Source organism: Podarcis pityusensis (genome assembly GCF_964106645.2).
Source record: "Podarcis pityusensis genome assembly, chromosome: 1".
Lineage (NCBI taxonomy): Eukaryota > Metazoa > Chordata > Lepidosauria > Squamata > Lacertidae > Podarcis > Podarcis pityusensis.
The window spans coordinates 77,526,234-77,648,129 of NC_138028.1; the positions used below are offsets into that span (position 1 = coordinate 77,526,234).

Sequence of the window (121,896 nt, forward strand, 5' to 3'; positions counted from 1 at the left end):
TTTGTCTGTATATTTCAAAAATTTTAAAAGGGGTGTGTGTGGAAGCCTTCTGGCTATCAGTAGGGCTTGTTCACCCCACCCCACTTTCTGTGCCCCATTGACCCTAGTTCTTTTTCTTCCCTCTATAGCTTCCATATAAACTCATTCCAAAAGATTGCAGAATAATTATGCAAATGACTGATCATTTTGCATATATCCATTCTATGCTCAGAATGTCAGCTTCCTCATCGCAGGTCACACACAATTAGGAATTAAAACCTATTTGCAAACAAGGAATCGCTAACATCCAAATGCTGAACAGTTCCGCTTTCCTGCCTGCTTCATGCATATCTAGCGCTGAATGGACAATAAAACCAAGCACATTAAGGAAGAAAGATACAGAATCAGTGAGGATAGACCTTTTATGGGGCCAACTAGTAATTTAAAAATATGTGAGTTTGTAAATTAACTTTTTGTGTTTTAAAAAAAGGGGGGGTCTAAAGAACTTAGGACAATGTAATAGGTACTGTATTTTTCGCCCTATAGGACGCACTTTTTCCCCTCCAAAAATGAAGGGGAATTGTGTGTGCGTCCTATGGGGCGAATGCAGGCTTTCGCTGAAGCCGCACTGACCCCTCTCGCTCTCCAGGCTTCAGGAAGCTATCCGCAAGCCGTGGGAGGGCTGCGCGAAGTTGCGCAGCCCTCCCACGGCTTGTGGAGAGCTACCTGTTCTGGGGGCTGGGGTCGGGGGAAGCTCGGGCTTCCCCCGCCCCAGCCCCACGCCTGGGGGGGGGATTTTTTTTTCTTTATTCCCCCCCAAAAAAACTAGGTGCGTCCTATGGGCCGGTGCGCCCTATGGGCCGAAAAATACGGTATTTATTTTCAAGTTTGATCTCTTTCATGGCTCTCTTGCTCTAGCAGATCCCTTTTAAAATAATTTCATTTACCCAGAGAGAAAAGAAGCCAGATCTGAAATCAAGGAAATTGCTGCTTTTGGGACCAGAACATCCACTCTCCAAGGAAGCAGCCCTTTTGGAAAAGACAGCCACACACCAAAAATATCCGAGTTTTTAAATAAAAAAAAGTAGGGCAAGCTCAGGAAAAGATGTCACTCTAGTCCCTCCATTAAGGGCATTTCTTCTATCTACTTTCGCTAACATAGAACTAATAAATACAATAACTAACTCTTATCAGAAAGCATTCAGTGCACAATTTCATTCATAGCACAAAAGGACACAGAAACATGGGAAATCTTTTTCCCCCATATCCTAAATTAAGCATGGTTCATTTTTTGTTTTGCTTTTAAATCACAACCAACTAAGGTTTTCAGAACTGCTTATAAATGCAAATTAACTACTTTTTGTAGACGTGGGTGAGTGCATTGAAAAACCGGCACGATAGGCTGGCATACCCGCCAACACTCCTCAGATGAAAATAGGAACATTTCTCACTCCCTGCAACAGACCCTCCTTAACACCCCATTTTTTGTCCCCCTCCCCCCTACCTAACATTTTCTATCAAAAGAAGAGCAACTGCCGCTACCACTACGCCAATGGGACACAGCACACATACCCTCCACCATCCTGAGAAAATCCCTAAATTCTGGTTTGATTCTTTGGTAGTTTTATAAAAAGAGAAATACACACTAATAAACAATTTTTAGAAAAGGGCAAGATTAGACATGGATGCACTTTCTGTTTAATCAATACTCCTTGCTCCCCCACTGTGCTCCACTCCCCCTTTCTTCCTGCCCAGGACAGCCCTGCCCCTGCTTGCCCCTCACAGAGCTGGCACGTCACAAGGGCCTGGGCCTTGGCAGCCACAGCCTCTTGCCCACGTTCCATCAGCCACTATGGGCTGCCCAGGGGAGGTGGCCAGCAGCAGCGGCCATGGAGAGTCCATGGAGAGGCAATGGGGTGTTCCCTGGCAGCCACCACCACCACCGTTGTTCAGGGAAAGTGCTGGCTTATCCTCCTCCCTGAGAATGGCAGTAGAGGCACTGGCCAGGAAACTAGAGACATTCCAGGATCAAATCAGAAGCTGGGATGGCTTTCATAATTCCAGGACTGTCCCTAGAAAATCGTGACTCTTCGAGGGTATGGGCAGGCAGAAGAATAAGAGGATGGGAGTTGTCTTTTATAGCATTACAGCAGCAACAACAACAACCAGTACTACTACTCACAAACTATTTCATGAGAAAAGGCCAGTGCAGGTGGACTGTTCCTAATCTCTTTAATGAGGGGTTGCTAGTGCCTCCAAATGCTGGGAGAATTACAACATATTCTAAGCTGGTTCCCTTGCTTTTGCGTTTTAGGTAGGCTGCAAAAACCTTTTCATTATTTTGTCAAGTTTTTCATTTGCCTTGTGTTTTTTATCCTCACGCTGCTGGTTGTTGCATTTGTACCTGACCTGGTTTTATATCCCCTGCTGTTTTAACTGAGGTTATTTAATGTTCTTTGTAAAGAAGACATCATTGTATCTATTTGCTGGAAGCCAGCTGGGAGGGTGCTCTTTGGGGGCCAAAAGGCAGGGTTGAAATGCTTTAAAGTAGTATTGTTCTCAGCTTTAGTAGATTTGCTTCTTTTCGCTTTTCCATACTGTGGAATCCCTCTTTCCAACACTATGGACTCCTTTGGGAGGAAGGGCAGGATATAAATTCAGCAAATAAATAATAACATTGCAGAGTTGGAAGGGAACACGAGGATCATCTAGTCCAACCCCCTGCAATACAGGAATCTTTTGCCAAACATGGGGCTTGAACCCACAGCCCTGAGATTAAGAGGCTCAAACTCTACCAACTAGGCTATCCCAGCACTACTACAATGTACTTCCCGAGAACAAGAACTATTTTTAAATGGGAGATAATCTTGCCAATTTCACATTCCAGCTTGGCAAAACGGGCTGAAGTCTGCAACAGGATGTTTTACACATGCGTATCTAATTTAGATGTGGTTGTGACGTAACAGGAAAGGTTGCACAAAGCCACAACAAAAAAAGGGTGGCTGAATGCACTTTATATTACTCCTGTAATAATGTAGATTGGAATATGACACTATGAGATAGAAGGAGCACCAGCAGAAATGCAAGTTTATTAAAACGTACTAAGCAAATTGAAGTTTTGTATGCTGCTGGGATTCTTTCATTTATCTCGCCTGCAGCTAAAAAACACAACCAATAACATTTCCTTTAGAAAGGAAAACTTGAATCTATCTTAGGCACAGATTTTATTTTCTTCTGCTATAAACAAGACAAACAGTTGATCATTTAAAACAATTCGTTATAGAGAACTACAGAACAGCAACGAGTGGTCGTCTTCCCAATATGCCTTCCTAAATATGTGTTAATGGCATGTATGTTAAAAGCACTACCTGAAGCAGATTTCAATCTGTCATTTAAAGTGCTATTGGGGCTCTTTCCTACCATTGGTATACGTATGTGGAAGACAGATGTGTGCCTTTAAATGCACTTTACTTTTATTTATTTAAAGGCATTTATTTACTACTTAAGCACTGAAGTTTCTGAGTTTCAGAAATATGCTTGTTGGCCACAAGGAAAATCAAGTGTCGACCTTCCTGAACTTTTTTGCAAAACCTATCAACAGGCGTGTTCTACCAAAACCTCTTTTTTTGGCCTTCACCAACCATATTTGCCATAGAGGAGTCGTGCACATTTGGGAAGGGCTTTTTAAAGCGTGTCAACTTCTCCTGTGCGGTCACGGGGCAGGGGGAAACTTAGCAATTTCACGGATGCGAATTTTCTACACCATTCTCTGTTCCATTCCCCTCTCTCTGGGGCAAGCCTTGTCACAGTTTCACCATTTCTGGGGAAATGTTACCTTTCTTCCCTGCCACTATCATTGTTATTATTATTAATATTTACTTAATTTATGATTCCCTTTCCATGAGGCATTCAGAGCTGCTGCTGCTCTACAAAGCGAAGAAAGAGTTTGGGGTGGACTTTTAAAGAGGCAAATACGCACAGTAGTATTTGATCTCATTTTTATTTTTAAAAAACTGGATGCGCAGCAGGATGGTAAAGTAAAGGAAATGGCAGTGGGACCAAGTGATGCTGTTGGCCTTCCTTCAACTTGCAGAGCAGCATGGGTCAACATATGGGGTAAGCAAATAGGAGAGGAGAGTCTATTCCCACACTAGCTGTAGGGGTGTGGTAACTGGTGGGGAAAGCATAGCCCTTGAATGGTGGGAGATCTTATTTGATGAAGGGGGGGGGGAGCCCTGAGCACTTCAAAATGTGGATTTCATACCCTTGGTATGTTGTTGGATTCTGTATGGCTGTATGGCATCTGCTTTTTTTGACGTTATACTGATCATGCAGCAGTTGCAGGGCTTCTGGGTGCACTTAAAAAGTGTTGCCAATTGCCTTTAAAGCCCCAAATGACTTACCATATTTTTCCGTGTATAACACCCGCCCCCCCCCCATGTATAAGACGACCTCTATTTTGGGGGACTCCAAATTAAGAAAATGGGGGGAGATTGCCCAGAGTTGTTGAGCTTTTCAGGGGGCGGATTGCTCACCATTCAGACCAACACTGACAATTGCACGTGTCGCCGAAGCCACCAATCGTATGCCTGCTCGCCGCCAATCAGCCGCCCAATCGCCAATGACAATCTCCCAACCAATCCCCTGCCCCCCTCTCTTCACTATCTGTGTATAAGATGACCCCCAATTTTTAACATTGTTTTATCATAAACAAACCTCGTCTTATACACGGAAAAGTACGGTAGGTTCAAAATCCTTCAAGCAGGGATAGACAACATGGTGCTCTTCGGATGTTGTTGGAATACAAACACCCAGCAACATGGCTAACAGTGAGGGATAGTGCAGGTTTTTAATTCATTGGGCATACAATGTTTTAATGATTTTTAAACTGCTAACCCTGCCTCTTTCGTTAATTGTTTTGCGCCGTTTTAATTAATTTTACATTATTATACATTGCAAATGGCCTTGAGTGGTGTATTTTCACACGAATGGCAGGCTATAAATATTTATGTATAAAAGTATTTATGCAGCACCCTCTCGCAAAACGCTGGGGCAGTGTACAACATAAAGCCCTTTAAAAAGCAGCACGGGACAATCATTAAAATGACAGGCTACTCTAGAAAATTGTAAGCTATTGCATAGGCCTGTTGCCATAAAAAAGGGCTTTAGGAGATGTCTGAAAGTCAAAAGCCAGGATGTTCTAAATGTTCTAACAAATGAATATAAAACATGAACACCTTTCAATTTCCCCCCTAGAAAATTGAAGCTCTTCTCTATTAATACTATGGCAGCTCAACAGGAATAGGAGAATTGGCAGTGGCAAAGCAGCTGTCAAGTCAGCAAGCCAGTTGTCTGTTGTTTTTAATTCCTTGTAAAGTTGGTAAATCAGTAATTTTCTTAAAACTAAACTGGGGGTTGGGGGAGAGAATAGATTTAGGGAAAGGATCTGGCAGGATCCAAGTATCTCTGAGGCAAGGATAACAGATGTGAAACATTTCCCCCCCCTTCCCCCACTGCATTAGAATTGCTGGGTAAAGACACCAAGCAGCCACATGCAGAATTTGGGAACTCACTAGAACAGATGCAGGTCAGAAGGATTTCTGTCCCTGGTAAAAAATAAAAGAAAGAAATCCTCCCTCCCTTAGAAAATACTTCTTTTTGCATCATCAAAAATAAATAATAAATAAATAAGCGTTTGAACATTTGCTTTTCTTTCGGGCCAACTTTTAAACTTTAGCAAACAGATTTTTCCTTTGAAACTCCCCCCCCCCCCGAAATGAAGTTCAAGAATGCCATTCTCATCTCTTAAGATTCTCCACTGCTCAGTTCATTTCCCTTACGCCAAGAAGCACTGCGCATAGGCCCAGAGGCATTAATCGAAACAATTGATTATTTCGTTAACTACAGTTTTAAATGGAGCTTTTAAATCAGATTTTAATTGCCGCTGCCCCATAAAAGGTGTTCGGTGCTGCCAGCATGCTCCTTGGCCTCTTGTTCCAAGCAACCCTTGTAAAAGGCAAGGCTTAATCATTGTCTACATCAGATAGCCAGAAAACATGTATGGAGATTCTAATAATATTTTGATGGCTTAACTATTCAGTTAAGAACTCATTAAATTTAAAGGTCTAGAGTGAGTTCACAAGCCCTTCTTACAAGCCCACAGGGGCCGCTTGCTTCCAACACTTTAACCTTGGATGGTAAGTTCAGTAGGAAATCATCTCTGCCTTCAGGCAGGTAGTACTCAACTGCACTGGCTCTGTGGACAGCACTAGTGAGACACAGGATAGCATCTCAGGACTGCAAGTCCCTGCACTGACTTGCTACTCCCCGTCTATAGTAGGAATCCCACAAATGCAAAAGTTAAAAAGTAAAGGACCCTTGGATGGTTAAGTCCAGTCAAAGGCAACTATGGGGTTGCGGCATTGATCTTGCTTTTAGGCCAAGGGAGCTGGCGTTTGTTCAGTTTTCCGGTTGATGTAGCCAGCATGACTAAACCGCTACTGGTGCACGGAGGACTGTGACGAGTGCCAGAGCACACGGAAATGCCGTTTACCTTCCTGCCACAGGAGTACTTATTTATCTACTTGCACTGGCGTGCTTTCGAACTGCTAGGTTGGCAGGAGCTGGGACAGAGCAATGGGAGCTCATCCCATTCGAATCGGGGATTCGAATCGCCGACCTTCTGATCAGCAAGCCCAAGAGGCTCAGTGGTTTAGACCACAGCGCCACCTGCATCCCTCCCACAAATACAACACACAACTTATTCATAATGCAGTAACTGTGAAGGTCAGACATTTTCTCCCATAACTCTATTCTACATAAAAAGCAACTTTTAAACAGGATTTGATAAACGGACAGGGAATTCAAGTTCTGAGAACTTTACGCTTCAATTAAATTCAGATTTCCTTTTAAACAGGATTTGTAGAAAGAGATAATCAAGTCTGCTATTAAAACAGAATATTGATAGATCCAGATTTTAAAACCACCTGATTGTCCACCTCACGCTCTTCCGTTAATGTAATCATCAAAGGCTAAAGCCAGGCCTTGTTTCAAATCTCCTAAAATGCAAAGTAATATCAGAAAATGGGCAACATGGGGCTATAAAGACAAAGGAAAAGTATATAACATGCAATGCTCAGCAACAGCCCCTTCCACAGAACAATCCTAACCTCCAGATATGCTGGCTGGAAGGGGTTAAGATTGTGCAAAGGAGAAGAGCACCACCAGTGGGGCAGGCACCCTCCACCCTCGAGGTCCCCACGGAAATATCCACCTGCCTAAAGCTACCACTGGTAGTTCTTTCACCACCAGGAGTCAGTGTCAGGCCCCAAAATGGCACTTCTGGGATGGGGCAGGGGTGGGATGGTGACGGTCTGGGATCTGAAGGACCCAAGGCCCCTTTTAAGTCAGAGAGGCCCTAGGATGGGGCACTGCCTTTATGCTAACTTGGAGATGGTTTAATTAACCCCCACCCGATCCAACACATTTTTTTAAAGGGGTGGAAAGGGATATTTGCCCCATGTACATCTACGCGCTCCTGCTCTGGCCTGCAGAAAGCAGCAGGGCTTTGGAAGGGGCAGTAGATTTTATGCTTTGCACACAGCTACATCCACTTAGGATAGCACTCTTACACCTGCAATTCTAAACACATTTGCTGTCCGGCTTAACTCAGTGGGACTTACTTCTGAGGAAATGCTTCTGCCCTCACTGTAATTGCTTGAGATTTTCCAACCAACATTCTAGCTTCCTTCAGTGAACTTAACAAAACTTCAAACATTGATCATACTGCTGTGGCAGATCCATTGCTAGGAAGCTTTTAGAGAACTACCTCCAATTGATTTTTTGCACTTTGCCCTACCTCAATCCCCATGCCTTGGGCCGCACATGGCATCGATTCCTAGGCTCAAACATCAGCATTAATGCAGAAGATGCACAGCAGATCTCCAGAACAGTGGTACCTCGGGTTACAGATGCTTCAGGCTACAGACGCTTCAGGCTACAGACTCCGCTAACCCAGAAATAGTACCTCGGGTTAAGAACTTTACTTCAGGATGAGAACAGAAATCGTGCAGCGGCGGCGGCATGGGAGGCCCTATTAGCTAAAGTGGTACCCTAGTTTAAGAACAGTTTCAGGTTAAGAATGGACCTCCAGAAGGAATTAAGTTCTCAACTGGAGGTTCCACTGTATATTATATAAAAAGGACACATGTGCAACCACACTTCATACAATGTATTCCGTGCCATTGCTATTGAGGAAGCATCACGTTTTCCTAAGGTAGAAAAATAATACATAAATTAAATGCTCAGAAAATGGAGCATCCCTGTCAGCAACTACCTTAAGTGTTGACATACAAGATGCACACAACAAACAGGAAAACAATGTACATTTGTTTTGCAAAAGCCTACGGCTGCAGCAAGGCAATCAGAATGCCAGGGGTTCCTAAACACAGCAGTGCAAGTATCAGGCAACACATCTGTTCCACAACTTGGCCTGACATTTCTTCTCCCAATATTCCCTCCAGCGATTACCAAACTCAGCCAGATGCGTCGTCGTCATTATTATTATATTTATATGCTGCCCATCTGACTAGTTTGCCCAGCCACTCTGGGCGGCTTCCAGCAAAATATAAAAACACAATAAAACATCTACCATCTATTTCTCCTGGGTGAAAACTCCAACTGCAGTATGGTGGTGTCAAGAGTCCCAAATTCCAGGCTTAACCCTACTGAGAACTTGACACAGGGCTTATCCACACTTCCTCTCGTCCCACTGCTTTCCCCCAAGGGAAAACCGCTCTTCAGTGCTCAATCACAGTAAATGCCAATTCTAGGCATGGGAGAAGCAGAAGTGTGGACAAGGCCGCAGTTACCATCAACTACGCCATTCCCCAATGTCCATACATGTAGGACACAGCACAGGGCTGCTAATACTGTAAATAGAATGCCCATGGACCTCAGAAAACAGTAGATCATGAAGAAACGTTTTTGTAATGCTACTACAGTAGAGAGCACCCATATCTATGTATGTTCCTTGGTGAATCATAGAGCTGAAAGGGAACCCAAGGGTCATCTAGTCCAAGCCCCTGAAATGCAGGAATCTCAGCTAATGCATCCATGACAGATGGCCCTCCAATCTCTGCTTAAAGACCTCCAAGGAAGAGGAGCCACAACCTCCCACTGTTCCACTGTTGAGCAGCTCTTACTGTCAGAAAGCTCTTTCTGATGTTTAGTAGGAATCTCCTTTCTTGTAACTTAAAACCATTGGTTTGAGTCCTACCCTCCAGAGCAGGAGAAAGCAAGCTAACTCCGTCTTCCAAGTGATAGCTCTTTAGATATTTGAAGATGGCTAACATATCTCTTCTCCTGTTTTCCAGGCTAAACATACCCAGCACCTTCAAGAGCTCCTCATAAGGCTTCGTTTTTTGACCACTGATCATCCTGGTTGCCCTCCTCTGCACACATTCCAGCTTGTCAATATCCTTCTTAAATTGTGGTGCCCAGAACTGGACTCAGTACTCCAGATGTAGCATGTCCAAGACAGAATGGAATGGGACTATGGACTTCCCTTGACCTGGACACAATACTTCTGTCAATGCAGCCCAGAATAGCATTAGTTGGGGGTTTTTTTTGGGTTTTTTTTTTGCTGCTGCATCACACTTTTGACTCTTGTTAAGCTTGTGGTCTACTAAGACCCCTAAATCCTTTTCACATGTACTATTAGTAAGCCTGGTGTCCCCCATCTTATATTTGTGCACCTGGTTCTTCCTGCCTAAGTACAGAATCTTACATTTGTCCCTAATGAAATTCATTCAGTAAGAGGGGACTTTTTAGTTTAGAGAAAAGGCACATAACAAGGGGCATAACAGAAGTTTATAAAGGCTTCCATGGCATGGAGAAAGTGGCTAGAAAAATGTTTCTTTCCTTCTCTCATTACACTAGAGCTAACAAACATCCAATGAAGCTGAAGATTCAGGACAGATAAAGTACTTTTTCGTGGAGTGCATAATTAAACCATGGAACTCACTCCCACAGGAGTGGCCACCAGCTAGGATGGCTTTAAAAGAGGATTAGACAAATTCATGGAGGACAAGGATGCAACGATGGCCATGTTCTACCTCTACTGCCAGAGGCTTCATGTCTCCAAATAGCAGTATCTGGAAACCGCAGGAGGGGAGAGTGCTCTTTGTGCTGGAATCCTGCTTGTGGGTTTCCCACAGACATCTGGTCAGCTGCTGTGAGAATAGGATGCTGGACTAGATGGGCCACTGGCCTGATCCAGCAGCTTCTTCTTGTGTTCACTTTAACTCAAACCCTGCAAAGCTATTTTCTACACCTTGGCTCTTTACATTCTCCATCTATTGCAGCACTGCAGTAACAACTATTAATCTCTCCCCCACCACTCCACATTTACATTACGCAATTAAAGCTTTTTAATTGTATAATGTGCAAAGCCCTTTTAAAAAAAAATAACTTCATTTAATCTGATAATTACAAGACATTCAGAAGGGAAGGGGAAGTGTTTTGCTAGAAAGGAGTTTCCTTTCATCATGGAAATTAAATTCACTACTTAACACACAGGATTTAAGAAAATACTTATTAACTGCCTTTTGCGGACAAAACAGGCTCTCCATCAGCAATCAGGAGTTCAACCCATAGTTGAAAACAGTCCACAACTGTGGGTGCTGTGTATGACCAGAGAACCTCAGCAGGGACAGGATAGTCAATTGCTTAAAGGGATGGATTGTTAATCCACTTGGGGAATTGTAGCTCTGTGACTCTCATCACCCAAACAGACTACAGTTCCCAGGATCCTTTGGGGAAGCCAAAACTGGTTCAAGTGGGGTGCTACTGCTTTACATGTATAGTGCAGGTGGGGCCTGTGTCAGCTACAGTGACAAACTGACCGCTCTCACCAGTGGGGGAAAACGAAGAGGTAAGCTGATAAGAGTGAATTATGAGGCTGGAAAAGATGAGCATCATCATCACAAGGTATTGTGACCTGCCATTTAATCAAAACCATCTGCAGAGTGATTGCAGAGGAAGGAAAGGACACTGCTGGATCCTTAGTCATTTTTCTTACTCTCCTTGAACCTCCCCGTCTCCCCTTCCACAGGTCTCACTCAGAACACAGTCTGCAGACTCTCTCACTACCTGGATTGGACTCCAGTGACAGACTTATCATGGGATGACTGATGCTACCAATTTCACAAGTTCAGGTTATTAAGTGATAACGGCAATCAGCATGCAAATAACCCAGAGGCGTGAACACATTTGTAAGACATTGAAGAATTTCAAGAAACGATTAAAAAAAAATTGACAAATGCTACTTTCATGCTGATGCAAAGCTGGAAGAGGTTCTCCATTTCCCAAAAATGACTTGAAGGACAGGCAGCTGTGAGGCACATTTTTGGACAGGCAATAAACAAGGTGAAGCTAATCTCCAGAACTGAAACTCTGATCAAACTTATGTTTATTCAGAAACACACACACACACACAGAGAGAGAGAGAGGAGTTCATTGCTGTAAAAATATCACAAATGCAAAACAATCATTTTCTGTGCACTGCTCTTAGTAGCCATCAATCTATTGTCAGGGAAGGGTTTCTCAATCACTAGAAAGCTTTATCAGGTGACCTCCTGATCAAAACATTATTTTATTATTCCCACTCTCCAAAAGAAAGCGTAGCAACTGCAGATCAGATCAGAGAGAGGAGCTGCTGCCACCCTTCAGAAGAAACTCCTAAATAACTTGTTCCCTGATGTGCTGGGCTACGTGATTTAATCATGCACCCCAGGAGCACCAGAGTTCTAACATGCAGCTCATACCACTCTATTACTGTGCTCAGAGAAATGGCATGCCTTGTCAACAGACAAGAAATTAAATGTTAAAACTCTCTTAGCAGGACTAGGCAAAGTGAAGGGCTTTAAAGTAGGCTGTTCCTCATGGATTCAAGAGCTGCTCTTCTGTGGATGGAAAGGGTTTGCATTCTACTTGCGGAAGGATTGAGATCCAGCAGAGGTTCCCTGGAGGATGGAGGCCATTTGCACAAATTCCATCTTTCCCATGCTGTTCTGCGTGGCCTCCCAACCCTCTGGAGAAACTTCTGGGGGAGAAGAAAGACTTCCAAGTAAGCACAGCATTGCAGCCTGTCTGTTCTAGTTCACCAAAGACCCACATTCACCATCTAAATATGCTCCCGTACACAACCTCCTCCTGGGTCCACACTTTTCCTCCCCAGGAGCATTAGGCACAAGCTGCAAGCAGACAGCCTTGGCAAAGGTAGGACAAATTAGCATGCTTTTAGTAAAACTTGTCCTGTTTGCTAGCCATCTACAACTTTAAAAGATTTGCCATTTCCCTTTCATTTCATTTCTTCCCTCTTTCGCCCCCCCCCTTTTTTTGCAGGGAGGCATGAAGGGTTTCGTGCACAGAGAACATATTGTGACTGTGTTATAGTCCAGTGTTTATCCACAATGGGTGGTATTTAGCTAAGTTTTACTCAGAAATTAATGGACTTAACTTAGTCATGTTCAATCATTTATTATACGTCCACAAATCTGTTAAAGTCATGCTTACTAATTTCAGTGGGCCTAGCCTTGTAAACCCCTTAATTTAAAAGGGAGAGCCTGGATTGCTTGTCTGAAGTTCTCTGTGCTGCCAAAAAAAGCTTTACAAAACCTTTGCCAATGTGTCAGTCCCTGATAAAAGTGCCAGTCCCGAACACTTCCCATTCCGCCCCCCACCAGTAATGCATCTCACAAATCGGCTTCATCCCTTCTTCGCTAATAGTTTTGAAGTGCGTGAAACACATCCAGCACTGCCGCCCGCCTTCCCCACCTGCACCCATCCTCTCATTCAGTGTGCTGCAGATAAATTACAGCAGCAGCACTTTAATGAAACACATACGCCTGAGACACAAAAGAAGCAAAATCCATATTTATAAAGGCAACGGACAGGCTTAAGGGCTTTCCTCCTATTTACCCATTAGACTATAATAGTTTCTAAACACTGTAATAAAAATACCTTTTGCAAAAGTCATTAACTGTGCAGGCACAGCGGTTGCTTTAAGACCCAAAAGAGTCCATTTTGAGAAGAACACAACGGAAAAGCAATTTGCTGTTCTACAGAGTGCCCCACTGCAAAGAGAGAGAGAAAGTGATTTTAAGAGCAGTGCTTTAAGCACAGGACCCCTATGGTTCCTGGATTCGCAGAGCAATAGCTTCACTATCTCTTGCAAGACCGAGCATGTCTCCTTAATGCATGCTTAAGGTGAGAGACCCACCACGCTGAGCAGCGTCTATCACCCTACGGGCACTCAATGTGACATGCTTAATTTGTCAAGAGAAGCCAATGCCATGCCCATTAATACTGCACAAAGAAGCATCTGAGCTTGTGTTTTTGTTTAATTCTTCTTTGGGGTTTGTTTTTTAAAAAAAGCCACTAGACGGAACAAATCTAACATTGGAGTGGTTATACAAGCATTAGTTTCATAAATGGATCAAGGCTGGGTTCAAATCAGCCTCCTTTGGTTCACCTGTTTGTCCCCTCCTTCATGTCTGTACCTTGCTGAAACGTGAACTCACTCCAGATTTCAGGCTCTATTTGCAAAGGCTGTCATTTCAGAGCCTGGTTGTCACTCACAAGCCTGTCACATAGCTGGGCTTTTTTGCCATACACAAAGTTTTATACAGCGTCAGCTCTCCTGCAGGGGCTGCCTGGACTCAGACTGAACCTCACGTGCAAATGAGAGAGAAGAAGACAGGTCAGGGTTACAACAGATACTATTCCACCACTGCCCACCTGACCCTCATGTATGGGTGATGCTGTTTTGGCTGCATAAGCGGGATCACTGACAACATGGACGTAGGAAAGAAGAGGGAATGGGAAAAGCCGTTCAAAATAGTTCCTTGCAGTGAGAAAAAAGGAACAAAGGGTTCAGTCTGCCAGTTAATATATTAGTGTCAATCAAGAGGATTAGTACTGGGATGTTAAAGCAGGGAAGCAGGAGATTTAACTCACAGACCAGTATTTGCCAACTTGTTTACATCAGGAAGAAAAAACAGATGATATACTTCCATCTCGCTGCCTCAAAGTTGCTGGAGCAACTGCTCGCCAAAATGGCAAGCTCATTTTGGCACTTTCCCAAGGATTTAAGTACACAACACTCAGACCAGAGTGGGGGGGGGGACAAAAGCTGCAACCACAGCTGTCTGAGAGGCAGAACAGCCCAGTGTTTGAAATCCACTGCTCCTCTTGATGGTTTCTGCCTGGATTCATTGCCTACGTAAATCATGGTTGCAGAACCACTGGCTAAAAAGCAGCCCACAGTGTTTCCCCTATCCAGCCCAGGGCAGCAATTCAGCTTTTAAAAAGCTGAAAAAGCTGGTGTCAGTGGAAACTGTTTTTAAGTGGAGTGATTTTCAGAGCCTTTATATCAAAACCTAAATGAAATAGCATATCACTATCCTGCAAGTCCCAGGATGAGCTACCTAAAAGAGAAACATTTCACCCCCACAATCTTAATAAAATGTTTTCTCAGTTTCTCCTATGCAGATCTATGGACAAAGTTATATAACTGTTATATACCTGCTTAACTGTCATTTTCCCCCCCTGTGTGAAACATAGTTTTGGGAAGGGGCGGCAAAAAATCTTTTGGCGATCTCTTGCCTCTCTGCACTTTTCTCAGGGGTTTCAAGTGGAGAAGGCTGGGGAGGAGAGAGAATGAATGACTATTAGTCCAGTCACTTTAATTTAGGCAAGGCTTTCTCCATCTCTCAGTATTTCAGCAGCACAGCCAGGCGTGCAAATTCCCCAGGGCTTTTTTTCTGGGGGAAACTTGTCGGAACTCAGTTCCAGCACCTCTCAGGTGGGTGCCATTGCCTTTCTAAGACAAAGAGGGAGGTGTTCATGGTGAGTTCTTGCACCTCTTTTTCTAGAGAAATAGGACTGATGTGCCCTATTTTCCATTTGGAGCTAATAAAAAGCTTTCCAATCAACTACAGACAGGAAACCAAATCAAGCTCTGAAAGGAGACTGAAATATACTCAGAGTCGCAAAGTGATTTCATGCTCTTTATTCAGCTCATAGTGGTGAGGAGGAATGAATAAATGTCCCCTCACAGTATCTGCTTTATATACATTATTTACACAATGGGCTGCACATGATTGGCTAATTCTGGAATTCTACTGTAAGCCAATCAGGTTGTGGATTCACTTCTATCTGGAGCAGGATTGGGTGGTTCCTGCCAACCAATCATACTGCTGCATTGTTCTAGGACCAATCAGACTGCTGCATTCTGAATCCTATTGTTCTAGGACCAATCAGACTGCTGCCTTTTGGATCCTATTGTTCTAGGACCAATCAGACTGCTACAGTTTGGATCCTATTCAACTCAGTACATAACAGAGACCATCCCTGCATATTCACTATGCACCACTCACTTGACAAGTAAGACTAGAGATTTCCAAAAGCACCTTTCTATCCTTTGCAAGGAGCAATACAACAGAGTTTTAGCTATTTTCTGTTCATTAACCCAAGGCAGGCCTACCTGAAGGAAGGGATTGCAATATAAAGCAAAGAAGGAGGAAAGCCAGCCTTCTTTATGTCCCTCCAAGGGGGGAGGGTCTTTTAGTCATCTTCCAAGAATCTGTGCGCAGACAGTGGTCACAATTAGTCAGCAATATACTGGCATAATAACAGCTTTGCTGTTAGAAAGGGCATGTCAGACAGCACAGGATAATTCAGCCAAAGACAAGTCAAAATGGCAGCTTTGCTTTAAAACAAAGCCCAAAAATATCACTAAAAGCTGTCATTAAGCAGCTTCAGAGCTCTTGTGAAGATTATATCTTCTCCCCCTGCATCAGAAAGAATCAAGCTGTACAAATACATCTGCCAACATACCTTTGAAATGTGCATTTTGAAATACAGCCTTAAGCTTCTGAACTGCCAATCAGTTTGTGATCTCAAATTATCACAAGATAAAAATCACAGGCTGGGTTCCATTTTTCCAATACGTCCTTCCATTTCTGTGTCAGTATAAATAAGGTGACAGTGCTGCCACCTCCCCACATACTCAGGTCGTAACTGAGCCGGGGCTCAGCTCCAGAAGACAGGAGTTCACCCATGAAACTTCTTTTCAGTGCCAGCTCTGGCATATTTGGACTAACCAAGTTGTCTCTGAGCATAGACAGAACAGCTCTTGTCAAAACAACCACCTGTTGCTGTTGTTGCTTTTCAAGCACCAAGCAGGAAAATAAAAAGAGAAAACTGGAAAGATTTTTAAGTGCCTCACTATCTAAAAGACTGGGAGAATGAAATGGGTTTTGCTTGTACCTCAAAAGAAGACAATGTTGGTGCTAGCCAAGACTCTTTGCGGGGGGGGGGGGGGGGGAGTGTTTCCTAGATGGGAGACCACAGCCAAAAAGGCATTTTCTCTGTTTGGCACCTGCTTTAGCTCTGAATGGGGCAGCGGGGGGGGGGGGGGCAGGGGAGAAAGAGAGAATTTGTTCCTATAGATAACTGTTTAGGGCTTAAAATCAAGCTTAAGCAACTTGACTGTTCATTACTAGACCACACTACTTATTATTTTTAGTGTTAATGCTCATCATCATCAGTATTATTAGGTGGTTATTCGTATTATCTGTATATGTGCACTGAGTTGTTTTATGTTTTAGAGCCCTTGACTCTTTGTTCTTTTCCCCCTTATTGTAAACCACAGATACACGATGCTTCACTATTGCTCTTCCAGGAGGAATCTAGCTGTGCCAACATCACTGAGCTCAGATGCAGAGAGTTTGTGACACTAGTAGTGATCAGTGATGCAACTCAAGCCCACCCTTTGCTGCCAGTGCTTATTTGGGGTCTGAATGTTTCCTGCTGTTCTGCATCAACCACAGGAGCCCCCAGCAGCCCTTTTAAAAATAAAAACATCACCCCACCCTGTAGCAGTGCCCCGCCCTTTTAGTGATCCTTTCCCTCTTTCAAATGGTTGCTTTTGATTCCTTAAAGCTGTACACCCGCCCCCAAAAAATCTTTAACTGCAAAGTACAATCCTGGCCCCGCCTTTTAAAAACTATCACTCATCACCAGAAGGTTGCCCTCCCCATCCCCAATCCATTATCTGAACTAGATATTGTGCTATTGTCTTAAATTGAGAACTCCTAGATTTGAGCCTCTGGGCAATTGTCCCAGTTGGAAGCATTCACTGATTCACTCGGATGTGCTTTCAAAAATAAATATTACCGGGGGGCGGGGGGGAAATAATCAGCACAATTCCCCAGGTGTGCATCCTCTGCAGCTATACTCCATTTATAATTTATGCTGTGCCACCATGAGTATCAGCAGGGGAATAGGCTCAAATTTACTTTAAAATAAAATATATATTGCTTCAACATTTTAACTCCATATATATATATATATATATATCCTTTCCACAGTAAAATGGGTATTTTAAAACTAGTATTCCTGGGACTGGTATTATTATTATTATTATTAGGCCAGCCATGACATACACAGCAGCATTGCTCTGCTGCTTTGCATTGGTGTGTAGAGTAGCTTCTTATATATCCCTGCCTTGATCCTAAAAAAGATTCCCGAAGATTCAGATTGCAGACTAATTAATTTCAGGCCTTTTTCTCAACTAGCAGGATAGAGAACACTCTGGGGAAAGGAGGCTTTGCAGCACACCTGTGTTGAACCCGAGGTCACAATCTCACCATACATTTAAAGCACATTTACACCACTTTAACAATCACGGAACTGCAGCTTTATCCCTCACAGAGCTACAGTTCCCAGGACCCTTAGCAGACCACAGCTCCCAGGATTCTTTGAGGGAAGCTGTGTGCTTTAAATGCACAATATGGATGTGAGCAGAGACATTAAGCTTCTCAGCATTTGTTTGGCCTTCCAGGGGGGAAAAAACCCTGTGCCAATTACAGTAGATCTGCACTAGATAATTTCTGGTTTGCATTGGAAAACTTTCTGATGCCACTGTGATCCAATTCAGCATGTTTATTTCCCCTGCATTTAGCAAACAAAGTTTAAAAGAAGAAGAAGAAGAAATGAAACTGCCAAGCTTGCCCAATATTTTATTTGCAATCGGCATCCATTCATTGTTACTAAATGGAGTTGTGAAATTGTCAAAATGGATTATCTTCCGTGGAAAAGTAAAGCACTAGGGAGAGTTGCGAAATTTCTTCTGCCCCACATCACTGGTTCTGTTACCAGCTTTTGGCAACATCAGCCAAACAGGTAGAGTGGCCAGATGCTAAGGAGATGGCAGGGGGCCGTGCCCCTTTAATAGTCATCTGAACAATAGAATTTGGACAGATGGGACTCACAAAAAGCAAAGAGAAATGTTGCATTCAGAGGAAAGGTGCAAAGCACCACTCTCTTTTGCATCTGGTCACCCAATTACAAGGATGCAGATTAGTAGCGCAGGCTGCTTTAGTATTTATTTATTCTTGGCTTACCATAGTGCACTGGAGATTTTGGGAAGCATTCTACAAAATACAGATGTAACACATGGAACAGATGTGTGCCGCACTTAGCTGTGTATACCAGGGACATGCCTAGATGGCTTAAAGCAGCTCAGTCTGGGATTGTAGCTCCGGAAACAAGCAATAAAGACAAGAAACGGTGTGTCTTTTGCCCACACAAAACAAAACCATAAAGCCAACTTCAGGGTGGAAATTAGCAACATGCCAGCTCAATGCCTGAATGCCACTGAACAGAGATTTGTGGAAATTTTGCTTGCCAGTTTCAGAATTGCAGTTAGTTTCCAAGAAACATCTTTGCTTATATCATGCTAGCTGTTGTATGCCTCCCATCCCCCAACTTAAGGATATCTAATGGTGCCAAAAACTTACCATGCTCAGTAGAAAGGTGCAAAAAGTTTCTCCTGGGCCTCACTAACAAAACTGGCGAACATAAAAGAGGATTCTTCTCCTTTTATCAAGCCCTACCACTGAAATATAAATCAGCAGTCAGCAATTAACAAGGTGTAAAATAAACAGCCTGCCACCTGCCTTAACAGTCCCCTTTCCTCCTTTCAAACGAGTCAAGGTCTTGGCGCCGCTTTCCAAATTGGCAATGGATATTATGTATGCATTTATTCCACAGCTGTTCTTCATTGCACCCAACATAACAAGCTTACCTAATATGGTGGGACTTTTTTTTTCCAGAGCAAACTGTAAAGCACTGAACTTAATGAAATCAGGGATATGAAGTTAGCAAATATGAACTGTGACATCTCCAGCCACATTGCCAGGCTTAAAGGGTCCTTCCCTCTTCGTTTGTTCTGCTTCAGGCGGTTCTAAATTTGTTTCACTGAACTTGGGAGACGGAATAGCTTGGATCCTGAGCAATTCGGCATGCGGGAGCAGGGAGGAATTATTATTATTATTATTATTATTATTATTATTCCTGTAACCCCTAACCCCAAGACTGTTCTGGAAAGTTTTTCAATTCTCTGGAGCAGATTAGCAGGTGCACAGAGTGTTGCAGGGGGTGGCAGTGAAAACAGCTTCTCCCACTTCCTCCAGAGGGAGCATCCTGTTGGATTCACTGATGAGAGCTCAAGATCTAGGCCATTAGTTTTAGCAGACCTGATATAGTAGAACCCAACTGCCCATCATCATCATCATCATCATCCCACTGTCATCTCCAGCCAGGCAGTTCTTAAAGCAGAATGAAAACCAGCAAAGAATTTTGATAGCAGTGCACACCACAGGTAACAGTGCCTCTATTAAAGTCTCCTTTAGAAACCAAACATTATTGACCACCTCAAGCCTGAAGCTAGATTCTAGATTCTTGAACAAGTAGTAGAAAAGGCATGCCTGTGTTGTTAGACTGCATCACAAGGGTTTGGACTGGATGACCCTCAGAGTCCCTTCCAACTCTACAATTCTATGCATCTTTTTTAATGCACTTACTAGTGTGCTAATACAGATTATACCCACTTCTTCTTCTTTCCACTCTTTTGTTCTGGTTTTCTTCCATTCAGAAGATATTACAGTGGTACCTCAGGTTAAGAACTTAATTCATTCCGGAGGTCTGTTCTTAACCTGAAACTGTTCTTAACCTGAAGCACCACTTTAGCTAATGGGGCCTCCCGCTGCCACCGCGCCACTGGAGCATGATTTCTGTTCTTATCCTGAAGCAAAGTTCTTAACCCGAGGTACTATTTCTGGGTTAGCGGAGTCTGTAACCTGAAGCGTATGTAACCCAAGGTACCACTGTAATAGGCAATGAAAAGCAAAGCTCCCAGTACATTCCTTGACTAAGTGGGAAGCCAGAGGCACAGCAGTCTGGGCCAACCTTCCCCAACATGGTGTGCCCCTTCGATATTTTGTACTGCAACCAGCTGGGGCTGATGGAAGTTGTGGTCCAAAAGAGCAGAAGGGCCCCAGGTTAGGAAAGGCTGGTCTGAACTGCTATGCCTCTGACTAGCAGGGACCGGGAGAAGACTGGAAGGTAAAAAAAAATCACCATTCACTGTCAGAGAGACATCTATATTTTGGCCCTTTCCTTCCTGAAACAGCCAAGCATGCACTGCCTGCCTCAAAAGGTTTGCAATGCTCGACTGAAGTTCCAGAAAGCAAACAACAAAGAAGAAGGCACCAACTCTAACAATTATTTTCTTTTTCAATATCATCTTTGCTGCTTTATTTCACATGCTTAATAGTTCCTGTAGAATTGTGCATTTCTGCTTCTCTTCTTCCTCTCTCTCTCCTTATATCATTCAAGGGTCAGCAGTCCCTGCTGACTTTCAGCCATAGTCGACAGGCAAGATTAAGAAAAAGTAAGAAATTCTCAGTTGCACAAAAACACAAACCTATGCCTAGTTCTATACTCTAAAGACAAAATACATTCCACTCTTCCTAACTAGCAGGAGCGAGAGCATGCACACCAAGGCAGTTCTGCTGTGGGACAGCTTTGGGCATGATGGGAGGGGAGATTGGCCACAGCTTCCCACACCATGCGCACATGATAGGAAAGGGATGCATTTGCAGCCACAAAGCCCCTATACACTCAACTGCATTGGCCATTTCCCCTGCATCTTTCCTGCATCTTCTGCCCATGAAGAAGGGGTGCAAGCCGTGCCACATCAACTGATGTACCAGCTTCTTTGCACATTAAAGGAATCACAAATATCACACTTATAGAAAAGGTACAAGCAATTTATGCTACTAGCGTGATTTATAAAGTCCTGTATGGCATCTCTTCCTGGTCACTGTTTTGCCCACTTCCTTCACAGTTGACGCTCACCCCAGCAAACTTGATGGCAAAAAGCTGTACACTCTGGCTACTTCATAATCCCAGAATTCAGTTACTTTTGGATCCTAGCAAAAGGCTCTAGGTAGGTAGAGCTTAAGCCAACACCATGCAGTTCCACCGAATGGCTGTAAATATTAAGGCAGACAAGTGGGGGTTGGCTGAGGTGTACACCATTTGCCTAAATGGATCAGCCTCCACTGGTGTCAGGTCTGATCTAGAATGCATTCTCAGTTCTCTCAAGGTGGAAATAAGGTACAATAGGCAAGGACAGTGCTCTGTGTGAACAGAGTTATGTGCCCATATATCCCAGGATACTTGGGCATGTTTGAGGGCTCCTTGTTCACATACAAGTGGCTTACAAAATACGTTTTGTTTTAAGTATGGCTTGGTAATATGTCTGAACCCAGCAGGATTGCACAACCATGTTTTGTTTGGACACCCCACCCTAGAAACTCAAGAAGGCAAGAACAGCTGAGAAAATAAACCAAGGTTTAGAAGAAGGAAAGACCCCCACCATGGCTTGTTAGCTTGCCTGTGATATAACTCATGGTTTGTTGAACATGGTTACAAAAAAATTTTTGCTTAGTGTGAGGTGTGAACACAGAAACTCCATTTTTCATGATGGTGGGAAAATTAGAAGATTGAGGAAGAAAGATGCATCACACTTTGCCCCACTTCAACTGATAATTTATAAAATCATTTGAGAGGTTATTTGGCCACTTGAATCACTTAACTGGGTTAAGCTCAAGAGCAAAGATGTCATCATTGTCTTGAACATTGATGAGCGCTAAATTAGAGACTACAACTTCATGAAAATACATATTTGAGTTGCTCAACATATGAGAAAATCTTTGTTAAACAAGAGTTGTATCAATCTCATTAGACAAAAGAACTCCAGGTTCCTACCTATTGAACTTCCTACATGCTGAACTTTGGCTAAGAAGCAGCCCAACCAAGTAGTGTATCCTTCTGCATAATGTAACAAGAGCTATATGCAAAAGCAAGCATTTCAAGACAATTCCAACTCCAAATAACTGATCACAAGTCAATCGATTTCAAGCAAACGTAGCTATTAGTTTTGCCACACAATACACACCAAACAGTCTGTTCCAGCTCAACAATCTAATCCATAGGAGTATCATCCATTCATAGCAGAAAAATATATTCTGACAATCATTGGAGAATGTCAAGTACAGGAAAACATTTTGCAGTCCCCAAGAACAGTCCAAGGTCACAAAGATCAAGGAACTATCACTTCATCAAAGTGCTAAGAAGTCGAGGAAGTGTGAACCCTCTACAGCTCATTATCAATGGTACTATAGAACTAGCAGAAGGCAAGCTAAAAGTGAATGAAGGTAAGTTGTGGGCTGGCATTGGCAGGGGGACAATCAGCAGATATGGGAATGGTTAGTGCCCTATGCTAGTGTTACAAGGGAAACAACATGCATGTGTCAAAGACCCTCCAGTTAAAACAACTTATCAAGGATTTTATGTAACACAGGCTCACTCAACCCTGCTGTTTCCCTGAACATACACCAATCACATCTAAGGCAAGAGATCGTTGAGCAGCAAGTCATCGTTGAACACCCTTGAGAACTACAGGTTTGCAACAATCCCAGATCTAGGGGGTAAACGGTGGCATATCCCCCAGGAAGCAAGTTGGGGGTGGCAAACAACATCATGCCCTGAGCCTGGATGGCATAACATGGGAGAGAGCAAAGAGGAGAAAGAGGTGAGAGAGTGAGAAAGAGGAGATGCTGCCCAGGACAGCTGTTGCTGCTGCCAGGCCAGGAGACACCTCAACCCTGAGGAGAAGGCACAGCTTCTCAAGGCATATCCTGCTGCCACAACGGCTGCTCTCTCCGGCTCTCACAGCTTTGCAGGTCCCAACCATTCACCACCACCACCCATCCTCCAGCAACTTCAAGAACACCGATGCACAGCCAAGGAAAGATGAGGAAGAGACAGAGACAAGCCCACCAAGTGTGCCTGGCTAGGAATGAGGTTCAAACTGTCTCCCTCTGTCTGGTGCTCCAGAAGGGCAAGGTCAGCTTCTCCCTTTCCCTGGCCAGCTCTGGGTCTGTCTGTGAGCAAGCACCTGGGCCTGTCTTCCTCCTGCCACCTAAAAGGCAGGGAAACATGCACACCTGCCTCTTGCTCAGCTGGGTGGCATGTGGGAAGTGTGCCTCCAAGTACATACAAAGCACGCATGCTGCCAGCAATCCGAGCTGGAAAAAAGCTCATCAGACTCTCATGGCCTTGGCCCCTTTCCTGACATGAGAATAGTCATTTGTAGAGAGGTTGCTTTCCTTCTTCTTCCTGTGAAAATAACTTACTTGTGAGAATAACTGCTGAATCCAGTAGTTCTTCCAAAGTAACATCAGGCTATAACAGTACAAGCAATTAATAAAATAACAACCTACATTGCTGCATTACAAAGCTATGAGTATACTGTTAGGAGTTTGTTTGATAAAATTCATAGGTGATCAAAAACTTAAATGTACCAAATGCCCCTTTAGGACTCTAGAGTTGGAATGTAATACCCACCAGAGTTTGAGAGAAAAATAGATAGGCAGGACTGGTGTTTGCATCATGCAGCAGCATCTAGCCCATGTTGCACCACAGCACAACGTCATCTTCCAAACCAACAACTCCAAGTTTCCATTCAGTTCAGCTTCAGAGAAGGATGCTAGAAAGAGTTTTTGCAGTATGAATTTGAGCAGAGACAGAGCAAGAAAGGGCTGTGGGTTAGGAGAAGGTAAAGCACCTTGGGATGCTGCAGCCTTCTATGAATATCTAATGCAGGGTCAGAGGTTATGCTGTCTGCTGCAGGACTTTATTTGCATCACCAAGCTCTGGTTATACAAAAGGAAAGTAGACCCTATCACACTGTTCTAAGTCTTCTCACAGCTCAGAAAGTGGGGAGCACAAAGCCTTACAGCAAAATGCTCCTTGGGTTTACTTGGAAGTGATCTCACTATGCTCAGTGGGACTTATCTCTCAACAAAAACATTTAGGTCTTCAGCTTTAAACAACATTTCCCTTTTTACACCCACTTCAATAAAAAAAATCTTTCAAAACAACATAATTTCTTCAAGACGACTGCACTCCTGACAAAGGATTACAGAATGACATTTAAGTTTGTGAAAACTTCAACAGCTAAGGAAGGAAAAATAACCCATTGGTTTCCAAAGACCGTACACAGCAGTTCCATCTGTGCTCAGTGCCAATTCAATTCCCTCTGTTCACAGCTGTAGAGAATTACTGTCCTTGGGTAAGCAAAGGGGAGTAAATTGTATCTTCATTAGCACTCCAAGTCATAAAAATCATGTTTCAACAGCCGCAAAAACTCACTGCTTGGATTTCGCCACAGTTCAAGTTGAGGCTGGAGTTTCTGCACATCAGGTCAATAATCCATGTGTTCAAAACCCAGTCACGGAAAATGCATTAATATAAGCTGTGCATTAAGGCACAATTATTTATACACAGAGCAGTAATGGCTTCTATCAACTCTCACGTCAGGGGAAGTGGAAATTCCATTTTTAGACAAACTAGCGCTTTAATAAAAGTAATACAATACTAACAAACTTAACCCATAAGGATGGCAAAGCAGCACATTCATTTTCTGATGCCGATGGAAATCGCATAATATGAAGAATGGCCTAATTCAATAAAATTAGCTAACAACACTATGGGGAAATATGGTCCCAGAGAGTTCCATTTTCAAAGCATGCCTTATTAGTTCTCTGTTGCACATGCAACTTTACACCAGGACCATAAACTACTGCACTGAACTATTAGAAAATCAAAAGGGTATAGGGGCAAGATGGAGATGGCTAAGGAATTTCAACAGGTGCATCTAACCATGCACAGATACAGTATAAGAAAAGGAAAAGAGAAAAGAGAAAAGGAAAAATGAGCAACATCTGCTGAATTCCCTCTTAACACCACCAGTCAAAAGTGCATGACAGGAGTCCTTTGCTCTGATTAGCCCAGTGATGGTTTATTCTTCTTGTTTTCTGGACTGAAGGAAACACTCCAATCCTAAAAGCCAGTGTGGTGTTAGCTGTTAGAGCAAGATCTTCAATGTGGAATGTGGTGCACTTCAGATGTTTTGTTGGACTATAGTTCCCACCAGCCCCCAGCCAACACAGCAAATCGTAAAGGGTGATGGGAGCTGTATTCTGGGAATTAAAATATCAATTCTGCACCTGTGCTTTATTTCTTTATTTATTGCCCTTTTTATTTGAGTTGCATCTTGCCCCTCCTCCCCACCCCAAGTAGTCCATATGTATCTATATCTACATCTATATCTATCTACCTATCTATCTATCTAGGTAAAGGTAAAGGACCCCTGACAGTTAAGTCCACTCGTGAACAACTCTGGGGTTGAGGCACTCATCTCACTTTACTGGCTGAGGGAGCCGACGTTCCGCGACCTTCCGATCGGCAAGTCCTAGGCTCAGTGGTTTAGACCACAGCGCCACCCGCGTCCCTCTATCTATATTTGAGTTTTGTGTTTTTGCTCATTCAGCTATATTCATCCAATTAATATCTATGCAAGTATGCTCTCTACTTTCCTCAGCCAAATGCTGACACCCCACCACAGGATGACCTAGATGACAAGCTATATTGCATCCACATTCTGCAAGGCCTTTGGGCAAGATACTCTCTGTGAGTCTACCTCCTCACTGCCATGGGGCTCTTATCAGTGGGTCCCTTGCCAGGGTGAAGGCTCTCAGCAGATATCTGACCATGCTGACCTTGGTGCTGGCACTAACAAGGACTCTCCACATCTCTCCTACCAGGTCTTTCCAGCCTATAACACATGGCTTGGCAGAACTCTTTGAGATTCAGAAGACTTATTCCCAGGGCCACAGGAGCCTGCAGAACAAGGCACCAGCCCTTAAGATGCAAACAGTTCAGTGGAGATGGAGGGGCCAACAGCAAGACTGGTTGAGCCAATCTTCAGAAGGCCTCTGAAACAACAGCTCCACTCTACTCTAGGCAAGGCTCTGACCTGGGCTTGCCTGAATGTGGTTCTACCACATCAGTTGGTAAACGAAGAGGTACTACAACTGTTGACTGCTCTCCTATATCCTGGAGACCAGCTGGGGCAGAACATGGCCATGTTACTGTTTTGTTACACTAACACTAATGTGGAAACAAGTTCCATTAAAATCAATGGAAGCAGCCACCTAGGACTGGAGATGATGCTCTGCATGCTTACATCCAGCCACATCAGTGTATTGGGGCTTTGAAGTCGATGTGGGCCCTCTCTCTGCATCTCACAGGAAGTAGGATAGAAAGTTGAGTAGTTTGTGCCTAAGTGTTTTGCGGGAGCATGACAAATCTTTTGCTATGGTGCACAGCAAGGGGTTTTCTTGGCTTGCTTGTTCCAACTTCTAAAGTAAAAAAGAAAGAAAGATGAGAAATCTTTATTTCCAGACATTTGCCCTAGGTACTGCAAGACCTTTTTATCAATACAATAGCACAACATTAACTAGAGCGACTAGACACAAGGAAATGAATCAAGACCTGGTGGTGCACGCAAGTCTTGAATGTTAATGGGTATGTGTATTACTTACCAACAACATGAATAATGGTTAAGATCTGACCTCAAGGAGGCACTCAGGTTTAATGTGCAGCTAATTTCAGTGCCCATTTTAAAATGTGTTAATTTCACTTGCAAAGCGTGTTTCTTTAGAACAGGCCAGGGCCAGTCAACTTCTGCACTCTTGGGGGCTGCTCGCTCCCAGCAGCGCTCCAGATAATAGAAGCAAATTTTGCAGCACAACCCACCACCTCCTTTCCTATTCAGATGCCAGCTTGTTTTCTTCTGTTTCTTACTGGTCCTTTTCTCTGCTTCTAACAGCAGTCCAATATGCATAAATTTACCCTGTGAAACTTCTCTGACACAAAGAGAAACAGCTGGCAAAAGCTTCCCTGCCTTCATTTCTGCTGTTAGAAGTTGAGAAGTCAGGATCTATAACACAGTCAACACAATCTAGCAGTAAGAGTTCCACAGTTATGGGGCATTACACTTAAAATCCAAGGGGGAAGTGTGGAATCTCTCTCACACTCAACCCCTGAAAACAATCTTCTTTATGAGCAAAACTACTGGCAAGTGTTTTACAGTACTACATCTGCACCAAAACACAATAGGACATTTTGTCAAGGGAAATAAAATTAAGTCGCGGACCAGATGTAGCCCATGGGACTTACTGGCCAACCTTGCTTTAAAAACACTTCATGCGGTGTTTTAAACCGTCACTTGCTTGTCACATTGCTTCAACGTTGAAAAGCTTTCATCAAATTGAGAATGACAGACCACTTACAATCCATATGGAGATCTTTGGATGTCCACCTAGAAGTAAATCCATGCAAATATAATCCACTGATAGTTCATCAAGGCTGCAATCCTATTCACACTTACATAAGTGTATAGGATTGCACTCTTAATGCAATACCACACATAATCAAAATGAATCTGATTCTAATGAATCTGCAATTAAGTAATGCAACAGACCAACATAGGAGGAGCTACAGTTAGGTTTTTTATGCCTTTCTTTACTCTCTTGTCCCTATCCCACTGGTAATTTTAGTGAACTACTGAACATCAGTAGTACCCACACATATTTCTCATTTAACTTCTCTTATTTTCCCCCTGGTTTGTTCCTAATGCACACTTCATGCTGAGATAAGCATTGCAGCTATCCCATGAATAAGGGATTACTGGAGAATCTGCATTTTGAAAGAGACGCATTGTGCCTAACTCCTTCTGCTCAGGATGACAAAAACAGCTATTGGACCCTGGAACTTTACGTGCTATCACTTTAATGCTGGCTCTCCTTCGATTTCTTGAAAGATTATTGGCTTTGCCAATAATAAATGAATCTGATCCAACAGCAAGCCACTGTCCAAGCACAAAGCGATGGTGCATGATAGCCACAAACATGGGACAACAACACCCTGATCAATGACCACATAGCATTACTGATTCTTAGGGGGAATGCAGCAATCTGCGTATGATCCAATTTGAGAATCACTCCATCTTTATTTCTAATGTGCAACACCAGCTTCAGGAAGTCATATATCACCAAAAGAGAGGAAATGCATTCCCAAAAGAGACAAGATGGCACAATTTGCTTAAAATGTGCAGACTAATGACTATGCATAGATGCAAATTTAGAGGGGGGAAACTACATAGAGAAACAACACATCTCACCAGGTGACCTGTGCTGTCCAGGTGCTAACCACTGCTGGGCAATTTCAATGGCCCCCTTGCTCTCCTTTCTTAAGGTTCTTAATCTTTAAATGGAACTTGGACCAAACAGCCCTTCAAACACAAGAACTGTCTCAGTAATGTAGGACAAACAATCACCCTAGTTTCAATCCAACTTCAGTAAGTTTTAAAAGGTCCATGATGCACAGTCAGTGTCCAACTTCATCAATGTCCAACTTAAAATAACAGACTTAGAGATGTAAAGACCCAGAAAGAAAGAGGGGAAAGGGGGGGAGGTGAGACACATTTTTCCTGGTTATTTGCAGGCCTTTCATTTATTTAAAGCATTTCTACCCTGCCCCTTCAGACTTGCGCCCAGAGCTGCTTACAATCTAAATCTAAAATATATCACTCAGAAAGGGAAAGGGATAGAAAGGGAGGTATCAAGCAAGCTCATATACCAATTCTTAAAGTTACAGTTCTTATGAGGACCAGCTGGGGAAAAAACAGTTCAGGTAGCCTGAAGGAATGGCTACTACTGCTGCTGCTGCTAAGTGACCGTTGAAGGAAGGCCAAAGGCAGCTGGTCTCTCAGCAAAATATTGGCTTCTCTCCCTCTGATCTACAGCCTCCGCAAACTACATAGATTATGTTTACTTGATTGCCTCCCACTACACACACACAGAGAGAAAAGAAATAAATCAAAGGCGGAAGAAATGAATGAAAGAACTTGGAATGAGTCAGGGCCTTTCCCTATCTATATCACCACTGGATTAAAAGCGACAAGATGAGCAGTTAAGGTAGGAGGCTGGTTATTCACAGGAACTCCAGAATTACCCAATCGAGTAAATCGCAGTAACAGCAACGAATGATCATGTAGCAAAAAAATAAAATAAAAAATGGCACCATTCACACCCAAAGTTGCAGAAATACAAAAAATCCTAAAAATGTGTGTGGTGGGAGGAGGACATAAGCAGACATGCACCAATGGGAAATGAGCATGTTCAGGGGCCAGAGAACACAGAGTGGGGGGGGGTTTGGGGGGGGGAGAAAACTGGGTGGGCTGGAATAGAGTATTCTGGGGAGAATGACTGTCTGAATACTCCATTCCAACCCACCACATTTTCTTTCCCCCAAAAGACACTCCGTGTTCTCTGGCCACTAAGCATGCTCAGTCCACACTAGGGCATGTCCTCTCCCTCTCCTCACACTTTTAGGGTTTTTTTAATTGTACTTCTGCAACTCTTAGAGTTCCCCAAAACCTGCCAATGTCTTTTGGTGCGGATTATGCCATTTTTGGCTACATAGTTATTAGAAGTGAAAGGAGGAGTTTGTATATAAAGGATTGTCACAGTCTTACTTGTTTGTTTTCCTCTGTACCAGGGATGGGGCATGTGCGGCCCTCCAGATGTTGCTGGATTATAACTCCTATCATTCCTGGCTGGGGCTGATGGGAGATGGAATCCCACAACATCTGGATAGCCACAAGTGCCCCATGCCTGACCTATACCCAAATCTGCCAACTGAGGATAACTTGTTATGCATCAAACTTGTCCACCAAAGCTTATGTCACCCATAATAAATTTATTGAGTCTTTTAAGGTGCCACAAGACTTTTTTTTTTTGCTGTGACAGACAAGAAAATAAGAACAACACTGGTGAAACAGAGCAAAGTCCTGTCCAGCATCCTGTTTTCCACAGAGGCCAAATGGAGGTCCCAGGAAATTATGTCCGCAGTAATGCGAAATGGCACATAGTCAGCACATACTTTGATTCCCCAAGCATCACCAGTATATATTCATGTCCACTGGAAAGCAGGCTGGGCTCGGCTGGGCAAAACAATGGGATACAAAGTCTTATGTGAAAAATCACCCACTCCTCAAGGTCCAGCCCTTCACACAAACAATCTCATCCTTGTGAGGTGGTGATGTTGGAAGACTCTTTCCTCCTGCTGCTGAATGAATAGCCTCCAGTGCACTTTGGGTGGGGTGTGGGGGAATATACAGATCTTGCCCCCCCCCCATTAGCTGTAAAAGTTATAGCTTAAGCAAGCTAGCCTAAGGTGAAAGACCTTGACTCTTGCCCCTCACCCCATCCAATACAATTCCCATAAGCCTCCATAGTGTCTTCCTGGTGGTAGTGCAGGAGTAGCTAACACGTGGCCTTCCAGATGTTGCTGAACTACAGCTCCCATCATCCCCAAATAGAGGCCATGCTAGCTAGGGTTGAGAGGAGTTGGAGTCCAGCAATGTCTGGAGAGCAACAGGTTAGCTACTGTTGCTATAAGGGATAGTTCCCTCAGGGCCGGCCCAACCTAGAGGCAAGGTGAGACAACTGCCTCAGGTGGCAGAATCCTCTTGGACAGCAGATCCCGGTGTTGAACTTCCTTTCCCCACCTTGCTCCTGATGTAGATCTTTCCTCACCCAGTCTTCCCTGGCAGGGAGGAAGGCGTCAATTTAGGGTCTGCCTCAGATGCCAGAATGTATTGCTTTCCCTTGGTCTACTTCTCCCAGTAAGACTTAATCTTCCAAGGACACAATTCAATTTTCCCACCAAAAACCTCAACCACCACCTTCCCTTTCGTCTCAGGAAATGGCACATCTCTCAAAGAAAGTCTGTAGTAAGAAAGCGATAGAACCCAATCTTCCAAGTGTTTGCTCAAAAGTAAGTTGCAGGGAGTTCAAGGAAACTTACTCTGAAGTAAACATCTACATGACCCACAGCGTTGGATAAATATTTGCAGAATGAGGACCATAATAATAACAATCCCACTCGATTCAAATGCCAAGCATACTCAGAGACACAACTGGGAGAGATCAAGAAATCTGATAGCATCTCTCTTGGTCTTTTGCCTGAAGACATAGCAATAGCTTGTGGAAGGACACAGAGCCTTACAGCTTGCAAACTCTGGTATCCTATTCATTTGCTCTTCTGCCTCAAACTCCCCACCCCCATGATTTATAACTCTTTCCCCAAATAAAATGTTGCCATTGGATACAATCCTGCAAACACCACATGCTAATCCCCCTGAAGCGGGAACAGTTTGTTCTTAAATACAGTTGTGAATAAATCTCACCCTTTTAAAGGAGACTCTAAAATTTAATTCGGCACCAGTGGCAGGAGAGAAGCCAAAGTTACTCTAGAAAAGTCAAACAGACCACACCCATTCACCTCAGCCAGAGGACTGCATAAAAAGTTGTACTAGGCCCACACTTCTCAAACCATAGTGTAGAGAAGCCCCATTATTAACTCCAACTGCATTCACATTTATTTCTCCCTCAGAGGAAGAAATCCCACTGTAAAATATGCATGAAATGTTGCCGCCCGCCCACCCCTCAAAAAATCTGCGCTATGGCAAATAGTCCTCCTTTCAGGAGGTTTTCCAAGGAGACCCCAGCTCACCTCTCCACTCACCCATCAAGGGGCGACCTTGAGTCAGTCAACATTTCTCAGCCCCAAATCTCCCTCGCGGGACTGTTTTGAAAATAAGAGCTGCATACGCCACCCCACCCTGAGCTCCTTGGAGAAGGGTGGCACACAAAATACAAATAAAAATAGTAAATAGTAACCTGTAATTGTTTACTCCGGAGGATGAGGTCCCGCTCAATTCCATGGGTTCACCCGCCAATAAGTGTGCATGGGACTGTCGGCGTACCAGGATGTGGCTCTACCGACCACCATATACCACTACCTAGAAATGCCGGAGGGGGAGCGAAGGGGGGGGATTATGGCATGCAACCTAAACGTTGATATGGTTTGCTCAGGCTGCAAAGCCTACGCACTTTCAAAGGGAAGTAAACCTATCACTGTCACCCGTGATCTGGAATTTACTTCAGAGTAAACGTGCACTGGATCGGGCTACCGATGTGCGAAGAACTGGGGCGCGAGACGCACAGAGAGGTTTGTTTTCCAGCGGGGAAAAAAAACAGGACTGTTGTAGGTCCCGCCTCCCAAAGGTTTGGAGAGCGGCTACTCCCCGCATATTATTTTTTTAATAATATATATATATTGGGCAAGTTTTCGCGTGACACTAGCGACCCACGGATCCATCAAGTTAATAACCGAGAGGAAGGAGAAAGATGCTCTCCTTGCTGGGGACGGGGGGGGGGGGGGGGCTTTTTCATTTCCGAAAGAGAGCGAGCGCCGGGGCATCAGCATTAGGGAAAGTCTGGCTGGATTGAATGTCCAAGAGCGGTTGTTGCTATTTCTCCTAGGCTCTCCAAAATGAAGATTTTTAAATATATAAACGAAAACTCCTTTCTGACAGCGTGTTTCCATTTAAAGTTCTCTCTCGTGCTTTCAGTAGAAACATCACCGAGATTGCGATCACCATTTGGAAATAGCCATCTAGGCATTTTCTCCCAAGCACAATACTGCAAATCCCCACTAACTTGAGTGGGTTTTGGCAGCGCAAAAGAAATCGCCACAAGTAGCATAACACCAGAGCAGCTGTGTTCCTCTGCAAGGCATCAGCAGACTGATTTAGATTTGGAGCCGAGGGAAACACCGTTTTCCTCTCCCCACCTTATCTTTTCCCGTTTTATAGCTCCCATCAGCAAGGAAAAACTTGACGGGGCTGAACTACTGCAACACCACCAGTTGCACTTTTCCAGCCAACAGCACAACTCAATGTACGGAAGACAGAAAAATCAGCCTTCTTTTTCTAAAACTCTCGCTTGGAGAAAGAAATAAAAAAAACTCTAGCAACAAGTGCCTGCAGAACAGCGCGAAAAGAAACACGAATGCAAAGGAGTACCTGACGCTCCGCCGCCACTTGCTCCAGTGAAGCTGCGAGCTCAAGCTGCTCCCGCTGCCCAGACTCAGCGCTCTGCAATCCGAACGCCCCAGCTGCCACTCAGCGCGCACGAGAAACGCGAAAGCCCTTGCCGAACGCAACTTTCTTGAGCCAACCGCGACGCCGTACCGCTCGGACCGTACCATTCCGCACCCTCGGAGAGGGGCCAGGTTAATAATAGAGCGAAAAAGAAGAGGGCGCTGTCTCCAGCCCTCCACGGGGCGTGCTGATCTGCGCGGAAATCTCCCGCGATTGTCTCTTAACGTGCTCACTGTAGCGTACTGCTGCGGAAGTGTGAAAACAGTTCTCCCCCCCATTGCGTGGATTAGTAGCGTCCGGCGAGGAGGGGGCGTGGCGATTTGCAAAGCTGGAAACGGCGGCAACGGTGCGCGCGGGACGCGGCGAGTGTCCGTTAGGTAGGTCCGTTGGTCCGCCGAGCCTCCTGCTTTAGTTCGGGTTTCCCTTTGTCGCCTTTCCCCCGTCCTCCCCCCTCTTCAGAAACGCTCGTAGTAAGAGAAGGAAAGGTATCTCGTAGCAGTCGTGACTTTCCTGCTCTTTCACCGCCGCCGCTTCTACTGTTAACATAACGGTAATGCTAATTCTGAAGGAGAAAAGAGTGAGAAGCGGGATTAAATCGCTTCCGAAGGCTCAGACCGGTTTCTGTGAACGCGGGCGGTTTCTCCTCTGCCCCTTCCTCCAGTTTCTGTAGCGCCATATTTACATCTTGCTCGGGGCCACCGCTCCCGGCCAGGCACTCCGATGTGGGCAAGGACGGAAGCCACGCGCCCCTCTTTATATAGCTTTAAAGTATTGCCGAAATCTGGGGCGGGCGAGGGCTTGGCCATGTTTACTTGGAGAGTCAAGGAGAACAAGAGGATGACGAGTTGATTTCAAGCAAGAGCCTCGTGGTGCCTTGAACACTTAACACATTTATTGTGACATATTGAGTTCGCCGTTTGGAGCCACCATTCATTCTTACCAAGTGCGTACTAGTTCACTAAAGTTTATGCCACAAGTTATATGGTTGTCTTTCTGGTGCCACAAGAGTCCTACTTGCGTTTGTTGTGACATTCCAAACAAAGTTCTTCCTCTGAATCTCATCGCTTGCTGTGAGACTCGCACCCAAGTGTCCGTGCATAGGATTGCAGCTTGAGTTGCAGTATTTCATCTTCACGATAATCCCATGAGGCAAGTTGGCACTTGGCTGAGAGGCTGATTTGGCTGGTGGCCACCCAGCAAGCTCCTTGGTTCCTCCAGCATCCAAACTCAGCACTCTAGCATAGGTGGGGCCCATGGACATAGCCAGGATGTTTGTTAAGGGGGGGAGGTCTTTTGTTGGGGGGACAGAACCTCAGTTTGCTATGTATTTTTATTGAATTTTATTGATTTGGGAAGGGCAGCTGCCCCTCCCTGCCCCCCCCCGGCTATGCCCATGGAGGGACCCAGTCATGCATGCTACCTGACTCAAACCAAGGGGTGGATAAGGAGCGCCTCTAATATTTATTTTGCATTGTAAAAAGCAGTTAACTGCAGTAGAAATATATATATATATATATATATATATATATATATAAAATAAAAAGTCCAGTAGTACCTTAGATACCAACTAAATTTGTTCTTGGGGACGCGGGTGGCGCTGTGGTCTAAACCACTGAGTCTTGGGCTTGCCAGTCGGAAGGTTGGCTGTTTGAATCCCCGTGACGGGGTGAGCTCCCGTTGCTCGGTCCCAGCTCCTGCTAACCTAGCAGTTTGAAAGCACGCCAAAAAGTGCAAGTAGATAAATAGGTACTGCTCCGGCAGGAAGGTAAACGGCATTTCTGTGCGCTGCTCTGGTTTCGCCAGAAGTGGCTTAGTCATGCTGGCCACATGACCTGGAAAAACTGTCTGTGGACAAACACCGGCTCCCTCGGCCAGTAAAGTGAGATGAGCGCCACAATCCCAGAGTCGTTTGTGACTGGACTTAACTATCAGGGGTCCTTTACCTTTAAATTTGTTCTTGATATAAGCTTTCATGTGCATGCACACTTCTTCAGTTAACTGCAGTTTAATCTTTATTCACCTTTTTGCTTGGAGGTAAATGGGTCTTAAATTATTGGAATAATGCTCTTCAGTTTAAAGGCAAAAGAGAACTGGTTGAGCTATCAAATTATTAGTTTATTGAAAAATAATTACTATTAATGGCAATCAGTAACTTTCAGTTATCAGTAATGGTTACTGTGCTTCAATAAAACTTAAAAATATTAATTCATAGCCAGCCCAGATTAAGCTAGACTCAGTGAAATTCCTATCAAAATTGCTGTCTTATACAAAGGTGAAATGAAAACATATACTTAGGTCAAAGCGCTGACAACATTTTGAAGAAAGGATGTCGGTTTTGCCAACCAGCATCTATAGCCAGTGTTGGTTTTCTTCAAAACCATTAAGGTTCTTGGAATTAAATACATTCAAGTCATACATTAAATAACTTTATTTGTTATGAGACTTCAGATAAGTGTGCATAGGACTGCAGCCTTAGCACATGTAAGAGCACATATTTAGAATTATACTAAGATTTGTGTTGAATACACACTTTGTCCCGATTGCATAGGGCTCTCAGGAGTCCGCTTCAGATGTCCAGACTAAGCATGCAAGTACAAAAAGTGTATAAGGAGCCTGGGGCATGCATGCTGGTGCTGCCCCACAACATCCCCAGCTCGTTGGTTCAAACCCCAGCCTTCCCACACTGAGCAGGAAGAAAAATCTTTTAAAGCCCCTTCAGGAAGCTCAACACAAGAAGGTTAAGAAGTAGAGCCAGCTTGTGTGGGGACAATGTGGGTGGGGCCAGTGTGCATGCCTCTGCTCTGTACACGCTTTTTGCCCTGACCAGTTCAGGCTGAACACCAGAAAGAGGGCTCCAGTGCTCCTACTTTCAGACACTGACCAGGTCCACACCCACTTACCTTTGCCTTTGGAACTAATGCAGTTTAAATGCCTTGGTTAGACTGCTTGGTATTAGTTTTAGATACATCAAATCATGCGCTTACTGTTTAAATTTCCTGTTTTTAATGTTTCCCTAGGTGTAAAATGATCATACCAGTGAGATGCTTCACTTGCGGCAAAATCGTTGGAAACAAATGGGAGGCATATCTTGGTCTTCTGCAAGCTGAGTATACAGAAGGGTAAGGACTCTGCTTCACACTCTTGTGTTTTCACAACTGTTTTGAGAAAAGTATCTATTAACATTTTGTAGTAGTCTAGGGATCATTCACAAAAAGGTATGTATAACACTCTTTATCCTGTGCTCATGTTTTATGAAGTGTAGGTCCAATTTTTATAAATAATAATTTCATCAGTATAGAACCATATTAATAATGAAAGCATAAACTCAGGGATATTTTAAAGTGCAATCCTAGTCCTGTCTACTCAAAACTTAGTCCAATGAATTCAGTGGAGCTAACTCCAAGGGTAGTGGACTTAGAATTGCAGCCTAAGCAAGTTACCTACAAATAATTGAGATTGCCTGATTTTCTTGAGGGGGCTTTTGAGAGTTCTATGGGGGAAATGTAGCTACAGTACTGAGGAGCTAACATTGGAGACATTTTAAACCCCCCTTTGCTTTGCTTTTTCTCAGATATGGCTCAGTGTAGAAGGTTGTACAGTGGTGCCTCGCAAGACGAAATTAATTCGTTCCGCGAGTTTTGTCGTCTTGCGATTTTTTTCGTCTTGCGAAGCACGGTGTCGGGAAAGTTTTGGAAAAGCTTCAAAAATCACCAAAGTCTTTAAAAACCTCAAAAAAGGCTACCACACCGCGTTCTATGAGTTGCTTCTCGAAGTCAAGTCGCAACTGTATTAACGGTGTTAAGAAAAAGGAAACAAACTTGCAAGACGTTTCCGTCTTGCGAAGCAAGCCCATAGGGAAAATCGTCTTGCGAAGCAGCTCAAAAAACAAAAAAACCTTTCGTCTAGCGAGTTTTTTGTCTTGCGAGGCATTCGTCTTGCGAGGTACCACTGTACTCTGATTAAACGAATCCCTTGCTGCACTTGAAATGAATTATGAAAATTGGAAAAACTTCCATAAACATGCTTGATTTGCATATTTAAGTTGGATTGTATAAACTTGAATTTCCTTTGCCTAACTACACTGCTTCCCCGAAAGTAAGACATCCCCCGAAAATAAGACCTACTTCCAGTTTTGCCTCTTGCTGTAATATAAGGCCTCCCCCGAATATAAGGCCTCCCCAATAATAAGGCCACCCCGGAATATAAGGCCCCCAAAGCTACTGTAAGGCTTTGTACCATATGCAGGTAATAAATTTCCTTTTTTTTTTTTTCAACAATAAATGTGTACTGTATTCTTCTTCATGGAAAAATAAGACATTCCCTGAAAATAAGACCTAGCGCATCTTTGGGAGCAAAAATTAATATAAGACACTGTCTTATTTTCGGGGAAACAGAAATTCAAGTGAAAGTTCTTAGGCTGATTTAGAAAAAATCATTTGGTTGACCTCAGTCTTACATTGCTGAACTTTAAGTGAAAGCACTTTCCCACATATAAAACTTACTGACAAAGTGAGAAGTGAATGTTGAACACAATTGGAGCATTTCAAATATAAAACTTACTGACAAAGTGAGAAGTGAATGTCGAACACAATTGGAGCATTTCAATCTCTCCCACACAGGTAGAGCTGCAAGAACTGACACTATTTCAGCATTTATATTCAAGCATCCTCTAGTGCTCTGATTAAGCATTACCATCTGACATGGCAAACAAATCAATGAACAGAAGATAGTGTTGCCCATCTTTTGTACAGTGGTGCCTCGGGCTAAGAACTTAATTCGTTCTGGAGGTCCGTTCTTAACCTGAGGTACCACTTTAGCTAATGGGGCCTCCCGCTACTGCTGTGCCGCCGTGCTGCGATTTCTGTTCTCATCCTGAAGCAAAGTTCTTAACCCAAGGTACTATTTCTGGGTTAGCAGAGTCTGTAACCTGAAGCGTCTGTAACCTGAGGTACCACTGTATTTCAGTGTAATGTTTCGCACAAACATAACTTTCTTGCATTTCTGTTAACAGTATGGTCCTAGCCTTGCTTCCGTAGTTCCATAGGCCTATTCCCAGGTACATATAGGATTGTAGCCATGGTTCCATTTTTCAGAAAACAATTCTGTTTCTCTTGAGTAGTATGAAATGACAGGTCCCATTGTCTTGCTGAGTCCTCAGAACTCTTGAGAACTTAGAACATCTAAGATCCTATAATTAATTAAAGGCTAATCTTAGAAAGTACCTAAACTTTCTGCTGTCACGCTTCTTTCCCCCCTGTGGTTACAGGAGTTAGACACTTTTAAAAGGAACTGAAATTCTATTTTAGGGCATTTTAAATAGTATCTGATTTTTTAGAATACCAATTAGCTCTTAAAAGGTGCACAGGTTTCTGTGAGCTGCATGATATGAACACTTGGTTTAAATTTGATGATATGAAAAGATGTTTTGTATACTAGAACGAAGAAGCTTCTTTATTTCTACTGTGTCGCTGATGCTGCTAAAAATAGAGTATAACACATGTAATATGTTATCTGAACAGTGGTTCCAGCTCATTCAGAGCCTTTCTTTCAACATGGTAGTTTCAAATGCATGAATTATATAGAAAAGCATAAGGAACACTTGCTTGATTTTTAAAAATCAAAAAGTATCAAGTGCTGTGGCAGATTTCTACCTATTAACCTTGTTTTAAGAGCTCATGTGTTTTAAGAAAAATGCTAGTACATGCTTCACTTATGGGTGCTACATAATTCAGCTTCTGAGACCTGTGTAACACTATTTTCCAAATATGAATTAAACATCTAGATAATATAAAATCAAAAACATATAGAAGGAAAAGATGAAGAAAGGCTTTCTTTCTTGACTAGCTAGTGTCTAGAGAAGTCTCATATATAATTCTTCGTTGTTGCTGTATCCATCATTTTTCTTACCTTTGCAGCATTGTTTCTGGTTGTAGTTAATCATAGCCATTCTGCTAGCAATTGATTTTCCCTTGCAAATACAGAATTGGAATTTATGGATCTAGAATTTGAGATTAAGTAGTACTTTAGTACAATATTTGCATGATAAATGCGCCTGAATTATGCCTTGGGCATAAATCAGATTCTCTTGCAATTTATTGTATGATTTTACATTGACCAAGTGGGTAGACAATACATATTTGAGTTTCTCTCTTGCAGCAAAGCTGTCTGTTAGCTCAGTGCCTGCTCACAATTTTGAGGGCAGATCTATATGTCAGATATTATTAAAATCATTTCTTGTAGCAAAAAATGGGTCAGCTAAAGGGAATAATTTACTTGTCTGAGGATGCAGAGATTTTGCAGAATTTGGAAATGCTGTTTTTCTCTTACATTGAGTTTCTTCAGACAGTTATTTAGAATATTGGAGGTGGTAAAAATATTCAAAAATCTATTCAGTTCTGCTGATTAGTTTAGCTAAAAATATTCCACATTCAGAGTTTTAAAAACTACACCATGGGTTGATAACAATCAAGGTGTGGGGGCTTATTTTAAGTATTTTGTAGTGCCAAACGTTTCTGCAATTTTGGGAAGGTTAACAGCACAATCTTATGTGTGTCTACTTGGAAGTAAACCCCACTGTTTAGGATTGCAGCCTAAGTGCTAAAAATAAAATAAATATGAAACTAATTGAGCCTCTATTAAAATATTTGACAGGGTGATTTATGTTGTTACCATTATTTGAATAACTTCTGAGGTCATACACTGTACTGAAGATTTTATCCTATGTGGAAATCTAGTGTGTGTGCTGGAGGCCTCTTAAGTTCAAGAGGCACTGTCTTATTATGCTCATCAGCTTTCTGCTTCTATTTTATGACTTCTACCTACTTGATCGGTGAGCACCTCACATCTCAAACTGAATGTTAATTACTCTAGTAGGCCCATAATGGGAATGAGAACTTGGTTTGCCCATACCACCACCCTAGCATAAATCATGAGCAAAATTCTTAAATGGGAAATTTATTACTTTATTACATGTCAAAATGTACATTAATAACACTTGGAAAAACTCAACTTCTTTTTGAATGTGTTGCTACATCAGAGGGTCAACTGCCCAGCCATTGCTAATCTTAGCTCATCAGTCTCCATTGAAAGCCCCAATGGAACAGAAACAAATGCTGACGTAAAAGGTCAGGTTAGACACCAGAGAAGCTGTATCTTTTAAGGTAGAGGATAGATAGCAAAGCCTGAACTTGGAGTTAACTGGCCACTAATAAGAAAGAACCTGTCTAAAACAGTCACCAAACCTACTGTCCCCTCACTGATCATTTATCACATTCATTAGAGCAGCATAGGGAAACCTCTGGCCCACCGGCATACTAATCCTGCCAGACCTCCCCATTTGGCTGGTAAGGTGATGCAGGGGGCACACATTCACCTGTCCATCATGATTGGTGAAGGTACAGAGCCAAATTCCAGAGGTAGAACTGGGAGTGAACTGTAAGTTTCTAGCCAATTCTTCCTTTCCAGCCTCTGCTTCAATTTGGTACTTCTTGAATTTGGCACCTTTGTTGCCCTGCCTAGCTGCAGAAAAAGGAACCACCACCCCCGGTGTGTGTGTGTGTGTGTGTGTGTGTGTGTGTGTGTGTGTGTGTATTTAAAGTGCTTGAGATTAAAAATTGGGAGTGATCCCAATTCTTTCTTTGTAGCTGCAAATAATTGTGAATGTCATATGATGCCAGGTTAAAGATGGCTCCCAGTACTAGGCTAGGAGGACCAATAGCCTGACTTAGACTAGCCATGCCTACTTCATGGCCTTTTACCAAACTGCTTTTGTTCCTCCAGTCCTGCTGCTACTGCAGCGTTCGAAATACATGTGTGTAGGAAGACTTTATATTGGACCTACAGAATATGTCAAAATGGACATCTGTTGTTTGAGAGTGCTTCCAAAGCCTTCCGGTGTTTGCTAACTTCTTTGCTGAAGGAGACATTTGGGTATAAGGTGATTCATAAAAAGTAGTAGTAGTAGTAGTAGTAGTAACGACGACAAATAATACTTAGATCAGGGTGGACCATCTGCTGTAATCCTGCTTCCCCTACTATGCATATTCACTCATCCTGGGTTTGTGGTGAAAACAGCACTTATTGTATGGATGGGAGAGAGGAAAGTTAGAAAGGGCTCCTGTAGATTGCTAGAAGCCAGAAGTGTTTGTGATGGGGAGCACAGTGAATCGCAAAGCACAGGCATGGTGTAAAAGTAAGCTAATACTAGATGTGTTTTCAGGTAATGGTTTGTTTATATGTCTTTGGGAGAACGAAACTCCTTCAGGAGCCCAATACCGGCAGAAACGGTGTTCTGTGCATTTGATGCTTTGTTACAAGACTAACATAAACTAGTCCACAGACATACAAGCTTGTGGGTTTCCCGCCTACCCTCCAGGCTTTTTGTTTTCTTGGAACATAAGGGGGGAAAGTCTGTGGCTAGGTAGACCTTAATTAAGAGACAGATGGCTGAGATTTCATCTTAGGGATCCAATAACTGTTCTTAAAGAGAAACTCAAGGCAGGCAGGCTGGCTATGATGGAAGTTGTGTACTTTTCAGGCACACTTTTACATCTGCTTCTTTAATGGGCAAATAATAAAGTTAAGCCTGTCACATTCAGTATTGTTAAAATGTGTTTATAGTCATAATGAATTAAAAAACTAAAAACTAGCAGATTATCAAAGTGAAACTTAGAGAACAGTAACTTGAGTACAGCAGCAGTCTTGTAAATGGCTCTGAGGATAGCATTTTCTAAAATCAAGCCGTATATAAATGTTATGAAATGAAAAATAAATAGCAATCCTATTCGTCTGATCCTTGGGGAGTGGGGGTTCAGCCCCCTACCACAGTCAATCATCTTGCTTCTATGGACTATATTTTAATATTTTTAGAATATTTTGAAATTGTTTTAGTTTTTTAAAAAATGTTTTATTATCACTGTGCCTGCCACCCTATAGTTCCTCTTCTATCTCATGGACAAGGCTTTTCCCTTTATTTGGCTGGGATCAGGTTTCAGCATGCTGCTTTTCTTTCAAACACACCTGCTTTTTGTTTGTTCTTAGTGATGCTTTGGATGCTCTGGGTCTGAAGAGATATTGCTGTCGGCGAATGCTGCTTGCCCACGTGGATCTGATTGAGAAGCTCCTGAATTATGCCCCTCTGGAGAAATAAATAGCAGAAAGGATGTATTATACTACATACATATGGACCAGCGTGCTGCTAGAACTCCTCAAACTAAGCTGCAGGGGGTTACAAATGCAGATCATCATGTCCAGTGAAGGATTTCACTCTCTGGGCATGCTATAGGCTCTAGCCACTAACCTCTTGAAAAGAAATTACTGAAAGATGAAATCCACTTACACACAGTTGGGGACTGTAGATTTAATTAAAACAGGGATGGAAGTTCATCAGAATCTCATGGGTTGTGGAGAATTGTGATTTTTTTAAAAACTGTACTTTGTGCTACTGGCAACAGTTTTAATAAAGGTTGTCGTTATAGCCACATTGTGATTTTGTAAGGATTGTCCTTCATCTCATCCTGTGGTGCTCCTCTTACTCTATCAAGACTCTCATACAAGAAACTAAAGAGAACTGACTGCATGCTAACCTATTTCACTTGTTCACTCCTGGACTTCCTATCATTTTAGGGGTGGGGTGGAAATAACCTCTCTGGTGTTGATCCACACTATTACATTATATGAAGTTATCTTAAAGACGTGAGATCCAGTTGAGTGACAAGTACCATGACTTGTGATATGAAAAAGTAATAAAAATGGAGGATGGATTTTGTTTGCTTAGAAAAGCCAGCCTGTGGGTTTAAGGGGGGGGGCATTATCCATCAAACTCAATCTCTTGCATTCAGACTGAGGGAACATCTTCTAAGCTACCAGTGTATATTGCTGGCACAATCTTCTTTCTTCCATTTCTCTCGCATGTCACATTGCAAAACTGGCAGTCCATTTTCCAGAACTGTGGTGTAAGCTCCAGTTAAAGAGGAGGTGAGCAGAATCAGTAATACAGGGCAGGTGAAAGGCCTGTTTTCTTGTCTGTGCAAAATAAAAGGTTTTGCTTCTACCTGTTTTGTATGTTCCATAATCAGTGCAGAGCCAGCTGTTCATTAGGCACATAAAGTTGGAAAATAAATACTTGGATGCTGATCATCTCTTTGACACAGCTGTTAAAACAGAGGAAAGGAACTTTGCTTTCCTTTTATTTAGCAAGATGCAAAGTTTGTAACCTCACCACCATTGCACAAACACTGTAAATTTGAAATCTTGCCTTCATATCAGTGCCAGGCTATCTCCTAAAGCCATTGATAAAGTCTCCTTAGTTTCATTTAAAAAAAAATACTACAGTTACAGGAAAGTAGGCCTGCTTTTCCACACGCATCTCAGAAATTACTGGTGCAGATTGTTCTGAGATTTTGCATACCCATTTGTTTTTCATTGTCTTTCATTTAATAATAAAAGCAACCTGCATGCTTGAGAAAGAAAATGCATCTATAAAGCACACTGGAGTCCTAGAAATTAAGAGTCCCGCCAATACAGAAATGTTGATGAAGTCTGGGTAGTGTGTGAATGGGAGACCACCACCCAATCCAATCCCATGTATGCTGCTTACAGTTTTTCTGAAGAACAAAGGTGAGTATAAATAAAATAAAATAAATGAATGAATGAATGAATGAATGAATGAATGAATGCTGCAGAATAGTCCTTGGGCTTGGTGCCCAAAAAGTTTTGACAGAATTTTGCTGTTTCTCCACATGCATGGTTTGGTCCCTAGTAAATAAGTGAATTTTTTACACATGGGGTTAAGGAGCACTGTAGAGAAGACAAACTATGGATATTTATTTAGTTACTGAGACAGCTAGCTGTGCACAGCGTCTTCCTTATAGAGGTCCACTTTTGCCAAGACTGCTTTAATTGAGTTTTATTAATTTGCTTTCCCTTTTTGGAAACCCCTCAGATCTGGGAACATTATTAAGCTCCTAGCCATTATTATTCTCATCAGTTCTGTGAATCTTTACAAGTTAAGCTTCCTTTTTCATTTATTACTGGGATGCAGGAGATTGCTCTTCTTTTTCCCCCAGCATTCAGCAGTTCCTCATTTAAAAGTGCTCTGTTGTATTTTAAACCACATACTTTATCCTAATGCAAAGGGCATTAAGTGATTAATTCTGGCATTTGTGTTTCACAGTTGGTTGGAGAGCTTATGTTTTGTACGCCTGCCACATTATCTAGGAAAATGCCTGGAAAAACAACATTCTGTTTTAGGCTACATGGTTCTGGAGTGCATAAGTTACCCATCCAAAGTTGTGTCTTTAGGGAACAAGGTTGTGTTAGCGTCTGGGTGCCGGGTCAGATGAAGCAAGAAGCTTTTATATGAGTTTCACCCCTGCATTATCTGACTCTAGCAGATGTGCCGGTTTTATCCTTGATCATTTTACAGCCCAGTTCTATGTCGCTCGTAATTTTGCCACCACTGAGTAAGAGCTTGAACCTTCCCAAGATGGTTGGTATCATGCCTATGCAGATACACAACACAAGAGGGCACCATTGGTGCAACTGCAAACTATTGTCATGGCTACCAGACCCATTTTGTCCCTAGGCTGATGAGTAGGATTTCGAAGGGTGGGCAAAAGAGATAACAAGCTAATTGCAGTGAGGTGGGAAGCAAGCTCTAGCAATACAGAGGAGGAAGGGGGAGAGAAAGAAGAGTCCAGTCATGGAGAAAGGGTGTGGGATTGAATATGAGTATTTGTGAAGGTTGGTTATTGCCATAAGCAATTGGAGGGGGGGAAGAATTCTCTCAACCCAAACCTGGGGAAAACTTTAAAAAGCCATACAACAGAAAGCAAGTACAGTAGTCTGAAAAAGGATCCCTTAGCCTCGTTGGCATGTGCCACGACAAGCTTTCTCTGGAGCTGGGGGAGAGGGGAGACTAAAGCTTAAGGAGTCCTCCTGGCAAGAGATAAAATTTATCAGAGCACATGCAGAAAACAAATTTGCAGAAAACAAAAGGCAGAGAGAGGCTTTTGAAAGTGAGCAGCTGACAACAATAGGTCATCCTCTTCACTGGCATTCAAATCTGTCCTGCAGTCAATAAAACTAAAACAGTTTTATATGGACAGAAGGGAATTGGGCCCCATGTGGCGAAATGGATTTTTCCACCTATGTTTGAGGACTGTAAAATCAACACGTTTAATAGTATGCACTTGAGAAATGAAGTGTGATGGGTCCTTAAATGTTCAGTCACAGTTTCTTTGCTACTGAGATGAGAATTTGACCCTCTTCGTTTTAAATATGTAAATAGGAAGTGAAAAATGCTTCCATTCTGGCAATTAAGCTCTGGAAGTAATTAGCGCAGAGGACGTGCCCTGGTTTCTTTTTAAAGGTACACAAAGATTGTCAGTGGGTATGTGCTGCAGCTGTTTGTTTACCAACTTCTATGTGGTCTATTACTTTCACATGTAACACAGTAAAAAATAAATCAGATTAAATCATTTCCCCACTATAAGAGATTTGTATTTTAGTACTGTATAGGCTTCAATAGGAAGATGCTTATCTTTCATCCAGTGAATGTAGTCCCGTTGTGTTAACCAAAATTTTACCTACCTCTTAAAAGGAGAAACTTAACTGTTCATGTGTATGCAAAGAGGTATGTGTTCATATAACCACTAAAGGCAGGTTCACATCTGTACATCATGCACACTCATTCTAGTCCCTGTAACACATGACCACCAAACTGGTCTTTTTTCTTATTCTACTGCACATACACTCCACAGGGACCCAGGGCTCCCTAGAGCAGATGTTGTTGGTCAGACCTACAACTTCCACTGTCTTTGATCTTTGGCCATGCTGGCTGGGGATGTTGGGAGCTGGAGTCCAATGACCACAGGTTTGGCATCCCTGTCCTATAGTATGTGCACAGAGAGGGGAGCAAGTACAGCTCTTGCAAGTTTCAGGCAATATGCAGTTTACCAGTGTGCATCCCATTTTCCACGTCAAGCAGCCACAAGAGTATTTTCAGACTAAGGAAATCATGCTCCAGTGCAGAGCATGATAAACGTTTTGGCAGTCTATCAGGGGAAGGAGTTCCATAGCTTGGCAAACAGCAAAAGGAAATGCCTCTGAGTGCCTTGACTGAATGGCCTTGGGCAAATCACTCTAGCCTTCTGGTCAGGCCTGCAGGCTTAAAGTGGGAAGGAGGTATGCATGAAAGCCCTGCTGCTCCACATTCACTTCAGACCTCCATGTATTCCTTGCGAAGTTCTGAAGGGATTCATAAATGCATTCAGGTGAATGTGCTTAGACTCCTACCTGGAGTCAGGAAGCCTTCATTATTGGGGTTGCCAGTAACAGGGAGGATTATAAACATGGTCACATGAGCATGCTTAGAATTCTTCTCCAGACCTTCATGCTAAGCATAGGAATGCCTGAAGGGGAGCAGATGAAGCCCATAGTCAACCACAGCAACCATTTTTATCTGAGTGCCATTTCAAGGGGGGGGGGTTGTTATTGGGACGAGACCAAAATTCCCCATGTGGCCTACCAACACACAGTCGTTGCTTGTCACCATATCCCTTCCCACTTACTGAATTGGGAGAAGGCAAGGAGGGAGAGCAGAGCACAGTAGGGAGAAAAGGAGGCTCCTCACTAGAAGAAAGAGAAAAGCCAAAAAATAAAGAAGGGTTTCCCACTCAAGGTCTCCCACTTAGCTTCTTCAAGGCACATGGTGAGGAGGTGGTAGCAGGGCAGAAATGATTGGGTGGGGAAGCAACCCTCTTCATGGGTTTGATGCAGCCCATGAACTGAGTGTTGCCAATTCCAGCGAGTACAGACACGTGGAACTATCCGATGAGTTATCTGCATAAAAATTAGCCCTAGAAAATATTAGAAAACCAGTGCAGACAGTGGAGTGTCTTGCTACAATGTGATCCTTTTTGCCCATTTCCATTTATAACATTTTATTAATGTTCCAACAGCTAAAAAAAAAAAAATCACTTAAACTTAAGGACTTACAACTTAGGAGTGAGGGTGAGAATGATGGGTTTGGGATGGGGGCAGGAAATTACCTACATACAATGAAGTAGATAATATTTTATCAAACATATTTTTCCAGCTGCTTGTCAGGCATATTCCACAGTATAAGCTTGTCTTTCCTACCTTCTTTGTTATCTGATCAGCCACACTTTTTTGTGTGAGTGCTGCCTATATAAAATATTACTCTTCTCTGTAATATCAAGGAAACTATGACAAGCATTTCATGGGATCTGCTTTTCTTCCTGGAAGACAGACAGGCATTGCCTTCTGCAGTACAGAATTAGAATTTGCTGAGCTTTCTCTCTCCCTCACTCACTCTCTCTTCTCCCACACCCCAAACAAAGAAAAGAATTTGCTGAGCCTGAATGTATGGGGCTGCATATATACATTTTAATTTTTTAAAAAATATAAATCATTTCTCAAAGACCAATATAGATATTTTCATTGGATATCACAGTGGTTAGAAAAGAGTTGAAAGATGTGAGTAAATGAATTTTTGATTGAAAACCTGTGCCTCTCTCAACATGTTGAATAAGGAAAATATGATTATGCTTTCTCCCATCTATTAAAAGTTATCAGATATTTAGGACAGACAGTCTTGGGGTGTTTTCAGATGCTACACTTGCCCAGTGATAAGGCACCCACAAAGCATAATAGGTGAATACAGATTACTGTTTACCATAATGTGATAACTTAGCGCAGAATTAAATATTACAAAGCTGCAGTTGGAAATGGCAGCCTGGTGTTCAGTCTCCCCCTCCATTATGTGTAGTGCAACTAGGCCCTTTCCCGATTCCATTTTACAGTGTGCTTTCCTGCTCACATTTCATATAGAATCATAGCTGGAAAGGACCATGAGGATAAGCTAGTCCAACCCTTGCAGTGCACAACTCTTTCATCCAACGTGGGGCTTAAACACACGGCCCCGAGATTCTGAGTCTTATGATATATTATATATATCTTCTGCTCACAGCTGCTGCCTCACACTTCTTAATATTTAGATGCTAGTTATCTACATACAGCAGCTGAAAAGGTAAATCTGTTTCCTTACATTTCCCCACTTCATATCACGACTGGGGGCTTCCATTACGGAATGCTCCTAAGTAAAGTGTATTATACACAGAAATGCACCCTTCCATGGAGAATGCTAGAAGTGTTCAGTCAGGTGAGCCCCCACTTGCAACCTGAAGGGATACAGTTAACACAAACGATGGGTGGACTAAGGAAAGATATACATACAGTGCTTTTTTCTGGGGGACACAGGTACGCATACCCCTAAACATTTTGTGAATTTAAGTTTGGCTTCATTGAGTGGCAGTATTTCAATATGTGTAGGAAAATGAGACTACCCCTAAACATTTTTTCAGAGAAAAGCACTGCACGCACACACACACACACACACACACACACACACACAGACTTAACTCACAGTGCTGTTGCAGGAGCAGTATGGCCTCTATGAACACAGGAAGTCCTTTTAAAAGTATTCCTAATACTGTACAGTTCTTAACAGGAGTGCCATTTCTGCAGAAATGCTGTACAAAACAACTCCTTATGGCAGTACCTAGATAAAGCATCCCTTCTAACATGTTAGGATTTACAAGCTTTGTACTCTAAAGGTGCTCTCTGACCTGCTGTTGGCAACCCACAGTAAAACAATCCAAGCTGCCTCCTGACACGTGCTTTCCTGAGCGCATTAGCAATATAATCCAAGCAGTCCTTTTGACACCTGCTCCCACCCCTCTGATGTGCATCAAGGAAAGTGCAAGGCAGTAATGACCATGTTGAACTTCTTCCACCCATCCCCTGATGCTTGTCAACAGAAGGTCAAGAGATGCTTAGATTATATGAGGGAAATGCTCAAGGGAACACCCCACTGCTAACAAGATGTGTAAGAACGCGACAGCAACTGAAAGGCAAGAATCAAATTCCCGCAGTTTCTTAGCCTAGATACCTTGGAGGGTTTAGAAACAGATGTGTTCTTTACAATCAAGCATCCCGAAGACCTGAGATATACTAACCAGTGGGTGACTAGCTTCGTAAAGGCTTTGGGACACTCCTCCTTGCCTTCAGGGCTCTCTTCCAGATGCCCAGTCTTTGCCTAAAAACACATCACAGTTCCAAGTAATACCCAAAAGCATTTCAGCTAAAAATCTGATCCAATGGAAAATCTAATTTCACAACCAATTCTATATCTGAAATAAGATAAAATATATGAGCTAGAGCTTCCTGGAAAACTTCTTGTGGCACTTTAAAGACTAGCACAGTCTACTTCATCAGTTGCATGAAGTGTTATTCTGAGTTGCAGCTACAGATATACATGGTTGGATGAGGAGGGAGGGGAAATTGTAAACAGTGAGTTTAGAAAGAAAGAATAGTACAGGCAGTGATCATTACCTCATTAACATTCACCAATAAACAAAGTAGTTGGTAAGCCAGTTAATGCATGTAGTGGACTAAAAATTGGTCCACATTTTATAGCACTGAATTGCCTGGTGTATTGTAATTCAAGGGTTTCACAGTGCAGATGCCCTATGAAATTGCTTTATTCAAGGATGGACATCTAAAGGTCATAGTGGACTGGGAGGCTGAAATGTTTCCTCCACTGGCTTCTCTGTATTACCAGATATGTGTCTTTTCTTTTCTTTTCTTTTTTCTTTTTTGTAGAAACTGTTCTGTTTGTCCTATGCAGTAGGACACTGTTGTCAGATTTTGGCAGTGTCCAATTGTAAGTTGAACAGCTACATGAACATCTGAGGATTATTAGCCAAGCATAGCAACTCATGCAATCTTCCACTTACTCCAACATATACATAGGCCTGGTTCGCACATAACACATAAGCCATGGTTTGTCTAAACAAACCCACAAGTTAACCATGAGCTGTCTCATAGGCAATCAAACCATGACTTGTTTCTCCAAAGCATGATTTGTTTTCTGGCTGCTCTTCCCTCATGCCTTTGTAGCTTGACTGAGTGTCTGGAGTGGGGTAGATAAACAAACCATAGGCTTGCACCTAACCCGGCCATAATTAAAGCAAACCATGGTTTCAGATTGTGCTTTGCTAACAGTAAACAAACATACTTAAGTTGCTGAGCAGGCCTGGTACATAACACTAGGCCATAGTTTAATAAATCATGGTCTCATGCTTTATGTGAACAAGGCCAGAGAGACAGAACAAGAGCCATGCCCATTCCAACTAAACCACACGACTAGGCCAGCAGGGGAGGGAGCAGCACCAGAATATTTCCTGACAGGTCTCTTAAAAACATATTTTATATTATATACCAGAGTAATATACTAAAGAGCTGTTTGTAGTTACAACACACACCTGGGTTCTATGGAACCAGCAATGCTTATGCAAATCAGCCCTCTTCTTTCTCTCTTAAGCAAAGTCAGCCTTACCAGACCACTGCAGTTCCTAGTCCCAGGTGTGTGCCTTTCCTGAACCAGCTTCCACCACATTGGCATACTGTTACTCTTTCCAAAAGATCTCAGCTTCCTTACTACATACTCTTTTCCCTTTGTCATCCTATACAATATGCACAAACCATCTAGTCACTTGGTCACAATGCAGTGTGACTGTCTTGGCACCATCATTCAGAATTCTAATGTGTACCAAACTTTCTTTTCACAATCACAGTGCTTAAGGTTACTATGGTACAATCTCCCTAGGCTTGATAGAGCATCATAGTCCTGATTAAGCAACCCTACCTTTACTTTGCCACATTGGACAACAAACTGGAGCTTACTTTCACAATCTCCATGATGATTAAAACATATACCACAGAGTCCTAACAGGCCTTCTTTTGAAGAGCAGAAGGTCTAGCTGGTTCCTTCATCGCTTACAATAATTCTCCATGACAATGTCACAACATATCCAGCCACCAGTAGATATCTGCTATGTACACTGCCGACAAATATTTTCTGGCCAGGGCATTTGACCTCAATTTGTATTTCACAACTCCCAGCAGCATTATGATGTGCAGAGGCCAGTGAAAGAACTGTGAGTGGAGGGAGTCCTATTTGCCATCATTTGGCCTCCTGTGGAAAACCAACTTAGCCTGCTGTGGCCTGGAACAAGTTATGTGGAGTGCTGCTGCTTGATTGCTGAACAGGGCCCAACTGTGGCAGTCTGGAGCCGCTCCATCATACCTTGGTGCCTGACCCTTGGTCCTCCATATGTTGGTAAACTACAACTCCCATCAGAACTAGCAAGCATAGCAAATGACCAGGGATGATGGGAGTTGCAGTACACCAACATCCAGAGGACCAAGGGTTCCGCACACCTGCCCTGGAGTGAGAGACTAGGGTGAGGCCATCAGGTTCTTTGTTGTGAGATATTTTGGGATGACCTGTGAGTTTCCTTAGGCCACAAGTGAGAGCTAGGAGGCTGAGAGGTGCTGAGTGGGGAGATGTGTGAGAAGAATAAGGGGTTACCATCTGTTATGGTTTATTAGTATTGTACTGGTTGACATTTGCATTGATGGTTTTATTATCTATTTTTTATAATATCTACGTTTTTAAAATTTGCTGTGCCCTGCTTAGAGATACTTTATACATTAAGTGGCACAGATATAGTCTATGTGGGAGTATGTATCTTTTCTATATAAAGTCCATACACTCTGGAGTTTTCTCATATTTGATTCCAGGGAGGAGATTATATAGTTGAAAGTAGACTCTTGCCACAATAATTGCCAGTAACACCCATAGCTCATTTCAGATACATGTATTTTGGGCAAATTATCAAGCAATTCTGTTTCAATTCCCTGCAGCCACTGGACAAGTGACTAGAGGGTCAAAAAGGTTTCGAGCAAGCCACAGATCATTACTTAGACTTACCCTGTGGCAAATAATTACATGGGAGAAAGGAAATTGATTTTCAATTCATTTTCACTTTTGGACTTACTTCAGGACTAAAGGTCAAATTAGACATTATTTGGTCAACGGAGAAGGAAGATGCCGTTTACTATGTTTATGCCTTTAAAAATACGTGGGAAGAAACGTGTTCAGTTCTTGCTGAATTTACTTTGAGCACCTGAATTTGTAATTATGATCTGAAGTTAGGAAATCAATATAATTTTTTTTAAGTTAAAGATTAGACATTACATGGACGTTTAGTGATTTGATTTCCCCTTGCTTTTCTGCAAAGTGGGGGGCAGTTTGAATCAGAGCTACCATTTATCCCTGAGCCATGATCCTGATTGTAAATGCCCCACAAAATGCCTATAATAGCAGCATCGGGTGGGCGATCTGATGGACAGACTATATCAATGGGACAAAGGGTTAGACCCTCTTCCCTGGTATTGCAGCCCTAACCAAAATCTTGTCCAAGATGCATTTTAAGAGAGAGAGAAAAATGGGGCGCTCCAATTATGTGACTTTACTATATGGCCCATTAGCTCCCTATTTGTGCTCTTAGATGCAGTGCTGCTATTTTAAAACACAAATGGCCAGCATGGTGGGGGACATCTAACTCAGGTCCCTAGCAGGGGGTAGTAGGCTTTAACCATTTGTCCCACAGTATGGTCCCAATTTGGAGGTGCGGGTTCACAATAGCAATTTGCATTGGGTGGGGGGAACCCTCCCATTTGCTTCAGTTGGATTTCTTTTTCCTATACAAATTGCTGGAGACCACAGCAGCGGGGAAAGGGTTACAGCAGGGATAGGTAAGTTGTGGCCTTCCATATATGGTTGGACTCCAGCTCCCCTCAGTCCCAGCCAGCATAGCCAATGGTCAGGGAGAATGGAAACTGTAGGAGGGCTACAGGGATAAAAGCCTACCTACCCTTTGCTAGGATCCCAGTCTTAACTGGGAGCCCCATAATGGCAATTTTGTGCACTGAAGGCACAGATACAGAGCTAAAGGATCGTTGGCCCTACGTGGACTTCTTTATTATTTATTTTTATTTCATTTTACAAATTAAAATTTACATTCAAAATCGTAAATAAAAAAAATAAACAAAGACTCAATCAAATCTCTGGACTTCCCCCCACCCCTCCATGGGTTCTGTCACTAATCCTTTTCTGCTGCATATTTTAAATCACTCAATTAAAAATAAATAAATCCCATGTACTCCTAATTCTTGTTACATTACAAGTGTTATTTAAATCCTGCTAAGGAGCTCAGCTTTTTACAGTAGTCTCTAAGGTACGTTATAAATTTCCCCCATTCCTTATTGAAAGTCTGTTCTTCCTGGTTTCTGATCTTCCCAGTCATTTTCACCACCACCGCATAGTCCATCAGTTTCGTTTGCCCTTCCTCTCTGGTGGGGGCCCTACTTGGACTTCTTAACCCACTCACATGAAGTCCATGCTCCCCTTTGTACTCCTACCTTGCTGGCTCTTGTGGGTTTAAAACAGGAGTCAACAAACTTTTTCAGCAGGGGGCCACTGTCCCTCAGACCTTGTGGGGGGCCGGACTATATTTGGGGGGGGGGAATGAACAAATTCCTATGCCCCACAAAGAATCCAGAGATGCATTTTAAATAAAAGGACACATTCTACTCATGTAAAAACATGCTGATTCCTGGACCATCTGCAGGCCGGATTTAGAAGGTGATTGGGCCAGATCCGGCCCCCAGGCCTTAGTTTGCCTACCCATGGTTTAAAACTATGTAGCCACCAGAGCAAAAGAATCTGGCAGTCCCACCCCTCACCTCCAGCAATAATAAAGAAGGGACGCCTTGAACAACCAATCAGAAGCCTCCTTTTGTAACATCTACTCTATTCCATGCAGCAGTATCCCGGAAAAGTCGCAGTCCTCCTCCCTCTGCCTCAGCCAGCAGCTCACAGATTTCCACTGCCCGACCCATTTTCATTGCACCCACTCCTGCCAGCACTGAGTATCATCATAATGCTTTCTAAAAGCTGAATTAGAGATATATATATATGCAAGGAAATCCCACATTTATCCCTAACACCACACCCCAAATGCAAGAGCAAGTGCTGTAATAAACTAGCCAGCTTTTACTTTTGGGAAAAAAGCAAATGGTATAAGTTCATAAACATCTGCTTTCTGGGAATGGAAATAGTAGAGGGTCTTCCTTAAAAAAAGGGGGGAAAGTTACAAAAGAAAATGAATTAGTAAATTGGGATGAATGACCACGAAAGGGCCTGATTGTGGTAAGTAATTTCCCAACATAAACTTCTTCCAGTGTGTCTAAAATTGCACACTCCAAATGGTCAGGTTTACTGGAGCTCTTTACATCTGCTTTGCCAAGGATCTATGTCTGCTGTTTCAGTATCCAGAGCAGACAAATTGCTTCCGTTGTTTTTCCTATTTAGCTAAGGGCATTGCACAAGCTTGTACCTGGACACCACATTTGTACGTTTGCAAAAAATCACATGCAGCTCTTGCGTGGCGCCCAACTATTTATTCTTAGCAATGAAAAACCATTAATGGAACTAAGGTTACAACAATTAAGCAGATGTCCAACGCAAGACCAACAAGGCAAATGAGGGTGGACTTGATAAAACTTTATACAATTATGTATATTCTGGAGAAAGTGGGTGAATATTTCCTCCCTTTCTTGTAATAGTAGAACCCAAGGATATCCAGTGAAGTTGAAGCCTGAGAAATCCAGGACAGACAAAAGGAAGGACTTCTTCACACAGTACATAGATAAACTATGGACTGTGCTTCTGCTAGGTGTGATGACCACCAACTTCTATGGCTTTAAAAGGGAATTAGGCACATACATGGTGGACAAGGCTATTGATGGCTACTGGCTGCAGCAGGGCTCTTCATAACTGCTTCAGAATTTGTTTGCCAACTGCATTCCACGATCAAGAATAAACCTGACCTTGGCCACCTCTGCTACATTCTCTAGGAACTCTGCTGATTGCTGGACTCCTGGACAACAACAACCCGCTCTTGTCATCTCTGAAATCAAACAGTAGTTTCTAAGCCACCTGTGGCACTTCATACATTTGCATCGACTCTACATTTTAAAGAGAAAATATGTACAGATGTATTCCGGGGCATGTGAGAGGAATGCCTCGTAGCTGACATACCACATTCAAGACTGAGAGATTTTCTTTCTTTCTGTTTTTTGTTTACTGTGCGTAGCCTAAGAAGATGTGACAGAGGGCTGTTGTGCATTTTAGCCATGTGTATCCCCTGTTCCAAATATAAAGGAGGAGGAAATACAATTTACTGGAAAAAGAGGGGTGCCTAACCCCGCCCCCTGTCTTTCTTCACTGCACCTTCTGCTACAACCAGATTTTCAGCACCCCAGCTTACTTCTGGTATCAGAGAGTCACTTCAGAGAGAGAGGAAGAATGCCTTCACCTGTGCCACACTTCCTTAACCTGCAAGCAGAAAACTTAATGGTTCCCCTCACATAAGTAAGCAAGCTAACCTTATCCCCCTCCCCCTGCACTTGTTTATCCATGCCTGTTACCCTCTATAAACTTCAGGTGCTACATTCTCCCAGTCCTGAAAGACTGCTCTAGCTGCTCTAGACATCCTTCCAGGGTCTTTCCCCAGGATCCTTTTTATTGCATTATCAGTCACCTTGACACAACAGCCAACAACGCCCTTGCAGGCTTCAGGAGTCGTTTTGCAGCCTCCAAATCAATTCTTCTAGTTGTTTACTCAGGAAAGCAACAGGAGTGGCAGCTTGAATTTGCAGCACCCAGGGAAGACTGTGTAGCTCCTCACTTCCAGCCTGCACACCAATGCCTCTGATGTTGTGTCAGGGTCAGCTCACATATGAATGCTAATCTTCTGCTCGAGCACCTTTCAACCGAGAGTTGGCCTGTCATCATAAATCTGGTTTAGCTTTCCCCACTAACTCTCTCCCACAACCGGAGAGAAACTTTCTGGGGATGCTATTAAAGACATGGGAGAAGGGGAGGGAAAGGAAGGGGGGAGGCAACCCTGAATGCACACAACTAGTCAGCATTTGGCCACATGAACCCTCCGCTAGATCATGCAATGCTGATTTTGCACCACCACTCAGCCAGTTCTGGATATGTTTCTCTGTGGGTGCTAAAGCTGTGCTTTTGATGAATGCATGGCTTGCATCTGCCAGGCTCAATATTGTGGGCCCAGTTCTGCAAAATCCCCTCCTGGCTGAGATCAGATGGGCCCCCTCCCTGTTGAAATTTTGGCATTTATTTTTTCCTCATTTTATGGTTAATTTAACCAGTTTACTCTTGTGTAACCCCATTGTAAACCACTTAGAAATGAGTGGTATATAAACTGTTGAAATGGATTCCAATGACCCACATCCTGTGGGCTTGGGAAGGATACTCACTGTGTGAGAAAACTCCAGTGGGTCAGCCTCTAATATCAGGAAGAAGCAGAAGTCAGGAAAACTTCAATAGCTGTATTTATTTGTGAACCACAGATGCACAACTCAACATAGCAAGTAAGGCTTGCTACACAGGCAAGACTAAGGCCACATTCACACCAAATATTTAAAGCACTATGATGCCACATTAAGCAGTCATAACTTTCCCCCCAAATAATTATGGGAGCTGTAGTTTGTGAGCGGTACTGAGTTTTTAGGAGCCCCTGTTCCCCTCCGAGAGCTACAATTCCCATAGAGTGCTAACAATCAATCCCTCTTTACAGGAAATGCTGGGAATTTTAGTTCTTGGAGGGGAATAGGGGCTCTTGAGTCCTTTATCAAACTACAGCTCCCAGAATTCTTTGGGTGAAGCCATGACTGTTTAAAGTGGGTTCATAGTGCTTTACATGTATGCAGTGAATGTGGTCTAAGACTCCAACTAATTGTCACTTGACTATGGAGGGAACCAAACCCAGAGAAGGAAGGGCAGCTTTTACTGCAGACTGGGCAGGCAAGTCACACACAATATAACCATGAAGCATCCCAGCTGGGGTGGGGGGTGGGGAGTGGCAAGAATAATGGTTGTGTTTGATGATGCTGCCGCCACCACCACCATTTCTTAAAGTCCTCTCAAATGTTGCTCCTAGACTACCAACATAACAGGCCTGGGGATTCAGCTACATTAGTAAAGAAAAAGCATTTTATATGCGTTATAACACTGTGACACCATATGGCTCTGTGGAGTCTTTCACCAACGTGATTTCCCATAATGAAGTTTACAACGCGTTTTCCTGAAACCCATTTTTGATGTGTCTAGATCCAGCCCAGTTAGGTTTCAGGGGGATTGTTCTTCACATCAAGTCTTTCTTACTCATCCACTTCCTGCAGAACAGAGCCCATAGCCAGCACCCTGTTCATATTTCTGTGGGCAACTGACTCTACTCAGCAAACCCAACATCTCTTTGTTAATCCTTCTTATGGCTCCACCAGGGAAGTGTCTGCAGGAGGTTTTTTTTGCAGATGTTGGTTGATCTCATCCAAGGCTGTTGCAGACTGGAACAGGCACTCCATAGCAGCCGCACTGGGGGCAGCAAGTGCTGAACTAGTAGCTAGCCACCTGCAGCAATAACCCTGAACCTGTTCAAAGGGAGAAGTGGGGTGGAACCTGGCATTTGGGGTTTGGCCATAGGATGTAAAGGGGTCAGGGCTCTGGCATGTTTAACAGTTGTATAGAAGAGGGGATGCCATGTGAGCCAGACCTGCTGAAATCCCTTCTTTTGCATTTCCCTGCAGCATGTGAACAAGTCATAAGTGCACCATAATGATTTTAGCAGGAGTTTTGTTTCTTCACTGATATTACACGGTGTTGGAGCTACGTTCCTAAACATAATTTGGAAGCAGGTAAATTCAAACCAGAGGGGTTTGCAGCTCAGTGCTCCCATAATACATTCCAGAGCATAACAAACGATAATGAAACACCAAGCATCCAAGCTGGGGACCTGAAATAATCGAGCAAGAGGTGTTGCTTAAAATTTGAAAAGCAAAACATAATTAGTGCTGAAGGCCAATTCCTATATAAAGATCTGTGCAGTTCAAGCTATTATTAACTTTGCTTTTTCTAGCTGTTTGCACTATAAAGCCTACCTCCAGGAATGATCTATTAAATTAAACCATTAAGCTAATAATGGCTTGAGCGCTTCACATTATTACCAGAAATGGCCCAAGGCTTGGGCCATCACTAACTTTATTTTTTCTTCTTGTCAGCTGAGTCAGGAAAAAAAAACATACCACCAGTCGCTGGTAAATGCAACCTTGATAAATGGATACCCTTCTCCATGGTGCGTAATTTCCTGGACGATCATAATTAACTTCTAGGATTGGATTGTTGTTATTTGAGGGAGGGCTGGGGAGAGAGGGAGAAATAATCATGGAGTTTTGTTTACTTATGCTACTGGCATTATGGCTGGTAGAAAATGCAATTGAAACATAAGAAGAAAAAAATTGAGTAGGAAAGATAAGTTGGGGGTGTTTGTTTTTGTGTTTTTTAAAGCCATAATATCAGCTGGAAATAGTAATGTTTCAACGCACACAGCAACACATTTCAGAGCAAAATAAAGTGTTCTGAATGTGTCCGTAAGCTCTACATACCATTAATTTCAGTGGAGAATGCCACTTAAAAGTTAATAGCACGGGTGAAAAAGAATAATTACTGGACGCAGCAGCCCACTGAGATTCCATAGGCTGAAAAATAAAATATACCGGTAATAAAAATGCTTTCCCCCTGCATCTCGGGGATTGTTCCATTTAGCCAGCTCCATTTGGGGGTATTGCCTGTGAAATGGGTATGGCCTCATGCTGATGTCGCAAGGGCTCAGTTAAGGAGAGGGGCTTCACACACTGATTAGGCAGCAGTCACACAAGCAATCAGCTCCACTGAAGGAGCACTTTTAGGGTTCTTATTACACTTTTATCCGCTGCATTGTTTATAACAAGAGAGGAGAGAAGAAGGAGCAGGACTTTGGGCTGTCTTTTAAAGAGGAAGACGAATCCCCTAACTTGGACACCATTTGCATGAACTGAGGACAGGCAACAGCCAGCTGGGGGTGGGTGCAGTTGAGAGCCCAGAGGAGCTTCCTATCAAACGGGAAGCATAGGGCCTAGTTTCGGCCTTTTGGTGCCAGGGCTCACCAGGGCTCAGCCCCAGCATCTCTTTCCAGGTCAGGGTCAAATCTTTTTTTCTGGACATTAAGCACAGCCACAGTCCCAGACCTCTCCCATTTCCGCATCATCACACCCAATATTACGTTCTTGTACAACTTTCCCCCCGCACAAGCCAAAACTCAGGCTAAGGGCTGTAAAAACCCAACCTCCCAGTGTGAATAGGAACAAAGGAAAGGGCTTTGCATTCAGTCCTGGCATCTAGAGGAATACCTAGGGTTCGGGGAAACCAGCCCCTGCTGGGGGTGCAGGTCTGGGGTGGGGGCACAAAAATTCCCTATCAGCCTGTGAAGTTTATGAAGTATATGTGTGTCACGACGAGTTCCCGCCATTCTCGCACTGTGGCACAAAGGTGTGCTTTTTTCCACCCTCCCTCCTTGCCTTGCCCTCCCTCTGGGTGCTTTGAGTACTTGGGTCATGTAAAATGTAGTAATTTATAAAGTGGCTATTACAGTAAAGTGATTTGGGGGGCGGGGGCGATGCAACTCTTTGCTGTGGGCACTGATACTGACCCTAAGTATGCCTGTGCTTCCATCTCAAGGCAGGGAATGGACCCCTTTAATGGGATATGCTTAACCAAGAAGCGACAAGCCCAGGCTACAGGCTCTCCTCCAACCAAGACCAAGGCTTACCCAATGCCTAACCTCACCAAGTTGTGACGATTGCTGTGAAGTAGGTGAAAACCAAATTTGCTGAGTGGAAAAATTCCTGCTCGGCCCCGAATACGGCAGCCGACAATGTCCATAGCAAGGTCGTAGCATGACAGAAGAAGCATTTGCAAAAAGGGTTGGAGTTTGGGAGATCTGATGGAAAAACCAGGGAGGAGTGTTGTGTCAGCGTCAATTTATTCCCTGGGGGGCAGACACAAGTGATGCCAGTTGCCCAGTTGGGCCTGCCCCCGGGGAATCCCCAGACCCAGACCCTCCTGCCATTGGTCAGTTCGCAGGCAGGTCTGCAGTTCTTCCCAGCCAGCTGGTGGATTGCTGACATGGGGCCGTGGTCAGGCTGCAACACCGTGTTTAAAGTAAGTGGACTTATCCAATCGATTCAGCTGTTTGGGCAATGTGTCCCCCAAAAAAGTACAATTCCTGATCTGGGCTTTGTTATAATGGGCATTCAGCTTCTTACCTGAAGTTGACAGTTCAGACCTGAAGGGTCTAGAATGCTTGCAGTAGATAAATTTATGAATTTATCTACTGCAAGCTATGAATCAACTTGAAGCTCCATTTATGAATCAACTTGAAGGAGGCAGCTGTGAGGCTGCTTCTGAAGTTCCCCTTGGACACAGAGGTTTGCATCAACTATCAGGTAGCCATAAAATGTCCCTTGCTTGGGCAAGGTGCCTAGGCACTTCCAGTCTGTCTTGGATGAGACTGAACTGCAAATTTGTTTTAAGCTGGTAACAGCACAAGTTAGAGGGATAGAGGACCAATGTGAGGAGAAGGACTGGGGGAGTGCAAATTCTCCTACTGCTTATGCATATACCATTTTATTTTAAATCTCTAGTTTACATAAAATTGTTTAAATATTCAATTAAAAATAGCAACAAGAACAGACTTTAAAACAGGCACAAAATTATCAAAATATAGTTTCAATGACCAGATTAAAACACACACACGCACACACACAAATGTACATAACAAAATTACATGTCAAATCTTTTAGCAGGTGTCAATAACAGCACAGCAACAGGGTGTTTTAGACAATAGGTGCTCCCACAGTAAAATACCTATTTACAAGTGCAGAATGAACTGTATGTGACACTTGGAAAAGGGCCAGTTATGCAGATTGGAGCAGCCATAGTGGGCATATGTGGGGTAATGTGATCCATAAAGTAATTGGCTCCAAACTGTTGAGAGCTTTATATACTAACAGAAGCACCCTGAATTTGGCCCAGTAACAAATTGGCAACCAGTTCACATCCTTGAGTAAGGATGTAATATGCTGACAGGTTCTCACTCCTGTCAGCAGTCGTGCTGTGGCATTCTACACAACTGCAATTTCCAGACCAAGCACAAGGAAAGTTGCACATTGCATTTTATTGTGATTTGATTTTGGGGCAAGAGTGTGTGTGCTCATTTTATTGTTTGTGCTTTGTTGTTGGGTGGGATAAAAAATGTGATAAGGAAATAAACAAGCAACCAAATAATGGTCTTCCTCCAAGGAACTTCCAGTAAATTCTTGCATATAGCATGGCCTCTAAAATATGCACAAATCAATGAAGGATGCATAGAAGGCGTTTGCAGAGTGCAAGGCCTGACCTTAAGGACGTCTTTTTTTCCAAATTTCAAGAAAGAAAAACAACAATATGATGCCCATACAACTTTAAACAAAATCATTAGATCACCGTCTAAACCCATCGCATCACCTGGGAGAAAACAATTGTACAAGATAATGGAAGAGGAGTAGGCAAAGGCCCAGAGAATACTCTTGTCTATTTCTAGACGCGCTATTCATAACTCCAGCTCGGTATCACGCTGCCATATTAGTATGTGCTATTGATTCATTCTTAATACAGTGAGATGCCCTAGTAATGAACTCGGCAGTACCCATAATGATTTCATATCATGAAATGTTATGTGCTTTGCTCATGACAAAGTAACAGTGGTACCAAAAATAGCAAACCTCATAATAAAATGTTATCGAGGATCGTGGATTTCAATATAAAAAGGACTGGGCCATACTCAAGAGCTTACTCGAAACAAATGCATACCTAAAAGGAGCCGCATCGGAAAAGTCATGTCATTGACTGATTCGTTAGGAGATGCTACTTTAAAAGCGAGTTGAGCCCCACATCCCCTAAATGCTTGTAGGAGAATGAAAGGCAGATGGCAGCTCATCCTTTGGAATGGCTGGGGCCACGTGATCCAAAAGTGCTAAGAGGTGTCTCACCTCCAGCAGCTGCTGCCAAAGGAAAAAGAAGAAGCACTCAATAGATCCCAATGTAAGTAAATGTAGCATTGCCAAACATTTAAAGTACAACATACAGGAAACTCCCAGTTTACACGGGGGTTACGTTCCAAGGCACCATGCATTCAAATGAAATCACGTATATTTGAAACACCATTGATAAAGGCTGCAAACACCCCACCCTGTGCCACACATTTTTGTGACGTTTTTGGCTCACTTTTGGGGTTGGCGCAATGCACGTGTTTGCAGTCGCTGACATATCAGACGTGCCTAAAACAGTTGTTGCCTGTAGTATAAAATACCAGAATGTGAGGGTTGCCAAACCCAGAGATCACAGCTTTACAGGGTCCAGAACCTCTGGATGTTGTAGAACTACAACTGCCACCATCCCTGAACATTGACCACGCTGACTGGGGCTGATGGGAGTTGGAGCCCAACAGCATCTGGTGGGCCACATGTTCCCCTTTCCCGCATCAGAAGATCCAAAGCAACAGGTGGAAGATGTAGCTGTTGCCCTTTCAGGCCTGTTCTTCCACCTGTTATGAGACAAAACCTTCATCCTGATTGTTAAGCCTGAATGGAAGGCACAGCATCTGAGCTCTCTCTCTCTCATTTGGAACTTTAAACAGATCTCACAGCTGCCAGCTGGCAATCAGACAGAATTAAAAGGCATAATGTTGCAAGCTCTCACTAAACCTGGTTCTGTCTCCCATGTCCTCCTTATCCTTAAGGAAGTCAAACATTTCATTTGTGCCAAATTTTCTGCTTCTGAACATTGTAACGGTGTTCACATCTTATGCATTTGCTGGTTGTCCCGGAAGGGACATGGTGGGAATTCAGTTATCAAATGTGTTTGTGACCAGACCTTTGGGGACAACTCCATTTTCAAAGGGCTTCTCTGGCATCTCTTGGCGGAGGTGAGACACCATCCCCACCCACCAGTTCAGCTCCCAGCACTGTGCAAATTGCTTAGTGTCATGAAGCTGACTTATGTAACAAAACTATCAAGTTCCCTTTACAGCAAACCACACTTTGGCAAATCAGAATATGCAAATCAGATATTTTCTCCTTCGTTATTCTATACAAAACCAGAGGTAGGCATTGCAATACCTTCTTGTGAAATCTGATTTATTCATTTAGGGCACAGAAATGGTGGTTGTGGCAAGGGTAACACAGTCAATGGGTCCAACACTTGACACTCAAAGAAACAAATTTGCAAGCTGGTGCTCCTGCTCCCAGTTCAGTTTCTGGCATTGAAGTTGCCCATTTACAGTATATTTAAAACAGGCTAATTCTGCCAGGCTCAAGAGTGCATGTAACACCAATTATTTTTGATCTGCACTATTTACCAGTTGTTCTCCAGGTCAGTTTCAAGGTAGTGGTTTACATTAAAAAGTTCCAACTGACCTGAGCAGGCTTCCTCAAACTCGGCCCTCCAGATGTTTTTGGCCTACAATTCCCATGATCCCTAGCTAGCAGGACCAGTGGTCAGGGATGATGGGAACTGTAGTCTCAAAACATCTGGAGGGCTGAGTTTGAGGAAGCCTGGACCTGAGGGAGGTTTTTTTCACATATGAAACACACAGACACAATCACCAGGGTGCCAAGATCTGTTGGAGAGCCACTGCTTCAGATGCCTCTACTGCTGGTAGAGAAATGTTCTGGAACAGAGCTTTTTCATCGGTGAATCCAGCATTACGTAACTCCAGAGCTTTTCCAAACCTTATCTTTTCCACCAGATTTTTACAGCTTTCAAAAATTTGCTTACTAAGGTGTTCTACTTTGTTGATGCTATTAGTCAGTTTTTGAGCATGTTAATTTTGAAAGCCTGGTGTGTGTGTGGCTGATTCATTTTATCGTTAAAGTTTTTAGGACTTCAAGGTAAGCTACCTAGAGGGCCAGTCTTGGCAAAAAGGCAGCATGATGTAAATTAGACTTAGATGTAGATGAATGTGTGATTTGCTCAGTGGGCAAAGTTCCCAGGCACAATTGCAATTCTTCTTGCACAACTTTTCTTCTTCTTCCCCAGGGTATGTAAACACACACAATAGATTTCTCACCTCTCTTTTTTTTACATAAAAATTGTGTGTGGCCTTGAGGGCGGGAACCAGTATGGAGAGCACCTTTGTGTGTGGAATATATTGCCCAACAAACCTGAAACACCAAACATCAGGCTAGATGGGGTCTGGCTTTGCAGTGGTACAGACATGTTAGGAGTCACTAGAGACAGATTGGGGGCAGGGGGTGGGGCAGGTTCTGCCTAATGGATCTTCCTGACTGGCAACAGCTGCTGTGCCTTAGCATGCTGCCACAAGTGATGCAGAAAAATGCATTTTTGTTCCTATGCGTGCGTTTTTTTTAGTGGGCGGAAAGGCAATTTGAGCATGCTTCCTAGAAGTAACAAGCAAACCTTTTAATGCAGTTGAGATGGTGTGTAATGCAAGAAGCAGCTGCTTTTAATTTGATTGTTACTTCATAGAAAATGGGCTACTTAATTGGATTGATCTGGAGGTCACTTGTTTTCCTATTCCTAGGAACAAACATACTTAAAGATGCACAATGCTGATTGCTATTTTTGCAGTAAACAGATCATCTTGGTTCTCTTCCAGCGACTGCCTCCTGTGCTAGGAAATTGGGGTATTTATATTTCATAAAGTGTTGTGGAGGTGCTTATTGTGGGGCCAGAGTGAGGTAATTGCAGAGGCCTGGGAAATGTAAAAGGTGATTTGTTTGTGCAGAAACAAAAATAAAAATGGTCTGCCCCGAGCACTTTGGCAGCAATAAACAATTTCTGCAAAAATTCTGCAACAGCTGTCATGTCTTGTAAGCATGTCTGCAATCCCAGGATCCACAGCAGGATTGTGTTTATGGATGGCCAGCCTTTCAGAAAGGTTTTATATCCAACGCAGTGCAATATCTTGAAAATCTCGGTACTGATTTAAGATCATTAAGCAGAGCTGAGCTTTTCTTGAAAATCTGATGCACTATGCTCCCAAGCACAAGAGGTACATGGGCTACCAAAATTCACAATTTCCCCCAGGTAACAATACTATTACACAATTAACGCAATGCTGTTCCTCGTATGTTGCAGTAGATGAGATATCTTTCCCAGAAATAGAAAGTGTGGAAAGTGCAAAAGAAAGAGAAATGTGGATAAGCCCTCAGTTATGGAACATCCTATTTTGGCAGCAGGTGAAAACCTTATGGTTCATGAAAGACTTTTAAATAGTGTATGTATGTAGTCTGGACGTCTCGCTGTTCAAATCTATGTGTTTTAAATTTATGGGTAAAATGAATTTCTTGTATTTGTGTCTTTGAGTTCACAATTTATTGTCTTATTTCATCCCCCCCCCCCAATACTTACTTATTGTAAGTTGCCCAGTGAACTTTCTGTTGTGGAACAGCAAACAGCATCCATCAATAAACCAAATAGCCTGTGGTGGGCATCTACTACTGATGACATCACTGTTTATGAGCAACCAAACACATTCCTTCATGATAAACTTTACAAACTTTTAAACCTCTTTAGAGACTCAATGCTTTGCACCCTATGCTCCTAAAGTGCATAGATCTTTATCGAGCCTTTTACAAATACAATAAATAAATAATAATAATAATAATAATAATAATAATAATAATAATAATTTTATTTATATCCCGCCCTCCCCAGCCAAAGCCGGGCTCAGAGCGGCTAACAACAATAAAAAAGCTAAATACTAGCAAAGGTCTTCCACTGCCACCATTCTGCAGTGATGCCCTGTCATTTTGATAAACATGCACACACTACCTAGAGATGTAATATTTAGCATTTTGAAGAAGAGGTGGTCAAATAAAGGCAATGCCTCATTTCCTGTATTTATTGGGAAGTAGAAACAGCATAACTACCATATAGCTCTCAATTTAACATACCGTAATTGCCTGCGGGCTTTCCTGGAATTGTCATTCCACCAAACAGGGCAGATACAAAAGAGGAAAATGAACCTTTTGCATCAGAAGCATTTATACCGGGTGCTGCAGCAATGGCAGAGTCAGCACTAAAGAGCTCTAGGAGACGGAAAAGAGACAAAGGCGGAGGATTAACAGCTGACATCCTCCTATAAACCATGAGAGCAACAAAGCTGGCCATGTATAATGTGAGCTAGTCTCAGGACAGGCTGCTTACAAGGAGAGTTCATTGTTAGCCTACTTGCTGAGCCACAACTCAACTGTAAACCATAGCTCAGGGTTGTCTGGGACGGGAAGAGAATAAATTCTAGCAGTAAGAAAGTTAGGAAAGAGGTTTAGAGCTTTTCCCAAAGTGCTTTGGTCCAAAGGCATAGATTTAGCTGGGCATTAGATGTAACAGAAAGAGTATGTAACATGCTGAGTGAAAGCTTAACGGCTGAAGATACATTCAGTCTAAGGTTGCTTTCAGCAAGCGTATCCAAGCTCATCTTGGAGCAAAACCAACCTGTGGCATTCCAGCAAAGTTTCCTGGTGAACTGTTCACACATTCTTTTAATATTATTCTGTCGGGTTGCTAAGGTCTATGGGAGCAGCGGCCGGCTTTCTATTTGCTCAGGGGATATTCCAACATAATGTGTGAAATCCTTCAGAAACACACCATCAGCTGGAAGATTACAAAGGAAAAGTGTGGTTTAAAGTGCAGTGCTCAGACACATTGCTGGCATCTAACATGAGATAAAGAGAAGTGTGGCCTCAACCTGTGGCAGGGACTTAAGGAGAGGTGTAACATGACAAGAAGGGGGAATTAGGGTGGCAGAGCACTAGAGAGGGATGAAGGGAGCACAGGTGAGACAAGCCTTTGTTCCAAGGTGAGATCTAAAGGCTAAGCACCACAAACAACTATCCGTCTTTGCAATTCAAGGCTCTGGATTAAATTTTGAGTAAACCAATTCTATTGTTTGACAAGAAATCCCCACTGGTGTTTTGAACCACAGATAAGTGTACTTCTCTTTCTGGCCAACTCACCAGTTCTATATTTTAAGCTGTTGTTGTAAACAACTGACTCTTCTTCTAAGCCTGCACGCCAAACATACAAATCCGTTTGCTCCTCCCCTCCAGTGTATATGTATAAAACTATCTGAACAAGAACAGCATTACTGTAGTTACTATATAAAGTATAAGGAAGCAACAAATGCTCTTAATGTAGACTGTTGTTCCTGTTTCTGCTGCAATTTACTTGTGCCAATAGCCAAATGTTGACCTTTAAAATTCGCTGGCAATTTCCTCCTTTCCCCTCCTGCACCCCAATATCTTTCCTTCCACCCTCATACCTGAAACAAAACATGTATACAGTAAATAAGTTTAGCTTTTTATTAATCAGTAGCTTTTAGAAGGTATTTTTTTTTTATGTCATAATGCCGCTATCCATGGTGTGGGAGCAATACAATATTTCAAAAGACAGCTCGTAGTACCGTTTCTTTTCCACTGGTTGACATTGGTGAACACCCTACATTGCACATGTAGACCTCCCCTTCCTCTCCTCTGCCACTGAACTCCCCCATGAGCCCCTCATCTGCCCTAGAGGCTGAATCCATTCTGCTGAGAGTGTCTGTTCTGCTGGCAGGTGGACATCAATGGATTTCACCTATGGCTGGAAGCGCCTTTCAAATTCTTTGCCACAAAAGGACTGTCTATAGTCACTAATCACATGGCAGGCTAGAGATAAGGGAATGGTTCGGGGGCTCTGTGGGGGAGATAAGTGCTGCACAGATTTTTTGTCAATTTCATTGACAAATCTGACTAGTCTCTCTTACAGCAAGCATAATGCATAGAGCCTGAATGCACACAAAACAAAACTCTGTTCAATTCCTTTACACAGCCTATGCATGTATTGCTTTCCCAGACATCTCACCTCTCCCAGACATCTCACTTCTCCAATTGCTGCTTTTCATGCCGTTTATTTCTACCTGCTCCTAGCTTGCATATACACGTATACACATATGGGGCGCACACGTCACTGACACCACCCAAAATCACAACTGGGATCAGAACAACCTTTAGACCTCCCCTTGTCCATTTATTTCAGCAGAGAGATTTGGATTGGGCCATTAGTCATATCCAGGTTTCTCTTGGCTCCAATGCAGCTTGTCATTGGTTTTGCGGGTCCTTCTTGTCCCTTCCCTGCCCACCTCCCTGAGGTTTTCAGTTCAATCCCTGGGATTCCCTGTCAGCTGCATGTCCTGCTGTGGCCCATCGGTGAGCGAGGGTGGGGGGAGAAGGCAGCAGCAAATCTTGGCGAGGGCAGTGACCACGAGAGGTGGTGGACTCTCCTTCCTTGGAGGTTTTTAAGCAAATGGTGCCCCCAGTGACAACCTCAACTGCCTGTTTTGTTGGAGTGGCCCTTTCATTTGGCACTCAAATGGTGTTGCATTGCACATTCCATATCCTCTTGCCCACTTCAACAATTGTGTGCAGGGGTGGGAGGTACCCCTTGGGACTGGTAAGGTGGGAGGCAGGGAAACCAGCAGGGGGCAGAGCCAGATCCAATAATACTGCTGAAGCAACTAATTCTAGTTTGTTCTTGTCCGCCTCCCTGCTGAGTTGTAACACTAAGAATGAAGAGGAGGAGGAAACTGACAGGCAGTGCCCTCCTCTGGACTGGAGCAGCTCCCTGGGGGAGCACTGAGGTTGGTAGGGACGGTGCCCCTTTTGCCCTAATAGATCAACCTCTGACAATTGTGAGTAAGCTGGAAGCCGCTTCCTTTTTTGCATCCTGGAATCATAGAATTGTAGAGTTAGGAAGGGACCCTGAGGATCATCTAGCGCAATCCCCTGCAATGCAGGAATATGCAGCTGCCCCATAGGGGGATTGAACCTGCAACCTTGCCACTATCAGCACCATGCTCTAATCAACTGAGCTATCCCAGCTGTGTATGCTACATACATGCACGAGCCCATCTTAATGTGTTGGTCCACTGCTAATGGCCTCGATGGCCCAGCTCTCCAAGAAGCAGACATTCCCTCCTGGGAGAGGAGCCACTGTCCTTTAGCCCTCTCTGCATGGAAGAATGGGCAGCTCTCATGCAGCTTGTCAGTTTCACTCACTTGTGGCAAGCCTGCATTTCCAAGCCAGGCTAATGTTTTATGGGAATCGATATGTCAGCCCTTATGAAAGAACAACACGGTGAGTGATAAGCAACTTGGGTTCATAAAGCACAGATCGTGCCAGACAGACTCCAATAGCCTCCTTTGACAAAATTGCAGATTTAGCTGACAAAGGGAATTTAATATAGCTAGATACAGAAAGGCTTTAGGCGGAGACCTACACAAAGCATCTTTTCTAATCAGAAAGCATCAGAGTTTTTCTTATCAAAGTGTTGCACAGATAAATATTAATACAACACATGAGGCAACTTGGTGTTTAGAAGCTCCAGATGCAAGGTTCAGGATTTTAAAAGTACAGCTGGTTGCGAAGGTCCTGGGAAAGGGTGGCAGCACTCCCAGGAAACAGCTGGAGGACAGGGATTTCCTACAGTTCACACAAGATCACAGCTGGAAGGTTATCTAGTCCCAACTGGGTATCCCCCAAATTTTTTGGACTACAGCTGCCATTAATTCAGTGGTTAATTGGAAACAAAGCTGTGGAAACAGTGTTGTAGTTTGTGCTTTGGAAGGTCTAATTATGCTGAGTATCCGTTGTTTTTGTGTTGGCTTTTAGCTGTCTTACAAAGGATATGTTTTAGATGGGTTAAAACTATATTTTATTGGTTATGCGTGTTTTATAAGCTGCTTTCTTCCTTGAAAAGCAGGTTATGCATCTGTTAAAAGAAATAAATAATCCCCGATCACTGGCAATGATGTCTCGGGTGATGGGCAGAGCTTTTTTTCCAGCCGGGACTCAGTTCTGGCACCTCTCAGGTAGGCGCCATTGCCATTCTAAGAGAACAAGGGAGGCATTCATGGTGAGTTCCGGCACCTCTTTTTCTAGAAAAAATAGCACTGGTGATGGGAATTGTGGTCTAAAACATCAGGTTGGGTCTAATCCCAAAGACCCATCAGCCTGATAGATCACAAGCCAAGAGAATGAGTGCTCGCCTGACAAAGCCATACCCACCTAGTCTCACAATCCTTTACCTCCAATGAAGGCTGATAGTATATGTGAAGCATTCTAAGAGTCAGAGAGAATGGCAACTTTTTGAAAATATATGGAAAGGCACCATCCTCTTTGACTCGAGGCTGCCCACTCTAAACATGTGACAAATCACTGAAATATCTCCATTGAGAATATTGCTGAGAAGAGCTAGCTGACAGCCCGTCAACAAATCAATTATGCAGAACACCCATGCAGCCAGTTAGGAGCAGGAAGTGCCAGGTCAGTCTCAAGCTGGCTGCTCTCAAAAATCTTCATTAGTGGTTTTGGAGGTGAAAATACATTGCAATATTGATCATGCTCACGGATCAAACAAGGAGGGCTTGCGAAAACCGCAGATAAATGGAATCACTTAGTGACGGAGAGACCTCAGCCAAATGGATGAGTTTAAATGGGATGAGATTTAATTTAGATACAGTAAATGTAAAATACTCTATAATAGCACCCAGCATGGGGATGCATAATAGAAAAGTATTACCTTTCTCTTTAGGCAGCCCAGAAAAAGGATTGGTTGGGGCGGCAAGACAACATACTGATAGCTGCAAAGGACAAGGCCCAATGTGACAGAGCTCCCAAGTGCGATGAACAGAAAGGGATTTGTAAGGAAGGAGAGCTGTCGGATAACATATCTGATTATCTCCTTGATACACAATAAGAGGGCATACATCCTTGGAAGACACCCTTCTAGTCTAAAAGGTTTGGACATGCGTGTCTCTTGAAAAATAATTAATATCAGGAAGAGGTCCTAGGAATGAAAAGCTGCCCCAGAAAATCTAGATATAAAGGTGTATAGCATTAGTGAGCACATAATAAAAGCATGCAGATTTGATATATCACGGGTGTATGGTGAGCATTTCTCTGGCTTACATTCATCCTTTATGGCCTTCTGAGTCATTATATGTTCTTTTCTTGGGATAAGCTTTGTGCCTGAATATAACGAGTATAGGTTTTGCTACACCACGTAGAACAAACCAAACGTATGGATCTTAGTGCAGATGGAGCATTTTGAGGACTGGTATACAGACCAATCAAAATATAGGACAAGTCAAAATGTGAATGAGCCCATTGCCCCATGATGCATTTCGTCCTGTTCCGAGACCAAGTCCATGGAACAGTCTTCCAGCAGTGATTCCTCTGAATGTATCCTCCTTGGCTTTGGGGAAGGGTGCCTGTTTTCAGCAGCAGAGAGAGTCATGCCTTGCTCGTGAGTGAATGGGTGCTGGGTGAAATATACAGTGCCTCTATGTCCTCTGTGAGTTTTGTAGCTGATATATTTGTGTGTTGTTTTAGCTATGTGATTGTTGTGAGCTGCCTCATGCAGGCTGGAGAGAAGTGGGAGGCAAGCCTATTAAAAGAAAGCAGCCAAATAGCCATTGCGAAGTGGATACTTGGCAGCACACCGGGTGCAGGAAATAAAATGTGAATTGTGAGCTGCAGGTTGTGATGTAGTAAAATCATCAGCAAGGCTCCCATTGTTTTGTTTTGCTTTGAATGGGAAGTGGGTAGCCCCATGACTGTGCTTGGAGGTAGGGAGGATCTCCTCGTTTCAAATATCCTTTTAAACAGGGCACCATGTCCGTAGGCAGAGGAGGAGGTGGCCTGCTTCCTTCATCTTCCTGCCAAGAGAGGGCTGGGAAGGACTTGTTTTTGGAGGCCAAGGGGAGAATGCTCTTCCACTGGGCCCACTTGGCAGAATGGCAGTGGCAGGTTGCAGTGGGTGGAGGTGGAAGACTGCTTAAATTGGAGAGATCATTATCTTGGCTGGGCAGGAATCTTTTATTGCGCGGAATCTGCTCCTCGCTGCTCACAAGTGCCCTGAAAAATCTCTTTGTCTGCAATAGGAGTGATTAGAAGGTAAAAACACACACACGAGAGAGAGGGGGGGTGGAGAGCGCTGCCAACCCTAATGGGCTCCGTGTGCGAGAGAGAATAGGAACCCGCCACAATGCTAAGGGGAATGTGCTTCCCTTCTAGCAAATGAAGGCAATCTTCAAATTCCCTGCTAGTTAAACGGCCCTCTGAGACAGAGTGATTCACCAAATCTATGTGCCGGAGACATGCTATACTTGCTGCTTGCATGATTTCAGTTATTTAGTGAAGAAAATAACCTTCCCACCCACCCCAAAATTGACCTTTCATTTGGACTGTGTGGGTGTTTTATCTTTCCTGCCCATTCCTCCCCCCGCCGCCATAAGTCATAAGATACCACCAGCATTTTCTTGGCTGCTCTTGATGACATGGCTTTAAAGAGCGGTTAGGCTTCTCTAAATACTCAGCAGCTTGGCCAGATTCCAAGGAGGAAATGAATTGAACCAAACATGCGACCCTTTCTCGCCCTGCTGACTGAGGGGAAGGGGGGGGGGTTGCAGGAGTGCAGCTGACAGCCCCACACAGCCCCAGCGACTGCCGAGGAAAGCTGCCAGGACCACTCCCTGCCAGGGCTCCTGCCTAAACAAACTGGATGGACTGCTAGACTCACCAAGGTTCCACACTCCCTCTCTGGGCCACACAATCATGGTATAAGCATCCTTCCGAGAGCTACTTGGGCATTGTGGCAAACAGTGCCATCCTGCATAGAATTATGCCCCTGCTGAGTTGTGTTTACTTCCAAGGGGTGCCCGGGGGCCATATCTGCTGTTGGCCAACCTCCCAAGGCTGCATATCAGTGGAGGATGTGGCCAAAACAAAAGTGGGCTTTGCCAAAGACCGAGCATGACCACACACCCGACAGGCTGGTATGAATATGCAAACCCTGCTCTTCCACTGAGCAGCGAAGTGGGGTGTCCTCCCATTGCAGCGCTGTGAATAAAGGTTCCTCTTCTCCCAGCCCAGCACTACCGTGGGGAGGAGAAATCAGTTCTTCAATCTCCAAAGAGCACAGACAGTGATTTTCCTCTCTATCACAGACCAGAAGGGAGAGAAATACCCCTTCATAAATTTGCTTGCCAGTAAGCTGCTCCTGCTCAGTCCTGGTATCTCCACTACACTATGGGGGAACTGAAGCACTAGAAACAAAAATATACAACTGAATAGCTCCAGCACAGGACTACTACAACTTGCCAGAGCTGTTAAGAAAGCCCAAACCCTAAGCACAGCTTCGGAGGGCCTGCCCACTGACTCTCCCTCAGTGCACCTCAGAGAAACAGGGCCTTTTCAGGAGTGGCACCACAGCTGTGAGGCTTCCTTTCTTAGGAGCTCCACCACATACCTTCTCAGTTTAAAATGGGCTTTGAAAACGCTTTTATTCCAAAAGGATGGATGACTTTATCGTCTCCGAGATGCATAGCTCTCAGTATACTTAGTACAGTATTTTAAAAAGAAATATGGTTTATTATTGTGCAGTTATTTCGATTACTAAGATTCCATGTGGGAATGTTTTACCGAAAGGCAGGTTGTCAATCAAAGTAAATAAGTAAAATGTGAGTGTTGCCAAGGACTGAGCTTGCTGTCAAGTGGCCCCCCCCCCCCCTGCATATATTTAATATTTGCAGAGTCGTTTCAGCCACTGTTTCCCTGCTAGAACACTGTGAGGTTGCAAAATATTGTTAGCCTCATATTCTCAATGAAGTGTGGCTGGGGCCGAAGGATACTTTGTAGGTTGAGCATGTGCTTCCAGCTTGTGTTTTTGCACAGTGTAAAACGGAATATTTTTCTTGTCCTTGTGGAGAAGCTGCAAAGAAACTCCTTTCTTCCATCATTGCTGCATCACCAGATACCCCCTACAAGATTGCAGAGCTCTTTAGGATTCTGAAGGGTGAGGAACAGGATTAAGGGGAGTAAGCAAGCAAGGAGCCACCTATGCATAACTGCAAAGGAGCAAAAAAGGTTGGGGCATGTGAACGAAGTAACACCCTATAGGGGGCTTGCTCTCACTTTGTGCAGGGCTTCATCCCTCCCCTGCAGTCACCTGGTCCTCCAGCTTTGTGCTTGCCCCCTCCCCCTGGCATCCTCTCCTTTTGTGTCATTTATGCTGCACAGCAGCAGCAGCAGCAGCAGCAGTAGCAGTGTGAGAGAGAGTTGCTCTGCTTCCAGACTACCTAAGGACCTTGTGCAAACTAATATCATACCCGCCCCATCCAAGATCCTTTATGCATCCCAGGGGTCTTGGGAGGAGCCAGATCTTTCTCCTTGGTGGGAGGTCAGAGGCATAATAGACCTGTCCATGCCAGCCAGCATCTTGCTGCCTGGTATTATCCTTGCCTTTTCTCCTTTTGAAAACCACTTGCTGCATCTCCATGCTAAGAAGAGATGCACCTGTTGAATATCTACCTGTAGCACACCTTTGAAAAGAACAGTCTCCCCCCCCCCCGTGTGTGTGTGTCTGTGTGTGCACGCCTGCCATACTTGACTGGCACTGGACAGCCAGTGCTGTTAATATCAACAAAAACATTTGGCTCAACAGCCTGTTCCATTAATTACCACAAGTGGAAGAACATCAAGGTAATTAAACAGGGTTATGAAAGGGTAGTTATTGCTGATTAAAAGGGGAAAGTTGCTGAAAGTGTTTCAACAATCTGTTGGTGGAGGGAGAGAAGGGGATTCACCTTTGGTACTTACTCTTTTTAAATTGGTGACATATGGCCAGATGTGTTACGTTACCATATTGCCAGCAGTTATGCCACCACCTGAGCCTGTTTTATTGTCATCTGGCCGGGAAACAGGCCTTGATCATCCCTGGTGCTGGTCTCCTATTGGTCAGTGGGAAGCTATTTGTATAGTAGCCTACATTCCAGCTAGGCAGAGGTCATGTCCCCATCCTCCATCCAGGTAAGCAAAAAGCATCATCAGACTTCAAGGGCACCTTCCAGCCAGGCAAAAGCAGTTGAGAGAGAGGAGTGCAGAGCATTGCCAGGGAGGCTTTCTGGAAAGGTGGTGTTGCCTGGGGAGAGTCCCAAGAGGGGGGTGGTGGTGGGGAGGAACAGAGGTAGCTGCATCCGGCCAGAGATTTCCCATCCAATTTGAGATGATGAAAAGTGACCTGAGCCAAAGACGATGCAGACTTAATATGGTAACTTTCTCCTCTGCAGTTTTAACCCATATTTATAATTGCCAGTAGAGCTTGCCTCCTTGATATTTAATGGCAGCAAAGACAGGGTGAACCTCTGCATGGAGTTTTTAGTCATGGTTGACTTGGGTTCAAATTCTACATTCTCAGCTGGCAAGTGTCTTTGGGCAGGTTTTTGGGTTTGGTTTGCCTCATGTCTTCACCATGTGAAGGGAAAACAATTCCAACCCATCTCAAGAGGATGAAAACCCAGATTGGCAAGCACATCATGTGCCATTTTAGAGCAGTGTTCACACCTTTGTTATACCTATCGCACTCAAAGCCTAAGTTGTGACTTCAGTAAGCAGACAGATCCTGCTTTTACCAAATTGAGACAGTCACTGCTCTGGGTCAGGTAAACCAAGGGTGGGGAGCACGAGACACACACCCCATGTTGTTGAGCCATGGCTCTCATCTATCCCAAGCCACTGGCTTGGAATTGATGAGAGCTGGAGCCAATGAATGGCCATGGCTTCTCTATCCTTAGGGAGCTGGAAAAGTGTTACTGAACACATCAATGCCATGGGTGGAGCACTAGATTGAGACTTTCTCTGCTGACAATTCACTATTGAAGGAATGGGGTCCTTAAGAAAACATACTTTTTGATTCAGGATTAGCAATGTATCACACAGAGAGACACAGAGACATCTTGGCTGATAAGAACACCAGCCTAGTTTGCTTTCCACTGCAGGAGAGAGGGAGGCTCAACTTGTGCTGTGGTGGCAGTGGCTGATTCAGTAACCACAGCTGCAGGACACATGCAGATGCAGAGTTCACTGTAAGGACAAACAAAAGCAGCACTCCTTGCTCTTAGCCTGCAGCATGCTATGTTTGGCATTTAAATATACATACTTGTGTAATGTCAAGCACCACCTAGTGGTCAGATGCTGGAAAGGAATTAATGGCAAAATAAGAGGTTTTCCCCATTTCTAGAGATGCACACATGTGCACATAGGTTTACAACTAGTCTCTTCTCATGCCCACGTATTTGTGGGCTTGGAGAAAACCACACATTAGTTTGCGGGTGGTGTGTTTTTTTTTTAAAACTCTATTAAAGCTATAATTCTATAAACAATTTAAAGCTATAAATTTAAAGTTAGAAAAATATTATACAGTGCTCCCGTCTAAACATTTTGACATGAAATTGAAATGCTTCACTTTTACTAGTTGAAGGAAAAACTGTCTTGAATGAAGGTCCATCAAAAACAAGCAACATACTAGCAGTGCAATCCTGTGTTTAATCAGAATCAAGCCCCTCTAAGCTCAATTGGAGGGACACCCCTGGAAGTGTGAATCAAATTGCAACATAAAGCATGCATAATTGCCACGTGAATAGTATTGCAATCCTGGAAATCTCAAACTGCCCCTAAGAATCGGGTAAAACAGATGCTAGACTTGGGGAGCTAAAAGGTTGGGGAGGGGAGAGGAAATACCATGTAGATGTGGGACTTGAGGTTCCCAGGAATGGAACTGGCTAGAATTTCAGCAGGAGTTGCTTGCATGACAAGCTACACTTGCTGAAATCCCCTCTTCTATCCCAACAGTGAAAGGGGCAGGAGATCCCTCTCCTTTTTTGCACATCAAGCTACCATGGCATAGGGGCATTTTCATCCAATGAATGTTGGAAGGAATGCTTTTATCACAAGCACATTTCCTCTCCTATATGGCAGAGAGAGTGGTTTATTCGCCTAGAAAACAAAGCCAGCTCACCTAGCCGTATTTTTCAAAAGGTCTAATTGATTAAGCCGTTCCTGCAGTTAAATTATGCTGCTCCTTGCTACCAGTGGCTGCTAAAACAGTCTCTCTTATCAGAAAAGACATCAGAAGCAGCTGTGGGCTCAGCAGACCAATCTGAACCCATCTGAACTTAAAGCAGAGACAGTTCAACCAAAGGCTGGATATTTTAGTTTCATTAATACTCTGCAGAAACATCACATCACATCACATCCTGGGGTGGAGTTAGGACTCTATCCGCCAAGCACATGAAAGCAAGAGTTCTCTCCCAGATCTGTAGTAAAGCTTTCTCTCTTGAAGTATCACACTATTGACAAACCAAACCCAGCCAGCTCATTGGCCACACGGACACCAGAAGTCTGTACAGGAACAAAGAAAGTAACATGCATGACCAAGTCTAACCTTTTTCTGCTTAAAAAGGAAAATGATTTAGTACCTGGATGAGATAACTCTTCACACTGCTTGGCTGGCACTGTTAACTTCTTTCTCCCAGCTTGTTGGGGCAGAGCATTCACTGCAGCTGAACCATATTAGTGGCAAATAGAACTAGTTGGTGCTTCCTTCCAGGTGCTTTTTAGAGAATTAACATGCAGGTTTGCTTCCTTCCAGGCTGCATGCATACCACACATTTGAAGCACATGGTTTCCCCAGTGAATACTGGGAATTGTAGTTGCCCTCTCACAGGGCTACAATTCCCAGTACTCTTAAAAAAAAAAATACAGTGCCCAGGATCGGGGGTCGGGGGGTCATATGCTTTACACATGCATTGAATGGTATGCTACAGTGCAGAAACTATAGATGTATGAATGACTGTAATTCCAGTTTCAAAAATAGTGAACCAACCCAGAGATAGACATGGGACTCACTCATTAGGTTGAGTTTCTGGTGTGCTTCAGATGCACAATAGTCTGGGTTGCACAAGAGCCTGCTTCTATTACATCAAGGGTGAGGTTTGCGGGGAGGGATCATCAACCTAAGGGGACCATTGGGCACATTTGGAATTTTGAGAGTCACAAAATGGCTGCCAAGGGGCCCAGAAGAACACAAAATGAGTGCCACATTTAAAACAACAAAAAGAGAGACAGGACCACAAAAGTGTGGAGTAGGTATGTGTCCCCAACAATCTGCATCAGTCACCACTGCTCTTTCTTCAGAACCGATGGGAAGGGTGGGTGTCTAATCCTGGCATCCAACAAACATGCTCATCTTTCAAGTGGCAGCATGTTCAATGCAGGCGACGCCAAGTCGGAAATAGGAACTGAGCAGGAAGACCAAACTGCCTCCAGAACTTTGTGGATTTTTCAGGAGATATTGACTGAGACATCGTAGGAGGTACTGTCAGGCGCATCATGTGATGCACAAATATTTGAAATATAGTAGTTGACAATCTCCCAAACCCCCATCTCTGTTACCGATGAGGTGTTTGGCTACTCCGCAAACCCACGTTATCACTTCGGCCTCACACAGGACAAAATACAGACAATATTAGCTTTATTGGCCAGCAACATAAACTGTATTTGAAGCATGGTTATTATATGAGGAAAAACCAAAGAGCAAGCACAGGTTGCTGACTGGCAACCCCTGGCCCTCTCTTACCATGGCACAATATAGTTTCCCAGTGGAGGGAGGTGGAGAGAAAGCTAGCCATCCACACAAATGCACTTCAGTAGTCAAATACTGTTTCAAGCAACTGCAATCAGGACCTTCTGTTTTCTTGCAGGTTGGGGAGTGGGGAGAGAAACATCAGGTAGGTATAAAGAAATAATTTAGCAATTTAATTTGTAATAATTTAGATACTCACCCACCTTTACAGTGAGAATGGCGCAAAACCTTTCTCCTGCAAGGACGTTTACCATGTGTGATCATGCTTTACATCTCCCCAGCTGCCTCCTGAACTGTTCCTGAACCTCCTGAGCAAAGCAGCCAAGAGGACACTCCATTTTTCACTGCACCCATGAGAGGCAATTATATGACATGGACTTTCTTGGGTGGTGTGTTTATATTAAGTGCTTGCCTATCAGAGCCCACAAAGGGCTGGAGATGGAATTACCTTTAGTCTCTACTTTAGTTGGAGAAAGTCACATCTAGTCAGCTAAGGAAAATCCTGGAGTGTAAGACTAGGTTCCCAGTTTGGGCAAAACCTGTATACGCTGGCCTTTGGTGGTGATGGTGGGGGCTTAGATCAACTTTCCACAGCCTGGTGCCCTCCAATGTTGTTAGGACTCCCAACTGCTATCGACCACAGTAAGGTATGATGGAAGCTGGGAGTCTGGCAATGTCAGGAAGGCACCAGAGACTGGGGAAAAGCTTCCTTAGGCCATGTGATTGCTCTTGCCCCCAACCAGGTGTGTGAAAGGGGACAGGGAAGAATGGGAGGGGCAATGCAAGAGCTTCAACGGAACCTACAGAATGCCAATACACAAGCAGCCACACTGTTTACTCGGGAGACTTTCAGTGGGATAGGAGAGGGATGGGGATCCATATATTGGACTTCAACGACCATCAGCCACCAGCTACTATTACCAATGGCCAGGAATGATGGGAGCTGTAGTCCAACATCTGGAGGGCCCACCTGGTTCCCCATCAGTTACAGGAAGTATATTCTTCAGCATGCTGCTGTTGCTACAATGGACCTACAAAGGTGTGGGAAGATCTGTTAAATGGATGAGCTACCTTACTGAAATCAAAATGTGAGGCAGTCGTGAAACAGGTCAATGTAAGAATTGGGAAGGAATACTTGGACACGGGCTATACAAACAGGATATGGACACCTACTCTATCAAGGATGCTTTTTCTGTTTCTAAAACATATTCTGTGAAAACCTTTAGAGGGGTGAATTCTTGGGAAAACTAGCAAACCCGCTGTTGGAAGCCATTCCTAGAATAGCCTCCTGTACAGCAGAAGAGGCAACTGCTGTGGATACAAAAGATACCGGCCACTTTCTCTCCTTGCACCCAATAGTTCAATTTGCAATTTTATGCCTTACTGCCAATTGAAATCATTTTGGTATGAAGCATACTCAGTAAATTAATGAGAGAGGGGAATAGGAGAGCTGAATTCTGGGTTTTCATGCCAGCCAGAGACTACCTGGCTGGCTAATCAGACTTTGAAGATCAACACAAAAGCAAGTAGAAGTATGTTCTCCGCAGTTAAACGATGTGTCATTCTGGGAGAGGATGCTCATTCCTATGAAAACGGGAGCTGCATGATTCCAGAGTCGGGTTATCTTGACAGCACAGTTGAGGCAGGAAGCCATTTCAACAGAAAGCTTATTGTTTGTGTGTCTGTTGGAAAAAGTAGGCCAAGGCTTCTAATTAAGAGAACAAAAGAACGTCCTCCAACACCTGGCCTGAAAGGCACAAGACTCGTCTCCAGGGGGGGCCTCCTGTTGGGGCAGAGGGAAGGCCCTGAGGATGAAGCAGCCGGCTTTGTGGGTAACCTAGTCCATCCATCTCTCAGGCACAACCTCAAGGAGATCGGGAGAAGAGATTACCCAGCAGAAGGAGGCACTGCCTTGGATGGGAAAGAGCCGTCGCATCAGAACTTCCACTGGTCCAGAAAGGCACTTCTTCTGGGTGCAGGAAGAGAGGATTTAAAACTCCCAACCTGTGAATGCCTTATGCATCCTTGTGGGCTAGTTGTCAGCTGATCGGAGAGTCAATGTCTTGGTTAAAAGAGAGCTAAAATGGAAACAGGAAAGGTGCCAGGGCCCCTGCAGCGTTGATGATCTCTCTTTCAGATTGAATGCTTGGGCCTGGGCTTGGAAACATTTCTGGCAGATAAGAATTCTACAACTCCATGACTCTGGACCACAAAGAAAAGACTGGGTGAGCCCTGGGCCTCCACGACTGCCATAAGGAGGACAACTGATCTCTCTCTCTCTGGCAGAGGCACTGGGTGATCCAAGAATAAGTTTCCTTAAGCAGCAGAAGTCCTTGCGAGGTTGATTTTTTCTGTGCTGCCGCCTAAAAGGATAGGGTGATGGGATGGAACGTGGTGTAGTCAAGCAGGTGGGGTGGTCTTCCAAGCTTCCCTAGTAAGGCTCAGATTTCAAATTCCTGTACAAACAGCAAGTGAAGAGCATCCCAAATATCTAGAAGGCAAAAAAACAACAATACAAAACATGGGTAAGCAACAGGAGAAGCAATGCATCAAGCCATGTATCTCAGCACCTCTTCATTCTTCTCACATGGAAGAGAATGTTGGTCCCTTGCAATCATACAGAGTTTTGCAGTCAGAAGGGACCGATCTTCCAATATGGGCACAGAGAAAATATGACCTGAAACCTCAGCAGGTGAACCCTGAAGCCTGGGCAAGCTCAGTGGTCTGTAGCTCGGGGACAGCATCTCGCTTTCACACAGAAGGTCCCAGGCTCAGCCTCCAACATTTCCAGGTGTAGCTGACCCCTGTCAAAAACCCTGGAAAGCCACTGCCTCTCAGTTACCGCTCAATGAACCAAAAGTATGACTTCGTACAAGGTAATTTCCTATGCTCCAGCAGGGCAGCTCAGCTGTAATAGAGATGTGATGCTGCAAGCAAGGGCATTCCTTTGGACAGCTGGTAATAGCTGTTTTCTGTAAGAAGTAAAAGGAAAATCTCGCCCAAGTGAGAAAGAGCCAGTCCTGAGTGAACTGCACTTTACAATGACAGCTGCAAAGGCATGAGAGGGGGAAATGCACTGGTTCAGCATTAAGATTACATTAAGATCACTGCACATTTCACCTTTGGCCATTAAAAAAAAAAAAGGGAAAAGGAAACATTCTCATAATTATTTGAAATGGGAAGCGAAGAGAGAAATCGAGCAATGGATAGTTACTATGTGGTTGTCAAAACTCCCAAGATATCAGAGTCACTGTGGGTTATTCTGGTAGTGTTCTGAATTTTAAGAAAAAGAAGTTATTTTAAAACAGGGGTCAGCAAACTTACCGCGCCTCGGGCCGGTGTCTCCAGCGCTGATTGTGTGGCGGGCCAGAGGCCGGGAGAGCATGTGCCCATACGCGTGTGCACACACCATTTCCGGTGCACTTCTGGGTCGGAGAAGCACCAGAATTAGCTTGTGCGCATGTGCACAGGCCTCCTCTGACCCAGATGTGCACTGGAAATAACACTTGCGCATGCACACAAGCTATTTCCGGTGCTCCTCTGACCTGGAAGTGGGCAGCTGTGCAGCACAGTGCTGGTAAGAGCAGGCGGTGGCAGCGTGGGTCACCACGGGCCAGATAAACGAGTCCCTCGGGCCTTATCTGACCCGCGGACCTTAGTTTGGGGACCCCTGTTTTAAAAGCATCCCCTTCTAATTACACTGTTCAGTCTGAGCAGCTGTTGGGACAAATTACCACTAGAGGCTGCCTTCTCACTGCTTTACAGAAAGATTCTGTTTTTCACAACCTTCCCTTCAGTAAATAGTATGTTGGGGTTTTTTTTTACTGAGTCATTTGTATCCAGAGTTGGCAACCTCAAACCTTTAGAAGCACCTCCATCCCTTACTCCATAAACTGTAGGATTTTTTTTAAGCACACAGGTTATTAGGGATTTACGTGTATATGTTTTTGGAAAATTGCCACTTTAAAATGATTGTGGGGGAGACATTCTCTCAATTTCACAGTGAAATCAGATAACTCACATCTGAGAAAACACCACCAAAGCTGGCTTCTACTGTAGCTTCTTAGCAGGGAACCCAGGGGGTGGGGAGGGCCACATTCCATTCAGGGCAACTTTCTGAGGGCCACTTGTCAGGGTCAAAGGTTAATGTCTGGCACGTAAACAGTCCTTTGTGTGGTTGCTTGTATTGAGTGGGAATTGTCTCCAGTTAGGGAAGCAATTTGAACGCTGAAAGCAAGCCAACTTTTGAGGCCATGAATGAACCACAAATGGCAAGACAGGTAAGTGCAGGTATGCAGGCTGGCAGGCAACTTTTTGTAGGTGTGGGCTAGTAACTTTTGAGAACTCATTAGCAATGCTAGTTAATATACTGTGCTCAGCGGACACACTGGCTTCAGAAATTCATGATTGCCACAAATCATGGAGATATAGAAAATTGCAAAAGAAATAGGCATGGGTGAGAATATTCACACACACACACACACACACACACACACACACAGTGCAATGTGAGATGATACTTGAGCTGAAAGTGAGTGAGTGAGAGAGAGAGAGAGAGAGAGAAAGAGTCAGAAAAATAAGATCAGAGATGACAGCTACTTCTATGACCAGAAGATTGCTCAAGGCACAGAGATGGAATATAGAATCACTTCCTGCATTCAGCGCAAACCCAACGAAGCCTCCAGAATCCAGTGGTGCTTGACTGCTGCTTAATTCCAGCTGCTTTTACATGGTTACAATTTGCACACAGGATCCTCTGAATCCTGCAAAGCTATTATCTCTAATTTACAGACAATAGCAAAGAGAAATTGACATCCTTTTTGCCCTAATGCAGTGTTGTTGGCAACCAGAGTGGGCAACAGGCCAATCTAAAGCTAACCACCGGAGCAATTGGCCAAGTGCTATGCCACACTCCTGCCTAGCCCCTGCTGGGGAAGTATGCACCTTTCATGATATTCCTGAAACCTTTCTCTTTCTCTTCTGTGGTTGATTACCCATATGTTTTCTGCAGCGCTGTTTGTTTGTTTGTTTGTCTGTCTGTCCTATAGCAGCTTTCGGATCAGTGGTGAGCTGGATGACAGGTATCCATGGGTCAGACTTTGCTTACAGGTCCCCAGTCGCCAATTACTCTCATAACAGTAAACCTGAGACAGGAACTGTAGCATGGTGGTCTCCCAAGCTCTAACCTTGGACACTCCAATCTTGCATATTACTAGCCCATACCTGTACAAAAGCAATGCCAATCCCCACTGCTCCAATGATTTTCAGGTGTTCCTGGATGAAGTTTTCCAGTTTAGTGATGCAGCCACCCTAGAGAGAGAGAGAGAGAGAGAGAGAGAGAGAGTAAATTGTTGACATGATTTCAAGTTTAATTTGTGTCTTCTTGTGCTGTTTCAAGATTCGCCTGGGAACAAAAGTTTTCACACAGCAAATAAATGCAAGAAAATTAAAAAAATGGGCTGGGGCATATGAACAAATGCTCTTCCTTGCAAGGATTTCTTGCCCTAATGCTTCACTTTAACCATGTTACACATGTGGCCTGAATAGAGGGCTCCTATAAAGTCGAATCAGTAGTAGTAGCTTGAATCAGTGGAGCACCAGTAGCCAACCTCTAACATAAACAGGCACTAAAAAAAAAAGATGAAGTAGAACACAGCGTTAGGGAAGCTCAATGCCTGCCTCCATCTTTAAAAGATTGCCTTTGGCCTCCTGGTGGCCTGTTTATCTGCCTTGCCAAGTCATTGCAGACAAGAGAAATAACAGGATTAGCTGAAGTGTGAGGCAAGCTTTATTTTTTAAGTTGTTTGATCATTCCACAAATGTATTCCCACTGGGTAGTGGCCTAAGGAAGAAAGCACATGAGTACATGGCTCATGGTTTCAAAGCTCAAGCAGTAAAGGCAGAGCTGAGGAGACTCAAATTTAAATCCCCCATGAGCTGTGAAGCTCATGGGATGGCTTTCAGTCAGTCACCATCCCGCAGCCTTGCCTACCTCATGGGATAGCTCTGGTGAGGATAAAAATGGAAAGGAATATCTACAGAACACACTTATAACTACTTTGTACCAATTTAACTTCTATGTCTTCCCCCAAAGAGGTCTAGTTTGGGGAAGATGCTTAAAATCCTTTGTTAAAGGATCTCCTGTCCCTTCCCATACAAATATATTTCTCAGGATTCCCTAAGGAGAGGGGACGACTGTTTTGAAATGTGTTTAAACTGGTTATGCAGATGCTCCCCAAGTCGTTCGTTCCACATTTCCTTTCGGCAGCCTGTCACAGGCAGGTCAATCTCAAAAGGCAGACTGGAGGCAAATGTTGCAGAATGTAAATACTTCACTATTCTTTCCAACTCTTTGGAAATATTATTTAATACATTTCTTTATAGCCACGTAAATGGCACTTCTGTGTGATTTACATGAGAGGACAGTTCCCTGCCCCAACAGGCCTACAATGTAGAAACAAGACAATGTGAGACAAGAGATGAATGAGGAGGAAATGGAGGCCAGGGCAAGCTGGGGAAGGAAATACAAAATGGTGGAATCTCCTTTCAAACGAGTGTCTTTTCTCACCAAAAGTATGTCCTATTGCACTTTGGAAAAGAAGCTAGGGGGTGGGCAGCAGGAATCACCAGGGCCCAGCAGTCAGCAATCCTGCCCTGAGGCACAGGCCTAGTCTGTCTCTGCCTGACTAAAACAAGCTTAGTTGCAGAAGTTATTCATGCTCCTCATATCATTTAATCCCCCTCTGAATCCTGTTGAAAAATGATTGCTTCATTGCCATCACTCTTTGGCAGAACACTCTGTAGACTGAAACATCAACTGACAGTTGGGAAATTGGAATTCCGTGGTTAAAAAAAAACTTCCCAAGTATTTTTGAGTTTAAGGGGACAAACTTTTTTTTAAAAAAATACAGTTTAGGTTGCCAAGTCTGAATCTTTGTCCCTTTTCACTGAAAATGGTAAAAACAACAACCCAAGAACGCCACAAGATGGTGGCAAAGTGTCTCTGCCTCACCTGCCCATGTGTTGGAACAGAACTGCTGAGGAAAATAAATATCTATTTGCGACTAGTTCTGTGACTACTCTAGAAGAAAATCTTCAGGCAATGTAGCAGAACATACTGAAAGGCTGAATCTGCTGTGGTGCCTTGCATGCAACTTGTTGATTAAAGTAGTCTCAGAGCCATCTGGCATCCACTTAACTTTCAGATAAGAGGGAGGCGGCTCAGGTCTGATTTCTTACCTCTTTGTAGATATTCGAAGGATGGTCTCTTTGGCCACATTTATCTGTCACTGTCTTGCAGCAACTGTCTGGGAACTTCCGGTTTAACGCATCAGGAGATTTGATCCATTCGCTGTCACTCCAGTCTGAAGCGTTATGGCTGCCACAGCACTTAAACTGAACACACACAAACATAAAAGCAGGGCGTATTGCCAAAAGATGTTGCAACACTCAAGTTGTCTATGGTATCATGTCTGTGAATGCCTGTACCTCTGGCCTGCACAACTGCAGGAGCATACAGCCCACCAGTCATACAACAGAAGAGCTATTGAGCTTTTGCAGAGCTAGAGGGCTGTGCACATTTCTTCCCAAGAGCAACACCAAGCTGGGTTCAGCTGGCATTTCTGTAAGGGAGTCTAACCATGACTGCTGACTGGTTTCTTTTAAAGAAAGTGTTCCTTAAATATAAAGCCACCCTTGAACAAAGATATACATGGTGATGTCACTGCTACTAACTATACATATATGGGATGTGTGTAAGCTGGCCTATAAACATCCTGCTGCTCCTTTGACAGTCAATGAAGAGGCTACTCTGGTTGTTCTCGCTGTATCAAGCTACATTCTCTGTAAGCAGATCAAATATTCGGCATGGTGTAGAAGAGTCATAGCTAGAGTGAACTCATTCCTGGCAGGCATGCTGTACGCTCACATGCTTCCTATCCATTACAGTCCAAGCGAGTCTCCTCCCTTCCTTGCATTTTCCCGTCTTATGTCATGTCTGCAGAGAAACACCCTAGGCATGCAGCCAGAAGCTCTGCATGTGTAGGCCTGCCATACGCCCAGATTTTCCTAGACATTACTGGGATATCAAAGGAGGAAATTTCCAAAAGAAGGCACTTTGTCCTGGATCTTAGGCAAGTAAAAAAAAAAACAACCAACATTTTTGGTGGTGTCCTGGTTTTTACTTTTTGAAATATGGCTAACAGATTGAGGATGAATCCTGATAAGATACAAGTACTGTTCTTGAGGGGAAAGGCAGGTGTGGGGGACTCCTGGCTCTGAATGGGGTAACTGTGCCCCTGAAGGACCAAGTACGAAGCCTGGGAGTCATTTTGGACTCACAGCTGTCCATGGAGGCGCAGGTCAATTCTGTATCCAGGCCAGCTGTTTACCAGCTCCATCTGGTACGTAGGTTGAGACCCTACCTGCCCGTGGACTGTCTCACCAGAGCGGTGCATGCTCTGGTTATCTCCCGCTTGGACTACTGTCTAGAATATCAACATTTAAAAAAGCCGCATAAGTATAAAAATATTGCTGTGGTAAAGTGGTTTTACTAACTAAAAAGTAGGAATAGTAAGAACCAATCATTCCCCTGTCACTAGCCAAGATTTCACCTTCTTTCTGAACTGTGGCAAGTCTCAAATAACTTTCTGTAACCTTGGAGCTACGCAGCTGAGTGCACTTCCTCTCCTGTATGAATTACAGCCTAAAACAATGAGACGCCTGTCCAAGTTTTCCAAACTAGGTGTGTCAGACAACACAAGTGCTCCCTGATGGAATGACCTAAAATAGGGCTTCTCTGCTTGATGGAAGATAAAATCCCTGCCTTTTCTCTGTGCTCTGTTGTAAACTGGATTTCCCATCATACACTTCTGTCACTAGAGATTACTGGCTCCGAGAAAAAGATGTGACAAAGAAGTAGAGGGGGCTTCATCACCTTCCACATTCGGAAAGGCTGCCACATTTGCTCCAAATGAAGATGTGTCTGCGCTCTCACTTTTCTCTTCAAATGACATGTGAAGGTATAGTGGATTGGTGCTTCGGAGACGCAACCACTAAATACGGCCACCTGTTTATTTTAACCAGCTGCACTTGTGCTTCTCTTTTGGGACTTCTTGTGCCAGGAATGAAGCCAAGAGGCAGCAATGTGCTAATAATACATGTGCCCGGTACAGCACCTCTTGACCAAGGAGGTTAACCAAAGTAGAAGGCATGGGAAAGTGATCTGTACAAAGTAGGAGGCATGGGGGAAATTATCTATATTTGGAAAGCCCAGTCAGGGTATCCAAGGGACTGCTCTGTGTGGTCAAGTATTCTGCAAATATTCTGACAAGCTGTATCTCACAAACCCTAGATCTCTTAAGGCTGGTTCATAGTTATTTATTCATGTCATAAAATTTATATACCGCTTGACTGTAAAAAGCAAACAAACCTCAGAGCCGTTTACAAAAAGAGAGCGAGCGAGCGATAAAACAGTAATTTGATAATTTCATGTGCTACTCAAGAAAATGGAAGTCTGGAGCGCCCCCTCTCCAGTTATGAATCAAACAATCCAGATGAGCAGAGGCCTATATGTATATATTTCTAGGCAATTAGACTCTCATTTTGCAACACAGATGGCATTTGCCACAAAAAAGGGAGGTGGAAAGAAGGCCTGTTGTGCATCAATGTGTGTGCAAGACCTCAATTCACATAATAAAATGGTCCATGTGCACAGGAGGGGTACATGAGAATGAAGCTCATTCCCACCATGTTTACAGAATCTACAGGCCCGAGCTTGCAACCCCCGTTCCACAGCACATAGGATCTTCTTGCAACAGCAGCATGCAGGTCCAAATTGCAACTGTGTATACCAGCTTCTGCCCAGCTGCTGCTCTCCAGATATTTTGGACTACAACTCCCATCAGCCTCAGCCAGCAGGGCAAGCTGAGGCTGATGGGCATTGCAGGCCAAAATACAGTATCTGGATGGTACCAGCTAGTTCACAGAGATGAGGCCAGAAGATACACGTCATAGATGCCCTTGTGCATTTTAACAATAAAACAATGAACAGACTACTGCAATCGACACAAGATAATATCACCAAGGCAACTATATGTAAACAAACAAGAAATGTCCATAAAAATGGCAAAAGCAGTTTCCTTCCCAAATAGGTTTTATCTTAAACAACTGCAAATGCAGTAAATAAAGAGTTCACTTGTGATATATCAAGGGCTTGGATATCAATCAGACGTTTCATCGCTAAAGAGCTTAGTCATCGAGTTTTGTAGTAAATAATATACAAGAGAAGACAGTATGTAAACGACTTGAAGGAGGGGTATATCTGTCCCCATCTGCATGTTTCCATTGGGAGGAACATAGAAAGAGAACGATGTCCTTCAGTTTGTCAAACCTCCTACAGTTTAGTGACGAAACGTCTGATTACCAGAACGATGTCCAAGCACTGAACCACTGGAATATCACAAGTGGACTCTTTATTACTGAGTTTGCAGTTGTTCAAGATAAAATCTATTTTGGAAAGAGAAGAAATGAGCACTGAACCTCTGATATATTACAAGTGAACTCTTTATTTACTCCGTTTGCAATTGTTTAAGATAAAACCTATTTGGGAAAGAAACTAATTTTGCCATTTTTATGGATGTTTGTTACAGATAGATGCCTTGGTGTTTATTATCTTGTATCAACTGTTGTGCATTTTAGGCAAGTGGAGAAACCATTCCACATATTTGGTGGAATACTTCCTTCCATAGTCGAAAGATGTAGAATCTTATCACCCTATTTAAATCCATTTCCTAAGCCTACCTCCTGCTGCAGTTTGTCCACCGCACTAGTCACAGACACTTCGTCCGGCTTCATGTACTTCTGGGTCATTGTCTCCTTCAGATTTTGCTTCAGCTCCGTATTCAGCTGCATAGGGTGGGGAAAAGGTAGTGGGGATGGAAAGAAAATATGAATAACATCCTTCTTTGACATAGCTCTCTGTATGATAACCAACACAAAACTGCACCCAGAATGACTCAATAGATCCCTCGTCCAATTTTACAAGATAAATAAATTTGGGAAACAAAGGTGAGATGGAGAGTTGCAGAGTGTTAGGCAAGTGGGTTACTCTAGAGCAGGATTAGGACCCTGTGGCTCACCAGATGTAGCAGGACTAGAACTCACAACTTCCTGGCCACTGGCCACTGGCCATGTAGGCCAGGACTAATGGAAGATCACATCCCTGCTCTAGAGAATCCCCAAGCTCTAAATAAACACAGGCAGATGCAACAAGCCTTTCTTCCCTTTTGCCTAGGTAGATCACAATCTGCTGGTGAGATCTGAGTGATCTGCAAGAATTCTGACTCCCAATCCTTTAACAATAGGAATGACACACTCCCCTTCTCCCCTCTAAATTAGGCTGCTGAGATTAAGAAAGCTGCAGGAGGGGAACCAGCAGTTGATTTGTGTCCAACTGGACTGTGAGCTTAGTTCTGCTACTGAAAGTGTTCCAACAACGTTCTACCAGAATCACACTGCCACTCTTTTGCTCCAGTTGGTGGACCTTGGGTGTCTTCTAAAAAGCCAAATACACATCCCACAATCCTGAAGTCTGGCCGCTTCTAGCCTAAGCTTATTTTCTAAGATTTTCTGTAAAATAAACAGGCATCCCACTTCACTTGAATTCTAGCTTGTTTTATGGCCCTGGGGCTCCACTGGCTTGGGCCTAAGCACCTGGGCTTGACTGGATTCATGAGACAGGCTATCAGCAACCCCAATACTTTTGAAAGTAGAACTCTGCAGTTGTCACCATGAGCTACATTTTCTCTCATGCATGCACTTCACTGCTGGTGAATGACATGGAAAGTTCCATCAAACTCTTACTACAATGTACACAGAAACAACAAAGCTGCCTTATACTATGGACTCGTCTAGCTAACTACCTGTCAACCCTGATTGGCTACATATCTGTAGGATCTTGAGCAGAGATCTCTCTCAATCCAACCCATGGAGATCTTTTAACTGCAAATGTCAGGAACTCAGCCCAGAGACCTTTCAGCATCTAAAGAAAATGCTCTACCACTGAAGCACTTGGGGAGGGGAACAGATGCCCCAGGAAACAAAGCAAGGGTTTTTGCATCAAAATACAGCAGTGATACATCCTTAAATTCCACTTGTACAAGGTAAACATATCAAAGGAGTGACTAGAGCATCATTTGTTTGCCAGACTAGTGCTTTGATTTGAACCCAAATGATATGAGGCTTTAGAGATGAATAATTCACACAAATACAAGGGGAAAAGGTTTGCTGGCACCAAAAGCAAAATTAGAGAGAGAGAGACTCAATTAGCAGATGCCTTCCAGGAAAAACAAAATAAATTACCTGTGGGCTCATAGGAAAGAACTGCAGCGTGGAACAAAGGCAGCAAAAGCAAATACACAGAGTTTTATAAGCATATTGGGGGAAAGGGAAGCAAGGAGGGGAAAATAAGAGGAAGAATCACAAAAGACAAAGTGCATTCAACTCTAGATATAAGGGGAAAGGAGGCTTGCAAGGAAGGCGTGGCAGACACAAGAAACAGAGGCTTGCAAAACAAGTAGGAGCCACACAAACACTGGTGTCCCTTCCAAAACTACAAATCCCAGCATGCCATGCTCACTTGCTTGCATTATCAAAGCCAATCCCATGCATTCCTGAAACAGCATTTTAAATTAGCTCATCCTTCCTGGGAAGCTGATTGGATAACCATCCTAAGAGCTAATGATTCCTCAGACAGCTTTTGAAAAAGAAAGCTTCCTCTCTTTGAAAAAATGTTTGGCCTGTTCTATGCTGGATGATTTCTGTCCATATGAAGGTGTGATTGCTTAGGAATTGTTCAAGGCAGTCTATTAAACAATTTCCATGCAAACCTGGATATAGGAGTTAGCTTCATTTTACCTTACCCATTAAATAAATAAGATGCAACAAAATCCCTGCAAGAGGCTATGGGGTGGAGGGAACAGACTATAAAAAACCCCATCTAGAACAGCCACCCCACCTGGTGCCCTCCAGATATTTTGGACTACAACTTCCATCCTTGATAACCTCTGACCACGCTGGCTGGGGCTGTAGTTCAGCAAGATCTGGAGAGCACCAGGTTGGGAATGGCTGATCTATGCAAAGCTGGTGGCAGCTTACGAAAGCATGTGGTGTATCCCAGGAGATCAAGCTTTGTTGAAATGCACACATCAGTTTTATAAAAGGATATGTGTGAAGACCCGAGTTACGGTGTTCTGTCACATACCTATCTTCCCATTGCCTTTAGGCCACCAGATCTGTATACTTGTAGCTGAATGCTGACATCAGAATTGTTTAAACAAAATATGGATGATCCTGAGGAAGTTGGTGCATGCAGACCTCTTATTTTCCCCACTGAGCTTTTCTGAGTTTAGTCGCACTTATTTATGCAATAGGAAGGTGCTACAGTAACAACAGCTTTTTGCTAGTAAGGGGGGAATCTTCAGCACAAGCAATCAGACTGTTAGTCCATTTCATACTAATGTGACAACGGAAAAGAGAGAAAGAGGCAATGCAAAGGGAAATTTGTATTCCAAGCACAGGTGCATCAGCTAGCCAGATGCTTTGTTAGAGGGTATTTTCACACATCAAGACACTTTTTCTAGATCAGCTCAATGCTGATCTATTTCATGCAGTATTAAATTGGCAAACTCATACACAATTCATAGGCAAATACCATTTCGGGTGGCAGTGGTAGTTTTTTTAAATTAAAAAAAATCAAATTGATATAAATCACTGGGTCATATTGTACAGAGACATTCTCAGAGCAGACCCACGAAATGGTGTGGGGTTTTTTACGCATAGAATTATTTTTGTTGACGACGTTTTTCACTGTGAAATGGCTTCAACATATTTTATGGGAAGTGATTCATAAATGGAATCAAATAAATAAATACAATGCTGCACCACAAAACTGGCTCTGCTTGGGCCAACGTTGTAAACGAATGCACGCAAATAAGATTTGAAATGAAAGTAAGTTTTTTTTATACACCAGAGGAAGGTACCAGGAAAGAAAAAAAGGTAGGACGAGATGGGCTCATAACACACCTTTAAATTGAACTCTCAGCAGTCGCACAATGCGGGCCTGCTATCCTACGACACTTAAATATCTCTTGTACACCCACCCTCACCCCATCAGTTCAGGGTATCGGTTTATTGGCCACAGTGGCCTTGGTATGGGGCATCACTCATCTCTGCAACAGACATGTTCATAGGGAACCGAAGTGCCTCTGCCCGCAGCAGGCTTCTTTCACCTGTGATGTTGCCACTGCTGTCACTATAGGGCTGGCTGGGATTGGGCATGGGAGTATGAAGGGAAACCACAGCAGAATGACGGGTGGGGCTGTGCAGAGCGAAAGGAGAACCAGTGTGACATAGCGATGAAGAGTTCAAATCCCCGCTCAGCCATGAAGCTCACTGGGTTGTTGTGAGGATAAAATGGGGAGAACCTTGTACACCCCCTTGAAGGAGAAGGTGGTATATAAGTGTAACAAACAAACAAACATGTGCATGCTTTTTTATGACAAACACCAGGACACTTGTGAGAAGTGAAAGGCAATGGTGTGAGAACCCTGGAAAATACAGTCTGTCAAACTGAGGGGCTCTTTGCTAGTTATTAGTGGCTGCTTACCTGCTGGTAGTAGATATAGGCCAGGATTCCAGCAATTACCTCAAGCAGGAAGATGCACAGCAGCAATATAAAATACTGCAAAAAAAGCAAAATGACATGTGTTAGAATAGACCAGAGCATAATGTCACCACCGGTGAAAGGCAGCCCTATGCAAATCTTCGAGGAAATGCTCAAAACTAACAAATCGATTGCACTTCCTCCCTAAGAAACATAGACTGGCAAAACAAGCAGAGGTGGGTGCCAACGCTTGAAAGCCCAGAGAATGGGCAGCACGGAAGGGGAAAGTAACTTGCTGGGATCCAGTGGCACAGCTAGAGATGAAATGTTGGGTTCAGTAGATTCAGCAACAAAAACCAGTGTAGTTAACATATGAAGCTGCCTTACGCTGACTCAAGTCCACCCAGCCCAGCATGGTCTACTCAGATATGCAATGGATCTCCACAGCCGTCTTTCATAGTCCTGCTACCTGCAACGCTTTTAACTGGAAATACCAGGGATTGAGACTCAAATATTCCTGCATGCAAAGCACGAGTGACTGATCCTCGGTTCATCCCTGGGCGGTTTTCACAGCTGTGGTTCCTACTTCTCTCCTGCCAACGCCACTTGTCTTGAAACGCAAGCCCTCCAAAGCGACATCATTAGGAGCTCATCACAAGCTTGTTAGGGGGCAGTGGAATGCTTCCTTGGTGAGGGCAGGGAGGGTTTCAGAATAGCTGGGCTTCTTGCAGGGAGGGCTCTCCCAAGTGGGCAAGAGTCAGCAACATGCCTGCAGCAGCACAGGGGCAGCTTCCGGAACTTTGGACTGAACCGTCAAAGAATAAAACCAGGGACAGGGTGCAACACAGAAGAATTTCCCTGCCCCAGTTGCTCAGAGACCCCCTAAAGCGGACCATTCTGCTAACAACCAACCCAGAACTTGAGCAAGGCTTGGATCGTTCAGAACTCATGGCACGTTACATCACTAAGCTTATGACAGTCTGAGCTGTACATGTACCATCAGCAACAGAATTAGAATTAATATAATGGGAGAAATCTGAAATGTATTTGCTTGGAAACTCTTTGTATACAAGTATCAGCCACCGGCATTATGGTACTTAGCCACACACAATTACTGATAATGTGTTTTTTGGTATTGCAGTTTCAGTGACACGGGTGCTACACACACCACAACCTAGTCTATTGGCTATAATAGACTGCTTTTTACAAGCCCATGTCAGCAGCCAGCAGGATCCCTGCAAGTCCCAGGGGAGACTTCTGCAGCACCATGCAGGCAAACCCTGACTTAGGACACCCAAAGACCATCCTGCAAATCCCCTGCCATTGGAGTTAAGGCAGGTAGTGACTAGGCAAGGATCTTCTCAGTTGTGGTGCCCTATCTCACAGAGTGTTTCCAACCGCTGGAAAACCTATGAAGTTCTATGCTGCTCTTGAAAAGTTTTTTTAAAGACCAGCATGTGTGTTTTTTATGCTCCTTAATAACTGCCTTTCAATCTTTCATCTGAGGGATTTAATTTTCTTATTTACTTCCTTTGCCAGCTGCCCTGGAAATACACACTAGTGAAGGTCATAGCAAAATGTTATTTAACTGAACAGTAAAAGTTAGAAGGGTTTCTCTGCCAGGCGGTCTTCAGTCTGTGAGCACACCACACCAGCCATTCACTCACCCCACCAAGTGCTGCTGAAGCCTCAGACCAACTGCATGCTTGGACAAGGTATCCCTTTCATACCATGAGAATGAGTAACCTATCAGCACTCTGGCTAACCAAAATGGGAGACTGAAATTGAACAGAAACACACCTTAACCCAAGGGACCGCTTGCTTTCTTTCTTTTAGGAGACAAGTTAGGCAGAGCTACTGACATCATCCCTTTGTCCAGCTTGTACATTAAGGAAAGAGGAAACAATCAACTAAGGAGCTGGAAAGTTGTAATTTCCAGTGCTTGTGTTCTCACATTGTCCCCTTTGAAAGTACACTCCTCCTCCCACAACCAGACCACTGAGGAGATATATCTATATGTATATTTCTCCAATGGCAGAACGATCAGGGCTGATAGAAAAGTTCAGATTTAAAACAGCACAGCTGTAAGACATCTAATATATATAGAAGCACATTTCTTCTTTAAGAGGTGAGGTTGGAGCAGGAGGACAGAATCCATCAGAGTTCCTATTAGTCAAAGAGAGCTGCCTTTGGGGCAGGGAGGTGATGATACTCCACAACTGGGGAGGAAGATCAGTTAAATATCCTATGTGAATCATCTACTGGAGTACCTCCAAAATAAAGTTTTATGGAAGTCATATCATATGATCTGAGTTGGAGGGGTGGGGGGGGAGGAGAGGGGGAGAGAGATAGAGAGAGACCCCACACTTTCTAATTCAGTGGGTCATCTACATACAATCATCATTATAAAGGAATATCTTCTAGCTTTCAATCATTATGGCTATAAAATAACACAACCGACACATCACTTCTCAAACTTTCATTCATCATGATGATCCACGAAGACTATTCTTACATATGACATTCTGTACTGAGCATCAAGATTATGACACTGAAAGAAACTGGGGTTACCTAGTGCAAAGTGGCCCTCTAGACTTCCCTCCAGCTGCGTTGGACTACAGCTCCCATGGTGGTGGCTGGGGCTGATGGGAGTTGTAGTCCAACGCAGCTGGAGGGAAGGCGCCAGGCTGACGAAGGCTGGGATATGGGCTTAAGCTCAGGATTGGCAGAAGCCTTTGAGCCAACTCTGCCTGGCTGGCCACAAAGTGTTTGTTGTGCATGCTGCTTAACTAAACCGGAGGCCAAGAGACAGGCGACAATAGATCTGTCACAACCAGCCACTCAGGGGAGGGGAGAATGGCCACAAAAGGCTCTTTTGTTCCCGAGAGACAATCATTAGTTTTCTGTGGCAAAACAACAAAAAAGGACTGTACCAAATTTTTCATCTGTAATTGCTGGCTTGGAAAGACAGAAACAAAAAGGGAGAAGTCTTCCACACACTGGGCCATTGTGTGCCTGCCAAGAGGGATTGGTATGGTCTACAGGTCATGTCAGCTCCAGTATCATCACAAGCCATGAGAAATACCACTTCAGAAATATCATAGCGCTTTCTTTGTCCTTACTGTACGGTGTCCCTGCGAAAGAGGCCTCCGCCTCACACCTTCCTTTTTCATGGCTGCACTGGCAGAGAACCAACACATTTACTTGGAGCAAGCCTACTTTTCACATTATACTCTGACATACTTTCTGCAACACAGGTATTTCTGTTGATGTCAGAAAGAGGAGCATATGAAGGATCTCATAGGAACACAGGAAGATGCCTTACACAAGTCTAGCCATGCCTCTGAACACTAGTTGCTGGAAACTGCAGGTGGGCAGAATGCTCTTGAGCTTAGGTCCCGCTTGTGGGCTTCCCAGAGGCATCTTGCTGGGATGCTCGGCTTGATGGGCCACTGGCCTGAGCCAACAGGGGTTATGTTCACTGGTCCATCTAGTTCAGTATTGCAGACACTGATTGGCAGTAGCTTCCCAAGGGCTGAATTAGTGGTGGGTCTCCCCACCCAAACATTTCTCTCTTTCTGTCTTAACCCCTATTTCCCTGCTACAATTTACCATGGCTCTCCGTGTCGATCCCTGCCTACACTGAGTTCTTTCCACTTGCTCAAAGAACACTCACCACTCTCAGGAGGCTCCGCTGCTCCCTGAATGTAGCACAGCAGCCCAAGATGCCGGTGATCATGACCACAACGCCTGCCACCACCAGGATGTAGGCTGTTGCCATGTATGTATTGGACTGCAGGAGGCTTATGTAATCGCTCTTTTCAGCCAGGGTCCAGATGCCCACTGCCATCACGGCTCCACCTGCCAGCTTAAGAGAGAAAGGAAGATAATGAGTCATCAGTAGTGGTTCACCAAGATCTGATTCAGGGTCTCTTGGCAGAGGGGCTCCTGCTGATCTCAATGAGGATCTAAGTTCAAGTGAAGCACCTTTTCACTCTTATCCTTGCCTATCACACTGCTTCGAAGATTTCTAATGGTCACTTTTGATGGAAGCTATGGGAAGGGTAGAATAAAGAAAGGCCTATCTATGTGTAGAGGGCCTCCAGCCCTCCTGGAACTTACCACTTCAGAAGGGAATCTGGGGATAACCCAGTGGAATGCTCCCCTATGGCTATGCTATCAACACCCCATCTTCAGAAAGCTATCAGGGAGAAGTTCTAACCTAGCACTCACATCAATGTAGCTGTGCTTTTTGTGAAATAAAGGAGAAGCTAGAAGCTAAGCTCCAACTATCTGCTAATTTTGGAGCAGACTGGCTGTTCTCTTTAAATCATGCAGAAGAGCATTAAAAGTCTATCCAAATCGCCCCATTGCTCCAGGATACTCCCAATTTCACAGCACAAATCAGCAAAATTACTAAAGCTGGCTCCTTACCCAGAAAAAGAAGTTGAAGATGAAGAGGAGATATTTGAGACAGATGGTCCCACATGTTTCCTTGTTTTCAGAGTAGTCACGCATTGTCGCAATTTAGCAGGGCTGTGGAAAAGCTTCAAGAAAAGGGAAGACTTCTGTTAGAAAACCCTTTCCCCCTTTGACACTCAATGGGCAACTGTCAACTGGCTTTCTTCTGTATTCAACCACCACTCTTAAGAGGCATTGCCAAGATGTAACTTAAGAAACACATAAGGGGAAAAACATGGCTGGTAATACTGCAAGCCCACCCTGTCAGTTCCAGGACAGGTCAATGGAAGCTGCTTTGTATCCAGTCAGACCACTGGTCCATCTGTTGTCTACACTGACTAGAAGTGGGTCTCCAGGGACTGACCCTGGAGGAACCTTCTGCATGCAAAACAGATGCTTTACCACTCAGCTACAGCCCTTTCCCTACTATTACCGCTGGTGCTAAGATCACTATGTGCCAGGGCACATCTCCACCAATCTATGGCCCCCTGCCTATACTAGGTGTGTGGTCATATGGCCAAAAGTCTTCTTCAAGGTAGACTGGGTTCAGGCTATCCAAAATTTCATAAGCCAGAAATGGGGGAACCTGTTGTTGGACTACAACTCCCCTCAACCCTGGCAACTGGCCATGCTGGCCGGGGCTGATGGGAGTCCAGAGACATCCAGAGAGCCACAGGCCCCTCATCCCTGTTATAAGCTTTCACTAGCACCTTGGATTGTGCTGGAAAACCACAAAAACCCAGAGCACAGGCATAGGAGAAATCATCTTGCTCAGGTTCCCCTAATGGCGCAGAGCTAGAAACAGCAGCCCACTCCTGGATTTCATGTGCAGTTAAGTGTTTGGTGCAGAGAAATTTTCCCTTTTTCCCTCCCTCACATGATTCGGAAGCTATGTGACCTCCTCAGGAATTGGTACATGACACTGGGGGCAGGAGGAGATTCCCAGAATGGGAATGTTTCCATGTCTGAGCCATCTCAGTCTGTCCCTTTTACCCAATTATGCAAGGAAAGTTTTATTCTTTTTCTCTTAGGATATGTGACAGCATAGCTGGCAGCAAGCAGGGTTCACAAGCAAAGGGGAGAGGCTGAGAGATGACAGCATACATCCAAGATAGTAAAAGGGAGAGAACAACAAGGCTCCTTCCTTGGCTTCCTGACAGCCCAGTCTTCATGAGAAATTACCGCACAGCTCTGCCAAAACATAAAAAGGAGCTTCAGAGGCATCCATTTGTCCTCAAAGATCCCACTCTCATCCCCTGCTCCCCCCCACCGGCTCGGGATATACTGCTTGTATAAGATGAGAGATTTACTGTCCCCAGGACAAAAAACAAAATCCTTTTGTTTATCTATAGATAGAACAGATTATATCAACAATTGAAACAGACATACGTGCTACAAAAATAAACTGGCTTTGCTGTCATGATCCCCCCCCCCCCAAAAAAAAAACAGGATCCTAGAAACTACAGTTTTCCCTGTCTGGCACTTTGGACACCTTCCCATTTCTGTGGGCTTTCCCCCAAGGGTTTGTTAAAGAAATGCTCTGCAACCTTTTTGATGTTAAGCACCAGGCATCTGGTTCCATTCTGGTTCAAGCAGAGGATCCCCTCTCAGTGCTATAGGCCCAGCTTATCCCAAAACATTCCCCAATGCCCCAAACACCTTAATCTTTCTTCCTGTGTAACCATCTCATCTACACATAGAGACAGCTCAGTTTCACTTAACCAACTCACCCTGCACATGGAACAGGGTGGCATTTCAGAGAAAGCTACCACCTCAGAGGTTGTGGTCTTCAATGTTACCTTCCAGTTCTGCACAATTACAGTTCTCCTTCTCACGGGTGCATACCTGCTCACACAAACACTGACTTCCTCCTCTGCACAATCTAACAGGCTATCTAAACTATGGGTGGCACCTATAACCTTCATCTCAGCAGGCAAGTTGCCATCCGGTCTACAAACCTGTCACAAACCCAGCTCTTCATGGATACAATTATGATTGAATTGCCCCCTACTCCCTGGAGGTACATACGCAGTGCAAGGATGACTTCCATTACCTTCATACAGTATGGATAAATGCACATCCCAGTCCCAGAAGGATGCAAAATTTCCGCTCATAATGCTAGAAACCCAGGGTCATTCAGTGAAGCTGAATGGTGATGGATTTAGGACAGATCAACACACATTGATGGCCTTTGAAGGGGATTAGATAAATTCACTGAGGATAAGACTATCAATGGCTGAAAGTAGCGATGCCTGTATATTACATCCAGTACCAGAGGCAGTAAATCTCTGAAAACCAGCTTCTGGGAACACAAGAGGGAGACTGCTATGGTGGTGAGTGTCCTGTTTCTACACTTCCAATTGTCATCTAGTTGGCTACTGTTGAGAAACAGAACGTTAGGCTAGATAGGCCTGTGGCTCTTCTTGTGGTTAGCAGGAGAAATGGCTGCGAGTTCAGCCCTGACAGAAGTTTTCTATTAAGCAAAAAGTTCCAAGCGCTGCAACCTTTCCACACAGGGCAGTTGTTTCATCTCCTTGGATCATTTTGGTTGCCCTTTTTCTGAACGAGAGTCTACCTCTCCTCTCCCCTGCAGAATGCTGGTAAGGACTGCAGTTTGCTGGGCTGATTCCAGATCAGTGCAGCAGAGGCCACATCTATGATGAGATGTACCATCATAGTGCATGAATCAGTTCTTTCAACCCTTGTATGGACATGTCACAGCTGGAAGAAGTTGGAAGCATCATGTTAACTATGGAACAAGACACCCAAAAGTAAATGCCTACCAGCTGCTTCAAAGTATTATATTTCCATTTTAAAGCTGCACTCAACTACACATTAACCATGTTCTCATATTTTCTCTCCCAGTGAGGGACAGCATTTAGCTATGCATGACTCTGATCCAACATGCTTAAAATATGTGGGTAGCTTGACTAGACTTCTGTGTGTACATAATAAACAGAATTTGAAGTTTCTGGGTTCTGATTAATGCTCATTGAACTGGTCTATTGGCCAATGTGCACATGTTCTTCCACGACGCTCTTAAAGCTACATGGGATCTTGTTAGTCCCATCCCCATCTTCCACAAGTTGCATAGCACTGCTAGTAAAGCAAGCAAGATTGTGAAGAGGTGCTAAAAGAGGGCTCCCCCATCAATTTTAGTGCTGTAGTCAGAGAACAGCAGGAGGTTTATGAAGCATGCTGATTTATGGAGGATGGATGGCCAGTGAGTCATAGAACAATCATTGCTGTCTCCACTGGCCCTGGCCAGGAATAGCATCCCACTGAACAACGAGACTGTTCTTGCATTTAAATCAGTAACCCAAGGAAAGTACTACTGGAAATTAAGCAAGCTATACAGACCATCCCACTTAACTGCTAGCATATTCTTTTCATTTCCATCAAGAAGAACGAATCAGTCTTTTCTACAGTGCTCTGGAAATGTGAAGTCAACACAACTCACAGGAACAGACTATCTAGCGCCAGAGCTGCATATATGCTGCACTAAAATTCCCGCCCCAGAATTTTGTGTTGCATTCCATGGAAATCTGGGTTCTGCAACCTATGTGAATTAGGCAAATCCAGCAAGTGATCATATTGCTTATTCTGCTTTTGCAAAACAAAACAAAACAAAACCCTCACCCCACTAATTGGAAAACTTGCTCAGTCCCACCCCTCGAACTTCTTCGATTCAACATGTCTGCCTATACATTTTCACAATGGTGGGGGCTAGAAATTTCTCTTTAAAACAAGGGGAGTTGGAAAGGTGGGGTTTTGAGGGTGTGCTCTTATTTGCACTCAATAGAAATGTACTAGCCTACTAGCAGAGCACACAAAATCCTTCACCGCACTCATAGTGTTGATCCAATCAAGGGCAAAGTTCAGGAAACTACTGCAAGTCCCCACTTATCAGAAGAAAGGAGGCAAAGATCCCTTTAGCTTTAGGCACATTGCCTCAGTCTGAGCACAGGAGATTGCAAGTTTAAAGCCACCCAAGGCATTATTTCCCCTTTCAATCAAGCCTAGCCCCGCCCCATCCCTGCCGCGCCTTAATTCACATAGCATTGCTTCACTGTGCACACAAACCTGACTTCAAACACGAAGTGTAAAGCTGAAGAAAAAAATGGGATGAGGACTGGCACCATTTCTTTTTGCTTTTAACTTGTTATTAGCTTGATATGATTTTATTGTTTGGTTTTATGTTTTTATATTGTTGCAAACATTTTTCTGATACAGCACTATATAAATATTTTAATAAATAATCATTCTGTGCCTGCAACTTTAGACTTGCAGGAAAAAGGAATCACAGAGTTGAGAGATCACAAAGGCCAGCAAACCCAACCGCATGCCAAGACATAGATGCCCACACATCAACCTACCGCTACAAAACCTCACTAGTGTGCCCAGACAAGCAGAGGCCAATGAAACTCCACTAAACTTAGGCAGTGTTTAGATTTGGGGTGCTCTTTGGTTCCACCCCTATTTCTAAACAGCCTGTGTTTCATTCTAAGACATTCTGTTCTCATTCACCATAATGAGTTATTGGCTGCACAAGACCATGCAAAGTGTAACATGCAGAATTCTCTGGAGCTGTTTATACACATCTCAAGATGTTCTTTATTAGCAAGACTAGAAAGATCCTGCAGGCAATGTCATCTTGTTACTTACAAATGCATACACAGAGAAGGGAATTATCGCAGTTCCTCATGCTCACCATCAGCTTTCCCGCTAATGAAAGCAGGCATGTAAGTCATTTGGGGTCCTCATTCACCAGCTAAGCAAGGAAAAGGAATCAGAAAGGGAGTGGGATGCCCTTCTAAGTTCCTCCCAAAGCTCCCCTCTTCCCCTAGCATAGAAAAAGATCACGTTTGGTAAGTTAAAGTAGGATTTACAAACTCTTCAAAGGTCAGGTTCATGTGCTTTTCCATATATCAGCCAGAAAACACAGGCAGTAAAGCTTAGCTTGGTTATAGTGGTGAAAGTATAAATTATTGGGATAGGAATAGAAGAATAGCTTGGAGCAAACAGCTCGTATCACGCTCCATGCTGAGCTTCTCAGGTAGACTGAAGGGGAACAAGGGGGCGGGGGGGGAGAGAATTGACCTAGCTAATTAGACTGGAGCATGTTGGTTCTAAGAGGCTGGTTATCCCACAAGATCTACCACTGGATTCCAATCTACCTTTTGTCCACCCATTTATACAGCAAATTTGCATACACATGTATTTTTAAGCATCTTTTTAAACTCACAATGAACATTAGGCATGGGCAAGTGAGATAGAAGAAGAAGTGGATTGGAAGAAGAAGTGACTGGAAGAAGAAGTGATTATTCCAAGCCACATGCACAAAGCCTGTTACAAGGGTAGGGCCCAGCCCTCTCTCAACTGCTCTAACTCTCCAGTCACATACATTACACCCACTTTGGGGGCTCCTCCCCAAGTAATGTCAAGCATGCATATGCTCTGCAAAGCCATTTGCTCACACAATCATATAATTACAGACTATACACATCTACTGAGTCACACACATGTTGCCAGATACACTTGCCTCAACCTGTACAGGAACAAAGAAAGTAGGTCCTGAAGCTATTTCTGCTTTAACCTATCCTGAGTTTAGATCTAAACACTAAACAGGACCTTAGGAAACAAAGGCCAAGCAATCCTTACATTTCAACGGAAACATAAGTCAACAAATATAGCACAAACTGAGCATTACCAACCCAAAAAGTGAAAGCTCTTTTTCGGGGGGGGGCAGAGGCTGCCTGTACATTCAGTCTGTGTTATATTTGTTTTTGGCAAGGGTGTCAATGTTTTGTCTGGTTTTCTTTTTGAGGGAAAGCATCACCATTTTTTCCTCTGTGAAATGGGTATTTTGTGATGCCAACAGCAATTTCTTCAATTTCAAATGTGTTTCTGTGCCCAAAAAGGTTTCACGTTGTGTGTGAACCTGACCAAAGGCTTAAAACTATGGTTGAAGGAGAAATAAGGTTGCCATATTTCAAAAAAATTAGACACAAAAGTTGTTGAGCTATTTTGGAATGCATTAGGCATATCCTGAGATAAATGTTTCTACTTAGGGTTGCCATACATCCAGATTTTCCCAGACATTTTGCCAATTTCCACCCTTCCACAATTTCCACTGCTTCCAACTGCAGTATTCCAAGTATGTCCAGGAAATTCCAGACATATGGCAACCCTAAGTAGAAATATTTATTGCAAGATATGCCTAATGCATTCCAGTATATAGCTTTATTGGAGGGTGTTTTTAAAACAAGATAGCAGGACAAGTAAGTCAACAGAATGTTAAAGAAAATATTTCTTCATCTATTCATCATATTCTTAACTTACCTTACCTCATAGGCAACTCAAGCATAATTTAACCCTTTAAAACAACAATTTCAAACTCCAACAAAAATGGTTAAAACAACAACAAACTAACCAATTTAATCATTCTCTGTACAGCACCCATGATCTCAAAAAAACATAGTAACAAGCCACAATAATAAATAACAATTCTAAAAAATGTGTTTACCCCTGGTCTCTGGACTTCTTTTGAATAGTAACATTTAAAAATCCTTAATAAAAATGTTAGGTAACTGTTAGTCAAGTCTTGAAACATGCATAAGGTCATATATTTATGATGAGCACTCTGCAAATTCTGTATGACTAAGAAAGTGTCTACATCAGATAACAACAGACAAAAATAACTGTTTGCAAAGACAATAGACATGTGGTTCTAAAACCCTTAAGTATCTTCACAGAGTTAAAAACAAAGCTGATAGCAGCTCTACTCATGGACTAATATGCAGGGATGTTTAAAAATAAGCCTGCACACTTACCAACAAACAAAAGCCACAAACCACTCTTCCTTGCTCTCAAATACAAGACTAACTCATGCAAACATTATTAGGGCTTGCCTTTTAACCCATGACGGCTTTGTAAACTATTTGAATGAGCCAACAGGGAGGTGGAGGAAAAGGTCATGGAAATCTGCCCTCAATCAGAAGACCATGATTTCCCTCCCATCCAAAAAAAGTAAGATTTGCCCATATTTCTCCCTCACTTAGACTTTACTGTCCCTGTTTTCTACAGAGATTTATTGAGAGATCCATAGAAAGCAAACAGTTGCTAAAGACTCCTGGTTATTATAATCTTTATCCCACAATTAATCTGTTCATGTTTAAGATGCCGTTGGACTTTTTGGTTGGTTTTTAAAAACTCTGCCAAACTGCGCCTGATGACATTAGGAAGTTTGCCTGAACAAGGTCTGCATGACTTGCTCTATGAAGAGCAAATATGTTCTCTGCAGGTTTAAGACCAAATATTTGGGGAAAGACTGCTGCCATTGACAGGCACAAACCTGAACCCATCTAAATTAATTCCTCTATTATCAAGACACTTGTGGGAAAGAAAGGAACCTCAGACACAAGCCACCTGATTCTTATATGGCTTCCAAAGCCTAAAATGCATGGTTCCTAGAGAGCTTAACTGAATATTAAACAGTTTGGAAAGCAAACACACACACAAGCCCGACCAATCTTATACCAGCTTGGGAGAAATACACACTGAGCGAGGAGGAACTTTTCACATTTGTTATCCCTATGTTGCGATAGGAGGCATTCATGTGTACACACTATACCTTTAAAATGCATTTTCCCCCCTCAAAGAATTCTGGGCTGTAGAGGTTACACCTCATGGAGTTACCATTCCCAGCAACCCATTAACAAACTACAGTGCCCAGAATTCTTTGAGGCAGAAAATGTGCTTCAAATGTGCTTTAAAGGTATAGTGTGTCTGTAGTTGGAGTAAAATTACAGTGCTTTGGTTGAAAGAAATTGCCAGGGAATCATTTCCCAGGTATTCTATAAACCAGCACTAAAGGCAGTCATCACAGCGCTGCCGTTGCCATGATGCAACATAACTGATGGCCATCACAGCATTGCTAGGAATAGGATCCAATTTGTCAGGGCTAGTCCTCAGCATTGACCAGCTTAGTGTAAAGCCAAAAGGTGTCAAGAGTAGCATTTGAAAAGAAGGCAGGGTTATAATTCATTTTCAGTATATTTTCTGGGTCTGAGTGGCCCAAAGGAATAGGAGTGTTAACAACAATACCCCAAAATACGTATTGCCAAAGCTGTGTGGTGTTTTATATCACAAAATATCAAAAAGCCTCCATAAATCTTAGTTGGTACTGACATGTTCCAGTTGGGGTTCATAGTTAACCTCTCCCCACCCCACCAAAAAAAACAGATATAGTGTTATCACGTCAAAACTTACAATGATGTTTTGTGCCACAGAACCCCAGGTTTAGTGTCACTACCCACAAAAATGCCAACTAAGAGATGACAGCACAAAACCTGACACTTGTGGCACAAAACTACACAACACTTTTGTCTTCTGAAGCAATACTAGATGGGGGCGGGTTGGAGCTAACAATCCTTAAAGAAATGACTGTTAAGGAAGCAAGGGTGCTGATGGAAACAATGGCACAAGGAATATCAATTTCCGGAAACCACTGGGAGTGTGCTCATGCACTTAGGTTCTGCTTTGAGCTTCCCAGAGGCAACTGAGTGGCTACTGTTAGAACAGGATACTGGAGCAGTTGTGCAGGCTCAAAAATCTCTTCCTTCACCCTACAGACTGGCTCTGATGGAAGGTTTGCTGCATTAATAACATTGCTGAAGGAGTATAATGGGCATGGTAGGAGTTAACAAGCTAAATGTGTTAAATGTGTAGCCCAGTGAGTTCAGGCGGCAAGCTGTGGGGCATGTGGGCATATTTGTAATGTGATTTCTTTTCTGGGTCAATGAGATGGTCTAGGGCAAGGCTGAGGCCTATTTCTGAGAATCTGGATCCTGTTCCTTGGGAGTGCTGTGGTTGCCACCAATTGTCTTCTAGAAATATAGGAAGCGGCCTTATACCAAGACAGGCCATTGGCTCATCTGGCTCAGCACTGGCAACTGGCAGCAGCTCTCCAGGATTTAATGGAGGGCTCCTTCTGTATGCTCTACCACTGAACTATGGCTCTGGTCTCTGTGTTATCACTGGAGGCCTCAACTGTGCACCTCAGCTGCACAGATGTGGCCCTGGGTCTTCCAGTTGCTGATCTCTATTTTAAACCCACAGCTAAGGGAAAATGAATTTGGTCCGTAGAAAGGATTTTATTTCACAATCTGCAGAGTTTAAGGAGAATTATCTCTGGCCTCAACCAAGCATACTTTAGGGAACTGTTTAGCTAATGACAAAGCCTGTGGGGGGGGGGAAGAGAGAGAGAGAGAGAGAGAGAGAGAGAAAGAAGATCCTCTGTGTATTCAATAATATCATCTTACAGAGAGTGCTATAGAATCCTCAAGAGAGACAGTTGGCTCCGTTGTGTTTATATTGGGAAGTCAGCCTCCAAGACAGCTCTCTGAGGGGGTGATTGATGGAAACACCACTGCATAGAACATCATCATCTTAAATAAAGCTCCTTTCATTCTAAAAGTACTTTGCACCATTGATTTACAGGAGCCACTTCAACAGTTATTGAGATGAGAAGAACAATAAAAAAGGACTAGCGTCTTTCAGTGAAGTGTCAAGAGTGAGGCTCAGGAACACAACCCTTTTCGATCTGGCCTAACTTTGCTAAACCCAGCCTCACTCCAGGCACTTTCACAAGGAAAGCTAATTTCTTGCACCTGAAGCCCTAATGCAGGACTACTGTGTGCTGCTGCTGGGTAGGGAGGAAAGACAATATCAGACTACCATTTTAGGAAGAGAGTTAAAAACAAGCTGAAATAACCTGCTGTGCATTCTGATGCAAAATGACTGTGAAAGTCAGGATATAAATTTGCATGAATTGGTAATTTCTTCCCTTCCCTCAAGCCTAATTGCCTTGGGATGGAGTGGGAAGATTTTCTGTAGTGAGGAAAAGAGAGGTGAGAGGAAGAGGAGGAGGGAGGAGAAAGAAGAGGGGGGCCTCTTGCTCTGGCCCTGCCCACTTTGAGCTTCAGCCCCGCCCACCCTGACTCCAGCCCCGCCCCCCTGCCCCCAGGGAATGAAGGCTTCAACATTTCCCTAGAAGCAAAGTAAATTCTGTGACAAAATAAAGGGCACTAATGATTATGCACTTAAACAGACAGGAGTGACTTGTGGACAACTTCTGCTCTCCTTGTGTGATGGCTCTTCTTAAATAGGCAGCTTGAGAGCAGAAGTTGTCCACAAATCCCTCCTGTCTGTTTTAAGTGCATAATCATTAGTGCCCTTTATTTTGTCACAGAATTTGGCTGGTTAAGAGGAAAACTGAGGAAGTGAGTCACACAACATTAGGCCTGAGCAAAAGATTAGTCTATAAATACTTCTTGAAGATACTGACAAATGGAAGGAAACAGATGATAAAGGGAGGAGATTCACTGATAAACGGACACCTCAGAAAAATGCACACTGATGAAGAGAAATCTTGGGCATAAGAAAACTGATGGTGGACGAGTAAAAAGGCAACAGTTCTAGAAATAAGATAGTGACTCATAACCAAAACAGGGAGACATGTAATTGTTGCTTAATACACAGGATTCTGATTATGTGATTAGGAATGTATTGACAGGGATGGAGATTTCCTTGCTAGAGTTTATGAGGACATAGCTTTCATATTCCCACCTCTTTAGAGTTGAGGTGGCTGGTGACCATGAACAGGGCCTTCTTACTTTTCACATCCCACCTTTGGAATTCACTTCCCAAAGAAACAGAGTTAGCACGTCTCCACTCTCATTTATATGGCAAGCATATTAAAAACATTTCTCTTGGGCATTTTCCTAAAGATTGCTGCCTCTAAATTGCTCCCTTTCTCTGATGTAGTCTTGGTGTGTTTGGCTCTATTGGCTTTTTTAAATGCATTTTTAAAAAAATAAGTCAACTTTTAAACATGATTTGATAGTTTTACATGAGCCACCTTAATAATTTAATAATAATAATAACACTGGTCAACAACAAATTTGTTGTCTGCATTTTTTCAGTTGATTTAGGATGAATCTGATGCGCTGAATCCAAAAATCACATTGGTTTTCCTCAATCAGGTCAAGTTTTTGAGCTATGTCCACATGTCATTTTTTTACGGTTTTGTTCACATGTACGCTTGTGTGGAACATTTTAGAAGTTAGTGGGGGTAAAATACCATGTCAAATAATTGTTTTGATTGGAAATGATTATTTTAATGACAAGAAGTATTCAGGTTCGATAGTTCTGGGTGATTATGTCGAAAAGGGATCAGTTTGAAGTCATAAAACCTCGAAATCTTCCATAAATTGGTGCGGCAAAGCATAAAGTTGGGGGATCAAAACTAAGTTAATGGGGCAGCCGCCCCACGAAGTATCCTGATCTTCAATCAGCACGTCGTCCTGTAGCTCATTGTGATGAAATTCCAGTGCCTATCTTCGGAGAACTTCCTGACATTAGTGACAAAGATGCCTCCAGTGTTGAAGGACATGAAGAAGAAGAAGTGGTTCTTGAAGATGATGCTCCACATCCATTTTCCCAAAAGGAGTTGAATGATCTAGTTCGCGACCTCAGCTTGTCAAAGGACTCTGCCGAACTGTTGGCATCCAGATTGAAGGGGGGAAAACCTCCTCTCTGACAGTGCTTGCATCAGCTTCTTCCGCAACAGGCATCAAGAGTACCTCCATTTTTTCTCGGAAGAGAAGGACTTGGTGTACTGTGCAGATATTGCGCAACTTCTGCTCAAGCTTGGAGTGCCACAGTACGAACCCAAAGATTGGAGACTGTTCATTGACAGCAGCAAGCGCTCACTGAAATGTGCTCTGCTACACAACGGCAACCAGTTTGCCTCTATACCCCTGGCTCACTCGAGTACACTGAAGGAGAACTATGAAGCGGTGAAGTATGTGCTGGAGAAAATTGGTTATGATCAGCATAAGTGGTTTATTTGTGTTGACCTGAAGATAGTGAACTTTTTGTTGGGACAACAGTCTGGCTTCAGCAAGTACCCATGTTTTATGTGCATGTGGGATAGTAGGGACCGTGCTCAGCATTACACGAAGAAGGACTGGCCTGTGTGGGAGGAATTGGTGCCTTGCAAAGAAAGGAACGTCATCAACGACCCTCTGGTGGACAGAGACAGAATACTCTTCCCGCCGCTGCACATCAAGCTCGGCTTAATCAAGCAGTTCACCAAGGCTCTGGACAAGGATGGTGACTGCTTCACTTACTTGTGCCAGGCTTTTCCAGGATTGACCATGGAGAAGTTGAAAGCTGGCATCTTTGACAGTCCTCAGATCCGTCAGCTCATCAGAGATCCAGAGTTCGGAAACTCAATGAACAAAGTGAAACTGGAAGCGTGGAAGGCATTTGTTCTGGTAGTGAAGAACTTTCTTGGCAACAATAAGGCCAGAAACTACACAGAACTTGTCAACAACATGCTGACTGCTTTCAGAAACCTGGGCTGCAACATGAGCGTCAAGATGCACTATCAATTTTCACATATGGACCGGTTTCCTGAGAACCTGGGTTCAATGAGTGACGAGCAGGGGGAGAGATTCCATCAGGACATGAAAGAGATGGAGACCAGGTATCAGGGTCGTGGGACGCAGTCATGATGGCTGACTACTGTTGGACTCTGAAGAGGGACCTCCCTGCCGCTGAGCATTCCAGGAGTTCCAAGAAACGGAAGTTCAAGCCCTGAAGTTTGAAAAATGGTGAAGCAACATGCAATTTACGTATACTTACCTTTATCAATGCCCACCATTCAGTTTACAGTAAACCTGACCTGATGGAGAGAAACGGATGCCATTTCCTGATTCAGCAGTGCAAAAATACCCTAAATCAGTTGTAGAAATCTAGACAACATTCAAAAAGTAAAAAATTGTTGCCCAGTGTAATTTATTATTTATACCCCACCCATCTGGCTTTGTTTCCCAAGGCACTCTGGTCGGCTTCCAACAGAAGATTAAAAATACATTACAACATCAGTCATTAAAAACATCCCTAAACAGGGCTGCCTTCAGATGTCTTCTAAACGTCAGGTAGTTGTTTATTTCCTTGACATCTGATGGGAGGGTGTTCCACAGGGTGGGCGCCACTACCGAGAAGGGCCTCTGCCTGGTACCCTGTAACTTCGCTTCTCGCAGTGAGGGAACCGCCAGAAGGCCCTCGGTGCTGGACCTCAGCATCTGGGTTGAACATTGGGGGTGGAGACACTCCTTGACATCAAATGTAAAGGCAACATAGGTGCCAACTATAGGAGGCCCAGGAGGCCTGGGGGCTCTGATGCAACTTCCGGTACAAACCGGAAGTCACGTTGGGAGGTCTCGCAAGGACTCGGGCATGATCTCCGAGGCCCCACAAGGCCTGGGCCCCAAGTTGGCGCCCGTGAAAGTCAAGATATAAATATATTAAATAAATGTAGCAGAACCTGCTGGAAATGAACTGCCTGGGTCCACCAATCCACGCTGGCAGAGATGGGAGCCCTTGCTTTTTAACAAGAGGAACATTTAGCACACACCTAGAGCAGGAATACACATTATCAACAGCCGTGAAACCAATGACTTACCATAATCTGAATGGACCAGAAATGGATGCAAATGTAATTCCAGGATGTGCCACTAACTTGCAGCAGAGCCAGGGACCACTTTTTCAGCCACATTTCTGTTCCTTCCTTACAGCAAGCCGTGGACAGATTTACACAAGTTTCCCTGCCTTCCATTTTGAAATCCAAGCACATTTGTCACTATTAATAAATAGGAAGCCTCATTCCTATCCTTTCCAGAGGAAGGGAAGGGGGCTGCTCAGAGACAGAGTGGGGGGTGCAGTATATTGCATTGTCCAACACCAGGGCTGTGATTCCATGCACACTTACTTTGGAGTAAACACTACTAAAATGGGTGGGACTTACCGTATTTTTCGCTCTATAAGACGCACTTTTTCCCCTCCAAAAATGAAGGGGAAATGTGTGTGCGTCCTATGGAGCGAATGCAGGCTTTCGCTGAAGCCTGGAGAGCGAGGGGGGTCGGTGCGCACCGACCCCTCTCGCTCTCCAGGCTTCAGGAAGCTATCCGCTAGCCATGGGAAACCCAGCTCTCCCACGGCTAGCGGAGACCTTGCCAGCACCCAGAAGCTTGGGGCGCGCTGAGCTCCGCACGCCCCAAGCTTCGGGATTAGCGCAGTGCTCCGCTAGCCCTGGGAGAGCCGCGCGGCTCTCCCACGGCTAGCGGACTGCTTGCCGGCACCCAGAAGCTTGGGGCGCGCGGAGCTCCGCACGCCCCAAGCTTCGGGATTAGCGCAGCGCTCCGCTAGCCCTGGGAGAGCCGCGCGAAGTCGCGGGGCTCTCCCAGGGCTAGCGGAGACCTTGCCGGCACCCAGAAGCTTGGGGCGCGCGGAGCTCTGCACGCCCCAAGCTTCGGGATTAGCGCAGCGCTCCGCTAGCCCTGGGAGAGCCGCGGGGCTCTCCCACGGCTAGCGGAGACCTTGCCGGCACCCAGAAGCTTGGGGCGCGCGGAGCTCCGCACGCCCCAAGCTTCGGGATTAGCGCAGCGCTCCGCTAGCCCTGGGAGAGCCGCGGGGCTCTCCCACGGCTAGCGGAGACCTTGCCGGCACCCAGAAGCTTGGGGCGCGCGGAGCTCTGCATGCCCCAAGCTTCAGGATTAGCGCAGCGCTCCGCTAGCCCTGGGAGAGCCGCGCGGCTCTCCCACGGCTAGCGGACTGCTTGCCGGCACCTAGAAGCTTGGGGCGCGCGGAGCTCTGCACGCCTCAAGCTTCGGGATTAGCGCAGCGCTCTGCTAGCCCTGGGAGAGCCGCGCGAAGTCGCGGGGCTCTCCCAGGGCTAGCGGAGACCTTGCCGGCACCCAGAAGCTTGGGGCGCACTGAGCTCCACACGCCCCAAGCTTCGGGCTTAGCACAGCGCACCTGGGGGGGAAATAAAAATTTTTTTCCTTTATTTCCCCCCCAAAAAACTAGGTGCGTCCTATGGGCCGGTGCGTCCTATGGTGCGAAAAATACGGTACTTCTGAATAAAGATGCAGCAGTGCCAGTGAGAGGATGGTTCTCAGTCAAGCTCCCCTCCCCGCTCTGTTGCTACAACAGCCCCAACCACCAACTAAACCAGATCCTGAAATTAATCCTCCAGGGAACCAAAATTAACAGTGCTTGTTGCTAAAAACACAAGTGCTTCCCTCTCCCTATACTCTCCACCTTCCCAGCGCCACATAGTTTTGAGAGGACCCAACAAAATTGTTGCTCAGCTGCTTTGAAGAGCCCTCTGTATACATCAGAGGGAAATCAATGGGCAGCCCATCAACGAAAAGACAAGGGCGGTTTAAAAAGGCAGTTTATTGGCAAGCCGGACACCAATGCTGGAGGGAAGGCACAGCAGCACCTGAACTCTGCAACAAAACTGGGGAAAGCACATTTCTCTGAAAGTGGAAATGTCAGCCCAGTTCCAGTTCCCATGGCAAATCCTCTACACACCAGAGGTTTTCAAACTTTTTGAGTCCACGGCTCCCTTGACCAACTACTTTCTTTCTGCGACACCCCTGTGAGGCTCAGGAGCCCAGTTATGTCACCCCTTGTCTGCAGAGCTGGCAGCATTTCACCCTTTTTTGAACACCCTCCCTCATGGAATATTCTCTCAGCCTCCTCTCCTGTCTCTTTGGGTGTCCTTGGGCAGCCACTGCTCCCCCGTGCTCCAAAGAGATGTGCCCCCTCATGCTGCCCCACAGGGACCTGGGAAGAGGATGCCCCCAGCCTCAGTGGCCCAACAGAGACTGGCCAAAGGTGAACATGAGGCAGCAGTGGCAGCAGCAGGGCTGCCACAACAAACAGCTGTGCAAGCCTTTAGAAGGCAGAAACTCAAGAGGGCATCAGAAGAGGGAGGGAAAGAAAGAAGGACAGAGGCCAGTGTTGACTGTGGCACCCCTGACCACCATTCAAGGCACCCCAGGGTACCACGGCACACTGGTTGAAAAACACTGATCTACACTACAGCATGGCTGGCTTACCCATCACCCTCAGGATGTTGCTGAACTATAAAGCCCATCACCTCTGACCACTGGGCCATGCTGGTCAGGTTTGATAGGAATGTCAGTCCAGCAATATCTGGAGGATGACTGATTAGCCACCTATGCTCCACCACAAAGGTAGAGGAAGCACTCCCATAAAGGGATCAGTACACAGTTTACCGCACTGTTAAAATGCTTATACACAGTGCCTATCAAAGTGAATGTAGCTAAATGGCTCTTTTCTTTTCTTTCTTGTTTTAAGCAGCAGGATTCTAAATAATTTCACATAAAAGAAGCACTTGCGTTGCTCCCTTTGTATTCAGCTGACGTCTATCTATTGAACACAAAAGCAGTGCAGTGACTGAACAGACACTATACACTGGATGCACAGAGGTTTCATAGCAGGAACTACTGCAGGCAGCTAGAGCTTGTCCATATCATCACTTTTTGTCCACAAAAGAAGCATACAGCTGTTTCTTTTTTACTTGTGCAGGATCCTGCCCTCAATTTCCCAGTAATTTGAAGCAAAATACCTTATATGTTTAAAAAGCCACACTTTGTGGACAGACCATGTCTATCACCATACTGAATGCAACTGCACAAGTCATAGGTGCCTACTGGACATGGTCTTTTGCAACACAAATGGGGGATAAGTGACACAACTATCCCTCTCTCAAGCCACTGCCACCTTAAAAAATGCCTTCGAGACTAAGAAAGAACATGGCCATCTTTCTCTTCCTCCACTTCCCAGCTACCCCCATGTCTCTGAAATGGGACAGGTGAACTGTATTTGAACCGAAACACAGGGGAATTTATTTCACAAAGACAAAAATAAGACTGCTCTGAGATCTACTGGGTCTCATAAGAGGAATAAGGATCTTTGCTCTCCACTGAGAATGAATGTACAATCAAATACAACTAGTTGTATTTGGCAGTAACCAGCTGTATCAAATGTTAGACATACTCAAAGCAGGCACACTGAAATTATTGGGTTTAAGTTAAGAACCCACTGAAATTAAAGGCAATAATGGAGTGTGACAAATATTGGATACAACCTACCGGTAATTCTTTTTTTACTTCCAATAATATACTTTCAATAAATGTCTTAAGTTGTACCAAAGCCGACTCATTTAAATTATAAAATCATAAAATGTTTCAATATACAACCAAACATGATGAACACTATCTTCCATTTTCTTCCAGAAATCACCAAAGGGCATAATGCGTAAGATTGATATCTGACACCCAGCACCTCTAACCATCAATATGGTCAGTTCCATAAATTGTGCTTGGGTTCTGCAAGGTGATGTATAATCATATACACTTATGTTGACTCTCCCTCAGAATCAAAGAAACAGGCTGAAAAAGGTAAATTGACTGCTTATTATGCATAACAATCCCTTTCCTATATGTCTTTATAGTGTCAAAAGGTAATATAGTTATTGGTCACAGGCGGAATAATTTACTCTGGTTTCTATTACTAAGTTGAAAAAGAATCAATTCCTTTCCCATTTTTTGAAGGAAAAAAAAAAAAAAACCACTGAGGCAACACAAGGCTGCTGCATCCCAGGGTAAAGTTTCCTGCTTGGCATGTAGGTTTAAATGCAGGGACTCTTAACAGCCACCACTGCAAGTGGGGAAGTATGCGGGGAATGATTTCTAACTTCCCTACCCAGTTTATTCCTGAATGAACAGAACTTGTAAAAATATAGATTTTCCTTGCAATGTATTTGAACCTGACAGTGCTTTGCTCCACCCAAGTCCTGTTTACTCCCACCCAACCACGCTGAGCTAAGCCAAGGTAACACAGGGGTGGGGAACTTTTCTCAGTCCAAGGCCTGCATTCCATTCTGGACAATCTTCCAAGTAATAATAATAATAACAACAACAACAATACCAGTGGCAGGCAGTGAGACCGGAGGCAAAAGCAGGCAGAGCACTTAGTGTAAATTTTATCTTTACACAGTAGGCCAATTTCGACACACACAACCCCCTCTGTCCTCCATCCAGCAAGAAAATACATTACAGTGGTACCTCGGTTCTTGAACTTAATCCATTGCAGGAGTCCATTTAACTCCTGAAACCGTTCGCAAACCAAGGCGCGGCTTCCGATCGGCTGCAGCAGCTTCCTGCACTCAAGCAGAAGCCGCGTCAGATGTTCGGCTTCCGAAAAACATTCGCAAACCAGAACACTTACTTCTGGGTTTGCGGTGTTCGGGAGCCGATTTGTTTGGGAGCCAAGCCGTTCGAGTAACAAGTTACCACTCTATCAGAGTTCAAGGTCATATTTTAAAAGATGTTTTTCTAGCCCTGGCAGGTGGGAGGGAAGGTAAGGGGTAGGTGTTGGTGCAAATGAAGCAGAAACAAGTAGCCAAGAGACGGTTTGCCACATGTTGACTGAGGGGATGGGCTTGGGGTCTAGCAGTAGGCCATAGATTTAAGGTTCATATTACCACTGGGAACTGTGGGCCTTTTTTCCAGCATGCAATGTTGAACTGTCTCTGCTACACTGGCTTCTCTTTAGCCATCTGTGTGGCTAGTAGCAAAGTCCAGCCTGCCCCGCAGGAGTGGCTCCTCTCAAACTGGAATTAATACTGGCTTTGTTTTCATTGCAGGAGGCCCATATGCTATTTTAGGGCAACTTCCAGCACTCTCTGTGGGAGCTGTACTCAGCAGTCCTAGGGCAGCATGTTTCCTTTAGGAACAAAAGGAAATAATGTTCCTGGGTCAGAGGACATGGTTTTTGAGAGGATGGGCGGAGGGGGGAAGCACATTTCATGGAACAAGGCTGGTTTAAGCTGCAAAGTGTTGTGGAACAGATTGCATGGGATAGCAAATTCCAGAGGGAATCCAACTTCCCTTACACACACACACACGTGTGTCATTTAAAGAAAAATCAGTTTGGGTTCTTGGACATTTTCACGTCTAAATGGATAAATAAAAAATGAGCCTTGCACTGCTGCAGAGACAAGTGTGAGGGTCTGCTCCTGTGATTCCCCATTGCTAACACTATGAGCACCCCAAGGATGCAACTTGGCAAATGGCATGCTAGAAATGCTGGCACGAGGTGTGTGTTTACTCCATCAAGAATCCCGTTCTGTTACACAACCTTCAGAGCAGGGGGTGGAAAATCAGCTATGTTTCTTTTAAACACATGTTTTCTTTGCCAAAAGCAATTACATATTCAAAGTGAAGGCAGCTAGAATTTTAACATGGCAGGCAGTCTTTTTCTTGTGAAAACCTATTGAATTTATTCCAAGTTTGCTTTTAAAACCCACTGACATAGTCCATGCCTACTTACATTGATTTTCCACGACCCCATTAATTTTTAACTAAGTTTAATGTGAGCAAATGAAAGACTGACAACATCACGGCAGGTTTTGAATTTTGATGACTGGAGGCATATCCTGAAATCCAAGCGAAGTTCAGGGCCCCACCATGGTAAATACTTGCTTTCTGCCTGCTACCCCTGCCTTCAGTCAGACCCTCCCACCTAAGCCAGTCTAAAGTAAATGCTTAAAGAAGCCTGGTCACAATGTGTGTTAAGCCTGTAAATCGCTATTCAACTATAGTGACTCAGAATCACCTGCAGCCAACCAGACATTTTTAATATATAAATGGGAAGAGAGTATGCCCTTTATATTCTTTCAGCCTATCAATTGCCACTAACAAAGGCATAAAGGGGAGGGTACAAGCAAATAGTAAAAGTATGTGTAAGCTAATTTGCACATTTGAGATATATGCCTTTTAGTACAGTGGTACCTCGGGTTACATACGCTTCAGGTTACAGACTCCGCTAACCCAGAAATATTACCTCGGGTTAAGAACTTTGCTTCAGGATGAGAACAGAAATCGTGCAGCGGCACAGCGGCGGCAGGAGGCCCCATTAGCTAAAGTGGTGCTTCAGGTTAAGAACAGTCTCAGGTTAAGAACGGACCTCCGGAACGAATTAAGTACTTAACCCAAGGTGCCACTGTATTTGGAATCTCCACACTTTCTTCCATTGCCACAAGAGGCTGAATCCACAGAGGTAAGGAACTGAGAATGGCATAAAATGGGAAGACTACAGAAGTGAACCTAAAAAGATGAGGACCTGAGAATGAGAGATGAACTCCTTTAGTTGGCCCACCCACTAACACTTGGGACAAAACCTCCAGGTCAGCAAGGTGCACACATTCCCAGTCTAGGAAAATGTGCTCTCCATGTATCCACATTTCAACCTGGGTAATGGTCCAAGTTAGGTCTAGACCAGTTGCAATCCTATGCATATTTACACAAGAGCAGGTTCCTCTGAAATAAGTTGGGGCGTACTTTGTAGAAAAAGATTGTAGCTTAATAACTAATCAGTTAGGCTTGCTTCAACCCAGTAAACGTGATAGGTTCAGGCCACAGCTAACTCTGCATGGCACCAAGGCTACACATAGACTAGCTCTCCTAAACTCACAGAGGAAGCCTGTGCCACCCAAAGCAAGATGATGTGTCTAACCTTTAAAAATAAATAAAACAGTGTTATTCTTTCACAAACTCTTTCACAAAGAGATGTATGTTTTGGTCCGGAAATTAACATGCTCTCCAGACATCTCTCACCTTAGAACCCTTGCTGCAATGCAAGACCCAGAATCTGATTCATTACAGTATTTCACTCCAAACTCAGGTAAACTTGACTTTCTTATGGCCTGCATTGTTTAAAAAATGGACTTTGCTCCTTTAAGGCTTGGTTCCAGCCCTTGACAGTCAATGCCAGGAAATTCCACTGCAGCCTGCAGCTTTTTGCCTTTGTTTGTTCTAAGATCCTAGATACAGTTGCCCAGAACTGCCTACAGGTCCAACTGCCCTTTGCAGTCCTCTCTTCTTTTTTCATTTTCCCCTCACAGTTGCCTGAGCCACACCATTTGCCCCTTTCCCTGCTAGGCCACAACCCTCTCCTTTCCTCCATCATGGCCTGCACACACATAGAAACACGCAGATAAACACATACCCTCCTCAGTCAACTGAGGATCGAAACAAATGATACAACCGCAAGAAGCATATGCCCTGCCCCACCCCAGACCGTGCAAGATTGTACAATCCATTAGATAATTAAGAGGTGCAGCTTCCTGGATGCCCTAGCCAGCCTGGCACTGTGCTGTAATGCAGCACTGCAAGAAAAAGCTCCTTTTACTATAATGTCTTCCCATTATTGAGGAGGGAGGGTGTTTCCACAAGAATGAAAGGAAACAGCATTAGCTGCTTCTGGAGCCCAAAGGGGACTCTCAAAGGCCTGTATCAGGGGAGGTCACTCTCCAGATACTGTTGGATTACAATGTCCATCATTCTCAGGCATCAGTTGGGGCTGATGGAAGTTGGGAGCCCAACATCTGAAGGGCTGCAGGTTCTTCAACTTTGTTCTATACCATTCACATTTACAGTTCTTTAGAAAATGTAGTGAAATATAGTTCCCAGAAATATCATGGGAGGAAGTGAACAAGTGCTTTATCATTGCCTGCTTCCGCTGCTACATGTGTAGGGGTAACCTGCATCACGCCTCAGAAAAGATGCATATGAACTATTTCTGCATTTGTCTCACCACAGAGAAAGATATCCAAGTACCTTCTTCCCATGTTACGGTGGTAAAATGGCTCACTCATGCTTCCTCATCATGTGCATAACTGCCTTCAGAAGTCAAGAGTAGTCAGACAGGTGCAGAGTTAAAACAGGCAGATCGCATGGAGCCCCTGCAAAGTTTTCTTGCATGTTCAATACTGAACTTATATTGCTGGTGATGGGTTCTGAAACAAAACTTTCGCCCCTGAGAAACACTTCAAGATAAAGGGCCTTATGCAATCCCTACTGTAATCCAGTAAATAACCCTGAATAGTAAAATGTATTTGATTTTTTTTAATCTGACATTTCATGTACATTTTATTTTTTTAAAAAAAAAAAGTTAGACAGCAAATGAAATGATGCATTAAACAGATTTAAAAGTAGCATAGAGAGCCATCTCTCTGGAATACATATTCATTTCTTTTCTGCCCTGCTATGTACTCTACTCCAATTGGTTTTTGCCAAATGTGCATATATATATGGTGGGCAATGATGGGTGAAGTCTCTGAAATCTCTCACATGTACTCAATGTTATTCCACCCAAGCAAAATCATTTCCAGCTGACTGTTTGCCCCAACCTTGTTGACCTAAGTAAGGCTTGGATTCCCAATGGCTGAGCCCTTAATCCAGGCACTGGATGAACCAAAAACCCCACAGCACAGGAAATGAACTCTTTGAAGGTGTGCCTACACAGTTAAGCCTAAAATCCAGATAGCAAAAACTTCCCTCTGAAGCCATATACTTTTAGACGGTTTTCCACATTTTCTTCACTATTATCACAGCTATCCAGAAGGAGGAAGGGTCCAGATTAGACAGATTGAAACTGACTGTGTTGCAGAATCCTGCTGTACAGAAGTTCATTCTTTTCATATGCTTTTCCTTAACTATTGTGATGGCCAGGATGTAGGCAGAAAGTTTTATTTTAAACAGAAAGAAAACATTTAAGTGTATATAAGCCAACTGTATCCTTTAGGTTTCATGCTAAAGAAACATCAAGATACTAGTCTGAATTTTTAGTCAGAACTGTTTGGGTTCCTTAGTTGGCATTTCCAGCTTGCCCTTTTAATCTTGTGGCTTGTTCTGTTTTTGTTACACTGCATTTATAAATAGTTGTCACACTTTCTGCACTCCACACCCTTGGATTCTCATGATGAAGGGGTGGTTAAGAAAAATGTTATGAAATAAACGGGAAAAAATGCGGTATTGAGAGAGGAATTTGAGCCACCCATGCGTTTCAAAGCAAGAGGAACTCTACCCTCTGCTCTCTCCCCCTCACACACCAAGTTCGAGCTCACTCCCTCGGAGATCAAAACAACATTCACCTTCGTGGGCCTCGTACCTTCTTCTCCCCGCGCCGCCCTTTGCAAGCCTGACCCCAACCGAGGGGCCCCTTTCGGCGCTCCTGCACCGCCCACCCTCCTCCTCCTCGAAGCAAAAGGCATCTTGGCTTCCCAAGACCTGCGCAAAGAGGAAGAGAAGTCTCCCATCCCTCGCACTCTCACCAAAGCCGCTTTCACTAACTTTGCGGGCCTCGCGCGCCCACATTTGCTCCCCTCCTCCTCGCTCAGCTCCAGAAAGATTCAAACCTGCCCAAACAACCTTGCAAAAGCAAGCCCGCTTTCCTTGCTCCCGGCTTCAAGGCCACAGCGCGAGGGTTGCCTTTGTTGCAGCTCCAGGTGGATGGATTTCCGCCGCCGCCCGCCTCCCCTCCCCTCTTTCTGGCCACTTGCTTGGCTTTCCTTCCCTTACACGCAAGCAACCTCGTGCGCGCACGATCCAACAAACCCCCGGGCCCCAGAGCCGGCGCAGACCTATTACCTCGCGATGACGGTGGTCTTCTCTCTTCTCGGCGAGAATCCGTTTCCAGACAGCGCGGCGAGCGAGAATGCAAAGCAAGCCGCTACTACTCCGCAGACCCCTCCCAGTTCTCGGCCCCTGCGGCTAATGGAATATTTTTAACTGTTTGAATAAACTCTGATCTTTCTCTGCGACGAGTCTGGGACGCCTAGCGGGAGAAGGCGATCATTGCCCTTCAGTTAGGCGGGGCAGAGAAAGTTTGAATCCTAGTCCTCAATCAGGATTGTAGGAGCGACGATTCTGAATGGAGGCGGATTATTCCTATACTCTGGATTCCCCAAGGGCGGGGCCATGTCGATTATTTTTTAAATTGCTTTCTAAACCCATCTCTTTAGGGTGCATATACCCTCCCAAGGTGAGTTACAGCAACTCACATGAAACACAACATTTAAATTCTAACATTTATTTTTATTTTTTTTTAAACAATTTATTGGGTTTTACAATAGAAATGAACATAATAAACAGTGTAACATTTATCTTAACATAATTTCACATTTTCTTTGGACTTCCTCACATCTCCCTCTCCCACTTTCATCGTTATAACATTTTGTCAGCAATTTATTATCTTATTTACATTCTTATATCCCTTCTATGTTTCATAATCTAGTTCTCAAAAAGGGTTAT

At 43.9% G+C, this 121,896-nt stretch overlaps 3 protein-coding genes and 2 long non-coding RNA genes across 14 annotated transcripts in view; 3 read left to right on the forward strand and 2 right to left on the reverse strand.

Moving 5' to 3' along the window:
• TSPAN4 (tetraspanin 4) overlaps positions 1-33,371 on the reverse strand; it is a 525,920-nt gene extending 492,549 nt beyond the window's left edge. Inside the window, exon 1 of one of the 5 annotated variants that reach the window (XM_081011602.1) lies at positions 33,236-33,371. The gene's annotated coding sequence lies outside the window, so the exon portion shown is untranslated. Of the gene's footprint in view, positions 1-32,048; positions 32,138-33,235 lie in introns of those variants that run through there. The other 4 variants (XM_081011606.1, XM_081011608.1, XM_081011603.1 and 1 more) reach the window with 4 other exon arrangements.
• A 137-nt stretch (positions 33,372-33,508) lies between these two features.
• On the forward strand, positions 33,509-42,794 carry POLR2L (RNA polymerase II, I and III subunit L). 4 transcript variants are annotated; one of them, XM_081011705.1, is made up of 3 exons: positions 33,509-33,690; positions 36,331-36,432; positions 42,353-42,794. In XM_081011705.1, exons 2-3 carry the CDS (start codon positions 36,338-36,340, stop codon positions 42,459-42,461), a joined length of 204 nt encoding a protein of 67 aa, XP_080867831.1. In that variant the 5' UTR covers positions 33,509-33,690; positions 36,331-36,337; the 3' UTR covers positions 42,462-42,794. The 4 variants fall into 4 exon arrangements, with proteins under 4 accessions (XP_080867831.1, XP_080867832.1, XP_080867830.1 ...); XM_081011706.1 differs by having other exon boundaries at positions 33,652-33,675; XM_081011704.1 differs by lacking the exon at positions 33,509-33,690 and adding an exon at positions 33,701-33,863.
• A 12,091-nt stretch (positions 42,795-54,885) lies between these two features.
• LOC308480341 lies at positions 54,886-65,578 on the forward strand. The gene is made up of 3 exons (XR_013988059.1): positions 54,886-55,664; positions 58,403-58,467; positions 59,889-65,578. It is a non-coding gene; the product is annotated as an uncharacterized lncRNA (long non-coding RNA).
• Positions 65,579-78,604: 13,026 nt separating this feature from the next.
• Positions 78,605-121,384, reverse strand: CD151 (CD151 molecule (Raph blood group)). 3 transcript variants are annotated; one of them, XM_081011692.1, is made up of 8 exons: positions 121,227-121,384; positions 97,829-97,930; positions 97,071-97,262; positions 93,398-93,472; positions 89,533-89,637; positions 85,972-86,127; positions 83,956-84,042; positions 78,605-81,223 (listed from the first exon to the last, which is right to left on the reverse strand). In XM_081011692.1, exons 2-8 carry the CDS (start codon positions 97,910-97,912, stop codon positions 81,164-81,166), a joined length of 759 nt encoding a protein of 252 aa, XP_080867818.1. In that variant the 5' UTR covers positions 97,913-97,930; positions 121,227-121,384; the 3' UTR covers positions 78,605-81,163. The 3 variants fall into 3 exon arrangements, with proteins under 3 accessions (XP_080867818.1, XP_080867819.1, XP_080867820.1); XM_081011693.1 differs by having other exon boundaries at positions 97,829-97,941; positions 121,227-121,381; XM_081011694.1 differs by lacking the exon at positions 121,227-121,384 and adding an exon at positions 121,015-121,039.
• Positions 104,689-120,725, forward strand: LOC308480357. Its single transcript, XR_013988068.1, has 3 exons — positions 104,689-106,505; positions 115,036-115,200; positions 119,404-120,725. It is a non-coding gene; the product is annotated as an uncharacterized lncRNA (long non-coding RNA).
• Positions 121,385-121,896: the final 512 nt, after the last annotated feature.

Bases quoted from the DNA above. Each gene is read 5' to 3' on its own strand.
- CD151 (XM_081011692.1), bottom strand. From the start codon at position 97,912: ATGCGTGACTACTCTGAAAACAAGGAAACATGTGGGACCATCTGTCTC. The intron at 84,043-85,971 runs GTAAGAAATCAG...CTCTCTCTCTAG, and splicing joins CTTCGAATATCTACAAAGAG to GGTGGCTGCATCACTAAACT. The intron at 81,224-83,955 runs GTATGGGCTAGT...TTTGCCTTCTAG, and splicing joins TTGGCATTGCTTTTGTACAG to ATATTTGGGATGCTCTTCAC.
- POLR2L (XM_081011703.1), top strand. The intron at 36,433-42,352 runs GTAAGGACTCTG...GTTTGTTCTTAG, and splicing joins CAAGCTGAGTATACAGAAGG to TGATGCTTTGGATGCTCTGG.